The 144,179-nt window shown below is 36.4% G+C and overlaps 2 protein-coding genes across 4 annotated transcripts; one reads left to right on the top strand and one right to left on the bottom strand.

The window, feature by feature from the left end:
- Window positions 1-15,374: 15,374 nt before the first annotated feature.
- LOC121317003 (T-cell activation Rho GTPase-activating protein-like) lies at window positions 15,375-20,667 on the bottom strand. The gene is made up of 10 exons (XM_041252499.1): window positions 20,584-20,667; window positions 20,103-20,187; window positions 19,932-19,985; window positions 19,311-19,377; window positions 18,833-19,002; window positions 18,448-18,609; window positions 18,194-18,303; window positions 17,638-17,827; window positions 17,095-17,203; window positions 15,375-16,976 (listed from the first exon to the last, which is right to left on the bottom strand). Exons 2-10 carry the CDS (start codon window positions 20,127-20,129, stop codon window positions 15,745-15,747), a joined length of 2,121 nt encoding a protein of 706 aa, XP_041108433.1. The 5' UTR covers window positions 20,130-20,187; window positions 20,584-20,667; the 3' UTR covers window positions 15,375-15,744.
- Window positions 20,668-60,016: 39,349 nt separating this feature from the next.
- On the top strand, window positions 60,017-118,369 carry LOC121317002 (fibronectin type III domain-containing protein 1-like). Of its 3 annotated transcripts, XM_041252498.1 has the most exons (23): window positions 60,020-60,212; window positions 76,352-76,546; window positions 77,120-77,206; window positions 80,415-80,483; window positions 83,887-84,093; window positions 84,464-84,562; window positions 85,284-85,407; window positions 85,583-85,770; window positions 91,007-91,114; window positions 93,345-93,533; window positions 94,096-95,124; window positions 95,590-97,020; window positions 97,436-97,551; window positions 98,250-98,361; window positions 98,764-99,126; window positions 101,423-101,554; window positions 107,323-107,547; window positions 108,793-108,901; window positions 113,070-113,149; window positions 113,783-113,812; window positions 115,374-115,535; window positions 116,458-116,580; window positions 116,894-118,368. In XM_041252498.1, exons 1-23 carry the CDS (start codon window positions 60,140-60,142, stop codon window positions 117,007-117,009), a joined length of 5,367 nt encoding a protein of 1,788 aa, XP_041108432.1. In that variant the 5' UTR covers window positions 60,020-60,139; the 3' UTR covers window positions 117,010-118,368. The 3 variants fall into 3 exon arrangements, with proteins under 3 accessions (XP_041108430.1, XP_041108431.1, XP_041108432.1); XM_041252496.1 differs by having other exon boundaries at window positions 60,017-60,212; window positions 94,096-97,020; window positions 116,894-118,369; XM_041252497.1 differs by lacking the exon at window positions 93,345-93,533 and having other exon boundaries at window positions 60,018-60,212; window positions 94,096-97,020; window positions 116,894-118,369.
- The last annotated feature ends 25,810 nt before the right edge of the window (window positions 118,370-144,179 follow it).

Here is a 144,179-nt window from a genome sequence, read left to right as displayed (position 1 = left end):
GAACTGTGTTATTGTACCCTGGTAATTCACCTACATGTTGCAAGGTTGGAAGGGAATCTTTCTTCTGTCAGTATGCCCATCCTCTGATTACTGTTGGTCAAAACTCATTCAACAATTCGTTATTAAGCTTGAAAAAAGTTACCATTAAATAATGCCCTTCAAGCAGCATTTGTAAAACAGACAGGGAACTATACATTATACAGTAGTTGGTCACTTTCTAATGCCATATTTACTCACGTTTACACATTTTTGTATGTTCTGTTTTGCTCAATTAAGTATTCTATCTAAATAAGCTGAAGTGTGACTTGCTTTTTAGTTCCAGAGGCTACCATGATTGGGTTATTGAAGATTGGATGTTTATACATTAAATAATCCATCCATAGTTGTGCCATTTTTACCAATGCAAAATTACTTCCCCATATTGAAACAGGATCAATCTTGTTTTTTTGTTTTTTTAACAGTAGAGTTTCACTTTGACCTTTGTATTCATTTTAATTTAAACCACATTCTGTTGACCAGAGACAACAACAAAAAACAAAGCAGAACATTCCATATCTTTTTTATTTTCAAAGATTGATTCAATTCCATCAGGCCCAGATATGCTGCAATATACAAACCACACGGCAGACATATTCAATACTGTTTAGGATTTTGTGTAATTTGAGGAGAGCTACAGTACAGTAAACACTTTAAGATTAAGATTTCCATTACATGAGAGTAGATGTTAAAGCTTCATGCTGATTTGAACTCAGCTGTCACCATGATAAGCACCAACTAATACATAGCTTTATAGTAAACTAATGTAATCCGTCTGCATCTCCATCCATTTGTGTTTCCTTCCACCTGATGATGCTGATATCCTTCTGCCAGGTGTTGATGGCTGAAGTATAATGCTGGCTCCAGGGATCAACTTATTTTGCCTCCCCAGCGATCAGCTCACACATCGGCTGCGATGCTGGCTCTGGGGATCAACCACGGTCTCCCCAGCGTATAAGCATGACAACCGTCTGGATTGAGCTAAGTAGGTACATCTCTGGGGTTTTCAAGTGGGCACCTTCTGTCCTCTGTTTTGTTGACTAGCCCACGACACCTCAAGAGGGCTCGACAGTGATTCTGGTGTCCCAGCATCACTCCCCTCCGTCCCCCACTCAACTCAGCCCAGCTTACTTACCCGTACATCAGCATTGCCTTCTTTCTATTGCACTTGAGATCCCCATCCAGAATCTTTCCGTCTCAATCACATCCAGTTGCTGCTCCTTTCTGCTGCTTCAGATAAGTTCTTCACTGTGCAACGCAACTCTTGGCCACTGAACCGACATCTCTGAGAAACCGAGTTGTAGAGTTTGCCACAAATCCTCTACAACCCACCTCCACTGGGTAAACCCAGACTCTCCATCCTTGCTGTTCCGTTCCTTGCTAGTTGAGCATACCAGTTTCTTCCTCTCATACATCTCATCCACAGTATCCTCCCATGGCACTGTTAACGCTACCAGATGAACAAGGCGTGTTGATCCAGACAATGTCTGGTTGAAGGTTAGTGGTGTCAGTCTCAGGTGGAAAAATAAGCAGTTGAACATCTGCCAGCATTTTCTAGTCTCTAGCAGCTTCCAGTTGTCCTGGTTTTAACACATTTTCTTGGTGGTTGCTCTCCTGGACAGAGGAATATTGTCTTTTGTGTGTAATGCTTTGATGGAACTGGTGGTACCTTATTGGTCAGGTTACGCTTGTCTTCCAATGCTAAGGCCAAACATCGCAACACCTGGTCATGGCACCAAGTAAACCATCCGTGGCTAAGACCCATCTTACATCCTGTCAAAATGTGCCTTTGGGATCCTCACCCACCCAGAGGTTTAGGTTCTGTGATGGTGGGAGAACATCATATGTTGATCTGATGAGGAAATTGATCCTGCTCTGTTCCATTGTCCATAGGTCTTGCCAGCCGATCTTGCGTTGTTCCACATGCTCCCATTCCATCCATTTTCCCTGCTTGGCCTGGGAAACGGCCTTTACACACCTCATCCTCTCCTCCTGCTTTTACACCTCGTTGACTACATAGAGATAATATATGTATATTTTACGGACAGACACTAACAAACAGGGTTGACGAACGCTAAACATAAAACAAGTATGGTGTGGTGCTTCCAGCACTCATAGCAGTTGTTGTATTTACTTTCTCTTTTATTTTTTTGCTTTTAATTCACTCCTCTCCACACCTGTTCTCCACTCACCGAACACACAACCCCGAGCGAGTAAAACATGCATCTATGTATACTGTTGTGCCAGGATTCAATTACTAATTAATTATTCACTTGAATCCCAGCACATGAACTAATTTGTGCAAACCCATGCTCACATTTTATTAAATACTATAAATGCACAACTACATATTTTAAATCACCCGTGCTATATAGATCCATTTATATCCTGTGCACCAATTTCTATACACCAACATTAACACACCACACACAACATATAACACAAAATACACAGTCCCCCCGTGGATTTTGACACAGTACTACTACTACTTAAAGCTACCAACTTTCCAAAGCCTAAATCTGGGAGCCATAATTTGCAAAGACTGTAACTCAGTAAGACTTTCGCGCTCATCCAGGCTGCAGTAATGAGGTGTGAATTCAAAACATGTCATACAGAATACAAATAAATAATCAAATAACCTCAAGTTTATTTTTATTTAATATATAAGGCATTCCAAAAACAATGACATTTTATCCACAAGTTCTTCATCAGATTAATTTGAAGTCAAAGAGTTTTGAGTTTTCTTTCAATGAAAACTTTTCCTCACCTTGGTTTAACAATAAGGAGTCACTGCGAGCTGACTGCCAGGAAACATATATATTTTTTAATGTGCAATAAGTGTAGTTGAGTTGTGCTGTGCAGAAGTCAACTAGTCTCAAAGCGTCTCAAAGTGTCTCTGGGATTATGGGACCAGTTTGCTTTAGATTTACCTCCGTCCATCAGGGTGCTGCTTGATTACAGTTGAGCACAAACACAGACGTTCATGAAAAATGGGACAACTAGCCAAAAGTGGACAAATATAAGATTATACTAAACTTGTGGGACACCGGGACATGCTGTATTCAAAAGTTATTATTATTATTATTTCTATTCTTATTATTTGTAGCAGAAGTAGATCTGGTAGTAGTAATGCTACCAGCTGTCTTGATTTTCTGGACGATCTGTGGTGCAGAAAAAAAATTAAGGCAAGCAAGCCCTCCAAAATAATTTCAAGCTACCTTATAATCATACATATAAGCGCATAGGTATATGGAGGCTAGTGCTCCGGTACGTAAAAAAACACAGACTTTCAATGTATAGGGGACTATTTTCGAGTATTAGAGCAAAAATAATGAAAGTATTAGACATGCTTTAAATATTATTATTATTATTATTATTATTATTATTATTATTATTATTATTATTATTATTATTATTATTATTAATAATAATAATAATAATAATAATAATAATAATAATAATAACCAGTATTACGTACAGCAATTAGCTTTCTTATCGTAAAATTGAGAGTGTATGCCTATCTTCGTCACCAGTGTGCGTTAACACTCAGATGGCAAATGTGAGATACTAAAGTAGTCATTTTCTTGGAAAAGTACGAGCATCTAAGTATAAGACTATGTGTTTATTTACGCATCTCTGTGGTATGATAATAAGAACTCCAAGGGTGTCCTTCACAGTGCCATTTAATGTCCCAATCATACTGTTTATAAATTAACCATCTGGAAAATAAATTAACCAATACTGTTTATAAATGAACCATACTGTTCGTAAATTAACCATCTTAAAAATAAATTAACCATACTGTTTATAAATTAACCACTGACTCATTGTATGACCCTGAGCAAGTCACTTAACCTCCTTGTGCTCCGTCTTTGGGGTGAGATGTTGTTGTAAGTGACTCTGCAGCTGATGCATAGTTCACTCACTCTAGCCTCGTATCTTGTAAAGTGCTTTGTGAATGTGGTCCACTATGAAAGGCGCTATATAATGATTGTTATAATGTATCAACTTATATACTCAATGAACCCTGGAGTTATCACTTAAGTATACAGTGATTTAAAGGCGTGCTAGTTGTTATTATTTTTTACCTCTTACTAGCACAATAATATTTTCAATTTCAAAGCAACAGATATTTACTGTAGTTAAATGGTAGCTCAATTTCATGGTACACTAAGAAAAGAGGGAGGGATGCAGCATAACAGAAGTAGAATTTTTTTCTTTTTTTCTTCAGCTTATTTTATGCTTGATTTTAGATGTCACTACTGACAAAAAATATGTACTCAATATTTTGCATTTAGTTGTACAGTTAAAGAGGGAATTATGGCAGCAATGTATTATAACTACTTTGTTGGACTTCGTGGAAACTTACCTCTCATTATTTTGAAGCACATTTCTTTTGTTCCATCTTCTCAAAGACATCTAACCTCTACTTAACCACTTCATGGATCAACACTAAATGAAGAAAAACAGGTTTGTTAATTTGAAGCCAGTATGTGGATTATAACAGTGCAACATCGCTTTGCATTAATGACAGAAATAATAATAAACATACAGTAAAACAAATAACTGGATATATTGGATGATTGTGCTAGTTTTTTATCTGGTGATATTTCTACCATTATGCCCGCTCCAGTGTACAGTGCTCTGTTTATTACTATTTTGCTGAAGTTACCACATAAAAGAACTGCAATTTAAGACTACAGATGTAACCGTATTTTTAAATTAATGCAGTTTTTTTAAGGAGTTGTTGTAACTGTAAAATAAATTATATAAAGATAAAAGTAGTCCAGAAAACTTTTGCTCCTTCATAAAATAATTATAACACTTGCTTAAATCATGAGTTACCTAAAGAATGCTAAGACTGTGCATAAATGTATAATTTTTGTTTAGCAACTCAAAGTGAACCACAAATTGAAAAAAAAAAAAAACAAGCCACAATCACGTATGCACTTCCACCTGTATGCAATTGTGATTTTGATTGAGTGGATTTCCACACACACATATATATTAGGGTGGGTGAAGCAGGTGTCTGGTGATTCTACTTATGGAGACCACTCTGTGCTACTCATGACCTTTGCTGTTTTCAACTAATCAGTGAAGCACAATCTTTCTGCATTTTTTTAAAGTATAAATGCTCTTGTAACCACGGCTACATTTTAGTAACAGAAATAGCAGATGGTTGAATTTGATACATTTCTTGCAAAAGAAAAGCGAAAGAAAAAAACACAAGAATCTAAAGAAAGTGCAAAGCAGCAGAAAGTTATACTAAATCCCATTGGATTATTTTTAATTTGGCTTTAATAAAAATAAAAAATAAAAAGTTTATCATTGTTAGTTATTACAGTTTTATCTTGAGGTTAATGTTTTTGATATTGTAAACATTTTAAATGGTACACAATTATGCAGAGATGGGAAGTAAATGGTATTGTATTATTTATAACAACTTTGCCGAATAGAAAGTGAATATTTGTGTTTCCAAAGAGATTCCCAAATACATGTAATTAAAGGTTTTAAGAATGAAGTCTACTGTTTGGTATTCTTCCCTAAACCAGCAGTTTGTTGTGACATAAATTGTAGATTAAATAAATGGGAAAAAAAGAAATGTGTTAAATCAGATTAGTCTGCCTTTTATTATATTGTGGTACCATTCATTAGAGCAAAAATTGAAAAAGTGCTTCAGCTGAAACCTTCAAACCTCTAGATTAACATGAAACAAACAAAAAATATCACAAGGTGGCACTGATGTGCTATTAAAATGTATCAGTCAGCACACTTCAGCTTTGTTACCAACAGTCTTCTAATGTGTTTAATATCTCTTTAAATAAAATTAAAAACCTCACTTCCATTGCCCTATTAAAAAGAAAAAGTAGTTTCTCTAAACTCCAAAACAATTACAATTACTAATTCCTCATCTTGAAGCACATGTGTGTTCTGTGTCTATACAAGATGACCATGCACTATGAGAATATATAACCCAAGACATGAGAAAACGTCACACAATAACTGCATAATTGTTACTTACTGTCCAGCACGGTTCTCTACCTCTGTCATTTGCCAAGGCACGAATTCTGTTTCCACATCTGTGACAAAAAAAAAGTGTTTACAATTAATATTATACGATTGCATTATATTATGATATTATTACACCTGGACTTTGCTAACCTCCAACCAATTTTTGTTTCTGAAAATTGTCCTAATAATGACTTAAGTTAATGATTTACCTTTTTAATGGAAGTGCATATGTATTAAAATTCTGTATGCTACATTTTTCATTTTATGAAATTTACCATTTTAGGATTAATAACTTTTGTACAAACCTCTCTCTATTGAGTTGCAGAAATAACCATTATTCTGCAAAGAACAGTAAACAGAGGGAAGGAGGTCAGCCAGGTAGTGTTGCACGAATGCTCGTACTGCAATCTTCTCTGCAATTTCCTTTTCCAACTGTAAAAACTGTCTATGTTGATTCATGCGGTGTTCCTTTAAAGTAAAGAAAGCCAACACAAGCTCGTTATACTATATAACACAGTTCATGGTGCATCACAGTAAACATATCACTTAATACAATTACTGCCAGCCACACTTGAACAAAACACATTTTTATAGAAAAGCAATGTTGGGCCTAAATGAACTGGATGCTGGTAACCCAACCCAATTTCTGTAATGACAACGAGCACACTTAAAATTCACAGTGAAGAAAAGCCACTTCTTATTTTGGATCAGAGGAATCCTTACCAGGTTGCAGAATAACAAAAGTGAGAGTATTCATTTTCAATTAAATTAAATCTCTCCAACAAAATACTCTGTGTCTTCGCTCTTGCTCCTCAAGTCTCTGTACTTCCACCAGCTCAGCGTTGAGCAGCTCTTCAAAAGCCTGCTGCTGAGCATGTAGGCTAGCTAGTTCCTCTTCCTCCATCACCCCCAGCAGGGCCTGTTCAATTGTTTTTCTAGCAATACAATCTGCATGAGATTCAATGTAGGTTTTCTTGGTATTTTTATAAATAGAATTTATTGATAACAGAAAACAATATTTTCCACTGTTGATCATATTTTCTAAAAAGGTAAACTTCAAAGTGAAATAGAAACATATATACCTAAGAATGCAAATGCTGCTGTTCATTCCAAATGCTAGTGAAACACTGAGCTCTGGGACAAACACACACTGGATCTCCTATAGATTGCTATGGCATTTGCCAAGCATAAACAAAGCAGTCTTTACTGATCACTGTACCTGTCTGAACATCAATATGTTTTCGGCCTTAAAAACTGAAAACTGTAACTTGCCAAGCAAGATCAAATGCATAAATTCTCAAAACATTCATTTGTAATGTAAACCTACTTGACAATATTTAAATTACGTCTGAGATGATAACATATATTTAAGGGGTAACTTTGCAGTATTTTATATATTGTTATTGTATTATTTTGAGTAGGCAAAATATGTTCTTTTCTCACAGAAAACTCACACTTACTCAGCTCTGCTACAGGATCTCTGAATTTATTCCGATTTTCTAGAGCTCTTGGTCGACTATAAAAGTGTAGGTACCGGTCGCCTCATTTTGGGGCTGTAAAATAGACGTCATGTTTACAATAATACAACTTTAAACTAAAACTAAAAGGTTATAGAAAACACAACGATGTCCAAGTTGTTTTGTCTCAGTCCCTAGCAACCTTATCCAACATAAACTGCTGAGGCGTTTCGTTGCTTCTGTTTGGACAGATCCACATGGACTTGAAGGAATTCAGAAATAAAGTAAACAAACACAAAATAACACAGCGATTATATATATATATATATATATATATATATATATATATATATATATATATATATATATATATATAAAACAACGTCTCTGGTGGTGCAGTAGTTAGAATTAAGAGAATTAAGAGATTTTTTTTTTTTTTATTGCAACTGGAACTAGTAACAGTAATATGAGTAGTCTACATTTGAATAACACTGTAAGCTGCTTCTTTATTTTGTTTGTGAGACTGTGGTGATTGATGGTGTTAATGGTGTTAATACGACAAAGCCACACACTGGTTTGTAGGTGGAAGTCTGGAAAAAATAAGGTGGCCTTATGGTTCAGTGTTCAGCAGGGTAGTTTGGGACAGTTCAGGCTTTTCAACTCCCAACCCAATGCATTCTGGTAAGTGTAGTCCAGCTTCTCTTAAAGGAAAGGATGGTACCTGAGACAGGTAAAGCATACCAGAATGCATTGGGTTGACAGGTAAAACATACCAGAATGCATTGGGTTGACACGTAAAACATACCAGAATGCATTAGCTTGTGAGCTGAAAAGCCTGAACTGTCCCAAACTGCCTGCTGAACATGGAGCCATATGGTCACATTAAGGTCTGTATTCTTTGCAGAGTAAAACCATCTTGAGTAAAGCAACCAGACGTCCCATTTTGGACAAGACTGTCCAACTTTTGGAACACTGGTCCCAGTGTCCACATAACCTTTCTTGGGATGCTCATTTCGTCTCCCGTTTTTTCCCAGGGCATTGTCGCACTGGTACCAGAAATTACAGAATATTGTATTTTCATGCAGGCTGCTGTGTTTCTACCATACCTAACTTATTACAGTACAGCTCTTGATGTGACTAAAGAAGGTTGAATGACCAGTAGCATTAAAAAAAAACGGCTGTACAGCGGCATGCAAATCTGGAGAATTACTGAACAGTCAACGTTCATATTTGCAACCAATCACAGAGAATAGTGGGCAGGTTTATCCACTGACTGCTGTTAAAACTAACTGGTGGCTATCCTTGTCTGAGTCATCACTCTTGCTGTGTGAAGAGCTTAGACTAATGACTACTGTTAGCATAACAATAACTGCTTGTACAGGTACTATTGTACGGTGTCGTAATTATTCTGTTCATCCATGATATTTGTATATGCGCGCAAACGACTTTGCTCCCTGTGTAGCTATAGGCGACAATTGCAGAAATAAGGCTGACATGTCACGAGGTATGATATAGGCCTGGTTTGGGATGGACCCGCATAACAGTCTTGCGTTTTGATTGGTCCATGTCTGTCACATGAATATGTCGTCACACGAGTGGGAAATTTTTAAGGCATTTTGCAGGCATTTTTAACATTGTGATGAGAGAGAGAGAGAGAGAGAGAGAGAGAGAGAGAGAGAGAGAGAGAGAGAGAGAGAGAGAGAGAGAGAGAGATCTGCATTCCACAACCTTTCAATTAAAATATAATGTGGTATTTTGCTGTACTAATATAACAAACTATGGCTTATTATTTTATATGAATTATCATGTTATGCACGAGTGTAAGAATTGGCTTTCTGTGGTGGTGTATTTTTTTTCTTTCAAATAACATACATCTATAATCCTTATTTATTCCTGATAGTTTAAACTGTAATCTATAGATAATGTTTAAACAGTTAGACTATGCAAATATAATGGCTAAATTCCAATTCAGGCACTCACAATCTGGCCTACCTAAATGTCCCCCTGTAGTTCAATTGGCTGAGCAATTCCTCACTTCTCCCACTTGAACTGCTGTTTCAGTGTACTGGCACAGAATAGCTGCCGTGTGTAAAGAGCTTTGGTATCCTATGGGATGAAAGGTGCTTGTGAGGCGAGAGTGTATTAAATGGAATGTCCAGACAGTAATTTATGTGTACAGAAATAAAATAATTTATTTTTATTTTCTATACACAACAAAAGGATTAAATAACAAACGAAAAACAAAATGGTGTGAGGGAAGGAGTGCAGGGGTGGAATCCAAAACAAAGTGTGATGACTCGTCTTTAATTTGTCTTCGTGGTGACCATACATAAACAAAAAAAAGACAAAAGAAATGTTAGTATTTCAAAAAATCCCGCTGCACAAAACCAGTCTCTCCCTTCACCCGTTACTCCTCCTACTTTACTTTCGGACCAACCCCGAACACAGTAGTACGTTCCCTTTAGTATGTAATGTCCCGCCTCTGTAGTCAGTGGAACACCAATCCCCAGCTGAGACGTGTCCTTCTCCTTCACTTGACTCCAGTGGCTGGAATTTACATACTCGTACTTCCGCCCCTCACCAAGGTGCCGCCCCTCAAAAGATGACTTTTGCCATGGTCACGAGATCTTGGTAAGGGAAGTCCCGAGTTGGTTTGATGCCATCTACTGTCGGGAGGCTGAATCACAGACCGAAACCCCTTTGACTCATCACAGTGCTCTATAAATTTAAAGTATTGTTTGTCATTTAAATAAAGAGCTTTTTAAAACTGTGGGGTTCTAAACCACCCAGGGTGTTGAAATGTGGTATGCATAATTGCTCCTGGAGTTTCAGAACCATCCATTTGTGTGAAAAAAATTGACATTCCATTGCTTATCAATGCCTACTTTGGATGGTGATAGAGGGCACAGTAAGTCCGCTGTTTTTTTTTATTTATTTTATTTTTATTCAGCACATTCTTGTCTCAAACTCAGCTGTGGGTAAACACAAAATGCAAGACAGGTTGTTTATAATTAGGCTTGCTACTGTCTACCTGCCTTTAGAGCTCTAATTAACATTGTTAAACAATCTCACTTTCTTAGTTACATCACAGATATCTGAAGATGATGAAACAAGCTGAAGCTTGTTTCTAGCTTTACATTCCTGGAACAAAACTGATCACTCTACACCAGGGGTCTCCAACCGTGGTCCTGGAGAGCTACTGTGGCTGCTGGTTTTCATTTCAACCAATCATTCAGTTACTTATTTGAATCAATTATTGGCTTAATTCATCAAGATTAATAGGTGTTCCAGATCTTTAGCCACTGATGATGTAAAAACCTGCTGGATAGGGCCTCTCCAGGACCAAGGTTGGAGACCCCTCCTTTATACACACTCTAAGGAAGATGTAGTCACTACAATATGCACCTCTTGTTTCATAAAAAACCTACATTCTGCCTGGAGAAGCAAATAACAAATGCAGAATTAACAAGAAACAATAGGGGGATTCATTATATGTTTGAATTAAAAAGGGTGCAATATACATCTGGTGATATGGAGCAATGAACCTGCTAGCAGGGGTCTCCAATCCAGGTCGTGGAGGGCTGGTGTCCCTCCTGGTTTTTGTTCCAACTGTACCCTAAATTACTTAATTGGACCGATTAAGTGCTTATTGGAAGCTTAATTGGTCGAATTAAGTAATTTCAGGTACAGTTGGAACAAAAACCTGGAGGGACACCAGCCCTCCAGAACCAGGATTGGAGAATCCTGATCTAGACAGTTATTAGGGGGGCACAGGTTGATACATTTAACCTGTGGTATTCTATCAATATCAGGAATGCCTGTTAGAAGTATCAACTACAACAAAGTATCAATCTAGGCATTAAGTAGGTCACACAGCTTGATACAATTAACTTGTGTCATTCTATTACTCTTGCAGTTAAACCTTTTATTGCTAGTGTAAATGTTTTCATTCTTGTGCAAAGTTTTACACTTTGCACAAGAATGTCTGCAATCACTCACTAGATGTAATCTTTACTATTGTATAATGTATTCAATTTGTTTCCATTATATTTGCATAGTCCAACTGTTTAAACCATCTCTCCATCCATTATCATTAACCGTTTAATGATACAGGGTCGCTGCAGACACAGGGCGCAAGGCATGACTGCACCCTGGACGGGACATCAGTCCATCGCAGGTCACAACACACACACAAACACTGACACAGAGGGCAATTTAGAATGACCAATCAACCGGAACAACATGTCTTTGGACTGTGGGAGGAAATCCGCGTACCCGGAGAAAACACCCGCGAACACAGGGAATCGAAGCCAGGACCCTGGCGCTGTGAGGGAGCAGCGCTAACCACCACGCCACCGTGCCACCCCTCTAAACCAGTGGTGCACAACTCAGGCTATGGAGGGCCGGTGTCCCTCCTGGTTTTTGTTCTAACCATACCCTAAATTAGTTAATTGGACCAATTAAGCTTCTAATAAGGTCCAATAAAGTAATTTAGGGTGCAGTTGGAATAAAAAACCTGCAGAGACACCAGCCCTCCATGACCTGAGTTGTACACCACTGCCATGGGTGGTTTTAATAGAGAGTAAAACATGTTTTCCTCAGACAGTAAAAAAAAAAAAAAAAAAAAAAAAAAAAAACCCTTGATTGATTATCCAAATTTTAAACTGTGTTTTTTTAAGCATTGTGGTTAAAGCATTGTGGTTAAAACTATGATATAGCATCCATCTCCCTGATGAATAAGCTTTACTAAAAGTGTCTGTTAGTATTCACAGCTAGTAGGCATTGCCAACTGGCTGGAGAGTGCTACTGTAAGATTAAAAAAACATAAACTCCAGGTTCACATAAAAACTTCCAGCTACAGTAATTATTTCCATTCACTGTGCACTATGTCGTAAAAGGATGTGATATGTATTTTTCACTTCTTAAAAAAGGCACTTCTGTATTTATCCATTTGATTCAGAAATAGTTAATAATCATGTGCAATAACCTCATTAATATAAATTGAGAAGCATAACTACAGGGTAATTATATTTATTGAACTGTAAACACAATATCTTACTTGTAGTGTAATATGAGGGAGTTGGACATCACAATATCTTATACATTTGTACAGTGAATGTGGAGCAGTGCATGCAGTCACTTTATAAAACATTGATTTCTGTGCAGGACTGTGGAAAGGGGACTTTAACCACAATAGGATTATTCGGTTTTGTATTAAACATTATCAAACATTGGCATTTAGATGTCAAAGTGTATGTTTGCAAAATAAAGACACTGTGCACTGTGGTTATGGTGATGTGTGGTATTGGTGCTGTCTGGTTAGTTTTGCACAGGAAATCATGTTTTTTTGACATTGAAAACTTAGTTTATTATTGTTTTCTTTTTTTTTTCAGTATTTAGAAAACCAAAAGAGCCACACTCTAAAACTGTCTGGTATTTTAAATCCAGACATATTTGATCTGTTTGCACCTACTTTGTTGGCAATTCCATTCCTGGAGGGGACATCCCCTACAATGATACTGATCGAATTAAATAATTAACTACTTAATAACCCGGATGTACGTGTAATTGTTTTAATTAAACAGTTCAGTGCTTGGCTGGGACAAAGATCTGAACTGGAAGTACCAACTTATGATAGCTTGATCATTGTTGGATCACACTTTTTTTCCCTGCAAATATGGTTTCTCTACCTGACAAATTCTGTCCTTTTTTAGTGCCATGTAGTTTATTAGTTGTTCAGTGCTATACACAGTGCTATATAAAGTGGGTGCCAATAGTGACAGCTGTGGTCGCAAAAGGTTAGTGATGGACAGAGGGACAGTAGATCGACTGCTGCTGTCGGAGACCATTGCGAAAGCTGTGGTCTCAGATACCAACAAGAAAGTATGGGTGTAAGATTGTACAATTGAATACTGGAGGAAAGTGATGTCATCAGAATAGTCTCAGTTCAGCCTTTTTTGCACGGATAAGAGAGCTCAAATATTCAGCAGACCACACAAATCTCTCAACTCCTCTTTTATGGTTCCTGTTGTTCAGGCTTCTGCTGGCCTGTGATGGTGTGGATCATATTCTCCTGGAATACCTTGGGTTCATTTATTAATCTAGAAAGCTGAACGAATACCATAGTTTACATCAGCATTGTTATGCATCAGTTCCACCTAACAATGCTAAATGTACCTTGATGTTGATAATCCTGCTTTTTGATAAATAAATATAAGATAAATAAATTATAATATCATAGAAACAATGCTGTTGCATTAATGTTGAGTTCAAATGTCACATCTAAACCGTATGCATAGCACTGGTATATTTAATTGTAAATTCAGAGAATATACTACCAAAAAGGAAGTTGTTAGTTTTGGCCTCCTTTATGTTAAGAAATTAACAGTGCAAGCATATAGAGACAAAGGGGACATGCTTAGACAGAATTATTTTCTTGTTTTTCATGTGCGCAAAAATATCTTAGAAAATAAATCTTACCATATTTTTCATCAAGAATGTAGTTATTATAGGACAACTAAACAGTAGGTGCAGTTAAATTAATCTGCAATCCCACAGTACCCATACATTATTCTAACCTTTGCTGTTTTCCTTTGAACCAGCAGTGTTAATATTCTCCACATTGTACTACTTAATATGCAATTATTTTACATTGCATCTACAAAAAGGGAAACAGATTTTAAGTGTGCCAGAGACTATAGTACAGACTGAAACTACCTGAGTAACTTGTGCCAAAAGAGCCATAGTCTAGAACGGTCTGGTGTTTGAAATGCAGTCATATTTACCGGTTTATATTTCTGCTTTGTTGGCTATTCAGGTCCTTGAGGACAATTCCAACTCTGGTATTCTTGATCTAATTAAATATCTGACTATTTAAAAAATGTGGATGGAGGATGAGTAACCTGGATGAGTAACCTGGATTGTGCTGGATGTAACCATTTTTGGGAGTCAGATACTGTATAATAGTTGTTCAGTCAATCTGTGTTGGATCACATGTTTATTTCCTCAAAGTTGGGGTTTTCTACCTGCCAGATGAATTTATTTTTCCTGGACAACTGGTAGTCCTGCTTTTTATTGTCTTGTGGTTTAGTAATTGTTCTGCTAAACAAATATTTCCTGTCTGTGTGTCACACTTACATGTGTCACAGTTAATCTCTGTAGTCACTGTACTCATTGTGTTGCTTTTTGTTGTTCAGCTATCTTAATATGTGTGTTTACTGATTTATCTCCTAGCATTTAATAATTATCTTGAAACAAAGTGTTGAGATAACACAGGAAGTCTAATTCTGCTGCTGATGAAGAAAGAGATAGTATGGTTACCCAGTAGGAAAGCCACATTTCAAAGAAAAAACAACCTTGTGATCAGTGCTTGTTTCCTCTTTCTTGTAGTTTAGAACTCTCTGTTCTCAATGGAGCTAAAGCCACATGTCAGGCCATACTTTTAAAATGTTCTCATTCAAGTAGAAAATGGAAGAATCTGACACCTAAAATGCATAATTTACATTATGTACATGTTTCAAGCTTCTTATGCTGACTTGACTCATTCACATTCCAATGCAAATGCCAAAGAATATAGTGGTTAGCCACAGCTATTTTCAACACTGTACCTGTAGCCTACACTACAGGTTTCAAAATGACTAAACTGTAATGTTGTTGGTAAACTAACCTTTATTAAGTGCATTATTTAAGAAGGCTAACTTCGCAATTACATAACTGCAAGTTGGAATGGTAGTTAAATTACAATACATATAACTAAGTGCAGTGCATTTGGAATGCCACCCATACAATTTATTGCACTCCAGGCCTATAATGATCTTACGTCAAGCACACACTATAGACCTTTACAAATGGTTTTAAAAAGTGCTTTATTGTAGTGGAAACAACATCAGAAATTGTAGTTGACAGTTTAATATATACAGTAACTATATAAAAATACATTATACTATAAAAAAAGCTAGCCCAACAATAATATGTTTGGTGTATAGTATAAATATAGCTAATTTTATTTGTTTACATAGCTTTACCGTATGTATACAGAACAAGTGCTATATAAAGCTTACTTTTACTAATCGACTATTTACAGGTAGCTTTTAATGTGGGTACAGATGTTCGGTCTGTTCAGATTCTGATAAATATGTAAGTATATTTATTCCATTGCTTCCATTGTGTTGGCTGGGGATGTGTCTATATATGTACAATGCACACATATTTACACCTGTACAGTAAAGAAACAAAATATTTACACATAGGATTCCTTAGCATATGAAATATCCTCAAAAAGCGGTTGGCTACACCTACGCTGCACCCAGTCAAGTCTAGTTCTTGATATGGATTCAGACATGGCTCTGTGACGGAATGTTGTTGATTTTTCAGCTATTGTATCGCTGTCCTTAATATTGCATCTCTCCTTGTAGCCAAATGTACTATTAGTTATGGAATTAAGGTTCTCTGTTACTGAAGATGGCCTGGTCTTTCTATCTGTTGACAATTTGTTTCTAGCATCTTGCACTGTCATGGAACTGTATTCAGTGGGAGGAGGAGATGTTCGGCTCCGAATAGCCTCTTCATAAGATGGGGGCTGGCCCGGTTTTTTACTGTCTACCTGCTGAAAGACCTCCTCGGTTGAAATTGATGTTGTATGAGCTCTGGGCTGTGGTTCTGCTGAATCAGCTTCATTTTGAGAGTCTTCCTGAAGAGTGTCACATGAGAACTGGCTTTCTTTCTGAGAGTCTTTCTTTAGGCTGTTCCTGTTGAAGCTGGTTTGTCCCCAACTTTTTGTTTTAAATAGGGGCTTCTTGTCATTCCTTATAGAAAAGGACAGTGAATGTTTCTTCAGTTCTTTGTCATGTTTCTCCATGTCATCAGTAGCTCTGGCAGAGAAAGACTGATGCCTGCCAAAGAAAGACCTTTTGGGGCTAGATGGGGATGCTAAAGGAGAGCTGGTAAAGACAGAGTTATCAGAAACATTGGAAAAAGTGCTTTCCAGGGAGCAGGTTGAAGACGCTTTAGAGGAAGGTGTTGTTGGCAGTTCCTTTTGCAAACTATTGCTCAGCTTCAGACTTGCAGGCTTTTTGTCCCTGAAACAGCGTGTCACAAAACAATCGTCTGAGTTTTGCTTTTTAAGTTGCTGGTCTTCAAAGCTTAGGTCTTCTGTCTCAACTGAGAAGTCACCTTGGCTCCGAGTCAGCTTTTGACTTTTTATACCAACTGAAGGGTTATGAACCAAAATATTTGGCTCTGAGCACCTTCTGTTTATTCTTTTTGTGAATGTTTCAAAAATGTCAGAAGGAGGGTCTTTTTCACAAGTTGAAGAAATGTGTCCATATTCAGTAAGTTCCAGGTCATTGTTTTCTTTTTGGATACTGCAGCCAGTGTCTTTTTGTTGCTTTGTGCTTAGGTTCCCAGAGTCTCCATCAACATCTGGGTCTGTGCTGTCGTAGGCAGAGTCATGTTGGTGGGATGATGATGTTTCTGAGGTAAAATAAGAATAAGAGTTATTTAAGATTAGTTTCTTGTGACTTTCTAAAAGATAGTGGGCCTATAAAAAAAAAGTTTACATCTATCCACTTTACATTTGATTAACGCTTACCTGAGCTATTAGTCAGTTCCTCTTCAAATGGCTCACCAAACAAAGCTGTGATGTTATCTCCAAATATTTCACAACAGTTCTCAATTAGAAACTGTGTCAAAGTTGTAATCTTATAAAAAAAAAAAAAAAGCAAAAGTGAGAATTGTTTCTATGTACATGTTATTTACTTATTACCTCCTGTCACTATAGTAGAAGTAGACTGATGACAAAAAGAATGTGCACTGGCCTACTTCAATAATTTATAAACTAATGACACTAAAACACAGTGTTGCTTATTATTAGTGTCTTGTAACTGGACACGTTTCTAAAAAATATATTTAATCACACTTTGCTTCCTTTATTGATATATAACATGAAAGTAACACTCTAAACTTTTACATATCATTTTTACTAGGTGCTAATATTTTCTACTTTCTGATGTTACACAAGACTTTATACAGTTTGAATATATATTTTGATTTTCTCCTAACTATATAACACTGCAGTGCATTTACCATCTGCACTCATGCATACAGCCTACTATAAGGAACTGCTAGTACTCACCTTTTCAGTCATCTCTTTTTGCACTTCGAGAGATAATGTGCTGTCAAGCAAAAGCATGTTTGGCCCAATGCAAACAGCAAGGTTTCTGGCATCCATTTTGTTAATCTCAGAGTTCTTGCTGATGTGGTGAAGCACACAAAGGAAGTGTTGCAGTAAGAGAATGTTGGGTCTTGGGAGCTTCTCTACTACCCTGAAAAAAGGAAAAGCACAATATATAATCTGCTCTGCTGTCTCAACTTTCACCAAATCCCCAAGTAATACAGAAGTAGCGCTTCACCTTTCAGTACTTCCTTAAATAACTTGTAAATTCCTTTCAAAAGCCCCTGTTCTAAAATTGCTGAAGGTTTCATTCAAATAATATACCAGCATCTGTCTCCCTGTTACAAACATATACAATTTCATACTACATTTTATACTACGTAGATAATGTACCAAGTACCTACAGGTAAGTATACAGTTCCTAAATAGTGTTATAGAATATAATGGTCTTTTTACAGTATTTTAATAGTTACATGACATGCATATATATATTTATTCTTATATATATTATACTTACAGTTTTAGGTTGTGGTATCTCGCTTTAATATTGTCCATCTCCATTGCTACCATCCAGGGAAGATAAAGTTCAGTCAACAGCAAGCTGTGCGGAATGTGCCTCAGGAAATCCTGGAAACACATTAAAATGTATGTAATTTCTTTGAACAGTTGAAAAAAAAAACTGTGGGGATCATCACAGCCACAATATTTTGTATTTTGCCGTTAATCTGATTTTGTTGCAATAGGGTTGTATAAAACTAAATGAAGTATTACCTTGAAGACAGCTGCTAGAAGAACAATGGGTCTTGTGTCCATGTCAACCTCTGTTCCAGCATTTAGCTGTTCCTTGATCTCCTTGCAGATCTTTGCGTTTCCTGCTTTTCTGAAAATCCCCTCAGTGGAGGTGCCTTTTTTCAACAAGAGTGTAAGAATATCCTACAAAAAAAGTGAAGATTGTTTAGAGAATTTGAAGTTTGTGTTTCCTTTTTTATGCACCTTGTTCTTCATTTTCTAAGGATGTTAATTCTGTAACATTATAACATTTAATTAATAATGTATCTTGATTGTTTTGGTTTTTACCATAGTTACAGTAAGTGGGGAAGCAGAGAGTTGTGATTTATTAGCAATAAGGAAAAGGAATTCCAGATGCAGTATTTACCATAATGGGCTTGGGAAGTTTCTCGTCTTCATCACAGACCATCGACAAAGGCTGTCCGAATAAAGGGGTCTTCATATCTGGGTCTGAATGAGTGGAGGAGTCAGACTGTATCGAACTCTTCCTTAACTGAAAACGCCAAGACAACACTTTCTTCCTCTTCTTGTTGCCTTCTGATGTGCAAAAGAGATATAAATGTTTGAACTCGCTATAGTACATTTTATTATTTTTCAGTTTTTATGAAGTTCCCAATAAATACAACACTCTGTTTTCCAGTTATATTTATATTTTCTTCAGACCACCCTCCATACAGTCTACTGTACAATACAATCCATGTTTTAAAAGAAACTAGAAAACTATCTAATTTTATACTACACAGAATTTGAAAGCTAAAAACATTTATTTATCTTTAAATATTTCCCATGCTAGAGGATTTACCACAAGTGTAGTTACAGTTAGGATTTCATCATTTCAAACTCACCAATCAGATGACATGTTCCATCTTCACTGTCACATGGCGCTGACGAGTGGTAAGTTTTGGCATCACCCTGGAAACAAACATAGCTTTTAGCTGAACTGTCGGAACTGCACTCCACAATCCACGTAAGCTAAGATTTGTGTCACCTAATGGGGTAAACATTTATAGACCTGATTTATGTATTTTACAAACTAATAAGTCTCTCTCCAAAGTCAACCCTGACTGCAAATGTCTAATAGTGTAATCCTTTAAAAAGGTTAATGTGGTATGCTATGTTAAAAGCATAGGAAGCATAATAAAACACAGATAAAAGGCAAAGGAAATGCATGGGAAACTATAAAATTAGAATACACATTGGCCATGGTAACTTTTATAAAGAATACCATGTCAATAGTGATTTTCAATCTATATTTATGCTTAGCACATGGCTTGCTGTATTGTAACACTGGTTTAGATGAGCCTCCACTCATAAGCTATGCTGGCGCTTCAGCTGGCTGCATGATATGTTAGCAAACACAATCATTTTTCAAAAGGTATGTAGATATTGAAATTAATCCCTCAAACACACAAGAGAAGATGCTAAAACTTATTTTCATTATGCCAATAATTTAAAATAAAACTTACATCCAAAGCAGATTCGATGAAGGAATCCATATTACTTCCCGATAGTGTTTTAGACTAAAAAGGAAACAAAACAATGTTTAATTAAGTGAGCCTAATAACTTGATGCAGTAAATAGAAAGCAAATCGTATTTTTGACAGATCGATGAAAATGAATACTCTATGTAAACTTACTGCAGTGCTGCCACTTAACACCTTCATGAGTAAATTTGTTGATGGTACGTTGGGAGCGTCTTTACCTTTTGCTTCTTTAATTTTCCTGTAAAAAGCAGTACAACCTTTCAGAAAAATGCATAACAGTAGAATCTGTTGGTTAATTAAGAACTGCAGTCTCAATTTCAGCATCACATATGTTACATTTTAGGTTCATCAGTAGTATTTTGCTGAATTAATTAAAGTATATTTGTTGTGTGGTTTTGGGAGGCTCCATACATTAAAATTTATAGTTGCTTATATAAAAGTGTGCAAAAGACAACATAAAGTATAACCAAGGTCTGGTTAATAATTTTATCAACTAAAATGTGTTATTGTTTTACATACTTCCACTTTATTATATTCTATGAATTCATATATAAGATTTTTTTCGTTCTTTATTATGCATGTATTGTTTTCCTTCTTATTAATATAATCAACCCATGTACAAGGTGGTACTTACCAGTGGAGCGTATCTAGCCAGCTTTCCTTCACCTCAGGCGAGCTGAATGTAAAAAGAGAGCATGATTCTTAGCGACTAATCCAAAGGGGCACCACAACAAACTGAACAGGAGGACAGCTGTACATGCTGTATTAAGGGAGGGGGGTGTGGGCGGTGGAAATTCACAGAGTAATTGAGACAGGAAGTAGCATCACAGACTCTCACTGAAAACACCTAGACTTCCCCTTTCCTTACAGGTCGACTGCTTTTTTTTGTTTTTTTTTTAACTTTGAGTTCATGACGTGTGGAAACAGTGACGATGTCACAGCAATATTTACTCTGCGTCACCTGGTGGGCTGAATGAAGGTGAATGCAGACTAAAGAGACGTAAAGTGTGGTCATCTTTATTAAAGGTGTTGCAGAGGCACTGTAATGCTAAAATGTTTTTATGTCCTTCGATCCAGTCTGCGATATGAGTCTTGAAACTTTCAGCATATCACAGAAGGAGCCTGCTGTTGTTAAGTGCAAGAGAATTCTTCTAACATCTCAAGACTCACTCCAAAATCGATTTAAGGATCTGTGGGATGTGCTGGACAGATAATCATTACCCTCAGCCACCACTGTGATGTTAAACTAATACAGAGTGTGCTGGAGGAACTGGTTATTGTGACCTGTTCAGAAGAAGTACAATAGAATGCTTCGCAGGTACCAATTCAGCTGAAGGCAGGGAGTGGTCCAACTTCATACTGAGGATTCCATTCTCGCACAAGGAAAGTTTTATGTTTAATGAACCCTATTTGATCATATGTTTAGCAACACACTGACACCATCAAAGTAGTTATTTTATTTCCACAAAGCTTTAAAACAAGAAGTGAGGACCTCTGTAGAAGTGTGAAGACCAATAACAAAACCAAAGGAGAACATTTTTAAGAAATTGTAATGCCTAGCTGTGGAGAAGAGAAAGCAAAACAATTGTCACATGTTTCCTGAAAAAAACATCTATCACCGGAAGTTTTATTTGTCACCTATTTCCTTATCAGATTTTAGATCTTCATAGCCTTACTACTACCTGCCTTGGAAGTCTGGCAGATTCATTTTATATCATAATCACTTCCTGCTTGGTCTTTTCCATTTTCCTACCTCCTGTTGTGTTCAAAGCAATGGAATGTTGTTAAAACATTGCTTGTCTCAACTGACAATGTTTGCCAAAAATCCCAGTGGAGCAAACACACATTCACATAGAAAGTGAAATGGTTAGTAAGTGAAATTGAGAAGTAATGACAAACAATTACTCACACACATGGATATTAGCATAGTAAAAGCAAAAGAAACCAAACCAAAACAACAAACACACACTAAAGCAGCATGTAAATGTGCAGGCATTTATTGAGGAAGGGTTATCATTCAGAATTATATTTTCTACTGAAATGCAGGGCCCTATATTCACTAGGTTTGGGGCGAAATTGGGAAAATTGACTAACGTGATAATTGCTAATATATGACAATCATTTGTATAGTAGTTTCCCCGAGAAGCCTTTTCAAACGCCGATAGGCATTTAGAAAATAATATATTTTAAATTTAAGTTGTGTTAAAAATGCCCCTTCATTTAAATGGAACATCCCATGTATTGACAAATTCTGCAAGACAGGCAGTACACAACTTTTACTTGTACAACAATCAGCAAATTGGGAATCATCAAGAGCTAGTTTAATAATATCATACAAGCCTTCAGTCTTGTGTCTTAGTATCTGCCTAAGACAACAGTTACAGAAAATAAAGCAAAATAAAACAAACTGTCTAGATTTTTAAACAGCTACATGCTGCGCTTAACAATGTACAATGAGTAACAAGTCCTTCTAATACTGTATCACCCAACAACCAGACAAGACTTAAGTGGTGGGCTTTAAATGGCTTTAAAATACCAACCTCTTTAAATTGCACCTACACATTTTGTTTTTGTGCCCTACATTGGTGGTAATAGATGCAGCCCAATGCAAAAGAGTCACCCTTAATTGATGTAACCTATACAACAGGATCAATGCCTGTAGGCATCAAGTGACTTGGACTGTTGATCTAAATGATAACATGAACAACTATTATGTGATATATATATATATATATATATATATATATATATATATATATATATATATATATATATATATATATATATATATATATATATATGTGGACAAAAAAATGGAAACACCTGGGTAAATGAGGGACACCAAGTATATTGAAAGCAAGGGCTTCCACACAGGTGTGGCTCATGGGTTAATTAAGCAAATAACAACAAGCAAGAGGAGTGATTGTTGGGGTGCGCTTGGCAGGCGCTTCAGTGACCAAGACATCTCAACTTGTTAATGTTTCACGAGCAATGACATCTAAAGACGATCCGCCGAGAACACCACAGAGCAGGATACCATAGTCGGATTGCAGTGCACAAACCGCTTATCTCACCTGGCAATGCACGTTTGCGAGTCCAGTGGTGAAAAGAGCACAGCCAATGGACTACCGAGAAGTGGAGAAATGTGATATGGTCAGATGAATCTTCCTTCATCATGTTCTTGACTAATGGACAAGTGCACGTGTGGTGCCAGCCTAAAGAACTCTACAGCTCTGAGTGCTTGGTTCCAACAGTGAAGGGTTCTGGTGGTTGCGTAATGTTGTGGGGCACATTTTCCTGGCATGGTTTGGTTGCACTCATTCCCTTAGATGGCAAGGTCAATGCTAACCGCTACTTAATGGTACTGAGTGATCACCCTCACCCTATGTTGCAGCATTTCTTTACTGCCGGGGGGGTTGACTTTTAGGATGACAATGCCCCCATCGTCAGAGCACGTGTGGTCGCCCAGTGGTTTGATGAGCATGACACTGATGTTATCCATATGTCATGGCCCTCTCAATAGCCAGATCTGAACCCAATCGAGCATTTATGGGATATTCTGGAACGACGCCTGAGACAGCATTTTCCACCTCCATCAACCAGGTGTGAGTTGATTGACTTTCTCGTGGAAGAATGGTGCCGCATCCCTCCTGCAGAATTCCAGAGGCTGGTAGACTCTATGCCACGGTGCATACAGGCTGTACTGGCCGCATGTGGTGGCCTAACGCCCTATTAAGTGACTTTACATTCCATTTTTTTGTCCACTATATATATATATATATATATATATATATATATATATATATATATATATATATATATATATATATATATATGTATATGCCTGTATGGACCATAAACAATTCATTTTGTAGAAACATCTTGTTAACCATCTGGGAAGTACCCTTGAAGTAACTTTCTTTTCTTTTGTCATTTCATAATTTTCCTATTAACGGTTTAATTATCAGAAATATTTTTGCACCAAAAAGGTGACTAATCAGACATTTGGTGGTTTACTGTGCTTCTCATGATCTCTTGTGAAATGCTAAAGGGTATTCCAGTTTTACTTCTCTTTTGGTGCTTCATTATGTTCCCTTTTTCTACTAAACTGTAGACATCCTTGTTTTAATGCACTGATAATAATATAGGGCCTCATAATCCTTTCATGGATACTGAGATATTTGTGGATTTGTGAAGGATTGCATATTAAAAGCCATAGCATGTTTTTTTTTTTTTTTTTTTGCAGTGCATATTCAACCGTTGTATACACGTATATATATTATATATATATATATATATATATATAGATATTATTATATATTTAATATTATATATGTGTGTGTATATGTGTGTGTGTGTGTGTGTGTGTGTGTGTGTGTATGTATATATATATATATATATATATATATATATATATATATATATATATATATATATATATATATATATATATAGGGGTGTGTGTGTGTGGTGTGTGTGGTGTGTGTGTGTGTATGCTATCTATATATATATATATATATATCTATATACAATATAGATACTAATGATAAAACAGGCAGAACATGTCCACCCCAAGATACCTGTACTGTTAATCATATACACTAATACTTGTTGGATGGTAGGGGCTTTTCTCTATTGATGTTTGTTGTTCTTTTTGGATCACACTGACCTGAAGGAAACAATGCAGACTGTTAGGGGCCAGGCAATGACAAATGAATTCCTTGGATCAATGTCGATGGCACAGATCTCTTCTTCACAAGAGGCTATCCATACATCCCTCAGATTAATCTTGTGTTTGAGTCTGTAACTTGTGTTGGACCTGGGAGAAAACAAATAAAGAGCCTGATAGTTTTGAAATATGTCAGGTACCACAACTATCAACTTGAATGTTAATCAAAGAGAGTATATTTATGCAATTGGTAAAAAAAAAAAAAAAAAAAAAAGGAACACCTTTTTTATGTATGGATTATCCATTTTAACATTTACTTGCTCATCTACTTATTCTTATACTATAATAATTTATACTGTACAATGTATACTCCTGTAATACAGGACAGTCAGTCAGGTAGAAAAATAGATGAACTTACTAATGACAGATCGGTTTAGAGGGATGATGTGATGATGATCCATGATTATAAAGCCATTCAGCCAATCTATCAATCCATCCATAAAAGCCAGATTGTTCAAGTTTACAGTTAGAGGTATCTGCAGTACTGCACATGTCCATTAAATACTTGCAACTGCATGCATGTGAAAGATGCTTGTTGCAATGTTTAAATGGTGTATTGTGATAAATAAATAATTAGAGATAACCATAGCAAAATAAAAGTACTTCTTTGTCTGGGAAGCTCAGAGTCATTTCTGAGAAAAGTTGTGTTCTTGAATGGCTGCAACATTCATAGTGACTGTATTGGGTTTACTCTTAAACAGTCACAATGTAAATCAGTGCTTGACGGGAAACATTCCTTTGTATGTCTGCATTTAATCTGAGGTCAGTAAGAAATAACAAGATGTAGGATTTAGACTTTCCTCACCAGAAAGGTCTTTGTATAACTAAATAAAGCCTCACATGACTAATGCTGTGTTTTTCACCAGACAGCCCACATATGACAATCTCTGTAGGAGGAATGTGAAATGTTAGCTGAGAGGCATTAAGAAGGTCTGGTGGCAAGGTGGGATCTTAAGTCTGGCACGCTTGTATGCCAATTTTAATTTTAAATTGAACACTGACTGTCATCAAAACCAAATAGAAAGAAGGACATGATTATTTTTGAGAAACATTTTGTTCTGCATAATATCGTCATGGCATCACTTTCGGATAAGCAAAACCCACAAAGATGGTGTTACACTGTACCACAGGAGACTGGATCAACTTTGTGTATATTGTAAACAAAATCAATGTCTACACTATATTTTAAGACCCATGCACACCAAATTTTAGAAGACAGCAGACCTACCTATGCGGCACAGTGTTACACTGCACTCACATTAAAAATATTGTACAGCTGTCCGTTTCGATCATAAAAAACACTATATAAAAACTAAATGCTAAAATGCGGAGATGTTTTATTTATTGTCTGCATTATGAAGAGAGGTTTAGAGAGAGTAGGGTACATCGACATTATGTACCCACTTATAGAAGTTCTGAAAAGTAGCCAGTAAAAGGTCACTCAGCAACCCAGGAGCATAAGTAGAAAAAGGAAAGCAACAACCAACACATTTTCAAGAAAAGAAAGTTTTCCTGTGGAGCAGTTCAAAAGGCACCAACTGATTGATGCTTTTTATTTGTCAGGAGTGCTCATAATTCTGTATCCTATACTGTATCTATCATCTACATAAAAACACCACACACTACTCTTTTTGCTGTGTTAGGCACATAAAGTACACGCCTATAATAAAGAAAATGTTACTTTCTTTTAGTTAAGTTATATTTTCTTGTGGAAATAAAAAATGTTGTACGTAACAATACAACATGCAGTATTTCTTTTTTTTTTCTTTTGAAAAATGTAGTCTTTGCCAATTATTTTTATTATTTTCTCCCAATTTAGAATGTCCACCACTACCACACCTGTGCTGATTTGGGAGGGGAGAAGACAAACACACGCTGTCCTCTGAAGTGTGTGCTGTCAGTCTCCCAGGTTCACCATGCAGCCACCTCAGAGCTACAGCATCAGTGGAGAATGCAGCTCTGGGCAGCTTACAGGCAAGCCCACAGGTGCCTGGCCAGACTACAGGGGTTGCTGGTGCATGGTGAGCCTAGGACACCCTGGCTGACCTAAGCCCTCCCCCCCCAGGGCACCACCCCCTGGGAATATGTATTCAGATAAATATAAAACAAGTTCCAACTCAACCACAGGATTACTACTTGATAAAAAGTCGTTAGCTAGTCATTGAAATGTATATTTGTGCAAAAACTTTAATAACTCAAACACCAAATAATGTTCTACCAATCTGACAAACCTGTGGTATTCTTGTACCATTTTTTTCAGAACATGGGTCTCTCTAGACATAAGCAGGATTCATTACTGTTGACATGTCATTTGCACCTATTCTTATTTACAGTACAGTGTTCAATCAAAAAGATTATACAAGGAAATAGAAAAAAAATATTTTTGTAAGATGAAGAGAATATGTTAAAAATAATTTGTATTTGAAAAAGTATGCAATGATGATTTAAATTGATTTTGTTTCTCTCTCTCTCTCTCTCTCTCTCTCTCTCTCTCTCTCTCTCTCTCTCTCTCTATATATATATATATATATATATATATATATATATATATATATATATATATATATATATATATATATATATATTCCTGAAACCAAAGTCATTGTGAGACTTGCTTAATGAAGCATAAGTCATCTTATTCATACCAGGACACACAAAGAGAAATACAACAGGTAGGTTTGCATTTACTGTAACACAGCACACACACTAATACAATAGTAGCCACTGTATCTGTTTATCTGTCTATGCCTGTTTGATCATAAATGTTTCTGACAATCTACTGTATATCTGCATCTTATCACATCTTTTGATAGTCTGATTGATCAGTCTGAAAAGGAACAATTCTACCTTTGTCTTCCTCCTTTTGTACTGGAACACCCACCAATAAATCTATGCCAAGAGCCTGTGGGAAAAAGGTGCCTGAGAGTGTGCTGGGCTTGTAGAGCAATATGTGATAGAGAGAGGAAATTCCACTCTGTGAAAGGCTCCATGGTCTGCTGTGTTTATGAGTGTATGGAAACCTATTCACTCACTGGCATGATCTAAAAATGACTACACTACTATATTTTGAGAGATATATTTTCATATTACTCTATGTCTTTACTGTTTTCATCAGCGTCGTTTTATATAAGTATTCTAGAAGATCGCCAGTTAGGATTTCATGTTTGTTAAATCAATGCTCATTGGTTTATAATTATATACCTGGCATTGGCAGTGATATTTACCCAACTCTCCAGATAATTCCACTCTAACTGACTTTAGTTTCAGATTAGATTAGTACAGTGCTGTTAAAAACATTAGAAATCCCCATTGTGTCCAACCATGCAGCAATACTTTTGAGTCACCTGCTGTTCTGGTTACTACACAACAAGAGCAGGATTTCCCCAGTTATATTTACTTCAATCCTTTCACAACAGCTATAACTCAGCTACTATATTTACTGGAAGACAAAAGTATTTGTATGGTACAGTATACAGAGAGATTATTCTGGTAACTTTCTAGACTGATGCTGAGGGTTTTTTTTTCACCAAAATACAATAATAACACTATGTAACACAATTTTTGTTCCTGGGTAGTAAGTGTTATTTCCTAATTGCTTATGCCTCAAAAGTATAGAAAATGGCTATTATTCCCCACAGACTTTGCTTTTGTGACCAGGACAGTGATATTTCATGAATCCAAATTAACATGTATTTACAGTATAATCGTAAATCTTGAAAAACTACTCACTTCTAAATCTTTTGTAGTCATTTTTGTATTACTTTAGTATAAATACATGTTAATTTGGATTCATATGTTATTTTTTTCTGACTTTATGTGAACGAAAAGAAACACATTTGCACGTTTTCCCATTGGAAATAGTGATATTTTGAAATATCACTGTCCTGGTCACAAAAGCAAAGTTTGTGGGGAATAATAGCCATTTTCTGCGCTTTTGAGGCATAAGCAATTAGGAAATAACACTTACTACCCAGGAACAAAAAAAAAATAATAATAATTTGTTACACTGTGTAATATAAAATATATTATGCTATTCCAAGAAACGGCACAAAGTATGCATTTTATTGAGGTGCTTTATACCATATCATTTACTTTCAAACCTGTAAAATATAATAAGGCAGACCAAGGCTAGTTATTTGTAACATGGATGAATGTGTCTGGCTGTTTAGTAATATTGTGTGAATGCATGTTGCGCATACAATGGGAAGTCAGTTTATTTCTGTCCGTGACACTGACTAGACAAGGAAGGTAGGTTCTACCCTAGGCTTACTGATAGCTTTTTAATCAATCTCGTATTTTCCAAGTTTGCTATTTAAGTTATTTTGTACTATTTGAATTGCTTTCTTTATGAACAGGTATATAAACACATTTTATAACACCAGATATTTAAGACGTCATTTCAACACTGTGACAGGATGACCCTTGTGACAGGATGATGTCGTTGGCCCAGCTGTTGTAATCAAGAAGAGACTCAGGAGACAGGGAATGCACGTTTGTAAACGCTGGTGCGCACGTTTAATTATAAACAAACAACAATAACAAGGACATAAACTCTAAACAAAACAAAAGGCACAAGGGCCAAAACAAAAGGTTATTTAAAACACAAATGAATGTAAACGGACACAGACGTAAATACAGTACAGCACAGAACACAAAACGCATAAGCTTCACCAGCAACATTAATTCTCCCCATCACAGACTATTTCACCACCCGTGATCACAAGCACCAATAGCACCTTTATGCCACTTAAAATAAAAGAGTAAGGTTTGATTCATGTGGATATGTATCTTCCAGGCCACTTTTGAAGAAAATCTGAGTACTACCCATACCGTTGTTAGTTTCAACAATCTTGCCCTCCATTTTATTGAAAGATAAATACAAAAGCAGGTTTCCTTACTTTAACTTGGCAATGGCCAGCATATCACTGAACAGAAACAAATGTCTCTCTTTAGTCTGTAAGCCCTCTGTCAGCTGCACACAATCATCGAGGATGAACTCTGCATTTTCACTGGTCAGGCCCAGCACAAACGGGCTTTGCTCAACTGATATAGGGCACAGCAGGTTCTCTCTGGAAACATAAGAAACACATTCAATAGGTATTAAATAGCTGGTGCCTAACTGGGAGAAAGGTTATAATTCACTGTTTACAAAATACAATTCAATAAATAAAAAGAGAAAAGCACTTTAAACAACACATTTTTCATCTAACAAACAAATCACTAAAATAAACAAGACTTTACAAATTATAAAGCCAGTGGATAATTATGACAGTATGCCTTATAACTACAGATGGTCAACTACAAAAATATATTATAGTTCTTCAAATGTTTGGACAGTTTATAATTACGCTTGAATTGTCTGTATAGACTTTTACAGTAAACTTTCATTTAGAAAATCATTCTGTATTTTTTACTCTATTTTACTCCTCGTAATTCCCTGTGCTTTATAAGGTGGTCACTTGTTTTGTCTTATGTACGGAACATAGTAATCCCAATTTCAACATTAGTGCTCCAAAACGCAGCATGCTCTACTGGAAGACTTGCTTTCCTTCCCATGCTTATCAAACCCTAACCACATCATAATCACCAGGGCACCGTTTCAAGCTTAACTTCCATCTATTGTAACCTTTTGATGTTATCACATAGAAAGAAAGAGATCCCTCAGAATGCCTTGAGACACAGCACATTGATTTAGCTTTTTAGTGATACTTAAGAAAGCCTGACTTGCTTGCAGCGATGGTCATTCTGCTACTCCTGTAAAACTTCCCATTAAATTAGGCATGCAAGGACAACCTTGTTTTAAGACTTAAGTCTAAAAAGGGACTGTATTAAAATGTATTTTATATCCAAATGAGTTGTCTTAAAGGTTTCATCTGTAAAGACCTGGTAAATGGTTGACCACAGATGCATTTTGTAGCACTAAAATCACACCTCTCATGTCTGCATGCTTTTAGCAAACAGGGTTTTCCCCATTTGACACTGAACTCCTACTTCAACCACTGTTGACCTTTTAGTCACAAACATTTTGGAGGAGAGAGGCAGCACAAACTTCACACGTGTACGAACAGTAAGGAGTCCTGACACCCTAGAGCTTAAACACTTTTCAACATCTGTTCAAAATAGAACATAGGAATAAACAAAGGATTCTGAAGCATTATCCTCCACCCAGAAGGAGGAGGGTGGAGGAGGGAGGGAAAAGGATTTAAATAAATAGCTCCAGGGTCACACAGTACAACAACATATGAATATGGATTTATGCAAAATATTTTAAATACACAGTGTACCCAATGCCCAGAACTAGTTTCTAACTCTTACTACTGCAGTTGTTCATACACAACTGTTAAATAAGAGTATGACAAATTGAACATAGGAACAAACATTACACTTAATCCCTGCAACACTGTTAACAACTTGTATTATATGATATGTTGCTTCTTCTCAGGGTCCCAAACCTGTTTAAATATGGTGTTACCCAGCAACGTCATTGATCAGTTCCAACAAAATGGATCCAGATCTGTTAAATATATTTATAACAAAAACAAAGATGCCCTGTGCCTTCACAGAAGGCAGTTTAAAATGTTACAGTATATGCTTATAGTAATCTTTTTAATAGCAGCGCTGAAGCTGCAAGGTAACATAATAATATGAAGCCTTCTAAACAGGTTTCATTTTCACTAGAAGTTACACAACAGCAGGGATCCAAAAGATGTACCAAAGTGATTAGAAACTGAATTACACTAACAGCAGAGGAAGCTGAAAGTTGGGTTTCAGGCAATCATCTGTGACAGAAAATGAAAATTGTTGAGTATCTAGATAAACTAGAAATGACACTTCCCAAGCTAACTGTGTTTCTTTGAATTTGGCCTGTACTGTTATATGTATTGTTGGGTTTAGTGTTGTTTTTGTCCTTGATAATAACACCAAATGTATGTAGTCTACATTGCTGATATAATCAACTAAATCCAAGCACTACATCTTTAATAAGAGTAACAAATATTATTTGTTGAATTTCAAATGGTTAATTAATGAAAAAAGGGCTGTAACTGTGAGACCATACCAAACACTGAAATGAAAATGTCAGTTTTGGGGTGACTCCCACTGCACTGCTATTGTTGATGTCTGTGTTGGCAGGTGTCTGCTTGTAGAGGAGGATTATTATAATTTAGCCAATCAGTATAGACACCCAGAAGGTTATTTTGAGGACAGCACTTTAGTTTAAAGATCTGTTTTAAAAAGCCAATAACACATCTATTTTTTTTATTTTTTTTTATAAAATATGTTATAAACAATTGTATAACAATGACTTTTTTCCTTGTTAATAATGTTCAAAACATTTAATAACACATTTACATTTCCTTAAGCTATCCATTCATAGTTCCCTAAAAATGAACCATTTTCTGTAAGAAATTGTTACAATATAACCAACACCACTGTTAAGAGGAAAGGATGGATTACAGAGTTTGACCACGGATGAGCTAGATCTCCACTGACATTCAGTCTGTACAACCTTTAAATATAAATTATACCTCTTGTCTTTTCAGTTGCAATTTATTATTTTTGTTTCCATTGTGTCCCTGCAATACACATCAGGAATGTGTTTTCCACCCCTTGTGATGAAAACCAATTCAAGCCAAGACAAAAGTATGCTAACGAGATGTGCAAAAATTAGCCTTTTAAAATGGCACCCTTCCAGGTTCAGGATTGTTGCTTTAACCTACTCCACTGGCCCTGGCACCTGAGAAAACTGCCAATTTTGGTAAAAACCAAGATACAGCTTTATGTGGACGATTAAACTTTGCAGTGTTCCACTGGTTTAGGGTGAGGCTTGGTGAATATGCAAACTGCTTTTTATTAATTTCTTATTCCGATATGGGAGATACATTATTGGCTTCAGATTGGCTAAGCCACTGAAGAATATATATTTTGGGAAACTTGCCCATTAAGCAATGAAACTTTGCCTAAGAAGACGTTAATCTGCATTTAAAAGAGCTGACACCTGAGCAGGTGAGAGATTTACAGATATATCTTTCGAATCACTCATCTGATTCTGAGGAACCTGTGCATGGGCATTGGGTTTGAGATTCCATAGATGAAGGTCGTGACAATGGTGACCTACTTTCTTCATGGTACTAAAACCTTTAATGTTTTCCTTAGGTATGGCACACTTTGCTATGATTTTACCATGGTACACTGCAATGTGTTTATTTATTTTTTTTAAAAAAGGTTGTACATTTCTGTTATCTTTAGATCCCACCTGATAAAAGTATACTGGTTTCATTTAATTTCCTGTGTGGGTGCTTTTAGCATGTCACCCTTCTTATCCCATTTTCATCTTCAAGCTGTCTTCTGAAGGATTTCTTGCTCAACTACCAGCTAAGAAAAGCTAGAGTATGCAAACCCTTAATATAATAGCTGGTTCTGTATTTATTTACAGTGTAAGTGACAGGATTTATCTAAGATGCCTTCATCACTTTTGCATAAACATGAACAAACTTCAAAACAGCCTCAAAAGGAATACAAGGAGTATTTGCAACTTTTCACAGATCACTCACATAGACTTGTATCTGTAGCACAAATAGATTGTGACATATCCACATAACAATTTTACTTATTTTCCATCTTTTTTATTAACATACTTTATAATAACTGTTGTAGCAGGGCTGTTTGTTAAAGAATAATAATAATTTAAAAACAAACAAACAAAAAAAACAAGCAAAGATGTTTAAAAACAAAACCTCTCTGACATATTGCAATGCAGGTACTGGCATACCCAAATGAGAAAAAAAAGCTACAACAGCAGTTAAAAACTAGACTTGTACAGCTTTTATATGGGTAGTTATATATTTAATGTTCCTCTGCAAGGCACATTGGGTGGCAATTATTAGATATTATTGTTGACTGTTTTTACATTCCCCACTGAGAGGAAGAACATTCTGAAATCTGAAGAACCTGAAAATAGTCAGCTGAATAAGTGATTAGTGTGCCTTTTTTACATGGACAGTAGAGGTTGGCATGCTGCAGAAGATCAAAGAAAGTACAAATACCAAATCTGTCAGCTTTGATGTCAGTATGGATAAATCAGTTTTGAGTGTAAAACTACTAATTTATAGGCAAAGATATCTTAGTCACATTATGAATACCTGCCATGTTTTAATGAGTACAGTTATAAAAGGGTACAGTGGATCCTTATGAGTTATATGACACTACACTCCAGGCCAGCGAAGTGTTTCTGTTCAGTGGTGTGGGAGTGTGAGTATGTGTGTTTGTGGGGGGATTACTGGCAGGTTTAGATTGACGTCGCTTGTGAGAGGTGTCATCTGCAACAATGTACAAAACATTCAACTGTACAGAATGTAAAACATGCAGTATAGAAGCACTTAAATTGAAACATGAAATCTTGCCTTGGACTTTATAATCATCGCTTAATTTATGTGTGGCTTAGAGAATGACATATAGATACAAGTATAGTTTTATCATGGTATCTAAGAAAAGAGAGCCAAAATAGCAAATGCTTCAATGCATTTTGCAGATACCATATCACATTTTGGTTTTAAGATAAATAAGTAACTGGATTTGTACTCAGAAGAAAAATATGCAAAAGTATATGCTAAAAGTAGGTCAGAATGGACCAATGTGAGGTGAATAGTTAAATGATGAGGTAAGCTCCAGAGCAAATAACACTGATTTATATTAAAATTTTGAGAAAGACTGCTAATCTTAACTGTAATTTTGCAGCTTATAGTGTTCTCTTGTGTTTTTACTATGCAATTACTGTTCTTTATCATAGTTGATGTATTAAACCATGCTTTACTAATGATTCACCATGCATGCCTGTGCTTTATTTTGCTTCCGCTATGCTTTTACTACACCTTGCTATGATTTTTCCAGTTTACCACAGCAAACGTTTATAAAGGAATGTATAAAACACATATTAAAAATCATATGTATTACAATATAATTTGTTCTATACTTTTTTTGTATTAAAGTCAAATGGGTTTGTGATACTGCACATTATTATATTGTATTTTTCTTGATAATAAAGAGCTTATATATAAAATATAATAAGTGTTAATATGTCAGTTAGTTAATACACAAAAGGCTCTTCAAATTAAAATGTTGTAATAATGATTTGGCAGGGATGTCACCACCATTTATGTTGTTCCAAATGTATGTAATTCTGTAATACATATCATTGTGATCCTATGTGCTTTAATTCAAGTTATTAGGAATGCATTCAAAATGTATTATGAAGTTTCTATGGAAAAGTAATATCCAAAATAACCAATTTTACTGAGATAGATATCAAAGATAGCTATTAAAAAAACACTGAAAGCTAAGAATTATTTTAGTTCCCTTTATTTATTTATAAAAGTGAAGTACACTTTGGGAAACTCCCTCTAAATTATTCTGAGTTTGTTTGAATTGATATATGGAATCGCACAAGGTGCTCAGCACTGGCTGCAGAAAGGGGGCAGGAGAGAGATTCAAAATTGTACTATTCACAGATGTTGCTTTCACTCAGAAAGAGACCATGGCAGTACATGTGGCATTTTTATTTTAATGAACATCTGCTATACATTACAGTGGTCTGTAAAAATCCCCGCTTTGGTTTTGGTTTGAATCCACTTCTTATGCCCACCGCGAGTGGGAGGGGGTGACATAGACTGAAATATGGGACTCCAGTATGAGCCCCCTGGGTGACTCAGTCCTGTAAAACATTTTCTAACATTGATATTTAAATTTTAAACCACAGAATGTGTTTAACATCAAGGATTACTGTAAATCTTATCATATGGGAGGTACGTTGGCTACACTTACGTTTATCCACGCTGGCTGTACAACTTTTGATTACCTTAGTTATCTTGTCTTTAATTGTTTATTGTTTAACTACTCAGTGGTTAGTGGATGATATTTGTAACATTCACTTCAGTTGTAGCTCACATTATTGAGAAATTAGTTTAGTCTAAGAAATACAAATCCAAAAGTACTGGTGCTGCAAAGATTGGTTTGCTTGTATTAGTTATGGCCTGTTCATTGATGATTCCTCTCTACTATATCCTTGTGCAACTCAGTGCGTTACTATCTTGTCTTTAATGTTCAGTAAGCTGTGCACCTGTAATGAAAATGTATGCAGTAACTTCTATTCTAGGCAAAATTAATTCTTAGTTAAATTGGCAGCACTGCATCCCTAAGCTAAACAGTTTGACTTGTTCACTTGTAAGTAGAAATTTAAGCTTCTAAAACAACCCAAGCACAAACAAATTGATTCATTTCATCAACCTATAAATCACAGAAGTATTTTATTGAAGCATTTTACTGCACTGGTGGCTTTCATAAGGGTAATTCGGGGTAACCACAGATAGGTGGTCAGTACAATCCAGGGGGGTTCCCTTGCTGCAGAATGTACATGTATTATCCTAATGCATTATAGCTTCATCAGTTCAACCCCTATGCATTAGAACCAGAGAAATTTACCAAAATATCAGTAAAATATCAACAATCCATGTTTATAGTAATTTATATATATATATATATATATATATATATATATATATATATATATATATATATATATATATATATATATACACACTCTACATATTTCTATAAAATGCCCCACATAGACATCCCTTTTGAAATCGTGCCAGCATTAGTAATTTGTATGCAGTCTTGGAAAAGGAAGCACCTGTAAACCAGTCGCCTACTCTCAGCTATATTTAAAACAGCCACGTCAACTTCCAAATGTGATCGGATTTACAGCAGGGAGAAGCAGCTTTGGAATATCTCAGAAAATATCATGTTTTCTGGATGTCTCAAGTCAAACAAATCAGTAATTTACAAAAAAAAAAAAAAAAAAAAATAGAAGGTGTGTTACTCCCATTACTCCCGTGTGTACTTCATGTTTCTTCTGAACTGTTGCCCTCTCAGTTGTGTTTTTGCTTCTTCAATCAGAGTGTTTGGGAATTCCCACAAGTTGTGTGACTAAAATCTGATGTAACATATACAAAAAACATATTCGGCATGTTTCTAGAATATTGTATACTATGAAACACAACACAACTTCTTGGATTGCTATGTGAAGATTTAAAAAAAATGAAAGACACTTGTGAAAATTATTTTGTGAACATCTGACGCAGCATAAGGCCTGAACCACAAGAAGTATTTTCAGCAATATCGTTGCCACCATAATCTGTTTTACCATTTCTTTGACTCTTTTATATATTTCCTGGCAGTGAGGAGGTAAGAAAATGGTTATACCTAATTCAATCTAATTTGTGTTTGCGGGTCATGATGTTGCTGGTTTATTGAGCTTTTTCAGGTTTTACAACAACATTAATATACATTATATTTCAATGAATTCAGATTTTATTTACAGCGTGTTTGCAGGGTTGGCAACACTGGGGCGTTTATTTGGCAGAATAATGGAGCAGTAAACATACCTGGCTGTGGTCCATGGTTTGCCAAGTGCTTTACTGAAGGCCAGGGAAGGGGCTGAGCGCCGACACTGTGCCAGACTCCTCAGCTGCTGGAGACCAGAAACAGAAAAAAAATGCATAATAAAACAATTATTTGTTATTCCCAATTCAGACTTAAAGGAATGTGAAATAGTGTACATAGTTTTCATATATGGTATGATTTTTAATAGCTGTTGAATTAATCTGAACATCTCCAGTACAGATTTTCCAAATGCATTCTTACAAAACTATAAACTTCATCCAAAAATAATTAAAACTATAACAATGTAATAGAAGCTTTTTGACCAAAAAAAAGCAATTATATCAATTTTTTTTTTTATCACATTCTTTGCTACACTTAAAGAATTAAAAAAGGAACAATGTTGAAGAATGCTCCATCTTACAGTTAGGAGACACCAAAGATTACTAAACACTTTTATAGCACGATTCTATAAATCTGTTAACCACATTTAAAGATCAAATATTATAATTTGAATTTTGATTGATTAATCACAGTCTGTTAATGTATTTTTACTACACTGAATCAGTGAAGAGATCTAGCTTTACAGCAGAGTATGTCTATTATTTTTGGATGCTTCTGTATTTGATCAAAGTCCAGAAGGAAAATGAACTGTAACGATTCCAGCTGTGTCTTGTCTGATTTAATCAGATTTTGGTTCTACTTCAAGTAATGAGAATAAAGTACAACAAAGCCTTAATCCACACAACATCACAGATCTTCCTATCTCACCATCAAAGGAAAAACCTCTGAATTGGAGATGATCTGTTTATCAATCTCTGGCCTTAGAAAACTTCATGATTTTTCATCAGATGTTCATCAGCAGCATTATGGAAATATGAGGTATATGAATTCCAGTTACTAGTGATGTATTCTGTGCAAATTATCAAGACGGATTAAGGGCAGCCTTTTTTTTTATCATATTGGGGGTTCTAAGGCCATGTCATAAAGTATATTAAAGATCCAGTGCTTTTATTTTAATATCAGAGAAATAACACTCACAGGAAAGAATCTAATTACAACAGGCCAGATAATACAATGAAAACAAATAGATGCTGCCAATGGAAAACTTTTTTTTTTCCATTCACTTTCTTCTCCTTGTTGGGAATAGCATGTTATAATTATCCCCTTTTGATTTGACTACTTGTTCTCCACATGGGTTCAGTATCTCTCCCCCCCCCCCCAAGTTTAGGAAACATGTGATGTGTGTGTTGGAATTCCAGCAAACTTCAGGGAATTCTTTCTTTAAGAACTAATTTTTGATCTCTAGATTCTTCCCCTAATTCCTTTAATATGTTTAAGATTATTATTTTGGTACAAACTGGTTACAGTTATAGGTTTTTTCCACCAATGGTCCAATCTACCGCTGAGCTAATCCTGTTATATGTGTCAGACTTAATCAGGCTTTCTTTGTTAATAGCAAGTTCTTCAATCAAACTGCAGACAATTACTAAAACGCCCTCAATGCAGCTGGCAGTGCATCTTCACCGCACTTCTCCATCACGTAAACCCACTTAAATTTGACGCACCAGGACAAGAAGTCCATTCATCCACTCATTCACTAGTCAAAAACAATAAAGACATTGTCATTCTTAATAGTACTGTTGCCCCTCTAATGCCAGAACCCAGCTGGCTCAACCCCAGCATGATGTTTACCAACAATGTACAGGAGTGTTTCTGTGGTATAGGATCTGAAGTGCCACCCTGTGGACCTATTGTAAAACTACGAGACTGACATTAAACATTCCACTAAACATTCATCCTTCTCATGCAGGGCGTTTTGTATGCTTTTCATTTTGTGGTTGTTCATAATCGTTTAGGTTTAAGGTCAATTTAGACAGTTTAATGCCAGTGGATTTATGCTTACTAAAAATAACTTCCAATTTCTATCTTAGCGACACATAAATTAAGCACTTGTATTGTTACCATTGTGGAAGAGACTGGTAAAGATGCTATGAATTCAAAATTAATAAGCAACTTAAAGAGAACCAATAACTAAAATGTACATAAAGAGCCCCTGCAGTCGACTGTCTCTGTATTTTTAGTTGGTGCCATCATCCTGTTTCTCATAATTAGATATACCGTAAAAACTAGTGTATAAGTTATCCTCCCCCGCCCCCCAATTCTCTTAGAGAATTAGTAGCAGTATGCTAGTTTAGAAACCTTCTAATTATTGAGAAAACAAATAGTACCCATTAAACAGTGCTTTGAAAAATTAAAATGAGGTGTCTCTTGATAAAAGGTTTCTGAACAGTAAACTTGACTTAATAAAGAGTTCTTAACAAAACATCCTGGACAATATGAAGTCTGATGTTTTTGTTTAAGAATCTGGGGGTACATGGAGGATATAGGCCTGATGGTGGTCTACTTTAACCTGTTGCTGTTAGCGTCACTTACATTTTTCCAGCTGTGGCACAGGGTGTATATTGCTGAAATTATTATACCATCAGACTTTGCTTGGGAATTTACAGTAAGTTAACTTCTAACTGAATTATAGGAGCATAAAAATAGTAGAACAATTATACGCTATTTGTCAGTGAAGAATGGTTTGGGATTGACATAGTTAGACTTATTGTAAATTATCTAGAGATCACAAAAAGCAACAGAAGCATGTGACAGCCTTTGACTGCAACCTCAGAGAACAGGTGCTAAAGAACAAAAAAAAAGTAATTTGGAGCCAAGGCATATAGCACAGTGAGGTATTCATAGAAAATGCAAACACTATTGACGACAACCTCTAGACTAGGCAAGCGCCTCCATAGCATTTAACTACTGTATTTAGATTTGTATCTGGAAACCCTGATAAATATATTGGTATATGATGTGCCGTGTCAAATCAAATCAATTGAAAGCACTGCCCTCAGGGTTAATATTTAACACTGACTGAGTCTCACAAACAACGCTGGAATGTGGCCATGTGCATTCCATAAGAGGCCCAGATCAACCACTGATTCACTAAGTCAGAACTTGCTTGATTCTGTCACTACATTCTAAAGCCTGGTTGCTAAGATATTTTAGAAACCTTAGGTTCAACATTGTGTTAAATTAAACAGTAACATGATTAATTGAGCTCCATGACAGACATAGGCAGCACTTTATTCTTTACAAATTTGTCAGAAAAAGGGACCTTCAAAACCAACGAAGCAGCCATCATTGGGAGAGGGGGATATGTTGTATTGTACTTACATCAAAACAACATTTTGCGACGAAAAAACAATATAATAGATATCATAAGTTAAATCTATTATTGTATCTGTTGTCTCTTTTCCTTCTACACCATGAAACCAGTCTCACCTCGTGCAATCAAACTGGGGCGGGTTCCATCTCCATTCTATAATGCTATCTGCAACATTACACAAAAGTCTAAGCTCACCTGTAAGTGTGTATCATTTTTGTATGATTGCTATTTATTAATTAATTGACCAACCTCTAATATGAACTTGATGATATAATATATTCACAGTCATTTTTCTGCCATTGGAAATTTAAAAGCTGCCCCTAGTGTCCAGTGCATTTGACACCCATTAGGAAACTTCCACCATTAGCACTGGTTGGAGAGATTGAGTTCTCAAGCCCACAATACTAACTGAGGTACGGTTTCCAGACTTTTACCATGCTCAGTTGTATTACACATTACAGTTGTATTAAGTTAACATTATTATGCAAAATAGATTTACTGTATTCTGTACCACAGTAAACCTTTTGAAGCCTTATGAAATTCTATTCATCATATATGTTTTCAATCAGTTAGCACATGGCAGACAATGGTCCTTTATTTGTAATTAGGAGATTTTATAGCAATGAACAGAATGTTTTTCTGACAATGATCAAATTAGCCTGAAGACAAGGCATTCTTTAGCAAGAATATACGTCACAATGAGTGGCACCAACTGTCCATTAGTCCCTGAGGAAAGGAGGGACCTTTAAAATTGAAGATTATTATAGCCAAAGATCTTATCCAATCAGACTTTAAAATGCCGTATAAAGATAACACCTGTTTTCACATGGATTCTATCTGATTTGTTGCAGACCAAAATGTCTTTTTTTAGTTTGTTTACATTCTCTTCTGTTTAGATAGTTAGTCATTAGCAGCATTCACTGACTGAGGAACATTGAACCAATTAGAGCTCTTTGAACTGTGATATGACTGAGATTTTACTGATATAGAAACCAAGTATAGATCCTCACTAGACTAATACCTGTAGTTGTTCGTCACAACGACATTACAAGGTGAGGAAACTTCTTATCAGGTGGTTAGGTCGAATATAAGTCTCAAAACAAAGCTGACTTATATTTACATTATGAGGTTGAGAATTTGGGACATTGCCAGGGGTTAGGGAAAGAAATTTTAAAAAGAACTCCTTAAGACGTCAGTTTAGACAGTAAACTAACCAAGTGACTAATTAATCAGTACTTTCGAACTGGGAATTCATGAAGCTTTATATGTTTGTAAATACAATATCGCCCTGTGTATTCAATGCCAACCAAAAGCTTTCTTAATTACGATTGCATATTTCAAAGTCATATTGGCCTCTAACTTTGTCCTGACAATAACCAGTGACTCACCTAAACAGCCCTTACCAAACAGCACTGATGGGTGACTGATAGGTGCTTTGAATCCCGTTTGTGGTAAATTAGCTGGAAACACACAGTAAGCGCTGCAATGACTTTAGGAAAATCTCTTTGTTGTGATTCTGGTACAGTACTGGCATAGTTCTTTTCAGACTGAGGAATTCCTCCTCAAATATATCAACAAGTGTAAATAGGTTGATGTATAAATATGCACACCACAGCTCAGGCTCAGCCCTTTCCTGAATCCAATATTCAAGTATGTAATACTTTTATCAAATTAAGGCAGCACAGTGCTGTGCCTCTATTGTCATTCAATGTGTTTCCATTCAGAGAAACTAATTAGTAATTAGGAACATGTGGTGCTGCCTCTGCTTAGAAAATTACTAAAAGCTGTGTCACTGCTAAACAGAGGAAACAAATGTCATGATTAAACATTATTTCCAATTAGTTAAGATTAAAAGCATAATTACTCAAATCACTTTGACATATCCATACAAACACTGTAGAGTTACACATCTATTATAACTATTAGTATCGTATATATATATATCATCGTATATATATATATATATATATACTCAATAATATATATATATATATATATATATATATTTATATATATATATATATATATATATATATATATATCTGGACAAACGTGCATATTGATGAATCAGAGCATACAAAGAGTTAAATAAAAGATAGACGTAAAAATTGATTTTTTATTTTCTATCTGCATTTTTACTTTCCTTTTTCCAATCAAGTTCTCCTCCAGTATATCTGGATTTTTACCAGTGGATTTGTTTTCTCCAGTCTTGATGCTATTTTCCTGATAAAAATAATGTGTTTCTCCCGTAGTTATGTATTTTTCCCAGATAACATTCCAGATGCGTAAATCTCTGTGACATTTGATTAGCGCAACTATTTCCCTTCTCGTGTTTTCCTCGGCAGATTCTACAAATGAAGTCTCCCTTTCTTTTAGACACCTCTGCTCTTCCTCTTTCCGTTCACACTATTTATTCCTCCATAAATTCTAACCCTTCCGAATGCAGATCATCATTTGGTAACCCATGCAGTATCTAGCCAGTTTCAATCCTATGGTTATAATATGAACTGTTCAGAAATTAAGAGATTTTGATACCTATTCTGTTTAACAGCTACCACAACAGGTTACGAAAATAAAGCTTCTAACAGTACATGTTAGTTTTTTTCAGTATTTAGATCTGCCTCTATTAAGATTAATTGAATAAACCCTTTTATCCTGTATCCTGGGGCCAATGTTTATTGCTTCCTGGCATACACATCCAGCCCTGTTCATGGTTCATTATTTTCATTTATAAATTGTGTTCACTGTATTGCCGGAAAAGGACCGACCCCCCGCCCCCCCCCCCGGCCGCTCCCATGCAAAGCTATTAAGCTAGAAATTTCGTCTGTCTTTACCAAAACTGGCAGTTCTGACACTCTGACTGATCTATAATCCATCGCTTAATTCTGTCACTACATTGTAAAGCCTGGAGGAATTCTATGCCATTCGTATCTCTGACACATGTTACTCAACACAAAAAGAGGACCGTGTGCACCATCTGGTTTAACTAGGTTTTAAAACCAGTTAAAAAATACATCTTAATTTCTAAAAACATCTGCACATGGCACAAGGTTGACAGTTGGCCTTTTGCAATACTAATATCAAAGTAAATGCCCCATGACAGATTTGTATAAATTGTACTTTGCCACTGTATGAATCTTTCTGACAAAGTGGTAGATGTTGGCATTATGATGACTCTATCTGTTGCCATCTTTCTTGTAAAGTGACTGGCTTGTCTCCCTAAAAAAATACCACTGGAAAATGTGTCTAAACCAATTTAAAAATAGTGGTTATACTGAATCTTATATATATATATATATATATATATATATATATATATATATATATATATATATATATATATATATGATGAAGTGTGGTACTTCACACCAGTATAATGTTACTATCAAGCTGATGTCATCACCTACAATATATATTACCATACAAACATAATAAGTCCCCTAAATATCAATGGCATTTGATAGACCCACCAGTTAAAAAATAGTAAAATGAATATAGTAAATAAATAACATTTTCAATTATAAAAGATTATGCAAATTGCAAACTGAGATTTGATCATTCGTTTCTATGTTAAAATGCAGTCTATGTTCTATGTCAAAGTTTAAGATGGGCTATATACACTTAAATAAAAGACTTGCGAAAGACTATTTAAATTAAATATTTAAAAATTCAGTGCAGTGAAAAAAAACATTTTTTTGTGAGGAAGGATAGAATTTCAAGCAACATGCCTCTAAAACCTCTTCAGAAAAATAATAACTAAAGTTCATACAGTAATTATCTATCACTGATGTAAACACCAAGTGATTATAATCAGCTGTGACTGATATTATATATATGGTGTGTGAAAAAAGGCAACTTACAGACAGGAACTGTGAAAATGAAACACTAACTATGGAAATACATATTATACAAGAAAATAAGACCCGTTACCTTTGGCATGCTATTAAATGTGCAGCCCTATTGGTCACAAGGTAATTGTTTCTGTGCTATATTGTGTTATATTGTAGCTACAGGTATTTTGTTACTGTACTTGTCAACTGATTTACACTAAATGAACAAATGGGTTCATACTGTAAGTTTACATTGTATACTTTTGTCAAAACATTTAAGATTATCTAGAGAAGAAATAAAACAACAGATAAAGCTTCATAATTTTTGATTTGCACCTTTTCTGCAGTTACTTACAGGGCTTATTGAAGCAGCAATATCATCATAGCTTCCCCTTCTCATGGCTGTCTCTGTCTGTGGAGTGTAGTAGCAGCTGGTTCAGGGGGGGTTCCAGTCCTGACTGACCACTTCAGCTAGTGCTAATGAGCAGATACCAGTCAAAACACAAAGGAGAGGGGAGGTCCTGTTAGACTCAAGTGCTCAAGCATTATAATTAAGTTTTACCTAGATTCGTACTAATAAAATATGAGCACTACCTCCATATATGAGTCAATTGGAAAAAAAAAAAGCTTTTGTTTTTTAACTCTACACAGTTCATAGAGCAGAAGCAACTATCATTGGTTTATTGTTTTGTTAGTCAGGTAGTAGTGGTGATGGTGGTTGGGAGAAAAAGATAATGTTCGCACCATATGCTCCAAATACTGTATCAAAGAATTCATGATATTGCACATTTGAGGAGAACATTTCTTACTGTAAGGCACTTTACATGGTTAAGGCTGAGCAGAGACCTACTTTCCTTGATATATAGTGAGGGAGCAGGTGGGATCTATAAACTTGTAGTGGTTGAGGCCAAGATTTGTATCTGGGATTAAAAAGCATACAAGGTTCTGGATATGAACATAACTGATGTCAAAACATGTTTTCGGATGTCTAAGTCTAATTCATCAACCTTGGTTTAGGTTTGATCAATATGTATATGTCTGTCTGTTAGTATATCATAACCTGTCTATCTTTTGGTCTGCCTGCCTGTCTTTGGTCGACTGCATTTTGTGTAATGAAAACTTGCGTATATTTCCTATTCCAAAAGTCTAAAGTCTTTCCCCATTTTTTTTCTTGGCTAGTAGCAGATTGGATGGGGAATGTGGCAAGGTCAGGTTCAGCAAAGTCATACATTCGCTGCTGTTAAAAAAATGCCATTCCTTAACTTACTATTTGGAATCCAGTCATCCACACATTGGGCACTTAGCATTGTTCATTGTTCACTGTTCACTGTTCATTGTTCATTGTTCATTGTTCATAGTGAAGGGTCTTCTGGGATGATTTATTTGCCACTTGTTGTAGGCTTTGTGAAGCAAGGGTAAAACAAATGTTTAGCATCTGCACCTTCTGCCTTGTGTGTGAAATAATAGGAATGTTTTTCACTTCTCTCTCTCATCCATTTTACCTCCCTTAATTTATACAGGAATTGTTCACGTACATTGACATGCTGAGCCAAAGCCTTTAATGGAATGACATGCTCACTCCTCACACACATAGGGTAGCCATCACTATTTTTGACCACATAATTGATGGCATCGCCATACAAGTCATGCAAATGATTTCATCAAATTCTTGGCCACACCTTGTATATGTGATGAGGTGGTAAATCTCATTAGTCCTGCTTTTTTGAAGAGGGCTTGTGGTGCCTTCCCATCCTTCAGCCATAAATCTTAAATCTGTTGCAGATTTCTGTTTGTTATGTCTTATGTGCAGTTTTGAAGGAAACACATGTTACAGCGAACATATATATATTTTTTATTTTAAAGCATGGCATCTGGCAATACAATAGGTTAAATAAATCTCAAGCCATGCTTTAAGATGGAGTAGCACTTACTTTACTTGGTCATTTTACCTGCCTGATGAAAGTGTCCCCACCCTTCAACCAGCTGATTCGCTATCGAGTGACATTCTTTAATTATTCTCATCCATTACCCTTTACATACTTTTTTTTACTTTATTTATTTTTTTTGCACAAATTGAAGATCAACCATAAAAGTGCTTAAATAAGTAATGCTTTCATAAATGGATATCTGTTTTAGCATTTATTAATATGCATATATTGGTAATGCTTTATTTTGAGCTTGTAATACCCATTGGTCACATATGACACAATACCTAACCACCCTGCTTAGCATATTGTGTTTACAGTCCAGCCTATTCAATACATTATGCCAGATCTTTCATTTTATGTTTGATAGAAGGAAGGATTCTAGGTAAACAAATATTGCAGTTTTTATCCCTATACAAATAGTATAGCATTCAATGGGTACTGATTTCTGTTCTTGGGATGACATTTTAAAAAGTAGTTCTTGTATTCTGCTTGTATTTTTTAGACAGTGAAACGTATGTAGAACTGCATTGAAATGCTTTTCATGAGAGGTACTTTCCATCAATTGCATCTGTGCGTGTCTGTGTACAAAAAAAGTGGGTGGAAAACACATATGAAAACTTTTTTTTGAATAAAAAAAGACTTCTGTGAAACATTCATTCTGAGAAGAGAATGATAAAGGTTAGAATTGTAATTCAATTTTTCTCTAGAAATCGCTGTTATTTGGAAAGGAACAGTAAGACTTGCTTGTAATGGAAAAATATAAAGTTACATTTCTTGCTCTGTCAAAACTATCAATGTTTAACTTTTTCCATTCGTACAGTTCATTTTTAAAAGCTCTATCGTGTATTTAGATTTTATTACAAAATACACAATATAACATGTTTTGTTATTTTGTCAAAACTAAGTTATTATAAAATAGAATTTTGAAAGAAATATTGCACTCTTTCTCTATTCAATTGCAGACCACAATCTAGAATCTTCTCTCTCATTCCCTTTCTATACGCTTTATAGGTTCACTTAACACTATACACAAGGAGCTAGCTGTATTAATATCCAATATAACCAATGATCACAATCTGCAATGATATCAAATCTTTGTTTAACTAAATGAATTGTAAAAAATATATCTAGAACATGACACACATTGAACGACCATAACTTAACATGATATCCTCATGAGCAGGGACAATGTTATAGAGGTAAACCTGGTGTTAGTCCCAAAAAGCAAGAGATCTGCGTGTTATATATTGTGTCCAATGTGACACTATTATCTCCACCCACTGAAGGTCGATCTGAAAGCTGATACAGATAAGATCAATCACTGTTGCTCCAAGCATACCAAGGTAATGGTGGTGTGACTGCTGAAAAACATGAATGAAGTGAGGACATTCTGAAAAGCCTGGGCAAAGTAGTACCAGTAGTAAAACGTTTCGCTCAGTTTGACCATTCATTGTTTCATCTGCATTTTCGAGACACAGCCAAATGGTGTTGGCTAAAGGATGTATCATGGATGTATCATCTGTTATTGAAGTTCAAATTAGGGCACAGAACTTGTTTGATGGTTCCCACAATAGATAAAATCGCAGTCTAGCAGCTTAAAAGTTTACCACAAACTTTGAACCTGAGCAAGTTTCTCTTTATTTCTCAGGGTACTCATGGTAGAGCAGAGTTGCATAGAATTTGCAAAGCAGATTTATTTTTTGAGACACTTATCTCCTTTTCAAAATCAGAAGGGTTAATTATCTATCAAGTGGCTATTCTTAATACTAAACCATTTTTTTTTTTACTATACTTGCTTTAATTATATCAATGATATAATTTAGAGGTCAATAATGTAACCCCTAGGTTGATACATCTACAGGCTTTAGCATAGACACCCAGCTCAGATCCATTAAAACTCAAATACATCTGGAGCTTTGTGTATTACACAGCTTGTAGTTTTTAACTTGAAGGGTGGGACATCCAACCTTTTCTGTACATTGAACATACATGGGATCATGACAAGCTGACTGGCCTATGGTAAAAGCATTCAAGCATTTCTGTTTGTCCATCACACACCTTGAAGCAACCTTCAGCCTCTTTAATCAGGAAGCTAAGCCCATAGCAAAGCATAAAAATAGACCAGGTTCTTCCTCTCCTGTCAGCCCTACTTAGACATGACTGTGTGACATAGCCTAATGACTTTACAAATGTATCCAATAAGTAAAGCCAAGTAATCTTATGATTCCTGATAAGACAGTGAGTGAAGGAGGTTTGGCAGCCATCCCAATGCATGTGTTAACTTGTAACGGTGTCTGGCATTCTTTGCTGCTCTCTCTGCCAGCTATCACTGAGTCCTGTGATCACAATGCATTCTTTTATGGGTACAGGTGTGCAGTTATGTGGGTGTTCATGGAAAGAAGGGCTGAGATGAGAACATATTCTGTGTCTGTTATTTTTATTAGGTAACTGAATAGTTGGCACTCTTTTGTTGTCTGTAACTTGTACACTTGTAACCTAATAATAAAAGAGCCACTACAAGCTGTTATGGCTGTAGGGTTTTCTCAACCCTCAGATTTGCTCATCTGTAAATAAAAAGGTGTATTACCAGAAGGGTCAGACTACCTTTCCTGAAGAAACACTAATTATGTTGAATGAAAATGATCACATTCTGAAATGAGACAGAAATGGTTACAGAAATAAATATTCAAAATGTAGATTCCAATACTGTATTGGTCACATCTGCAAAGTGTAATAGCTCATGTGCTCCTCCTGTAGAGAACAACTTGAAATGGGTATCAAATATCAGTTCTAAGTACTGGGTATCAGGTACACCAGATTCTAAACACTAACCATTCTTCTTGCAACATTCTGCCCCTAGTGGATGCAAGAAATACCACTGGCTGCCTTGTGTAGCAAATGCAGTACTGCACAGTATGTTTTACTGCTGCTAGGCAGAGGGGTTAGGGACAGGATGTTGTACTTAGATTCTGAGAACTCTATTGAGGCCACCAGGGTTTCTGCTTATGACTGAAAAATAAAATTATGAATCTAAACAACTAGAAGAATTAAGATAACTCTAATATGACTCTAATAAGTACTAAGTTTCTCTTAAATTAACATGTTTGCCACATAATAGTTTAGTGGTAAAATACCAGTATTGCTGAAATTTAAAATATGTAAAAGTGTAAGAAGCAAAAGTAAAGCATAGTAAAATATGTTTAACATGGTATAGTAGATAACAGGGAAACACAGTTAAATTGCAACATTGCCATACAATATGAACATGCATGTAGTGTCTCTTATTTTAAACACAGTATTGTTAATAATAAATTTAAAAAACTATTTTTTATTCACTGCGCATGAAGTGTAGGCTACTTTGCAACGTACACTTGCTGTAGTTACTGTCAAACCATTTACCTGTAGAGGCATTTACTGATACATAGAAGTCATATTTCCATTGGCACATGAATGAGGTCATTCCTAAAATTACATTTGAATTGAACTTCTTCAAAAGCAGAAAAAATGGTTTCCTTCACTTTACTTGGCTTCAGTGCTAGGCTAGTTAATTTCCAAAAGGAGTGCTTTCACAAGCCTTACAGATAAAATCCCAAATGTATGTATTTTTATTCAAACTGCATATTTGTGTATGATAGTGTAATCTCATTGAGGTAATACTAGTCATTTTATTGTTTAATATTAACTTTGTGCTTGTCCAGATCAATTACATTTCCAATGGATTTCTTGCTCCATCCGCCGCAGTTATTATTGGCTACAGACCTGACCATAGGATGTCTCTCCTACACATGGAGAGATACTTGCTTGTGGAAAGAAATTGTTGCTTTCTTTCTGTGCTCTGAGTGTCCCTATTACCGCATGCACCAAACACTGCATGCACCAAGTGTACTGAGCTCTGTATGCACTGATCCGTTATGAGGTTTCCTCAGAGGCTAGTTTGTCACCATTGTCCAGCTCCATGACTACATTGATGGGACGCACTGCAACCTTTTTGCAGGTCCCCCGGGCAACGACGACACAGCCCTGCCGGTCCGTGTTTTGGACGCAGGCAGTGGCTCTCCGACAGTAGTCCTTTCCACCATTACCTGACTTTATGGAAGGGGTGCACTCCTCTTGGGATCGACCGGCGTCAGCACTGATCTGTTGAAGCAAGCTGTTCAGCATCAGTCTTGATTTTCTTGATAATAGAAATAATAGTTGAAATTGGGATACTCAAATGCTTGGAAACCTTCTTGTATCCTTCTACAGCTTTATGATAATAAATTATTTTCTGCCTTTAGATAGCTCTTTACTTTTTCCCATATTGACTTATTAATAATGACAGCAACCATCATATGCCTAACCCTTTTATACTCTCTAAGAATGTTCACCTACAATCCAGCATTTTCTAGACTTTTCTAGAATTAGGTTCGGCATTATCATACTAACGTTTCTAGCACACTGTAGACAATACTATCATAGCATCAAAGGGTATGAATACTTTTGAATTAGCATTTTTGGAGTTTTGCAAAAATAATTGCTGAAATAAATAATTGTAGACATCTATTTCTTGTAACTTTTTTTCCTCTGCCATAAAAACAAAACTTTTGCTGCAAAAGAGTTTTCCTAAAATTATTTGTTTTTGAGAAATTTCTAGAAGTTATATATATAAAGGCCCCCCAGATATTTGCTTTTTTTAAAGACCTTATTTTATCTTATGAATAGTGCTTTAAAAAATTGTTACTAAATGTAAAAGGTCAAATGTGGCAATTTGTTTTGCCAATCTTTTCAATATTTAAATCTCATTCAAAATTATTTATGTGGAACATCCTGCACTCTTAATTATTTTCATAGCTTATTAATCAAAGATGAAGTGAACATTGTCACCACGAGCCTTTCAGAAACCAGTTATGTAATTGTATCTAAGATTCTTTTGGCACCTCACTAATCCATTACCAACAGCTGCTTTGCATGTTCCTATTTTAGACCAAAAAATATTACACACAGATTTTCTAATAGAGTTTATTATTATTGTTATTATTTTGTTTTAAATAGTTAGGGTAATGAGTAGTTTTTAGGAAAGCTCCAGTAAATCAGAAGACTACAGTCACTATTCACAAGGCTATGACCCAGGCAGCAAAATGTGCTCTGTGTCTTAGGTATTTGCATTCATTTGAACAAAGCGTATATCATAAATCAGACACAAGTTGTACTGTAAATTATATTCATAACATATCAATGTTCAAACCTGTCCAAAACTGATATTACAAAACATACTTGAGATAACTCATGGGTTAAAGTTTTGCAAAATATTGCTTAGTATAACTAACAGTAAAAATCTCAGAAAATCATCACTTACCTGCAGGACCTGTGACATTTCATCACTTACCTGCAGGACCTGTGACATTTCATCACTTACCTGCAGGACCTGTGACATTTCATCACTTACCTGCAGGACCTGTGACATTTCTGTATCCCACTCTAGCAGTTCATGTTAAAGCTCAGTTGCACTTCATTGCCTGGATTCTGAACATGGCCAATGTTAGGCTAACAAGCAGATAAAGCAACATTTAAGGTGACATTTTTTCAGTTGTGGTGTAATAATAATATTCTATGCAATTAACTGTACAGTACAATCAATCTTTATTTTATATAGTGCCTTTCATAGTGGACCACCATCACAAAGCCCTTAAGTAGATGCAGTAATACTTTAAATACAGAGAAATGCATAATACATGACACACAGTAAAAAAAAAAGCATAATACATTAAATACAGTGGAAAGTGCATAATACATGAAATAGTAGCAGCAACACAGCAGCTAATAGCAGATATCAAGCTTAAAGAGCATGGAAAGCAAGAGAGAACAGGTGGGTCTTGAGAAATATATATATATATATATATATATATACACACACAAATGTATAGAAGTATAATTATACAAATATATAATGCATCTACATTGAAAGTGTTACATGGATAGAATCAGTGTTTTATAAAGTATAGGATCTAGTATGACTCATCTAGTTTTGCTAAAATTTTAACTAACCAGCATGTCTGTCTGTCATGCTTTACATGGTATTCACTTATCTTCCTCAAAGTTTTACAACTCACTGTGCGCTTATTACACAGTTATGAGGACCCTCTGTATGTGCCTGCACTGGTTAACTTCATTCAGCAGACAAATACTAGGCTGGATTTCATAATATGTATTTTTATTTTGTTTCATTTGTTATATACTAGAGATTAAAATAATCAAAATTTAATTATTTTAAGATTAGCTCTGATAAATTAAACGTATATTAAACATGTTACATCAATATTAACAATATTAAATCTTGAAGAGGGACTGACTTTGTTAACAGCTACACATTCATACACAATGCATGACGTGCAGTAATGTCCGGGATTATATAATAAATTATACTCTCTTCCAATTATGAGGATGATTTTTCTTTTCAATACAGGTCTTGTATTTGAATAATGGAAACACTGATGGGAACCCTTCTGTGTACTGTGGAAAATCCTACAAAGGGGATGTAGGGCAACGTCAACAGCTTTTTGGAAATGTGTAAAAAGGTTAATTGATTGATTTGACTGGGTCCTTTATTTGATTGGATGAAAAGGATTCCAGCTTATGTCATCTCCAGATCTCCAATGACGAGTTCAGCACAAGCATGGAATAGCCCCATTATACTTATATATTGTTTTCCATCATTTTTAAAAACATTATAAAGACCACGTCTAGGCTCCCAAGTGGTGCATCCAGTAAAAGCTCTTTGCATGAAGTGCAGCATGCGTCCTATAGCCTGAACGTCGCCAGTTCGAGTAGAGGCTATTCCACAGCCAACCGTGGACGGGAGCTCCCAGGGGGCGGCGCACAATTGGCCGAGCATTGCCCAGGAGGGTAAGGTTTAGGTCGGCCAGGGTGTCCTTGGCTCACGACGCACCAGCGATCCCTGCAGGCTTGCCTGTAAGCTGCCCGAGAGCTGCTTTGTCCTTCGACGCTGTAGCTCTTGGGTGGCTGCATGGTGAGTCTGCAGTGTGAAAAAAGCGGCTGGCTGACGGTGAACAGCGTGTGCTCGTCTTCGCCTTCCCGAGTCAGTGCAGGGGTGGTAGCGGTGAGCTGAGCCTAAAAATAATTGGACATATCAAACTGAGAGAAAATACTACAAAAATAATTGGTAACGACTAAATTTAAAAATAATAACAATAATGATAAAGATAAATAAATAAATAAATACCATTTCGATAGTACAATAAAAGACTAGAAGGCATGTTCTTGGACGGCCCACACTCCAGTGGCATTATGAGGCACAAATTCAGGGGGGGAGATTAATGAAGAAGTCATTATTTGCTAGATAATTAGATAATTGACCGTGGCAACAGTTATTAAAGCTATTGAAAGCAGAACAAATGTTTTTGTGTACAATAATAAAAAATTATAATAATAATGTTTGTATGTATCACTTAGGCTTCTTGAAATATATGTCTACAGGTAGTTTTGATTCTTAGATTCTAAAGTTCTGTTCATTTTTAAAGAGCATCTACCTACTCTTTACCTAGACAATCCATGAATTCATGATTTTCTCCTTTAACCACCATTTCTTACTGAATAGCTTTGTATCCGTGAATAGTTAATTGTCCCAATTTAAAATTACAAAATATTTTTTATGAGCATATCAGGCATTATCTACTTACTACCAATACTGAAACACTTTTTTCTTTTTTTATTTTACACCCCAGAAAATGTGTTTCGGCTATGATGACTTCTAAGACTGCTGCAGCACTCAATGAGGGGTACAAGGGATCCAAAGAGATGGAGTGAAATTTTATTCCTTTTTGTTAAAAGTAATACAAAAATAGTCAAACTCACATTGCATACAGGTGATTACAATTAAATGTTCTTCCCTGTGTTTGAACAATTTATAAGGGAAGATCTGTCTTTAGTTATGCTAGCAGTACGTCTTGTTCTTGTTTTTCCCTCTAGTGCAGGATTGTTGTTTTATAAATCACTGCAAAAATGTGTCTTGCATGTGTTACTAAAACAGGGCATTTATAGATGGAGTTAGCTATCTTTTCAAAACCCTCTCACGAAGTAGGGCTGTTTTGATGTTCCCCTTTTCATTCCTAATTATGTCAATTCTTTGTAACTAGACTAACTGCTTTTTTTTTTTTATCTAAGATTAAATTGTGGCCATCAATGAAATTTCGCTGCAGACGTTCATTGGCTGTTATATAACCGTTCCAGTCAGAACCTGAAATGTCACAGATGTTGCCATTTGTGTTCTTTCTTTCTGTGCAGTTGGATAATGTAACCCTACCGCACACTTAAAATTAATTGTAAACAGTGCAAAATCGAAATAGAAGATGTTACTTATTTTTTGCACCATGTACACCACACAGTAAAGCATTTCACGGACGTGAGGTTTAATGGAACTCATACAATAAATGTTGGTACCCTCCAGCAGAATTGTGTATAAACCATTTAAAACTTTACAGTCATTTGTCAAGTCTAACACATGTACAAAAGTCAGGTCTATTGTTTCAGGAAATGTATATATATATTTTTTTTATCAGTGTAACAATATTGCATCAGCAAATTCAAAACTGTCCATTCCTCATTCTTTTATTGCTTTTTAAATATACTTTAATGTAAGATATGCAGATATTTCAAAATACAACACTTTGGATTAAAGGTGGCTTGGTACCTACTCATTTTCTATATTGTTTGTCACTTTCAAGCTAATGGTCTAAATGTAGCACCTGATGTTATTAGCTACTAGGAAGCAGCAGTGGGATTTTTGTTATGGCCACTCATACAAGTGTCCTTAGACTCAACACTTTTACCACCATCAAATTTACTACAAAGTATTTTCATGACACAATCTGAAAAGTGGTAGAAAATCAGATTGAATCCAAATGTCAGCTGGTTCATTTCTAAATATTTATTTTGCAACCAAAACTGAATGGATTGCTAATGCACCTACTGTATATAGTACAATACATTAAGCTTAGAACTCAGAAACCGGCTAGTTTGGGAGACTGTAAATTATTTAACTGGAATAAACAACAATGCAATGTGGACATATATGTTTACATGGGATCCACAGACATTAATATTTTGTTGCGACGGGGTACACATAGCCCTTGTGTGTATTTTGGTTTATTTTATATTGTCTATTATTGTGTTATGATTTAGAAGGTCTTGTTTGGGTTATGTAGCACGGGTGATTTAATGTATTACTGTTTGGTTTAAATGTGGTCTGGCAGAGGCAGGGTTAGCATCTTGTCTCTGCCAGACAGCTCGTGAGAATGTGTGGTCGGCAGTTCATGATTATTGACAAATTGACTGTCGGCCATGCAAATTAAAAACTCTTGTGTAGAATGTGACCGTCTCCAGATGGATTAATTTATTGCTAATCTGGAGACGGTCACATGTATAAAAACCTGCAGCTCTGGCTGAAAGGGGTTGGGTTGTTCAGAGGAGGAACGATACAAGTAAGAACTGAGATACTTCAGTGAACAATTACAACTCGTAAAGGCTTTAAACAAGCACGTTACTTGTTCACTGTGTGTTGCCTGTTTGTATTGGCCATCGTGCCTTTTTGTTTGAAGACTGTTTTGTTTTGTTTAAATATTTCATTTACAATAAATACCAGCACCAGCGCTTCATCCCTGTAATCCTGTGAGTGTCCATTTCCTGGTCTGATGTCACCACAAGCCATCCTTGCCACAGTTGCTCACAGGCCACTTATAATTCGATATGTATAATTTGACTGCTGAGACAGCACTCTTTCTTATTACAAAGTGCTAATAATACCATTAATATTGACATTGCAGTGCACTATATTGCAAACCACATTTACTTCTTAAAAAGAAATGTTTTGCAATTGATTTCCAATATAAAGACCTGTGACATCACAGTACTGGAGTTGTTTTGATTGGACTTTTAGAGAATTGCATACGTTTGTTTGGGCAAAGATGTTTAATATGATTAATCGATAAATGATCTGGCATTGTTCTGGAAAAGTCAATGGATTAAAATGATGTGCCTTTTTAGAAACACCATCCCAAACTGACTTCTGCAGATAAATTATACTAAACAATGCTCTGCAATACTCTTTTAGACTTGCAATTTTTAATAAAGGATATCATTTTTTCAATCTTACTATTTAGCTGGGGCCACACACTGTTTTAGTATCTATAAAATTACAAGCGCTTGCAGTTGGACTATGTGCTGGGAATTGCAGTTTATAACTCACAGTAGCATACTGCTATTGTAAAACATTTTACAGCAAAGTGAATTAATCTCTTGAAAATTCAAAAACCTAGCTACTATTATAAGGGAAAAATGGGACTATACAACAACATTTCACACACTTATCAAGTCCTTTGTAAAAATGTATTCTACATTTGTTTTACACGCTTTGCCATATCGGGGTCCTATTTTCCCTCCATGTTCTCATAATTGAATTACATCCGGAACAAACCTATAACAAAGTATTTCAGCATGCTGTTTCCTTTAACAACAATATTGTGCTTTGTATCCTCTTGATTTCTTGTAACCATTAAGTGTGGTTCTTGGGGGGAGGAGAAAGGGTCTCCCCCCTAGTTCATCCAGCCAATCTATCCATTAACCCCTCTGTAAACCCTGGCTCGCACCCTTATTCTTTGTATTGCTTTTTTGTTTGCGTATTGTCACGCAGTACTGAGAATCCCTACTGTTTCGTTTCCATTTTCTTTGCTTCCCTATGCATTGCCAGGCTTTCATTTTGAATTGTTAACTTTTTATGTGCTTTTATTGTGAAAAACTTGTATAGCAGTTAGTTTGCCCTGGTTTGTTTTTATATGCCGTTTGGTTTTTGGTGCGCTTTCCCATACCTTTCTCGGCTTCACGGTGCTCGTCTCTGCTTTGCTGCGCCTCACTTTTGGCTTTGCAGTTCTTGCCTGCTCTGCGTTACACTTTGTTGTGCGTTTACTATGGGAAACTGTTATCCCCTACTTTCATTTCCCCTGGAAATTGCAAGCAAGAATAATAAATCAGCTCCTTCAATGTACTGTCAATCCATCTCAGCTCAACCTATCTCTCCTCCTCACACGCCAATTCAGCGAACACTCCTCCTCTGCTGTGAACACTCCCGATGCTGCTCTTTCTACTTCATATCTCCCATCTGCTGTTTCACCCGATCCTTCAGTTCTCCTAATATGCACTCACAATATGCACTATTTTTACTGTAACAATGCTGAATTTACAACAATAATTTAGATTCACTTTATTTATTAGGTGCATGTTGAAGTACTATACTTTGTCTCCCTCTAGAGGACAACAGAATATATTTTCACCAGAACAGAAGTCAAGCTCAGTTTATACATTTGTAAAAACATCTGTATTTTTTATTCTTGCACAATGTAACAATAAGGTTACATACCAGAAGTAAATACTGTGGTTATTTATTAATTTTTCACTCACTCAACTTAGCAGTTAATTTGGGTAGTTTAAAAATCTGTTCAACATGCACACAATATAGTTTTGTTAACAACTACAGGTTATGCACCAACAGTCCCTATATGGTCGGGACAGTCCCGATTTCCATTTAAATGTCCCGCGTCTCGATGCATAGGAAGAAAGTCCTGATATTTACCCATAGGAAAAAAAAAATATTCTGCACAGTAGAGTAAGTGAAAACCACACGCTGTGCTCTTGTGCAGCTGACACATCTGCTGATCACTAACTTATACAAATATAAGAACGCTTCATTATGCCTATTTATACTGACATGACGGTCGTGTTGTGTTCAGTTGACGCTGGATACGTCTATTATTTGATAAGTAGTTTTTTGCGTATGACCCCCTGGGCAAAATGACCAATTCACAAATTGACAAACAAATTGACAAATTCATAAATTAACAAACGAATTGACAAATAAATTGACAAACTAACAGCCGGATAGTTTTGGCGCAAATGGCGCTCCATATGCTACAGCCACATAAAATAAATGCCCTTTCAACAAAGTTACATCCTAGACAAATTATTTCAATGAGCTTTTACTTGCTGTATGAATAATCCGTACCCATTACATTCCTGTCTTAAAGGTCACCCAGTGGGTTCAATGAGCAACACCGCATTGAACGCACTATATTACTGTATAATTACACACTATATTAATGGACCACCAGTGGGAGCTTCATTAAACTTTCACACGACTTGTTAATTAAACAGGCGCATTACTGCACAAGATGGTGGATCAAGTAATTAATGTTGTTTATAGATTCACAAATTACAAGTATGCAACAATAACAACTAGTGCAGGATATATAATTCATAACTACAATTTAGAAATTATTATTAATACATATAATGGCATACATTTTCAATTATTTTTCTGATGTGTAAAAGACATTTGTCATTGAATCTGTTAAAATTCTTAATAAACACAACAGGGTAATAGTGTTCACATGATACAATGCAACAATCAAGAAAGATGGGTGTATTAATGTCCATTAGGATTTTCTCTTTTTGTTAAATAAGCTGCATACCCTGTAGCTAAAAGAATTATGTGAGTAGTTTTTCTTTTCCATTTTTTTCAGGACCAGTTCATTTGTGTTCACAACGCAGTTATAAGTGCACTGCATTAGTTTCTATGGTCTGTGAACCAAATGTTTACAATATCCTACCATGTGTCAATTTTTTCGGCTTTTATTTTCCTCAATTCATTGATTCTGTACCAACCAATAAAAAACAAAACATAACCAAAAAAAAAAACAGTATAATAACACAATAATAGTTTACAAATTAAACATTGAGCGTATTTATTGCAGAGGATAACAACTATTTTTTATTTATTTATTTTTTGTATTGTCATCTCAAAACATGTTAAATGTACAAAAAGCCAGATTTAAAAAAACAGATCAGCTATTAGTATTACCATTTAAATTTGATAAACACAGACTCAGAATGATTAAACAAACAATCCATAAGGTTGTTTATTTTACTTTTGAATGATACCAACACAATCTAATAAATTACTCTGCTATTATCTTGCTGAACATACAGATGTTGCGCACGTCTGTTTAGGTGGACTCGGTATGGTTCATTTCCCATGTGGGCTTTGTTGTTCACACTTAACACCAAATTACCAAACTGAGTGCAAACCCTCTAAACTAGGAGTGGGCGACTCCAGTCCTGGAGGGCCGGTGTCTCTCCTGGTTTTTGTTCCAACTGTACCCTAAATTACTTAATTGGACAAATTAACTGCTTATTAGAAACTTAATTTGTCAATTAGAACAAACACCAGGAGGGAAACCGGCCCTCCAGGACCGGAATTGCCCACTGCTGCTCTAAATGGACCCAGATTGAACATGGTATTATAGGCTTAGTTTTTGTACATCAGGTTTTTTGTAATTCACACAAAGATTAAAAAAAAAAAAAAAATAAAAATAAAAATTCAAAGTGAACTTTTGTACGTTTAACTTAATGCTAAAAAAATTAAAACTAAACTGTCCATTTTGACTTGATCCGATGAGACAAAAATGTTATGACAGCTAGGGTATATTCAGCAATGGCTTTCCATTTTCTATTGCTCAAAGAACCAGCATCCCAGTGTTATACTTATATAAACACTGTACAGTGCTATTACACTATTTCACAATCTGATAGAATTCACTGTTAGTTTAGTTCCATTTTAGAGTTCATTTCGGAGGCGTAAGGAAGTGAAAAACCCTCCTCTTATGCTGAAGCAGTTAAGTGGCTGCAGACTTCAGAAGAGGTTGTGAATCAAATTATTGCCGGTATCTTGTGCTCTGCTAGAAATAGAGGCTGTAACTGATGCTCTTTGAAAAATAATGACATATGACTTCAACACCCACGTGAGCTTCCACCTTGATACCTTCCAGACCAAATAAATAAGCAGGATGGAGTTGTAATCCTGCACTTTTCCAGATGGGGGAGACAGAACAAGCTTCATTCAAGAGAATTAAGATGTGGCTATCCTCTGAGTGGCTCCAGCCACTGCTAAGACAGACGGGCTCTCCTTTACTCCAGCACTAAACTAAAGGATTCTCATGTGAGTCACCATGTCTTCAACTACAGCACGGATTCTCTTAGCTCTTTTCATTTCACTTATAGAACTCACCTCAGCAGAAAAAGGTAGGCACAGAATATCCATACTTCAGGAAAATACTGACAAACAATCATGCAATTAAATCATTTTGAAAATATATTTTCTGTATGTGACTCTTACTGGTTAACACTAAGAAGTGGAAGAGTTAAATATGCATTGCTGTTTAAGCTATAGTAGATATGTTACAGAAAAATGTACTTTTCAAAATGTAAAATAAGAGCTTCACTGCAATATGCATGTCTATGGTCTAGAATAAAAAAAAAAATAGAATAATTGCATCTGAAAGTATATTTCAATAACTTGGCAATGTTTGTCCTAAAGTGATCCAAACTTATGAAATCCAAAGCCTTAGACTGATAAAATGCTTCCTTTATGTTTACTGTAGGTCTTAGAGGTCATTGGATTTATTTCTGTGTATTTGCTTGATCCATATTATCTACTGCATTGCTTACTGTATAAACCTGGTACAGGTTATGTGGTTAAATTGATCTGCAGCTCTTGATTTTGAGTTTATTTTATTAAAGTGTCTCTAGCCATGACTAATCCCCAGCACCTAATACAGATTATGCAATTAAACTGATCTGCAGATGTGGGGGAATGATACTCTCTTTTAATTATTTTAAGAGCAAAATATGACAAATGTTGAATTCTTTTCAGAGGAATATAAACTGTGTTCCAAAGTTTGGCAAATTAGTTCAATACACTTGCCAGTTAAGTAACTGAATAGTTGTGGAATATGCTGTGCAATTATGTTTAAATTCAACTCCCATCTTTTAAAGGGTACATAAGGACCTTTTTATTTTAGTGTGTTACATGTTCCCATGTGTTGCTACAACTGTTTACGTAAGGTCTGTGTATTGTTTTATTTTATTTTTTTACATTTTGACCACTTTTTGTAACTTTTAAATTGCATTCCCTGCCTCAAGATGGCTTGCCATGTAGCCGCATGGACCTCTCAGAACTACAGTTCCCATCATCCCTTCAATCTCTAACTTCAATAGGTACAAATATATTGTTGAGGTGCGACAAATATTGAATCTTCTAAACCCTAAGATTCAGCAAAGGAAAGTTTTCTGCACCGGTTTTTCAGTGCTTTAGATTTAGATATCCTATAGTTACATTCATGCTTGCAGTTATATTTTTTATCAGCCTGGATAAACCCTACCAATTGCCATTTTTGTATTCTCTATAGTCAGTAGCATTTTGTTTTTCTTTTGTTCTATGTACAATTATTTTACTTGGTCTCTTTCTTGGCAACAACAACATAGAATCATTTTCTGAGGCCAAACATTAGGTGGCATTAATTACATTGCTGTTACGCAGTTTTAGTGTAGATATTATCTATCTGTGTTGTGTAATAACAAACTTCATAGTATTTTTTTCTTTATAATTTCACTGTACACACATGTTGTTGTATAGTTACAATGAATACAGCTGCTTTTTGACCTGTATATGACACTTTAAAATCAAACTTCTAGAAAGATATGACACATCCAAAGACACAATTGCATTCGCACAAATGGCTGACTATTGTGATTGTAAATCGTACTACTGCCAGGTGTGATATAATATGGAAAAAAACTGGTGATGTGTTTGAGTCAAAAATGTATGTTTTAAAGACAATCCAAACAATGCATATTTAAGGCAATTAATTTTTTTAGAAAAAACGATCCCCTTAATGAAAAACCAATGCCAAGCCACACCTTCTGGGAAGTTGTACTGCTTTGTGCCTCTTTGCCTTCATGCTTGAGCCTTCTGTAAATGCTAACCATAATAGTATGTGCAATGCCAAAATGATGAAATGACACACACACACCACCATTTTGAGACAGGATGCCTGACGTCTTCCTTCAGTTTTTCACAATGGAGTGTGGAAAACACAGAAGTTACTTGAATTATGGAAAGAAAACCATAATTACTTCCAATTTCCTGTTCTATGACAATTATTTTTTTCCTTACAGAAAAGAGGGCAGCATTTTGCACTGCAGCTACACCTTTAGATATCAGGCCAGTGTAGAGCTGTATTTTATATTCCATAATATTACTTATTTAGAATTGAAACAAGAACCAGAACAGCAGTTGCCACAGTAGATGCCAGCTGCTGAAAGTTTTTATACCTTGCAAACCTATTTTTTAAAGGAATACTTAAAGAATTAGCAAATTGGAATTTAACAGAAAATTAAGTCTACAGTGAACTGAAAAAAAGCCCTGGGCCTGGTGCTAAAAACTAAGACATTCTCTCATTCTTAGAGAAGCCCTCAAAATGATTACCTCTGATCTTGGGTACTAGTGTTACATCTGTGATGAGCTTAGGACAGTGATCTGTGAGATAACAAAGAAGGCAGCAAGACAGTATAGACCTATAATGGAGTGTTTACGGCTGCCACGTTGCCACTGTCTTTATGTCTGACTTTAAAACTCTTTGAATATTTGTTGAATGAGATCACATATAACAAGAGGACTGGAGACTGAATAGCAGCTGCTTGGTTTGTTACTCTGTTAAAACACTTGTTGGCAGCAAAGCTTTAATCTCATTGTAAGTAGAATACCAGGATAGGAGTAAAGGTACGTAGCACACACATAGGCGCTGGGTTTGTAACATTTTTGGTGGTGGCCAGGGACCGGGGGATGGGGATGAGTGATGACCCCAGTATATACACTACTGGGGTATATATATATATATTATATATATTATATATATATATATATATATATATATATATATATATATATATATATTTATTATAGTAATATATTGCGAATAGACAAAAAACACTTGTTGATTTCATTTTTGGCAAAAAATGTTAATTGTAAAACACAAAAAAACAACATTGTCTATATAAAAGAATATAACATACAATTAAAATAAAATAAAAAAGAATACATAAATAATATATGAGTTTAATGCTATTGTTTCTGATGATGGGGCCCAATTATATATGTAATCGGCCAATAATTTTTAATCGTTATTGTGGCGGCGCTGGCTAAATATAATTTAGCTGTGGATCTCTCTAGCATCGCTATACCATGCAGATTTGTATCATATATCAGGCTCCACCCAGCAATCTATGTTATGAGAAACAAAATGATTATACACTAAGGATACTATCGCCTTGGTTAATCTGGGAAAATATCTTAGTGACAGGTTGAGAGGGCAAAGCAGTGTCCCACAGAACACCATACGTCTTAAGGGCTGAGCAAAGTCTGAGGTACAGAAAAAAAGAAAAGCCGGGGAGCTGGTAGGTTTCCTGAAAAGGTCTTGGAATGTATGCAGACCATGACAGCCAAACATATCATGCAGAATATGACTATTTTTGTTAGACTAGCGAGGATATACAAAGGGTTGACAGCCAATGAACAGGAAAAAGTTATTCCAGATAGAGGAATACTTATGTCATTTTATATTTATACCAAGAAAGTTATTATCCTTTCTCCAGACATCCAATATACTGGCAATGATATGACCCATGTGCAGAGAAACAAAGGGTTGCTTAAGGCCAGAGAAGGGGAGATTTTGTAATCTGTGAGGCTTTGCTATGTTGATCTCAAGAGTACAGCAAATTTGGATCGAACCATGACTTTAAATATTCTCAACTAGAATGCCCATTAATATAACATAAAATTTGGTAGTGCTAGACCGCCGTCGTCTTTAAATGCTGTAAAGTGGTAAGTTTTATTCTTGAGTGTTTGTTATTCCAAATGAATTTAGAGCACTCTGAATTAATCTCTTCTATATATTTTGGGGGAAGAGCCAATGGAATCATAGAGAACAGAAAATGTATATGACGGAGAACATCTTTATGGCCAATATTCAAATATTCAATATAAGCTGTAGAGGGATTGGAAGCCCTTCCAGAGGTTTCATAGCAACAGCATTTAACGGCATAAGTACGGATTTAGAACAGTTGATTTTGTAATCATAGATAGCACCAAATTGTTTAAACAGTTCTAGAGCATGGGTGATTGTATTTGATATATCAGATTGAAATAGCAATATGTCATCAGCATATAAAGAGATGTGATGTTTTGATTTACATACTTCTATGGGGGTAATATTATTGCTCTGTCTAACTGCCTGTGCAAGAGCTTCCACAGAAAGGGTAAATAGCGATGGGAGAGAGGGCATCCTTGCCTTGTACCCCTGCCAAGGGTGAACTGAGAAGACATAATCAAGCCGGTTTGAACACAAGAAGTAGGGCTGCTGTGCAGTGTGCGGATCATTTTGATAAACAGCTGACCAAATTCAAAGTGCTCAAGAACAGCCCACAAATAATTCCACCTCCGATCTATACACACCGACTCGATCAAAGGCTTTCTCTGCATCCAGGAAGAAAACCGCACATGACACAAGCTGATGAGAGGCCGAGTCAATGATATGCAGGAGATGATGTAGGTTATTAGAAGCCAGTCGGCCCTTCATGAAGTTGGTTGGGTCTGGTGTGCCAAATACTGATACACGATTCTAAGCGTTTAGATAACACTTTAGCATATAATTTTATGTCAGAATTCAGAAGTGATAGAGGTCGCATTCCAGAGGGTCTTTCCCTTTTTTGAGGAGACGCGAAATAAGAGCAGATTTCTGATTGTTATGAAATGTGCCAATCTTTACCGAATAGTTCATAGAGTTCAGAAGCAGAGGGTCAACCATATACCAGACAGCTAGTAACAATTCAGGGGGGATTAGCGCTTCTGAATGGAACAAGCAGCCATTTTCAGCTCCTCTAGTGAAATAATGGCATTCAAAAGTTCAACCTGCTCCACAGAGGTCTGAGGCAGCTCCAATTTATCTAAAAATTCTGAAATATTATTTGCTCTGCCAGTAACATCCGGTCTATACAAACTAGAATAGAATGGTTTTCAGGACTTCATTAGCCTGCTTTGGCTGTGAAATAATAGTACTATCAGAATCAATGGGGGCCAGATGTTCAGATTGTTTTAATCTCAACACCAGCAATCTACTAGGCCTGTCTGCATGCTCATAATGTAACTGTCTGGACTTCTGAATCAAAAATTCTGCTTCTGTTCTAGTCAAACTTTTAAATTCCACCTTTAATGCAGCAAGGTGTTTAACTTTGTTTTCAGAAAAATATAGTTTTAGTTCTATTTTTAATTTCAATACTTCTGTCTCTAATTGAGAAATGTGTTTATTTCTTCATCTATTTGTTTAGTTAGCAGACAACTTTATCCAAGGCGACTTACAGAGACTAGGGTGTGTGAACTATGCAGCAGCTGCAGAGTCAATTACAAGAAAATCACACCTGAAAGACGGAGCACAAGGAGGTTAAATGACATGCTCAGGGTCATACAGTCAGTCAGTGAGTGAGCTAGGATTTGAATTGGGGACTTTCTGGTTACAAGCCCTTTTCTTTTACCACTGGACCACACAGCCTCCAACCTACTAAGATTGGACTCAAAAGAAGTGCAGCTACTTCTAATAAAACACGTAGTCACCTCCCACATTGAATGAGGGTTAATATCAGACAAATGTTTGACAACATTTTGCAGAAGGAAGGAGTTAAATCTCCATCTCTTGGCATGGGGTAAACAGGGACAGTATTCCATTGAATAGAAAGCTGGGACATGATCTGATAATAGAATTGGGAGAATATCACTGGGGACAATATGTGAAGTCTTTAACATTTGAACTATTCATGTGCCAAACATCTATTATATTTAACTCATGTGCAAATGTTTGAAAGGCTTTAGAGGCCTGAGGTAAAGAATTAGCAGTATTGTGAGACAAGTCTATCTCAGGGATAAAAGGCATATTAACCCTTTGAGGTCCTGCGTCAGACCAGGTCCGACATTACAATTTTCCCTTTCCAGTACGATGTTGCACCTTGTCTGACATCATCAAAAAGACGTCAAGCACAGGTCTCTAGTCGTTCTTTCTCTGGATAAAGCAGAGCGGGGCGGGGAAAACCTTTCAATAGCCGAGTGAGACCAATAGGAGCTGAGAGAAGCCAAAAAAAAAGGGGGCGGATCTGAGCAATACACACTGCACCACAGAGATAACACGGACATAAACAAAGAAGATAGCTGCTTCCACATCCAGTGCTCAAAGAATATCACTGACATTTGCAGAGCTTTTTGACATGTTACAGTAATAAAATAATGACTCAGATCGCATTATTGGTGATAAAACGAGTGATTGGGAGAGGATTTATCAGTATGCCTGACTATGAAGAGGTATGTGAAAAATACAGCGAACAAGGGGTTGGGCTTGGCAGGAGGTGCAATACTTAGTGTCCTTTTGCTATGCAGTGCCTTTTAAACCTGTTTTACTCTGAAAAAAAATATTTTAAACAGCGTGTGCAAAATAAACAGCGCATTTGAAAATAAATTGGACCTGACGCGCCTGACAAGCGCTGAATAAATGGATTGCTAAGGGTTAAAATCCCCACCCATGATAACTGGAATGTTCACTAAAGTGCTAACAGTAAATTTAACTTTATTGAAAAAAACTGACGTAAAAAAACATTAGGCGCATTTTCTTGACACTTATCTATGGCCTTTTATAAATATTACAAAATAGCAAAACCTTCCTTCCTGATTATTGCCTTTAGACTGTACAGTTATATTTCACTTTCTTTTTGCTATAGTTATAACCCCTTTGATTTTGTTATGAAACTGGAATGACCAATATCAGTATAGTATAGTGCTTATCTTTACATCACACAATTTAAGATGTAGCTCTCGCCATAGTGCAATATCCACCACTTTTCTATTTAAAAAAATCAGACACTTAACAGCACTTAATTGTACATTCCAAGACATTAGATTATAATTACTCATAATAAGGGAACTGACATAGACACTGCAGTAACAACGAGGAAAAAAATAAATAAATAAATACATAATATTGAAAAAAATACAAAAAACTGGAAACATACTGATCAGACGGGATTGAGGCAAAACAACACTACAATCCTGTTAGGACCAAAGAATAGAGGAAAACAACATCCTTTAGTTGCAGGCAAGCGGGCACCCAGCCACGCAAAAGACACACAAAAAAATATATATCTGTGCACAATACCTATATAAAAGGATAACGCATGTGAGTCACAGAGACTCAACTGAGAAATGCAAAATTGTGATCAAACCTCCAGCCACTGAGCCTGGTGTCTGCACATCACAAGCCCTTATCCTAGCTGCCATTTTAGCCAGAAGCAACCGGAAATGCAACAAAATGGTATATATAGGGGATAAATGACAAAGACACAAAATACACAATGAAGTGTGGAATGATCCATAACTCACAAAAGCGAAGCTTGAGGGAAATATATGGCAAAGATATCATTATTTAATCTTCTCTGTCCATCCAATGAGACTGTTGCATGAAAATGATAAATATCTGTAATTATTGTGTATAGTATATTTGGACAGGCATTTAGGTTAAATCTGTGCATTTTGTTTAGTTAAGAACATAAGAACATAAGAAAGTTTACAAACGAGAGGAGGCCATTCGGCCCGTCTTGCTCGTTTGGTTGTTAGTAGCTTATTGATCCCAGAATCTCATCAAGCAGCTTCTTGAAGGATCCCAAGGTGTCAGCTTCAACAACATTACTGGGGAGTTGATTCCAGACCCTCACAATTCTCTGTGTAAAAAAGTGCCTCCTACTTTCTGTTCTGAATGCTGCTTTGTCTAATCTCCATTTGTGACCCCTGGTCCTTGTTTCTTTTTTCAGGCTGAAAAAGTCCCTTGGGTCGACACTGTCAATACCTTTTAGAATTTTAAATGCTTGAATTAGGTCGTCACGTAGTCGTCTTTGTTCAAGACTGAACAGATTCCATTTTTTTAGCCTGTCTGCATATGACATGCCTTTTAAGCCCGGAATAATTCTGGTCACTCTTCTTTGCACTCTTTCTAGAGCAGCAATATCTTTTTTATAGCGAGGTGACCAGAACTGTACACAGTGTTCAAGATGAGGTCTTACTAGTGCATTGTACAGTTTTAACATTACTTCCCTTGATTTAAATTCAACACTTTTCACAATGTATCCAAGCATCTTGTTAGCCTTTTTTATAGCTTCCCCACATTGTCTAGATGAAGACATTTCTGAGTCAACAAAAACTCCTAGGTCTTTTTCATAGATTCCTTCTCCAATTTCAGTATCTCCCACAGGCATGTGGGAAGCCATGTGAGAATGTAGCTGGACTGTGTTAAGTCTGAACTAATTGCAGGGAAACTTAAAGGTCATGTGAGACTGTAGCCTGGTTAAATTAGATAATTGAAAAAGTATCACGTTAAACAAGACAGAATAAGAAAACTTAACACATAATTGTTATAGCTGTAGGAACTAGAAGCAGCGTGAATAAAATAAGTATCTAGTTTGGCCCAATTGTGCCCTGTTTAACAGCTACGTTAACATTAGACTTTTGTAGGGCAGATATGTATGTAACCTGGCCACTGTAACACTTTACATTGTGTCTCTAATTACTGTGTATTTACATATTAGTTACTTAGTAAAATGGGTACTTACACACTTACAGGGTTAACACATGGGTTGTTGACAAAGACTGTCGATGTGGATTGATATCCTGAAAACATCCGTCTATTTCACATACATTGGACCCGTGACTGTGTATGTACTGTGAAAACTTGAATTCATTTACAGTTCCCATGTCTGTACTACACTATTGGTCTGTATTGATGCACAGAACTATGTTATTACACATAGTTACAATGTACTTAATATGTAAATATTTATATATATACACACACACACACACACACACACACACATACACACACACACACACACACACACACACACACACACACACACACACACACACACACACACACACACACACACACAATGTATCAGGTTAGGGTGTTAACATAGTTACTTGTGCACAACAATTTCCACATTAACATTGTAGCTATGGATAATAACATTGTAATTATATGTCAGTACATATGTATTTACTAAGTAACTACTATGTAAATATACAATAATTAGAGACACTTAATGTAATGTGTTACCGTGGTGACTTTGGCAGCCATCACTTCTTTATATGGCTGTTCCTTTTATTCTAACCATTTTACTATGTAAAATTTTTTTGGACACATATTGCTTTTTTTCTTCCAATGGGATTTGAACTCATGAATCCAGATGTATCAGACACCCATAAATCTCTGTCCTGTATAGTTAGTCACAGAAGTTTTTCCTCCTTTAATCTGACTTGGCGGGAGTAACAACATAACTTCCAGTATGGGAAATGTCTACTATCCTAGTTAGTTCAACCTGGGACTCATGGAGAGGTCTCTGTCCGGTGTAATGAATCTCCTACTAGTGGCTGATGTGTTACTGACATCAACATAAGAAACATACTTGCCTCTTTTCTACAGAGCTTGGTCACAAGCTACACTACAGTAGCTTTAGCCTGTTGCTAGTCTGGACCAAAGTACATGTCCGAATGTAGGAACAAACTTAACTGTTACACACTGCTAGCATATATTTAAAAATGCACTATATACAATATAAATATAGCATTTAGATTTCAAGACCACATCACTTTAAAATACTTGAAATATTATATAAACAAAGTTGTTAGTTAGGAGGAAGGCAGACAAAAAAATCAAGCACATCCTATCAATTTAATTTGCTAAACTAAAATAAATGACCAACAGAATAATTAGAAAACGATTGAGTGCGAACAACTAATCAGCTTCCAGATCTAGCTGGCTTCTATTTTGCACAGATGCCCGCTGGAACATTGAACTGTGAATTACATTTTAAAATCAATCCACGCATAAACCGTCTATTTTCCTTAACATTCTAACCTACAGCTATTCTGATAACATAAAGAGCTACTTAAACTTACTTTCTGACACTGGTATACTCATCATCATCTTAAGTTTTATATAGCACCTTTCATAGTGGACCACCAGCACAAAGTGCTTTACAAGATACAAGACTATAGAGACACGCGAAATCATATTTGTGACAGGACACCGTAATGAAGGCTCAGTTAGCAGCTACTGGACAACAAATCAACAGGGAAGACATGATTGGTCAACAATTCTGTCATCAGCTGGATCCAAACAAAACCCTCCCTCAAAACCAGCCAGTCAAACTGCCAGCCCTGTTTCAGGTCTTTCCGCAACAGCCAATCCACTCCCTGCCGGCTTGAATGACGCTCCGCCCCCAACAACAAGTTTCGAGTCCGACTCAATACTGCACAGACTATTCAACAATTGTACATGTCCAGATAAATTATAATAAGAAACATTAAGACCACAATAAATAAACATGTTAGCAATAATAATAATAATAATATTTTTTTCTCTACGTATGTGTCGTTTTTATATTCTAGTTATGTTAATGACTATTTTCCTCAGCGGAATGTTACCTGGCAAAATATCAGAAGTACAAGGTAAATATAGGTTTTCATTTTTTTTAAAGAGAAAATAAAGAAATAAATCATTTTCTAATTGCACTAGAGCCCTCTCGATGCGGGCTCTACAGTGTGGTAGATGACTTTGATTTTCGTTAGCGCCCTCGTCTGCGGCTCGGGACGCATAACTCCTGTTGCATCGGTCATCTACCACACAGTAGAGCCCGCATTGACTGGCTCTATCGCTTAATTATGTACCATTCTCTACATAAAAAAGAAAAAAAAAACATTTCTAAAAAGGAAGCAATTTAGCCTAACATTAATTTAGGAGCAAGATACTTTACAAAATGAAGAAACAAACAAAAACAGTACTCTTAATTATATATTTTAAAACGAATAATTACAATTTAAACGAATTAATCTGTTGTCATTCGTTACATCCTTCGAAACAACGCTTCATTCCTTTCAGTCTCATTAGTATTATTAGCATACGAGGTTATCAGTGTGGGAGGGCACACATCCAGCGATTGGCTTAAACAGGCAAAAGGGGAGGGGAGGCATGCCCCCTTGGGTATTTTTCAGATGGCTTTACTCTTCATTCAATGAAAACCTACTGAAGAAATGGAAGAATATGATTGGCTAATAGATGTGCTACAGAGGAGACATGAGTGCGTCTGTCTCCTCCGGACAAACAGTAGTGACTGAGTGGAGAATTTGGATCAAATGGCTGCTTCCGCGTGAACGCTATATATTTATGGTTGCCAATTACATATACATATTTAAATAAAAAATGTATTTAAAAATGTATTTTATGTAGACAGTGCCTCCTCTGCCTCCTCTGATGAGCCGTCACTGTTAAAATTATTAAGACACAACCTGAGACAACACCCAACCTGTGTGAGTAGTTTGTTTCTGGTTTGTTAACTTTGTTGGGTATGTTTTTTACTTGAAAAAAATGAGCCACTGATGATTTAGATAAAGAACTTTGAGAATCTAGCCCATGGTTCTTTAGCCTGAATGCATCCATTTTAAGTTGGGCTTTATTCAACTGTTATGAATGCGATTTGGCAGATGTCACTACCAGCATTATATCTGAAATTTTACAGATAATAAGGAGCACATATGAATTCAAGACTCTCTGGAAACTAAACACACAAAGCACTTACAAAACACACTGCTGTTTTACAAGCAGAACTCTGCAAATAAATTGAACTGTAATTTGTAACAGCTGAAGGTAATAAACACAGCCCCACAAGATGCCTTGGTTGTGTGATTGTTCTTTTAGCACCTATGAGATAACCAAAGAATTGGAGCTGATCATTTATAATCTCCCCATGAACATTGATCACAGTTACTTTGCTTTAAGAAATGATGTCATGCATGGAAACTTCATGGACTTGGTAAATATTGTTTTGGAAGCTGTTCTGTTTTATAACTGCCTCCAGCACCTAATAACTGTTTTAGTGGTATTAAAGGCACCATTTTTAGGTATAATCCTAGTAACTGGCCATCATTTTCAGTGTGAAATTCAATTTTATTAGTGTTATTAAAGGCTCTGTTGCTATTTATTAAACAATGTCATCGTATTAATGTTGTCAATTTTGTGGCAGTGTGGCAAGGCAAAAGCTCTGCAGAAGCATGTGTGTGTGTGTGTGTGTGTGTTTTATTAGGTGGCAGGGAAAGAGTAAAAATCCTCCCTGCAAAAACATGGGGGAATGTGGTCACATAAATAAGGTGATCCCAGGTGTTGGGAATTAAGATCGGCATTGCTGGTGAAGGTTAATTTTTCGTGTTCTATGTTCAGAGTTCCGTCTGTTTTATTTACATTTTTATGAGTTTTAGTCAAACCTTTTGTTTTGGCCCTTGTGCCTTTTATTTTGACCAGTGTGGTTTTGTTAGTGTTTGTACCATTTTGTTTTTGTTCATTTGTTGATTCAAAAGTGCATCAAGCGCAATGTAACCGTGCAGCTTTCTGTGTCTGGATCTCTGTCCCTCCACTACCATCTGGGCGGGCAGGCCACCACGTCACACCAACCGAAACGGCTGAGATATTAATGCTATTAGTATAACAGTTAGAGCAATCATGAGCTCATGCTAAACCACTGACATATTGCTGAATACTTTTCTTTGAAATGAAAAGCCTACTGTTTATGAAAATCCTAAAACAGTGGCAAAGCTACTAGCATAATCTTTAACAGACAATTAAGTGACACTACAATGGTCCTATACAATGTACAGCAGGACAATGGTAGAACAAATACAGCTAATATGGATTGAGCAATTGGTAAAATTATACCATTATGGTAATATTTTAATATTTTGACTTACCAATGATCCATTGGTTTGCCAAGCTTACCATTACTGGCACTAGGAAGTCTCCTAAATGGTTAACCAGAAGTTTTCTTCAGTTTAATTCAGTATTTTTTGATGACACTGACATACAGCTATTTAAAAAATAATAATTCTGTGTCAGGCTACTTCGGCGGAAGTCGGCTACCTAGAAAGGGGGCGGAGCTATGGTACACTAAACCATTGACCCGGAAGGTTAACGGCATGGCATCCACGGATTGGCGGAGCGGATATGCTAGTTAACCAAAGGGGTCATGGTTGACAGTATAAAAAGGGGACGCAGTGATGTGATCTGTTCCTTATTATTGTTACGCTGAAACTGGAAGAATTTGTGTATTGTTATAGAGAACCGTGAGTGTTTTGCTTGTTTTGTCTGTCTGTCTAAAACTTGTTAATTGTTCACTAGACTAGACTGCTAACACAACCCAGAGCTGTTGCCCATGGTCAGCACTAAAACTGAACAACACTACACTACTTGTTCACCATTGTTGCACATAATAAATTTGTATTTCACCACAAGCACTACAGCACTCACTTTGGACTGGTGACCATGTTTGTGTCTAATTGTATGTTTAGTACTGTGTTTATTATTTAAGGGACTGCAACCCTTTATCATTACTGCTCAATAGACATTGTTGTGTACTGCAAACTCTTTATTATTTACTGCTTGTTCATCAGACCATTGCATTACAAATAAAAACAAACCATTTCACCTGTACTTTGTTGTCTATTTGTTTCATTGGATTACTGCACCTGCACTTCACCTGCTCTACTAATTACCACTTTGCCACAATGGGACATTTATTTAAATAGTAAAGCCTCAGCAGGCTTTTCTTCTTACTGTTTTTATAGGGATACTACAGATCAGACGCAGTATTGTAGTTATATTGTAATAGTATAGATTTCAGAGATGGACAGAAGTTAGATTAGAATCACTCTAATGTGTTTTTAAGGAATCATTCCTGTATCGTTATTTTTTCCAATGATTTTCTTTTGTTATTTGAAGATTATTTGCCAAGAAAACTCGGTGCCAAGGTGGAACATCACAGTGCAAGCACAGGACAGAACCAAGTGGTGATCACCTCCGAAAAACGGGAGATCAAACCACTGGTGGCAATATCTGAGAGGCTACTGGAACGCTGTCTACAATTCTTAAATAATAATACGCACAGGCTCTACACAACAATGTGTATTGCACCATGCTTTAAAGAAGGGTTACAGACCCGAACATAAAAATACACACACTTAATACAAACACTAACACGTAGAAGAAACAGGTCTTGTCTCAGTGCAAGTGAGGTGCAAGTTGCCAATGGTGTTTTGTGCAGTCCGGGTTTGCGTGCTGGCCTCAAACGACAGCTCCCGGATGTTTTAGCTGTCTAACAGGAACAAACAGTAACAATTAGACAAGTAACAAACGTTTCCTCTCATTAACCATAACAAAGGAACAGATTAAGGCGTCACGCCCCCCTAAACTACCCTGAGTCCCGCCCCCTACGATTGCTAGTTCAATCACGTCTACTCCAATTCATGACTGACACTTCGCTCACCGTACTAGGGCGATGACTCCATGTCTCCGCCCCCTTCCTGACTGACCATGGAATGAACTACCCAACCATTCAGTACGAGGCACACAGTTCCTGTTGTACCGCACCCTCACAGGTTGAGAGGGAGATTGTTGATTCGGATTTGTTCGCTCACAGTCACAGTATGTCAGGAAGAGATACATCAAATGAGCCACTTTCCTATCAACCACTGCACCACAATTACAGTTGCCATTGACTAAGTTTTGTCTTTTGCATTGTATTGTATTCTGTTGTATAACAGTATCTGCAATGTATTAGCTTCGTGAGAATGTAAAAGCTTTATCTAAAAACACAAATTTAAAATACACTCTGAAACAATGGCTGTATTAATGGCAAACATAGGAACGAGCCTAGGTGTTGCAGATGACTTTTAAAGTAATTTTTAATGAAACAGGTTCGCATCATATCTATTTTGAGTGCCAAAAGAAAACACAATGGGTTTCTAATACAGAAAGAGATGTTAGTGTAACAGGCAAGGTTTGAATTTGCTCAGTTTGTTTTTAGTTATGGACTGGATGACGTGAAGTTAATCATTTTTAACAAGTGGATTTTATGTTTAATTATCATTTAATCATTCTAATTGAATAGTTTTGAATTCTCTGACAAACATCACAAAATAACATGCCAATTTCAGTTTTCTTGTGAACAGCATCCCCAAATATAATAATAATAATAATTTTAAAGGTTTAAAACATTACTGTACATGTGTGGTAAAATGTTGTTTACATTTTAAAAGTGGAGCTCGAGTGCTATTGTAAAATTATGTTGACGGGGGGTTCCATGAATTAAATTTCAGAGGCTGTTGATGATAAGCTATCCAAAGACTTGACTACTATCCAGAGACTGAGGTCTATTATATAGGGGAAACTAATATTAAATCAGTAAAACATGGCTGTTTTTGGTTTATCTCCAGATCAAGTCAGGTTTCCAGAGTAGCCAGATTAGAATGTGTCACTAAATCTGAGTTTTAGGCTTTTACTGCAAATACTGTAATCCAATGAAACAAAACACACCAACAGTAGCTTAAGTTATCAATAATAAATAAAAAAATACAACTTTTATTTGCAATAACAGGCTTCATCGGTGTGATGTCTGACATGTACAGATGCTAGTAGCACAGCTTGAAATGTACTAATTAATACCATATATATATATATATATATATATATATATATATATATATATATATATATATATATATATAATATTATATATATAAATCAATACAGCATAAAATACACTGTATGATCGTAGACAAACCCTAAACCGGATCTATAGCTTTGATTCTTATTAGTTTCCACTGAAATGAGAATCAATATGTTTTAATGTAGAGCAGCAATGCTTTATTTAAGTTTCATTATTAACAATGTCATTATGATGGTATCAGGGGGTACACAGAGTTTACAAACCCATAAATAAACAAATAGCAATAACAATTGTAATCCATGGTGCACCAAACTGTGCTCTTCAAAACCTGAGGATGGTGGTTGCGTGGCAACCGAAAATGCATCATATGTTCAGTAGTCCCAAAACAGCAGTAAAACATACTACAGAGGCACTAATCTGGATGCAAGTTAATATATTTCCCAATATCCTTTGCACCCAGCTGTTAGAACTAGGGTGATTTATTCACACTTTTCTTTACTATTGAATGCACCAGCTCATACTGTATGATAACAAAAGAACACCAGTGAAGGGAAATAATAAGACTGTTGTTAACCTCAAACAATGCTGTTAAAAAGTGTAATACAATACCTCTGAAAATAAAATAAGCCTTTTGTTTTAATGGTGTTGTGATTGATTTCTAACTATGTTTTTGAAAAAGAGGCTAAATTACATGTCATGCTAATATACATCTTTAAAAAAATCATCCATGTGTTTTACAGCCAACCACCCACTAAAGCCAAGGAATGTGAAGCTTCTGCCTGTTGCAAATGGGTTGAAAGTCATCTGGGAGACTCCAAAAGACTCGGAGAACAGGCCGCCGGAACACTATAGCATTGGCTATGGGAAATCCATAAAGCACCTCCGGTTTATTAAAGTGGAAAAAGACATTCGCTCATACATAATTGAGGATGTTGGTAAGAGAGATATTGTTATCAGGCATTGCATGTAATGTATGCACCACATCCATGTGGTGGTGGCTCAGTTAAAATAACAGTGTATTTTTGTTAGAAAATAATGTAACATTTGGCATTGTTTTCCAATGGTAATGGTAAGGTACTTTGTTTTATATTTTGAGAAATAATCCACATCCTTTCACTTTCTCCAACTAAATCTGACTGAAAATAATTTCAGACATCTATTAAAAATGATAATAACCTTCATTTTTGTCATTGTTTCCTCCCCAATTTTAACAAAAATCCAGTATATACAGCCCAGAGCAGTGGACAGGACCAGATACTATAATTTATAATACATTTTCTCTTTTGGTGTAATAGTTTCAGGATTTGGAGCCACACTTGAGTTGCCGAAATGCAATTGACATGATTTTGTTTTTATTAGAAACAATACTCTTTTGGGTTTATTAAAAATGATGGAAGGACAATTGGCTGCTGTAAAATCATGGCTATTAACAGTGTGTTAAGTTAAATGAGGCAAAATGTATTTCCAAGATGTTCCTGATTAATTCTCATGCAAAACATATCTTCTAGAACCTGGGGTGTTATACTTTGTGCAGATGACTGCTGAGAACCACAATGGAGTGAGCCACCCAGTGTACAGAGCAGAGACTTCAGGAGGTATGGTATCACTGCTGCTCAATCATATTACTACTACTAATACAACAGGAGTGCATGCACATGACTTTATAGAGTGGGGCTGATCTCCTGGTTAACATAACTTAGAAAGATTTTATATTTTTTTACCCTAATTTACACTCATTTATAGCTATTGAAATGACAAGGGAGCAACCTATACCATCCATTCTATTAATTAAAGGTCAATATTTTCATTTATTGTATTATTTGTACACCGTAAGTTGGATGTTATTTTGTTGCTGCTTGCTTCACTTACTGTGAACCAGCGACGGTTCTTCACCAGTGTTCAAAGTTAGACGAGCACTGGTGTGTAATACACATAATATAAATGACAACATCTTGAAGCAAAACTTGTTTTTAAAACAGCTTTACAGTTCTCAAAGATCGACACAATTAATAAAGAGAGGCTATCAGTAAAACAGAGTATGAGTAATTATTTTTACTAAAGCTTATTTAAACAAACAAACAAAAAAAATCAAAAAGTGGGATTTGATCATAGTACCTTAGGAACCAGGAGCAAGGAACCTATACATTGGGCTACAGCAAACTACTGAGAAAACTAGTGAGTAGTGAATTGCATTATGGCATTATGTGTCTGGTCCACTGGCACCGGTGTACACAAGTGTAGAATGCTCCGCTGTCGCTGATGTATATATTGGCTGCGTTTAAGTGGAAAGCAAGCATACAGATGTGCAATTCAGCTTTAGCAATCAGCGCTGAAGGTTTTTGATTGCTCCCTTTCCTGTTGGGCAACTGTAGCACTATTATTTCCAATGGTTTAATAATATATTGCTGTAATTTTCTGAGAACAAGTTCAGAAAGATTTATGTTTAACTATTTATTTATTCAAATAAAATTAAATAAAAAAAGCTTGAGATGTAGCATCAGGTTTACAAAATGTACCCATTTACAAGAGTATAAGTATTTATATTTTAGGTAGAAAAAGGTCCTTTAAAGGGCACGGTATAAATGCTATAAAAAAAATTGTCCAATCTCCAAACTCAAACTTTTATAGCTGAGGTCATTAGATTTTTACTGTTCCATTACTCATTTAGGCAGTACACTGTCAATGAGTTGAAACACAGCCCCTCACGAGATTAAAGTTTTAATAATTTGTAATTTTTAAATTTTATTTCATGCATGTTTATCCGAAGTTTTTCTATTGCACATTTGATCCTGTTTTTAATTACAAGTGCTGTATTACATAATTTTGGAACTCATGCCAAGAACACAAGTTTGTACATATTCTGAACAAATGTGTTTTTTATCCCAAAAGGCTTGTCAACGTTACAAGATTTAGCAGGCTGAAATACGTTTTCCCTTTTTTGGTTGTTATTAAACTTCTCACCAAAATTAAACTGATACTGCATCAGGGGCGCTGGGGAAAGTTAAGTGCTTATTAAAAGCTTAATTGGTCCAATTAATCAATTTTGTGCACAGTTAGAACAAAAAACCAAGAGGGACAGCAGCCCCCCAGGATTAGGTTTGAGTGGCCCTGCCCTAAGTAAACAGTTCTTACTCTGCATCATTGTTGTGCGGTTCACTTGCAGAGCAGAGAGCCCATTAACAAACAACCCAAATTTTATAATTAGAGCTGTATTTTTTATGGTAGAAATTGCTTATTTCATAGCATTTGATGGTCTAAAAATAGGTATTTGAAGAAAAGAAAATATTTAAATGCTTACCTGAAAAAAGTGTGTGTATATATATATATATATATATATATATATATATATATATATATATATATATATATATATATATATATATGTCCATCTTGTAAATAAAGAATAAAAACAAATGTTGTTTTTTGTTATAAAAGTTCTCATTTCAAAGGAAGTGTCTCCAGGTACAGCACAGTAGTCTATTTTTCCCTTGGTCATGTGGGACGCATAGCAACTGCCTATTTTAAAGTGTGTTGCCCAAGCACTAATGTAATTACCGTTAATGTTTTCTTTGATTTGTAATTGTTAGAAAATCTACAGCATTTCTTTATTGATATTTAAGTTTCGGTTTAGTTTTCTTGATTATCGACGTTATTCAGAGCAGTCTCGAACAGCAATTTAACGGCAACTCTGATCAGCTATTTCATTCTTGGGAGAGGGTTACAGCACCCAAATCAGATGCAGACGAGACAGCCTTCAGTGTACAGAACCTTTACTGTTCCTGTGAGAACGTTTTTTCAGCACGAGAAATGGGTTACTTTTAAAGCGGGAAATATACAGAAGACTTGGATAATTGAAGAAGCCGTTTTAGAAGGTGATAATATTGTGGATGAGGCAACGAAAATCGTAATTTCACCAAAAAATAAAATACAACAAGGCAACATATTCAATTATTTGGGCAGGAGCCACTCTCCACTGCAAAGCAAAAACACTGGCAACGTTAAACACAGTGGCTTTGAGATGCATACACAAAGACAGAACTAACACTGTGGATGCTGGAACAAATAGGACATGTTTATATTAAAGAATGAGCGCAGAGAAATTGACTTTCTATGTGATCGCGAATGTTGGGTAAATCAGTGGCTTTCAAACTTGTTTTTAAATTGTACCCCTTCTGTCTGGAGGTTTCAGCTCAAGTAACACTTTACAATTTTCGCTGTACTGAATGGTGCCACGGTTGCAATAAAAGGCAAAATAATGTGATTTAATATAAAACAGTTTGGGACTGTCAAACTGCTGATTTAGGACACAATACCAAAGTAATGCTTAAAAGTTTTAATTACAAGTATTTGGATGTACAGAATCAAAAGACAGTATTTGAGAATCTCTTAGGAAACACATTCACTTTCTATTCTTCAAATTTATTATAAATAATCTAAAATAGTCTGCACAGTAAAAATAGCTATTTCAGGATATTTCACGATTAAACATAATATTTATTAAAGCAGAAAAATGAGCGTTGTCACATTCACAATTGAACGTTTTCTCCAGTTATTATACAACAAATGTTCTTAAATATGTAAATGCTTCCCTGAAAACAGTAAATGCAAAATTGGACAATGTTTAGTTTTATATGTCCATCTTTTAAAGACATTGTATTTTCACCATCAGTGAATAGTCAAAAAAAATAACAACATAAATATATGTAAAAATAACATGAAATGTCCCCTTCTTGTACTGGACAGAGAGATCTTTAATAGAAATTTGCATGACTAAAACTTAGACTGTTTCTTTTATAATTGTAGGTGGAGAATGGGTCAACTTAGATGGATTTGCTATCATGGGTCCAGCAGCTTTTAAAGGGCCTATGACAGGTACTTTTACTTTTTATTATCTAGTTAAATGTATTGTACTGCATAAATGCTGACTATTGTTTGTGAATCTGCTGTAGTCTTTGCTACATCCCCACTTAATAACACGTCTTACAATTCTAATGCCATACATATGCAGATAATTACTTTTACAAGTCAGTTGTCCTTTTAATATTTTGGACATCCCACTTGAATGGATTCAGATTTGGCTAATTTGCAATAAAAATGACAAATAAATGGGATTTGTGGGTGGAAACATGCAACAGAAAAAAAGCTTTTTTACCAACTGCTGAGGGATCAATTTAAATGTGGATATTACTGATTTTCTTGTTGACATTCTTTAATTGATAAGCAGTACTTGTTTACTTCATGAATCAGTATTTGAAAAAAAAAGTGTTTTGCCATCCTCCTCAAAGGAAAAAGAAAGTATGTTGATTCCAAACACATGATGGCTCATTTTGTAAAAAAAAACATTCCCTTGTTTATGTAATACTAAGACCCAATGGCATAATTCAGACTTTTTTGAAAGTGAGGTAAGTTTCTGCTTATGTACAATACTGCATACTTGCCAACATTTGGAAACTGTTCAGCGGGACACCAGTAGAAGTTGGAGAGCTGGGTCATATGCATAAAAAAACACACAAAAACCCCAATTAGAATAAATGTTTTTTTTTTTTTCAGTCACTGTTAAACAAGCACTTTCTTTTTTTTTTGTTGCTTTCATGGATACTATTTATATTTGCTGGACCCATCAGACTGACTTACGCTTTTCCAATATTACTGGATATGACATGACAATAAACTGAGATCTGGTCATGTGAACACTATCCCTGCCAGGCAGTACGGCTCAAGAGTGAACACCCTAAAGATGTGAAGAATTTCTAAGAATAAATATAAGGATTTTCTTCCTATCAATCAGGATGCGGGACATTTGCTGTGAAATCATGATTGTCCCGACCATATAGGGACTGTTGGCATGTATGACACTGTATGTTGATTCCAGCAGGGTAAAAAGTAAACACTTGGACATGTTTACATCACCAAAGGTTATTATAACATACAAATGTGTCAGTTTAATACAATCAGCCACACAATAAAGGTCCTTTCACACTAAGCGTGTTGCGTCAAGGTGTCAAAGCCTGGCGTAAATATATTTGTTTTAGAATGCAATATATCCTATGGAGGCATTTTCACTGGGCACGTCACATAAAACCGACGGCGTCAAAAATAGACCTTGTCGTTTTTTTCTGTGCGCATCGGACGTAAATTTGTCTCTCTAACCAATCACACTCCACCCCCTCTTCCCCTTCATCGGTATGACAACAAACATCAACAGGTAGCCCCTACTGTATTTCATTAACACAGAGATTGGCCTAATGTAAATGAGTGATTTAAAATAGTATATATTGCCAAAATTAAGTGCCCTTAAAGATAATGGAAACAAATAGAGTTACAGTAAAGAAAACAAGAACACTTTCAAGGATTTTTAACACAAATGAAACCCGACATGGTCAAACAACCTCCATCTGAAATAAATGAATACATATATACATATAATGTAGATAATCATCATGTTTATGTATATTTTACATTATTTAATTTTAGGACAGACAGTAAATACATAAATGTCCAATCATCAAAATATTTACTACTGTACTTATTTGTAGAGAATTGCATGAGTACAGAGCCCTATGTTTCAAACACAAACTGTATCTTTAAACTGAATGGTTGTATAAAGTTTAGTTTTTTAAGGTTAAGAACCATAAGTAAAGTACTATACTGTTGCTTGTTTTACTTATTTTGCACGTCTTGTGACTCAGATGTAGTTAAAAACCAATTTTTCTAAAAAAAAGGGGGGCAAAAAACAGAGTGTGCCAGCAGTAAGAAATATAAACCCATGGAAATACAGGCTGCAAATGCAGTTTGTGGAGCAGCATTTGGAAATAAAAAGGTAGAGAAACGTAAACAGTCAGCAGTAGGGTTATTATTATTATTATTATTATTATTATTATTATTATTATTATTATTATTATTATTATATATAAATAATAATAATAATAATAATAATAATAATAATAATACATTTTTTTTTTGTTCTGTGCTCTTTTATTTATTTGTTTTAACTATGGGTGTTTACGTTTTTATTTTACGGGACAGTGCTCCATCATACACATGATGAACAAGTAGTAATTAATAAGTATATTATTTAATAATAATACATCTTGACTTTGGTTTGCATCTTGGTTTGCTGTTTCTTGTGTTCTAACTATGTGAACGCCTCTGGTGTGAAAGCAACTTGACGGCGTCAAAGTACGCTAGACGCTGACGCTATGATGCGACATGCTCAGTGTGAAAAGACTTTAACAGTGAAAGTAGTAAGAGCACACAGGAAACCGTCCGATGCTGAAAGGATCATCCAGCTATTTCTCAGCAAGTGTTTAAACAGCTGTGATGAAAAGAGAAAGTGCAAGCTGCTTTTAAGTAGTATAACATTATTTTCATCAGCGGAAGCTTCCTGTGGTGTGGCTCACCTCTGCTCTGTAATAAAACATCACAGGAAGAACTGTTTCAGTTCCTTAAGCATCCCTGCATGGACACAGTGTTGGCAAGGTTGTTCTCAGCACTTAAAACATAATTGTTTGTATCTAGCTGTAACACCAGCGTAAAATCAACTCACTCAAAAACATGGTTTAATGTAGTCCATTAAAAAACAGCTTACTATTATTATTTTTCTTTTTTAAATGACTTGGCATAACTGGCCTCTAATGACTGACATCATAGGAAAATAGCAGAGAGAGAGAGAGAGAGACACATAGAACTAGGTTTTATTACTATTATTTATTAGAAAGTGTTTATTTATGGTTCCACAGTTGGAATCTGTGCATTAAGTAATAACAATCTTATGAGTGGTTTCAACTTGAATGGCTTTCCATAGCAAAACAAAACACGTATATACACAGTGTTGTGTACTGTCCAAAATAAATAGGACACTGGAGCTGTACAATTTCTTTAATGCTGATTTGCTGAATTTACAGAATTTAGTTTCGTATTATGATAGCCCATCTCATTTTTTTCATTATTTAATCCAGCATACAGTTTATGAAGAAAAGCTTCTGTTATCTTAGACATTAAAGGATGTTCAAAGATACAGTCAAATGTAATGGCGGCACACTACTTCAGGCACATGACTCCATTACCCTAACAATTCCAGTAACAGTAACAATCCCTCATTCATATACATTATAAGTGACTAACCATATGTGTGTTAAAAAAGTCTATTATATGCAAAAATAAAGAATTGATTGAAAGGTATATAGTATAGTAACTGTAAATGTAAAACAGTGATATAAGGTAAATACATCATAGTACTGGAATTGAAATGTATCTAATCATATGCTGTTTTTAGAAAAGGATGTTCCAAGAAAACCTTTAAGAGTAAGGGCACGGCCTTCAGAGGATAGTTTGTCTCTAAAGTGGAGAGCCCCCCATTTGTCTGGCCAAAACAGCACAGTCGCAGTGAGGGGCTACCTCCTTGGTGTTGGAGAAAGTGGCAGGAAAATGCATTATATACCTCTACAGCAGGACCAGAGAAATCATGAAATAAAGAAGCTTGGTAAGTCACCAGTGCCCAAAATGCACAATAAAAATGCTCATAGGGTGTTGTTGAAGAATGCTGAATGAATGAGTAAAACGAAGCTGAATGAATGAGTAAAACAAAGCTGAATGAATGAGTAAAACGAAACGAATGAGACCAAGCTCCGTACAAACATCTTTATTTAGTTAACTACTGTATATGGGCAATTAACTTATTGCAATAAATACCAAAATTCAGCACTGCTCGTTAGCTAGATAAAAATGTGTGCCAATTGACATTATGACAGCCCTGTACATTCCTTGGATTAAATATTGGGCCATAGGTCTTACAGTTCTGTCTGTACGTTGCTACAGTATACGCTACAGATATATTTCCTTTTTGTTTGTAGCTTCTGAGTCCATGTATGTGGTATCACTGCAGGCACAGAATGCACTTGGACAGAGTCCTCCTGTTTATAGAGCAGTTATGACAAAAAAGAAAGCTTCAGGTATGTGCAATAACTGTGATGAGCTATTAGAGTGTAAGATATATGTTATTTAAACTATTAACAGCTGGTACATTTTAAAGGAAGTACTTTTTTAAAATTAATAAAGTCACAAAGCTTTATAGTTATTGGTTTTACAGCTGTGGATGAGAACATTTTATCTAGCTTTACTAATTAAATGACAAAAGTTGCTAAAAGTATTGTCTTTCAAGTTTGCCATCTGCTGGAATCTAGAGAAAGTAACCATTAGAATTACTTTAAATCGATGCATATTTTAAAATGCTGATGACAGTATACAATTGTAGTTGAAGTGTCAAATAATTTCTAGATCCAATTAGAGAGAGCTGAATAGATTGCTCTAAATTGTTGGTATGCTGTAACCTGACTGAGGTGTTTAAAGTTACTGTAGGTAAGAGTACAAGTACAAGTTTGCTGGTATGAAGATACCTGGTTTAGGTATTGAGAACTGTACTGGGTGAAAATGTCTGTGCAGGTAGTCTCTTTCATTTAAATAAACATTTTAGAAAATACAGGAAAATATATTTTAGTAGAGTGAACTTTTTTATATTATGGCCCCACTATCAACAGATAGAGAAGTTTGGGTAAAAGGTGGTTCTAGAGTATAGGCAAAACTTTCAGATTTTTTTTAAAAGCTCACTACATACTTTCTATGGTTGTACTGATGAAGCAAGCTTAAAAGCCAAATTATTGTTGTTGTCTTCAGAGCCTGATGAGCTGTATGAGCCTAAGGATATTACTGTTCGAGTAATGTCCCCTCAATCAGTATTTGTCTCCTGGGTGGATCCTGTATATGAGAAACGAAAAAAGAGCGACATCAGCTCAACCAGGTATGTCCTATACTTTTAAGAAGTTTTATCAGTAAATACAAAGGTTAAATATATGTCAAGGGTTTTTTTTTTGCTTTTATTTATAGTGCAGATAAGTGGTGAAGTTTATTGCATATCTTCTATGCCTGGCACATGTTTTGAAATCCGTTCCAACATTGTGCTTATGTTTTTGTAGACACTACACCATTCGGTACAGAGAAAAGGGGGAGTCGGCCAGATGGGATTACAAACATACCACCCAGAGACGAGTGTTAGTGGACAAACTTTCATCAGACAATATGTATGAATTTTCTGTACAGATTTCGCAGGGGGATAGGAATGGAAAATGGAGTGTTTCAGTCTTTCAGAGAACCCCAGAATCTGGTAAGTATAGAGGAACTATAAACACAACTTAGAGAAGTTACATTGACGTATACAGTTTGGTTTTATAGGTTTTGAGTTACAATTATGGGAAAGCCACTTACTCATCTGAATATCATGGGCAGTATGGTCAACCTAAGCAACACATATTACCAAGCTACTGAACTCTGGAGGTGAGGCCCAGTCTTGCAAGTCCCATCCTTGCCTACTGTGGCACTTGACGAGTAGGGGTCACTGAAATGCAATTAGATGAATGATGGCCAACTGATTTCCCTACCCAACTCACAGTGGCCCAGAGGTCAATAAGCACACCCTGTGGGCACCCAGCCAACCGACAAATAGCGATCGTTATGATTACGTGTTCCAATTTACGGATTTGTTTCAGGTATTGAAGGGCTTTTGATTTATTTAATATTGTTATTTTTAATATTGTTGAAGGTTATGAATCACATAAATGTCTGAATTGAATCAACAACATGAAGAATAAATCAAACACACTGAATTTTAAATTATTCCATGTCTTAAGTACAAAAAATTTTATGAAGTAATGGTTGGATAGAATTCAGCTCTGTAAATGTGTAAAAATGTTATTACCATAACCCTGGTTCCCTGAAAAGAATGACCACCATTACCGAACGGGAAGAGCCTCTCTGACCATCAATCACTGAGCATATATAAAAAAGCTGCCCTATCAGGGCCCTGTTGTGAGGAGGAAGTCCCTCCCACCTCCTGCTTAAGAGGGATGTCCTCATAGTAGCATCTCCCCATTTTCTTTTGAAATCAAAGTTTCAGCTAGGGACATGACCTCGAAGGGTAATGGTTGTCATTCTTTTCAGGGAACCAGGGTTATGGTAATAACCTAACATTCCCTTTCAAGTGGAATGACAACCATTACTGAATGGGAAGCTGTTCCAAAGCTGTCGTGGCTCCTGATTACCAACAATACAGCCTCATGGCGATAGCCTCAGAGCCCTCATGATGGCTAAGGGCATGCCGTCTGCAACACCCTAGAGCCCAGAGAAGGACTTGCATGGTTTGCAACATCAAGGCGGTAAAAATGCGCAAGTGTTGGACTACCTGTCCATGTAGCAGCATTGCAAAGCTCATCCAAGGAGGTGCCATGAAAGAGAGCCCACGAAGTCGCTTGGCCCCTGGTAGAATGGGCCGTAATGTCCCCCGGCATGGGGGAGTCCGTCTGTTCATACGCCAAGCATATGGCATCTGCCACCCAGTGCGCTAGACGTTGCTTCAGTAAGGCTTGACCTCTAGAGCAGGACCCATAGCAGACAAACAGCTGGTTGGACTGTCTCCGGAAACAGTCCTATCCAGGTAACAGCACGGAACCAGGACCGGGCAAAGTATGTGCTGTCTATGTTCCTCCTCAGACTCGTGCGGGTGAGGTCTGAAAGTTTCCAAAACCACTGGTTGGTTAATATGGAATGATGAGACCACCTTTGCCAAAAAGCTGGGTTTGTTCTTAATGTTACAGTGCCGTGAAAAATTATTTGCCCCATGTCTGATTCTCTGCATTTTTGCACATTTTTCACATTGAATTTGGTCAGATCTTTTTGTGGGTTGTAGTAGTAGATAGAGGGAGTCTGAGAGAAAAAAACGACACCAAAGTTGGTGCTTCTTTCATTTGTTTGGTGTGCAAGGTAATCAAACAGGCAATCTTCAAGTGTGAAAAAGTTATTGACCCCCTAGTTAACTCAACCCAATTAAAGGGATAATTAGGGTCAGCTGTTTGAATACTTTGGTTAACAATCAGGCCTGATTTGGGCCAGCCCTGTCCAATATAAATCTGACTAACTTTGGCCCTTACCATCAGAGTGAAGTTGTCAGCACACAGGTTCTAGAGGCACATCATGCCACAATTAAAACAAATTCCTGAAGACTGCCGGAAAAAAGTTGTTGATGCCTATCAGTCTAGAAAGGGTTACAAAGCCATTTCTAAGGCTCTGGGGCTCTACCAAACCACAGTCAGAGCCATATTGTCCAAATGGAGAAAGTTTGGGACGGTAGTGAATCTTCCCAGAGGTGGCCATCCTGCCAAAATCTCTCTAAGAGCAAGGCATAAAATCGTCCAGAAAGTCACAAAGAACCCTAGAACAACATCCAGGGATCTGCAGGCCTCTCTCACCTCAGCTAAGGTCAGCGTTCATGACTCCACCATCAGAAAGACTCTGGGCAAAAATGGGATTCATGGCAGAATGGCAAGGCAGAAACCACGGCTCACTAAGAATACGTGAATACTCATCTCAAGTTTGCTAAAAAGCACCTGAGTGAAGAAGAGTTCTGGAACAATGTTCTAAGGACAGATGAGTCAAAGTGGAACTTTTTGGCCAACATGGGCCCCGTTATGTCTGGCAAAAACCAAACACTGCATTCCACAGTAAGAACCTCATACCAATGGTCAAGCATGGTGGTGGTAGTGTCATGATTTGGGGAAGGTTTGCTGCATCAGGACCTGGACGACTTGCCATCATTGAAGGAACCATGAATTCTGCTCTGTATCAGAGAATTCTACAGGAGAATGTCACGCCATCCGTTCGTGAGCTGAAGCTGAAGTGCAGCTGGGTCATGCAGCAAGACAATGATCCAAAACAAACAAGCAAGTCTACATCAGAATGGTTGAAGAACAAGAAATTTTAAGTTTTGGAATGGTCTAGTCAAAATCCAGACCTAAACCCCATTGAGATGTTGTGGCAGGATCTGAAACGAGCAGTTTATGTCACTGAGTTGAAGCAGTTCTGCATGAAGGAGTGGGCAAAAATTCCTCCACAGCACTGAAAGAGACTGATCAATAACTACAGGAAGCATTTTTTTGCAGTTATTGCTGCTAAAGGTCTAAGGGGGTGTGCTGCATCCATGCACTTGGAAAATGTGCAGGGCGCCAGCTGGATGGACTAGAGGATACACTGTGCTGTCAACATGTTGAACTTCCTTTGTTTGAGGAACATGTTCAGGACCCTGAGGTCCAGAATAGGTCAGAAACCACCGACCCTCTTGGGCACCAGGAAGTACCTGGAGTAGAAGCCGCCAAGCACCCAACATTCTTTTGTTGAAGATTGGCGATCTCCTGTTAAAAAAGAATCGCTCACGCTGGTTCGACGGTAGTAAAAAGCATATTCTTGAAGGGTGGTGGGCCTATGCGGAATTTTAGAGCGTAACGGTGTCTCATAGTTGATAGCATCCAGGAAAATTGGGAGGGGGCACATCTTTTTTAGGCCCTGGCCTCGGTCTCCAGCCGGAGAACCGGTTAACCCTGGCCGGCAGTGGTCCCTTAGGTTCCTCTGCCTACTTGCTTGGTCTGGGGTGGAGGGCGGCGTTCAGGCCCAGTTGCCCCAGCAGGCTGGGAAGGCCACTTAGGGTGCTGGCAGTAAGCAGGAAGGCGTGAGAATTCGGAAGCGACCTCCGTGGCCTTGTGGGAGCTCTCAAGGCTCACGTCATTGGTCGCTCCGAATGTCTGCCCCGGTGTTATAGGGCATCCAACAATGCCACCTCCGTCTCTACGACCTTGGCTTGGGTTAGCCAAAGATGCCGGCGAGAGACATCCCTGATACCTGACCTAACTACCCCATTAGATCAGTCATCTCCCCCGTCACCACCTGAAGCTCCCCAGCGTCTGTCTCCATTGCCTATTCCTGCAGCCTCGCCGTTAGCTGCAGTATGGACAGCGCGTTTGCCACTTGTACTGACAATGCCACTGATGCATATGCATTTTTAAGCATGGAGTCAGTACTCCTGCATGGCTTCGATGGGCAGGTAGGGTCTTTGTCCCCTCTGGTGAAGGTGGATCCTTGCACCAACACCGTGACCTCGTCCCCGATGGGAGGGAACGTGCCTAGGCCAGCTTCTTGGGCTCCGGCGGCATGTAGCAGGGACTCCGCTCTTCTGGAGCCTGAGGGAGCAGACACCGGGTTGCTACAAGATGAGCGAACCAGCTCTAAGAAGTCCTGACACAGGCTTGTTGTGGTTGCCCTTTCTGTTTTAGAAAGCGGTTCCCCTTCCTCTCCTGTTCTGCCAGTCAGGGATCATCTGTGGTAGCAGCTGCATGCAGCATCAGAGCCCGGAATTCCTCCCTTTGTGAAGTGTGCGGTATGGGCGGTATGGAGCCCCCCGCTGTGGCCTGCCCAACTAAAGTGGTGGGGTCGGACGCGTCCGACCTTGATGCCGTAAACGACAGCTCGCCTGGGCTTGGGGGTCTAGGTGGGGCTGGGGATGGAGAGTGGGAGTGGGGAAGCTGGGGCTGCCCGGTAGTAGGGGGCAGTCTACCCTGTGACTTCAGTAGGGTCTCCAGCATGGTTTGCTGGGCCCATACCGTTTGCGCAAGCTCCTCAAAGCGCCACTCAGCCGAGCTTTGGTGTCTCTCTGGTGAGTCAAAGGGGGAGTGCCTATGCGGGGAAGGAAAGCGGTACCTCCTGGCAAATGCCCTCTCGAGTGGAGAGCAGTCAAAATCCCCCACCTGCGCACTGGCCATGTGGATGGTAGCTGAGGCCGAGTAATTCGGCGTACAGGACGGCTCCGCGAGCCAGCTGGATCACCCTACAGCTCCACAATAGCGCTAGCAACGGTAAATTAACTATACAAGGCAGTAAAAGAGAAAATAAGCTGATTGCCAATCTCAATAGAGGGGTCAAAACCAAATCTAATCAGTAGAACCTACAGACACAAGACTAAGACAATGAGCAATCTCAAAAACACCAAAATTAAATGTAGCTTACCGTTCGTATTTCAATTTGTAGGTCGAAACCGTACAAATTAGCCAATTTTCGGTACAAAGAAAGCACTAGGAAATCTGTGTCCTGTCTCAGTGAGGTGAGAGAGAAAATGGCTATATGCTATTGTGAGGACTTCCCTCTTCAGCAGGAGGCAGCTTGTTTTTATATATGCTCAGTGATTGACGGTCAAAGAGGCTCTTCCCATTTGGTAATGGTTGTCATTCCACTTGAAAGGGAACTGTATGCAGCTGCTGATAAATTCAAGAAAGTTTTATTTAACAATAGCCTATTCAAATGTGCAGTTCTGTAAATGGTTAAATTAAGTTTCACAGTAATGTTGTGATCACTTAAAAAGTTTATAAAAAGAAAATATCAAAAGTCAACCTTGTTCTGAATCTTATTTATTTTTAAATATGTAATTTAAATTTAAAATTTACAAAATGTTACAAAACTGCTGTACATTGTATGCTGTTTGCACCTGGTTTATTGATTACTTTGTGTTGCATTGTATTGTACAGCTCCCACAAGTTCACCGGAAAACTTTCAAGTACAGCCACTGAAAGGGAAAGGAACAGCTGTCACTGCAACATGGGAGCCACCTGCAGACACAAATGGAAAACTTAGAGGTAGGGTGAATAAATCATGTACTGGCACTTAAAACTAAATTAAATAATCAGGAAAATATTGGCTATGCTGTTATTTTATGAAGTGCCATCCTGAAAATCACATAAGTGTGTGCCACGGAAATCTGTGTAATTATCTGACGATGGTGACAGTAGTGTAATTACAAGCAGTTAAATTATGTACATTGTTGGATTAATATTCATATTTAATATAATAGAAGTATTTCAATAAATTAAAACATGTTTTAAAATATAACTGCTATAAGAAAGATTGGGTTCAAAATGTATATGGTCTCTGTTCTAAATAATAGATCATTGTTTTTACTGTAATTCTAAAATGCTGTGTTAATACCTGCCAAAAAAAGAATATAAAGAAATGGCGCTCACTCACAGATGGTAAAGGTGTTAAAAACTATTTTGACAGTTACCGTGATTCACCTAAGTATGGCTTCGCTTCATCATGCATACAGTATTTCTCTTAAGGACTCGTAAGTGAAACAACAAAAGAAAATCAAGCCTAAAACACTGATTATTTCAATTCTCTTTAATACCTTGCTCCTAATATCTGTGCCATAATGAAAATAATATGAAAATAAGTTCATGTTGTTTTGTGTTCATGAAGAACGTGACTTAAAGAGCAACGTTGAATGGAGATGAAAACAAATGTGGTATTTAATCCATCCACTAAGACTAGAGAATTGCAGGTGTATCATTTATACATGATTAGACATGATTCTGAAATAATAAGTGTGTCTGTATATTAAAACAGTGCTTACTGTAAATACTGCATGAGCAAATAGAGATTATTTATTTATTTATTTTTTTTAAAGAGGCTCCTTGTATAATTAAATTAAACAATAACCTATGATTATTTAAATTTTTTATAATTTTTCGTTTTATTTTTAATTTTCATGGCTTGTCGTATGTCACTTACAATCAGTGAATACTTAAAAAAAACAAAAAAAACATCCGCAGTCAAAGGAAACCACAGGGTAAGTGCAACAGGAAATCACGTTATTGGATAAGCTGGTATTCTGGCACCTGAGCCCAAACTTTGTTGACTCGTTGCAGTGGTTCACCAATTGTAGCTTGGATGGTTCTTTTGCTTGTACCAGCGGCTGCTTCAATTTTCTTTTCAATGTGACCAACTGAGTGACAATGCTTAACGACGGTATCTTTCCACTCACATTCCAGCCAACACTTGCAAAATCTGCACATCATTATTTTGTCACTGTCAGCTGCATACATCCCCTCATGCTCCAATTCTTTGCAGTGTTATTTAACTGTTATGCACGGTTTAGGCATTTTAGAAACAAAAATCTCTTCTCTTCCATCACAATTTGAATTCCCAAATGACTCGCTCCAACTTACACATCTGCTCAAGTGCTACTCAGAGCTTCCATTTCCCTTCAGACCATGTCTGTGGTAACGGCTGAGCCTTATGTTTGAGGGAGTGACTGCAACCCATAAATCTAATACTTATAGTACCAACCACAGTATTATAATAGTCAAAGCACTGTAGAATCAGATTTTTTCAGTTTTAATATATTTAATCTTAATTATTGCACTCTACCCCAGACTGAGCTGATTTCATTTCAGCACATTTTTTCAAATGCTGTCATTATATGCACATTATTTGTAGTGTATTGTTTCAGTGTTCTAGAATAATATCAAGTGGCTTTATGTTATGCAGTATATGCAAAATAATTTAAGATAAAATTTCCTACATTACCACCATACTGCCATCGATACAGACAATTGGATTCAGCAGATCTCAAACGATTTACATGCATCAGACAAATACATTGAACAGGGGTCCTGTTTTCACAGCTGCTGAGCAGCTCTGTAAATAGTTCTGTTTATCTCTTTTAGCATGCTGGAGTTCATCCATATTTTTTGCACAAGCATACAAAATTCTACTGATGTGAATTATTCCGAGTGTTTGATATGGTTTTGTTTTCAGCTTTCAAACATATTGTATTGGAAGAAGCTTTTCACAAATGGTTTGTATGGGTTAACAGAATATAAAACATTCATTTGTATTGATTAGGGCTTTTTTATAATTTGAACAGTTTTGTCTCATAGTTCGGTTGAGGTTTGGCCAGCTTACAACATGTCTTATACTAGATTCCATCTGTTGACGTGCATTGCTAATTTATAACTGTTAGTAATGCACGCTCTAATTCATCCTACCCATACAGTCTCCTTCCAACCGTCTGCCAAATCATTTCAGAATACATTCTTTCATACGCCCCGGCTCTCAAACCATTTGGAGCAAAGTCCATTACCTATCGTGGAGATACTACTTCTGCCATAATTGAAGGTCTGCAGCCTGGGGACCGGTATATTTTCAAAATTCGTGCAGCAAACAGGAGAGGACAAGGTCCTCAGTCTAAAGCCTTCAGTGTCAATATGCCAACAAGTAAGCATTAGACCTGCTTTCTATAACTTCAAAATTTCTCATTGCTTCATGTAACTTCTTTATTGCATTACTTGGCTGCATAATAAAGCCTTACTGACCACAGAACAACACAACTAATGCTGATACAATGAACTCTAGGAACTCTAGGTTTCCAGCTTTAGCAAATGATTTGACTGGTAATTTTCATTTTAAAAATACACTATTGAACCTTCCCCATTTTTATTTAAGTCTATTTATTTATTTTTAGTTTATGTGATACATGCAAAGATAACAATTTAATGCATGTTTGTAAGTTAAGTCAATCTTTGGCTATCCATTTAGTATTATTTATATTTAAAAAAAAGTTGTCTTGTGTGGTTCAGTGCTTGCTCTGTTGCTATCACCCTTCTCAATTTCTCTTTAATGACTGCCTTGTATTCCATTTATAACAGTCACTCATCTGTCTTTTCTTATAGTGGTGCTGCATGATGAGACAAAATGTTTAATACAATGTTTTATTCCTATGATGGTAATGTTTAATTAAATGCATTGCAAACATAACAAAGTGTCCCTTTTTTGCCAGCTAGTACTGTTGCATCAAGTTCACATCAGCAATCCAGGAATCCTGATTTTGGCAACAATGACCAGAGTGCTGTACCACCATCTAGGACATCTTTAACATCTTCAGCAAAGTTGCCTTCATCTAGTTCTACCTCCAAAGATCTAAAGCAGAATCCTGCTTCCAAAACACCAAACATATTTTCACATGAAGTTGTTAGTGTTAGATCACAATTGAAGACAGATGTTCAGTCTACAGAGGAACCTGATGAGTCTGAACTATATCCTTCTGAACCTGTGCTTCCCTCACCATCGAAAGCCACCACTTTGAACTCCAGGAGAAAAACTCATCCTATTTCCCAGACAAGATCTTACCACAGTATATTATCTTCTGTTAGATCTCCTGTTAGGTTTGGCCAATCAGCCATCAAACAAAGACCAGACACAACTACATCATCTCCCTATTTTAAAAACAAAAATGTAAATGGCAGACAACATCCTTCCTCTTCAAGACAGACAGATTTGAATGAGGAGTTAGATGAGGAGCTTGATGAAGATACTGAGGAGAAACACAAGGAACTTCTAAGTCAAAAAAATACAGTGCATTCAAAATCGAAGGATGATGGACACAGTGAAGTTGCAAATAAAAATCATTCTAAAGGTCCAAATCATAAAACTGATTCCCTATCAGTAGTTCCAGAAACATCTTCTGGGTCATCCCAGCCCAAATTCTCCAGAACATCAGGAAACAGATCAGTGTCTTCTATTCAAAAGCCTCACACATTTCCTAATTCAGAGAGCAGTAAGCTAAGAAGACCAAAATCCTTTTCCAACAGAAAATCTGTATCTTCGTCATCTGTTACTCAGTCTTCCTCATCAGATGTGTCCTCCTCCACCTTATCTGGCAATAAGGAGTCGACTGCTTTAAAGAATGAACATTCATCACGTAGCTTTCCTAATAGAAAGGAAACAAACCTTGATTTGAAAAATGGCTCATCTTCCTCTTCTTCCAAATCAATGGTATCTAAATCTTCGTCAGTGATGACTTCAGGAGGTGCACGATTACCTGTTTCATCCAACCGTCATTCAAGTACTGGCTTTACAAATGGCCGCAGAACAGCAGGAACTGGTTCCACCGATTCCAAAAGTTCTGTCCATCAAAAAGGTGTACCAGATCAAGCAGGATCTACCAGGGTAGTAGGTGGTCAGCCAAAACCTGGTATTTCTTTAGTCAGGTCTCAGTCTGTTCTGCCCACAACAGCTCAGCCATCAACTAGACAGCAGTCGTCTAAAACACAAGATGAGGATTATAATTATGAGGATTATGATTATGAAAGTAGTGAGACAGAAGTTGAGGATGAGAAACCAATTCTCTCTTCAAAACCAAACCATGCTTCGTCAAACTTACCTTTTGCCTCTGTTCCTAAAGGGAGTCCCCGAAGCTCACACCTTGGTGTTAACAGCAAATCCACAGTATCTAAATCAGGGACTCACTCTTCTTCAGTGTTGACTTCAGGAGGTGCACGATTACCTGTTTCATCCAACCGTCATTCAAGTACTGGCTTTACAAATGGCCGCAGAACAGCAGGAACTGGTTCCACCGATTCCACAAGTTCTGTCCATCAAAAAGGTGTACCAGATCAAGCAGGATCTACCAGGGTGGTAGGTGGTCAGCCAAAACCTGGTATTTCTTTAGTCAGATCTCAGTCTGTTCTGCCCACAACAGCTCAGCCATCAACTAGACAGCAGTCGTCTAAAACACAAGATGAGGATTATAATTATGAGGGTTATGATTATGAAAGTAGCGAGACAGAAGTTGAGGATGAGAAACCAATTCTCTCTTCAAAACCAAACCATGCTTCGTCAAACTTACCTTCTGCCGCTGTTCCTAAAGGAAATCCCCGAAAATCATACATTGGTGTTAGCAGCAGCAAAGAAATTGATGATTCTGTTAATAAACATAGTTTATCCCCAACATCTCAGGTTAACCCAACAAAACTACTTCCTTCTGGGCATAATCGTTCATCTTTGATATCAAACCGTAACCACAGGTTCAGTATGCCCAGACAGGACACAAAACTAAGTTCTTCTTTTACCCAACAAAACATAGCAACTCCTTCAGCACGGTCAAGTGACTCACAGTCACTAACACCAAAACATACACAATCAGGTTTTGATGTTTCTGTAAATCAAGAGACTGATGAAAAAGAAAAAACACCAATTTCCTCTTCACCATCAAAGTATGGCCATGGATCATCAGGTTCTCAAACCTCTTTGCCAAACCGTCATTCAGCTTCAAGTGGCTCCAGAAAGCCTGTTACCTCTTCACACTTCAATACTTCACCCTCATCTTCCCAAGGAGGTTCACATATGCATACTCCTAGTCTATCAGAAACTGTTTCAGAGGAGGATGACTATGACTATGAGTATTATGGAAGCAAAGAACTGTATAATAAAGCTGATAAACTGAGTTCAGCTTCTGACTTATTGAAATCTGTGGCACCTACCTCACCTACCTCACCTTCAGTTAAACAGATAAGCTCTAGTAAATCAAGTTCCCCTTCTGTGCAATCATCCTCCCAGCTGTTTACTTCAAGCTCCAATGGACGGTCCCATTCCTCTCAACTAACAAACCGTCAATTTGGTCCTAGGATTTCCGGCAGGGTCCTACCATCTCAAAACACAAAGCTGGGTGGGTCTTCTGTCTCTTCAAGCTCCCCATCTTCCAGTGCTTCTCAGTCTGCTTCAACTACAAATAGAGGCTTTTCCCGCTTCCCATCTTCTCAGTTGCCTCGTTCCTCTTCCAGCCAAACCACTTCTTCCTCTCTACCATCTTTGCATTCATCTCGGCAACCAATACAAGGGACAAGGACCCGATACCCTGGCCTAACGGATATCGCTACACGAGAGAAAAGACCTGGCACATTTGTGAAACCCAATTATAAACAAGGTAATATGTTTACTGTTTTTGTAAGCAGATCAGTAAAGGTTCCCGAGGTCCAATATAAATCATTGAGCAATTTAAAATAGCTTATTATTACATTAGAATTTTTTGTTAAAATGTCCACTTTTTGATTAATGTTGGTTTATCAACTTATTGTGGAATAATTTTAAAAAGGGCTTATATCTAATTCTTTTTAAGTGTTATCTATAGTGAATTATCAGTTGGCAAGTTTACACAAAAATAACTCTGATTTGCCTGGTGCAGTGCCATGAATTCCATGATATATGAATCATCACATTGCCATAGTTATATACCTTTTCAGGCAAAATATGTTTCCATATATTGTTTTTATGACACATAAAATGATGGTTATGATGCTGTTGTTTATATATATATATATATATAAACATATGTATTTCAGGTAAAAATGGTAGACCAAATCTTACAGATGCAAATGGAAAAGCTTCTTCTACACCCGAAGACAAAGTCAAACAAACAGGTCGCAGGTTGATAACTGGCCCTCAAGGTGCCAAATGGGTGGGTTGCTATTCCTTATTTAGGCAGAGTTCCCTTCTCGTGAAATCAGCTGGTTTGAAGCCCTGAACAAGATTATCCCTGTAGAGCGAGGCTTTCCAATAGGCCATTTGGAAGACCTAAGTATGATCATAGTAACATCTGGGCTTTATTTATTTTTTGTTCTATATATGGAGTTAAAACCATTTATTGCATGTAAATGCTAAGCACTATAACAAAAATATATTTCACAAACTTGTGTAGTGCATAGTAGGGGCTGTAGTTTCTTAACACAGAGTTGGAAAGCAAAGTATATTTAAACAACTACAAATATAGACATGCGTTGAAGATAAAATAGGTATTTTCTATTTCTTAAAGAAACATACTGTATACCTTCATGATGTGAACACTTTAAAGGGTGTGTTTTTTTTTTCCTATGCCTTTATGTGTGGATGTAAAGTGAATGTGGAAATGTTTAGAAAATTACACTGGGAAGTTTGGAGCGACTACTACAGTTTTACTAATAGGGGCTTCCTGGAACGGATTTCCCAACTTTATTATATATTGGTTAATTCAATTATGAAATACCACTTTAAGACATACTGTATGACAGTGTTTCCTAGTATTTAATGAAGGAAGATTGTTTTAAATGCAATAAAGATTAGATCGTTTCAGTTCAGCTAAATCGTATATACTAATGCTCTCGGTTATGTTTGTGACAGATAGTAGACTTGGACCTTGGGGTGCTAATGAATGAGGAAGAAAGAATTCTCCAAGACTCAGACGGCAAACCCCTCAGAGTACAGCTTGGAGCAGATGGGCGTAGTGTTATGGGTTTGTATTGGTATTTTAAGAGATGCTCCAGAGTAAAGTGGATTGACTTTCTGCCACTAACACATCTAAAGATTTCAGCTGTTAATTTGGTAGAAATTATTCTTCTAAAGTAACCCTACACATATATAGATACATGTACAGTACACCTCAGAATTCCTCCATTTATCATCAAATGAATTATGTTTGTTATCCATTTTATGGAAAAAGCTTAATGCTAAATCCAGATTTTTTCCCCAGATTCACCATGTATTTATTTTTCAGCGAGGCATTACCATACATACCATAAAAAATATTTAAGATATATTACAAGGGCTAATCACATCAGCCCCATGTCTTCTCAGCAGCATATTGGAAGTGGATCATTGCCAAGGTTATGCTCATGTATTTCTTTCTGCTATTAAGATCATGAAGGAACTCCATTGTTGAACCCTGATGGGCTCCCGTTGTTTGGACATCGGCGTGATAGCAAACCTGTGATTAGCCCTAAGGGGAAGTCTGTGCTTTCAGTAGGAGGCAAGCCACTGGTTGGTTTGGAACGTCACATAACAACAACAATTCAACCAACAACCACCACAACTACTACGACTACGGCTACTACCACAACTACTCCTGAGCCAACTATTATTCCAACTACAATTGAGATAACCACAGAGGTCCCTACAACTTCTGCATTGCCCGAATGCCCTCCAGGCACCTATTATAAAGTAGATGAAGACGGAAAACCTGTATTCGGAGGACAGGGCATACTGAATTGCTACCCAAAAGGTAAGAATGAAAAGTTTTGGGTTTTTTTTTGTATCTAATCTGAACCCCTAATCCTGTAGTATAACTAAAAAATATTGAAACACATTGAAAATGTACATTTGATTCCCCTACATGTCTATATTATTGTTTGAATATGTTTTTTTTTAATACTCATTTAAAAAGTAAGCTGTTTAGTACTCGTGTGAGAAGTGGTTAGGAAGAAAACCAAGGTTGACACAGACCTGAGGTTGATGGTTAAGCAGAATGTAGAATTGTATTAGCTAGAGGGAGTAAAGATTTTGGTCAACAAGCTGTATTTGCACATGAATTCTATAACATCACAAGTATAACTCTCTACTTTCCTTGGTAACAATACATTTATCCCCCTCCATCATCTCCATTTTTTATAAGTGTTACCATTGACTTGTTGTACAACAAACTATTGTTGTAATTCGTTATTTTGATACAGTACGATATAAAATAAAACTGGTCTGTGTCAAAGTTTACATCTATGAGTGACGATGTGTGCATCCTGCTGCCTTGAACAAATGGGCCACACATACAGTACTTCTGGCACAAAACCATTCTTAACTTGGCTTAAGCAATATGTTCCTTAAACACCCTGATGTCAGTGGGTGGCATGCCAATCTATCACACAACATTTTACTGAACCAGTAAAATAAATATGCATGATCCTACAACAAACAACCCCTTCTACATAATAACTTCCTGGCATGTGTTAGATCTTTGTACAGGTCACAGTTAATTGTTTCTTCAGTTGAAATCACTCGTCATTGGAGTTTATATACTTTCAAATGAAGACACAGATGTATACTTGACACATGACTTACAGTAGAGCTATGCTATTATGAGCTTCCTGTTTTCTTTGAACCACTGATACCCCAGTGGTGAAAGCAAGCGGATCAAGACTAGATCAGACTGTATCTGTAATAGTAATAATAAATTGTGGAACTGTAAATTTGACCAGGTATTGTCACCTCCTAAATGAGCATCAACGCATCTACTCAGATGCAAAAGCAATTGCATTTCATTAACTCATTCGTGACTTTTTGTCTTCTGGAAGGAGAAGCTTTGATGAGGTCTTACTCACTGCCTGCCAGTATTTATGCTGACAAACTAGAATTATCTTGATAAAGATCTCCTCTAAGATACAAAACTTAAACCAACAACCTGTGCAGCATATTTTTTTTAGTTTTAGCAGGCTTTGGAATCTTTATTTCTGTATAATTTTTATTTTAGAATGCTACCATTTTTTTTTTTTTTTAACCAGTTAGCATTATGGCTGTTTGATGCTTCTCTGCCTGTTATTGCCCTCTGGTATCACACAGACACACAATTTTGTCTGGTTTCATGGTTTAGATTGGCCACTGATTTGCCTTTTTTCACACTGCTTTGAGATTTCTGCTGCTTGCTTCAGTTAATGCAGACTGTTGTACATATAGCTGCATGTTTTGAAAGCAGAAATTTTAAATACAGTAGTATTGAAGTGCTCTAATGTGTAAACTACTGTTTAAAGAATTTTCATTTAACTTTATTTTAGAACCCTTCAGTTTAGACGCTCTGCCATTTAGAGCAGTCATTAGTGGATGGAAATTTGACATAAAGTTGCTCTTATGTGCATAATATTTTTAAAAGTGCAGATGGTTATATAATATATAGATGTGCGTGAGTAATGATTTCTGGCAGCAGCTAAGTGCTTTGGCTAGAAATTGTAGTGTGTCAGAACTCTTTGATTTAACTGATACTTAGTGCATTGTTTCATGAACTGAGAAGAATCGTGTCCAACACTATTTTGTAGTCTTAAAAAAGCTGGGGGTAAATGATGGTTGGTTAGTAAAAGTATTTAGAAAATATTAATATATCTAAAATGTAAAAAAAATAAATAAAAATGTCCTGAAAAAATGGTGGCTCTATTTAGTCAAACACATACAGTAGACACCAGCTAAATACTAACATCAGGTTCCCTCTCATTTTATCAGTGCCTGTGGTGAATAGGGGAATTCCACAGTATTACAGCAGAAGTTGTGCTCCATATGCTTTTTTGTATTGATCTTGGTGCTAAGACTATAGCTATGAAATGATAAAATGTACACATATTAGATAGGGTCCATAATCTTTGGGAGAAGTGGAATGGGTAAAACCATTTTCATAGATCCACAAGGTGTAGATGCTATCTTTTATTAGTACTTTTAATGGGGCAGAATGATCTTTTTTTTATAGTAATTGAAAATGCATCCCCTATTTAAAAAATGCTAATATCTGTAAAAGACCAGACAGATTACTTTTCCCCTTGCAGAGGTCCAGACCACTGTCCTTCCAACAACAGAAGCCCCCACAACTGAACCTGAGCAAGGATATCCAGAAACCAGGCCATTTAACACAAGTCCTTCGTCAGACTTTGATGTAGCTGGGAAAAGACGATTTACAGGTATGTCCAGAATGACTTGGTACATTGGCTTGGCATGTCTGTTTTTTAGGAGATATGAGGAAAGGTATTATGCAATCTCATTTAGCGGAAAGCCGCAACGGTAATGATTGTTAAGCTTTGCACCAAGGTAATTGTTATACATGTATTGAATACATAACATGATGGATGATCCCCTGAATTTGTAGGGTCCAGTCTTGATTTAGGATGGTGTCAGCCATTTCTATTTTGGATTACAACAACTGCTTTATAATGAAATGTATTGTATTGATTACAATGTTCTTAAAACTGCATTATTGCATATCAACTTAAATTGCAGAATATGTAATATAGAGACCTAGCTAAATATAGTACCCTACCAGTGAAATATACTAAGGCACACAATTAGAGAAATATACTACAAATATTAACTTTAAAGCCTATTTCTGGCTTGATAGATCCTGGACTTATGGATTTAGAAGGGCATAAACAGGCTTCAGAGTAAATACTTAAAAATGCAAATACTACTTCAATTCTGTTTCAATCATTGTTTTGTGTTTAACAAATGCAGGTAAGAAATCAACTAATTTGTCTAAATTTCAGTACTTTGCATCCTATATGTAGATGTCAACCCGTGCATAGAACTTATGAAATAGTTATTCAAATCAACACTTATTTACTATGTTTAGTTGTTTCTCAGTACAATCTTTCAAACTTTAAAAACCTTTTGCCTCATGGCTCTACTTTCCCCAATGGCAATGCTACAATTTACTCCTGACATCTTATAACCCCTATCTGAACTGGTCTCCCTTACTAGGTTCTTTGGCAGTTTTTTTATTTTCTGCTTTAGGGGATAGCAACAATTTTTTTTTTTTTTTTTTTTTATTGTTTACACTGCCTGTCCGCCTGTCTTTCACTGTTTTTCATTTATGTATATTTAACTACTGAATAGCTTGTGATGCATGTAACTTATATCAAATGAAAGGCCACAACATTTCCTTTCATATTATGTAAGTTGCCGCAGGATCAGGCATATTATATGTGGTAGAGATAAGAATATATGAATTAATAAATAAATAAATAAATGCTTTTCCAGAAAAATCATGTTTGGTCACTGCTATATACAGTGCCTATAGTAAGTATTCACGCCCCTTAGACATTTCCACCGTTTGTGGTGTTACAACCTGAAATCTTGATGCATTTAAATGGGATTTTTTTTTTCCCTTTGATTTACACAACCTAATAAACACTTTGAATGTGTGAAAAAATTGTGGGGGGGACGACGACAAATCAATTAAAAATAAAAACCTGTAAAGTCTTCATTAGATAAGTGTTTACCCCCTTTGCTATGACACTTCTAAACAAGCTCAGGTGCAACCAATTGCCTTCAGAATTCACACAATAAGTTAAATGGAGTCCATCTGTGTGAAATAAAAGTGGTTCACATGATTTCAGATTAAATACACCTGTCTCTGTGTGGTATATATATATATATATATATATATATATATATATATATATATATATATATATATATATAATATTATATATATGGGTAGTGCATTCAAAGCAAAGATACTACCATGAAGAACAAGGAGCTTTCAAAACAACTCTGGGATAAAGTTGTAGAAAGGCACAGATCTAGGGAGGGGTATAAAAAGATTTCAAAGGCATTAAATAACAGTCAAGTCAATCATTAAGAAGTGGAAGGTATGCAGCACTACCCAGAATCTGCTTAGAGCAGGCCGTCATCCCAAACTGAGCAGCCAGGTAAGAAGGGCATTGGACAAAGAAGCCACCAAGAGGCCAATGACAACTGTGAAAGACCTACAGCGTTCCTTGGCTGAGCACCATCATGCTATGGGGATGCTTTTCATCGGCAGGGACTGAGAAGCTTGTCAGGGTAGAGGGCAAAATGGATGGAGCTAAATACAGGCAAATTCTTGAGTAAAACCTGCTTCACTCTGCCAAAGACCTAAGACTGGAATGGAGATTCACGCTTCAGCAGGACAATGGCACCAAGCACACAGCCAAAGCGACACTGGAGTGGCTTAAAAACAAGAAAGTGAATGTCCTAGAGTGGCCCAGTCAAAGCCCGGACTTGAATCCGATTGAGAATCTGTGGAGACTTGAAGATTGCTGTCCACCAACGATCCCCATCCAACTTGACAGAGCTTGAACAATTTTGGGCGAATATTGCACGATACAGATGTACAAACCTGGTAGAGACTTAGCCCAAAAGACTCCCAGCTGTAATTGATGCCAAAGATGGTTCTACCAAGTATTGACTCAGCGGGGTGAATACTTATCTAACCAAGACATTTTAGTTTTTTTATTTATCATTAACTTCACAATAAAAATTCTCTTGCCTCTTCAAAGGAAAAAAAATCCCATTTAAATGCATCAAGATTTCAGGTTGTAACACAACAAACTGTGAAAACATCCAAGGGGGGTAAATATTTACTACAGGCACTGTATATATTATAATCATAGATGGCTCAAAAAAACATGTATGACAGAAGATACTGCCCCTTTTTATTTCCGTCACCCCTTTTTATTTCCGTCATACGTTTTCTGTATTCACCACTCTTCTCTGTGAATTTGAGATGCATCTTTGTAGATTCGCCTGTACTTTTTAAGATGACACTGACCTGGACTTTTGGTCCATCGTAGGAAAGCCCCCAGTGTGTACTTTTAAACAAGCACTGGTGGCTTTCACGGTGCCTGAGTAATATACATGTAAAGTTACCTGGTTAAATGGGTACTACAAGCATAAATGATCTGGTCCAAAACCGTTTCATGAGTTATCAAAACAGATTAAAATCATTAAGATAAATAGCTAGTGACTTAAAACTTTGTGAAAATAGTCTGGCTCACTAAGAGAGACAAGTGAGCCTAAAACTACAATTTGAAGTAATTTCATGAACATTTTATTTATTTATTTATTTATTTTGCTTTGATTTGCTGTTCAGTATGCCAAAGAAAGTGAGCATTTAGACTAAACAAGTTGGCAAGGAATCATAGAGGTGATAGATTGCTCCTATGTTTCACATAAATGTAGCTACTACACTCCACACATCTGAAATTAATTAAAATATTTGAATAAAAGCAGCAATGTTCCATTGACTGTTATAATTGAAAATATAAAACAAATATCAGAAAATCTGTGCATCCAGGTTTCTGTAATTTGTAGACAGTTGCAGTGGTGCTACGTCCTTCATGTAGATGTTTTCTTGTGCTCATTCTGTCAGTCTGGAATCTGAACCCTGTTTAGAGGTGAGACTTAAAACTAATCACAGACAGAAAAGGGTGGTTACATGTCTCAGTGGCTTTTGATTTGTCTGTGTAACAGGGAGATGTTACATACATGGACCATCACTGAATAATACTGAGGCAGACACAGAGCACTGGGTGTTGACACGCCACACAGGTGCGCAGATTTAATTTCGACACAAGTGCTGACACTAGGGTACCAGCAATGGTAGCCCTAGTGTCACATTTAATAAAGAAAACAAAACAAATCTAAAAATGAAAGTTTGCCACACAAATGGCGACCGCTAGAAGGAACGTCCCACTCTCGCTCTATACACTGTTTGGGATCAACCTCCTCTAAACTGACCTACTTCAGGGCTCCAGCGGTCCCGGCCTTTTCACGGCGACTCCTGCCTCTTCACATGGCCTCGGCTGGGCAATGCCTTTACAACCACCGCCTTGCAGTTGAAGCACTCCATAGTAGTTAATCCTGTGGAGCAGACGCTCTCCTGAGTTGTGGTCACGTGTGTAGATGCTCCCGGGTTAGTGCTGGCTCCATAGCTTCAGCTCCTGGGTTGATACGAGTCTGCAACACAACACGAAACAAAACACAACAATCATTCACTGAGCGCCTGTCTGTATGGCTATGGTCGTGAAAGTAGCCTCAAACTGTTGTGCAGCTTTTGGAGCTCAGCGCAGCCTCCTCAGACACGCCTCCCAGATAATCCAGACCTCCCGATCAGCGCAGCACCAGACGAGCATACCTGATCAATTACTTCCTTATCAACGCATCTCCTGTTGCATGTCCCAGCTGCTTCATTACTTCCTTAGCAACACATCTCCTGTTGCGCATCCCAGCTGCTTCCCTAAAGGCACACATGCACACAAGAACCAGCAACAGGGTCTCCTTATCACAGTCTACTTTAAACAGTCTGATTGGTGATTGGAACAACATTACTTTATTTGTGTACATGTTTTATTTCAGTCTCTATTCACTAGTTATAGGTGAGGAGACGATTTACGTAATGTTTAATCAAATAAATCAATGCACACCTGTGTTTTTCGTGGAAATTATAACTGGATGTTGATCATACAGTGAAGATCATACCATTTCGTAACCAGTTCTGCAGTATAAATAGTGTTCTGCATTTTCTTCATGCAACATTCTCACATGTTTTTGGCAGGGATAGGAATTAACTCCATCCCTACCAACCACCACCACCAACACATAAACCGAACATTATTTACACGCAGGGTTCTTCTACACAACAACAGAAGCAAAAAATAAATTATTCTTAAAATAGACAAAAGGAATTTCAGCTTGTGAAAATCAATGCATGCTGCTGAAAAGTGCCAGGTCAGACTACTAGATTATTTCTAGTAGCTGTCAGCTATTAGCTCCTGTCAGCAGTAAATCCTGTCAGCATGTGCAGATCTAAAACATGTTGAAGGCAGAGTTCACAGAAAGACAGAAAGATCGATTGAGTGTCTCAGTAATCAAAAACAGGTAATTCTGTTTCTTTGTCCCGGCTGATTGAAAACAAAGGTCTATTTGGTTGATTTTGTATTTGAAAACACTGAAAAAAAAACTACAGTACTATATCATAATAATGTATTTTTTTTTATCACTATTAGCACTTCACATATAGTGTGTTTATTAAACTAACTTTTTTATACTGCATTTACCAGTTTGCTTCATCCTTCATTAAGTACAACCCATGGATTTTCAGAAGACTTTAGAAGACACGAGTCAGGCTATTGTACATAGTGTTAGTCTGAAGTTTCTGAATGAAGCATCCAGGTGCTTAATAATGAAACAAATTTGCAGCATGAGGTAACTCTTGAAAAGTCATCTTTTAAGTTATTGAAAACGATGGTCCTATTTACTTACTTGTGTAGCTTGCAAGCCAATGTAATCCAGTGTTTTCTTTCTTTTTTTTTTTCTTTTTTTTTTTTTTTTAGTAAGGTGTATCAGTATTGCTTATAATGTGTTTGGAACAAGCTGTTATTTTCCAGGGAAAAAAGGAACTTGTGTGAGTTATAAGCTGTTTGTTATGCTAAATGGAACTTGTGAGAGTTATAAGCTGTTTGTTATGGTAAATGGACTTGTGCGAGTTATAAGCTGTTTGTTATGGTAAATGGAACTTGTGCGAGTTATAAGCTGTCTGTTATGGTAAACTTCAGATCTGCCAACATGTGTCTGACATTCATAATAATACATTTTCGAGTTCTGAACCAAGGCCAGGACTTTCTGGTGTCAATGCTAGGTCTCAAATAATAAACATTTTTTAAAATGCCACTTTTTCGCCTTGTTAGTTCTTTTTTATGTTTTAAGTGATAACAGTTTTCTGGCACAAGACAAATGTGATAAAAGTTGAATGACTTCCTAAAATGGAGGTCCATATTTATATTGTATGAAAATACTGCTCATGTTTAAACACTATAAAACAACTGAATTAAGTTTTCACACTAGTTATAGGGGGCATATCATTGGTTGTGCTAGTACACTGGAAAGAACTAATTTTTTTCCATTCTTTCAGCTCCATATGTGAACTTCATCCGTAAGGACCCTGGGGCCCCCTGCTCATTAACTGAGGCATTGGAATACCTTCAAGTGGATATTCTGGAAGACCTCTTTTCAAAAGATAGGAAAAACCAGCCGCCCAAAAATAAGCCCCATAATATCACTGTGGTAGCCATGGAAGGCTGCCACTCCTTTGTCATCCTGGATTGGGCACGTCCTGTGAAAGGCGACATGGTATCAGGTACAATGACCAAGGCAATCCTTTTGTTGGTTTCAGTCTTCATTCATAACTAACAAACACTCAAAAGTGCTGAATTTAGAAATACTAAAAGAAACGTAATCCATTCAACGACAAACGTTTTGACTAGAAATCTTTCTCAGTGTCTTCAGACTTCTTTATGACGGGTACAAATGTAACCAGGCTTTGCTTTGGTTAAATACATAACATTTTCACAGTTTTGCAGTTTGGAGGACCAAAAGACTTGCTTCTATAGCTACACTAGGCTCTTTTGGCTCAATTCCTTGCTTTAGGCATGACACTCAACCTGCCCCATTGTGTAATACTTATGACTGAGATGAGAACGGTAGAAATAAATGTAGTTCTTAATACCTAATATAAACAACAATGGTAATAAATACCCTTCTACAAAACTTCACAAAACCAGGTGAGATCACACAGTACATATGTCTTTCCACACTACAAAAGTAGCAACACTGGCTATGGAATGCACAGTTCATACAGCAGTAATGGCGCAACATATTTTCTTTGGCAGATGAAAAGAAGGGCACACAAAGGCAAACAAGCTTTTGATCCAGAGCCATATATTTATTTGTATTTATTGCTCATCTAAGTAATGTTAGTGGAAGGTGCAAAGCTTTTTCCAGATGCTGTTACCATTGATGTTGATGCGTTGTCTATATTTTAAAGCCAATACGTCCCAATCAGTAAAGATGTCTTTTACTGGATTTAGAATGTTATTTAAACTCAAACTAACATAGCCAGGTGTGTTGGATTTGAGCCAGCCTAAAACACTGCTTGATCTAGATAAGTGGAAAAATGTCATGCAAAACTTTCCAGATAATGTATTATGTGATGAGATTTATTAAGTCATGCTAATTCCTGTATTTTCCATTATTTAATAAGGTTACCATCTAAATAAGATATTAAAATGTCCATTAAAGCTTACTTTACCCTTAAAAGTATTGCAACCTTTCAACCTTAATACTGTTGTGCATTTAAGTTGAATGCATTTCATTGGTCGACACAACTTTTCTAAGGTGACTTTCCAAGTAACTCATGTCTATTTTTAAAGAATTTTCTCAAATTAGAGATATTGCTGTTGCTTATACTAATCATATGATGAAAATTGATTTTCTTACCAGATAGAAAATGTTTCCTGGTGTTTTATATAGTTAAAAGCAGTTACTGCTTCTACACTTCATTGGAAACAAATGCAGTCTGACCTCCATTTCTTTCACTCAACAGGGTATATGGTACACAGCGCCTCATATGATGACATTCTGAATAACAGGTGGTCAACCAAAAACTCCAGCGGGACACATTTACCAGTGGAGAACTTGAAGCCAAACTCAAGGTCTGTTGTAATGCCTTATGTATTTAATGAACACATTTGAAACAGTTTACAATAAAATAAACGTGCTAAATAACAGCGTGTCATAATATTAAAATGCTTTGGGTTGCAAAGAGACAATGGGTGCCGTTTTACACAGTGGAAAATTGCCCACGTCATGAAGCACATTTACTATGGAGCGAGCAATTTGCCCACAGTGAAAAATGTTGGCCGATGAAACTAACGTTGGCTGATAAATGTGTGATACCAATAAAGTAGATTATATAGCGATATTTATACACATGGCGGTGTGATCCAGTGATGAATTTAGCAGCTGTATGTAATCATGGAGAGCACGAGCACATGTGATGGTGCCAAGCCAAATCTAAGGCAGGGTCATATTTAGGAGAAGCAAAAAAGCTAGTTGCAATGCATGGACCATGAAAAATAGTTAACCAAATACAGGAGAACCAATCCAAGGTGAAAAATGGAAGATAAATGGATGTTCTTTGATGTTGCCCAATATGGACTAAATACAAACAGGTCTGGCATTCATCACCCATAATAATATAGTGGATGTTATTTTCTTACCTGAAACTGTCAACTTACTTCCCATAGGATGTCCATCTAAACCAAAATCAAAGCCAGAAGAGGGATTTATTCATTGTAAAAACTAGTAAGAAACAACTTCTTACAAGAAGGGGCAGTTACATTTTTATTTTTATTTAATATTTAGTCATTTCTAAAAATGTGCAACTTGTCCTTGTTTCCAAAGCAAATCAAACGTGAATTGAAACTATGAACAGCTTGATCCTGTTTGCAACATAGGAATGAGCTGCCCATTTACACCACAGCACCTCTTCATATTTAAGAAATCAGGTCATATTTTCCAGTCATACAGTTCTCCAGTAGTAAAGCTACTGTACTCTCCTCAGAGGGTATTGTTTTTCAAGATAAAGATGACTGGGGTACTTCAAATTAAGATGTAGTTGTGCAGTTATTCTGCAAATAATCAGTTAAAAATGTGTTTGAGAATTGTAGTTGTTACTTGAAAAAACTACAAATGCAAATCCATGTTTTAAGCAGTTTTCCTTGTGTAGATTGTGGCTAAACCAATCATACTGCAGTGTGTGGTGAATTACTGTATTTTGTGAGAGAGAAAAAATGAAGCTGTGGTCTCCACAATAATAGATTTCCACAATATGCTTTTTTGATACCCTGCAAGAGCAAGGAAAGATGAACTTTAGAACATACAGCATGAATCAGCAAGTGAAAACAATAAGATTTACAAGATTGTATTTCTTCAAATAGCGCGCACACTGTAATAAAACCAATTTCCAGTCTGATCCCTATTATTGTGATTTATTTTATGGAATTCATTATTGCTGAACATGCACATTATTTTCAATCTAGAAAGCATGATCCGAGAAGAGATCTAAGCTTGAAACCTGATGTACTGAAGTTTGCAGACTTCCGATATAATGAGTGAATTATAGTATGTCTGGACTTTCTTATCATGAAACTGCAGAACAACTTAATGATGAAAATGCATTTGTAACTTTGATGATTTTATTTAACTTTTCAAACCAACAACGCAGTTAATTGTATACTAACTTGAACAGATAAGAACTCAAATTAATGGCAGATGTAAGAAACAGGTCAGTTTTGTTAATTAAGATAAAAATGGCAGAGAAAAATATATTTTTTTGTAGCTGTCCAAGAATAAAAAATGTGCCCATTTCATCACTCCTTATGATAATTTAGTTCAGGTAATTTAGGTAATCTACATTAAAATGAAAATGGACAAAAATAAAAACTATGTCTAGTCCAAAAGTCATATAATTATACATATGCTACTCAATTATATTCTGTACCAATCATCCATCCAACATTGCCACCTGTATGATACATTTTTTTCCCTTAAATTCTTAATTACAATATTAAGCATTAGATCACTGAGACACTATTATGTCCTTATTACTTTATGAGAGGAGTCAGGAATCAATGAAATGTTTCTAACTGAGCAAGTTGGATTGAAGCAGCTAGCTGATGTTGTGAACTCAGAGGACATTTTGACAGGAAGAACCTATGCATAACCAATGTGAAATGAAAGTTACTGGTCAAAATTGATTTATGACCATGGATATGTGAATACAAATATCAAAACAATCACGATTATGTTGAAAAAGATATTGCATGAATATGTGGAACAAAGCAGAAAGCTAGCGAAAGTAATGCATTGTGTTTTAAACCCTACGACACTTTAATTTGTAATTCTAACTTTTGATTTTGTAAACCAAGCTTCTTATTTTTGGCAAGCAGTCCTCTGGGCAAGATCATTTGTAGGTTGGAGCTTCTGGTGTGATGGAGCTTTTTTGCATAAAAATCTAAAGTACAGTAAGAAAATTGCACACTAGCCCGTTTCCATTTTTTCCCCCTTGTCTTCGATAAATGCCTGTGTATTCATTATGCATCGTGTGGGAATCTCAACCATAAAATGCACAATGTGTTTCCCATCAAAGCTATGCCCTTATTTACCAAGTGTCCTGTACTATACTGAACACCCTTATGAAATATATGAGTATATTTGTTCTCTTTTTTAGGTTTTCTGTTGTTTTATTCTATGGATCAACTACAAACAATTTAAAAGCAAACTTAAAGTATTAAATTAATATAAATATTATATGTCAACAAACATCTTCTTTTATTAATATTATAAAAACTATCTAAGATACGATTTAAAGCAGATGTTACGGTACACAGACACAGTTCCCCATTAGTTGCTAGCCAGCCCTTGTGGTTATAAGGAACACAAAGTAGAAATGACGGGCAGGTTTATGAGCAGTGTGATTTACCCCCATTGAGTATAGAATTAAAGTTTCTTAAACATGCTACGGTCACGTGTACCATATTTTGGAACTTCAAAAAACAGCTACATTTATACAAAATCAGCTGTTTCTATTGGGCTTGTGGCATATTGTTAAACAAGCCTATGAAACCAGTTGCATGTATGTTGCGGAGTTCTCAGTAGGAACTAAATCCAAGTAACGTATCTACACGGAGCTGCACAATAAAGACAAACCATGAATTCAAGGTGTGGTTTGAAAAAGCTAGATTGGCACACTAGATGGAGGCAATTATTTTCCAACTGAACTAAATACCTTAGAAATGGTTACTTCGCCCCAAACAAATATAATTATAAAAGATTTTATAAAAAAGAATGTTTATTTTATTGTTAGTTTGGAATGTTTTTACTGGGTTCCTGGAGTTTCAGTAATGTGCTTTCAATTTGAATCCAGAATTGTTGATTTTATATAATTTGTGCTGGTAATAAAATTTTGTGAACTAAAATGTATATTGTATTATTTTCCCACCACAGCATGAGCCCTGCTGACACGGCACAGCAGAAAAGATTGTTAACACTGCAGACTGGAGACATGTTTACATAGCTCTAGTTATATAAATAAATACATGAATAAATAATGTTGATCCACTTTGGGAATAGGCACAGTAGTTTCTGGCAGTTGTCGTTGCCCTAAAAAAAAGAATCCTTAATTTTATAACTTGTCCGTCCATTGTAAATGAAAGACTTTCCTTGATATTGGACAGTACCCAGTTTCATGCATTCAAATGGTCCTTTTTGTTTGTCCCAGCAGTTATTATAAGGTTCTGTCTTTTTAAAACTAGGTTCCAACTGCATTTGATGTTGCTACATGGGTGCATGGGTAAATGGGTGCATGGGTACATGGGTGGCAACAGGGTTGTTAGCCTGGGTTTTGACACCTCAAATGAGCCATGAGTAACAACACTCACAGTTCGCAAAGGTCCAAGTAATAGGTCATGAAACATATGTGTCCTTTAATGTGTATTCTGAATATTATTTCATGACAACTGAGTTGCACTGTTGATTTGGCTTCATACTGTCATATAGTATGAAATATCATTGAGAGGATTACATTTTGTACCTAACCATTCTTGCCAACATTTTCAAATTAATTTAGTTCCCCGTGTTCAATTAAAGCCCCATTGCAGGTCTGCTTGAAAAACAAGCAGTCTGTTCTATGGTACAAATCAAATGTTAGATTTTTATCTCATCCTGACCCCAGTTTTGGAAAGAAAGTCATTAAAACTTAAATTAGGACGTATTTTTAATTTAAATGAAACCGAGACTAAATGTCTAATCTTTTTTTAGGTATTACTTCAGGGTTCAGGCAAAGAACAATTTTGGTCTTGGACCTATCAGTGACACATTTACATACGTAACTGAATCAGGTAAGTACAATGTCTGTTTATAGACATTTTCATTGTAAGGTCTAGATAAACCTTTAAGAGAAAATGGCAAATTAAATATGTCCAATCTGGTATAATTTCAACCTAATATTATTGGTATTTTCATAATCAATCAGATTCTACTGTGTAGATGGTCCTGATCGATCAACCCCTGAAAATCAAGTTTTCACATTTTCCATAATAATTTTGCTTGATACATTTTGCCTTGCAAATACACAGATACAACTGCCGTTTACTCCCTGGACTTGTCTGTCTGTTCACATAGCTCATTTGAATACCTTGCATGCTGAAGAAAATAATAAACAAATAATGCAAAATACTACCTTTTAGTAAACAAGTAGAGCTTAATGATCTCATGGTCTCTTGAACAGACAGGACTTTAGGAAGATAGACAGATATTCAAGCTATATTCAAATTGCATGACCCAGGGGCTTTTACAAAATAAAAACACTTGTAGAGACTAAGTATGAGCATTAGTTATGAGATGGTAAATGGTGTTGGTGTGACCAGCTTTGACTTTGTTATATTACCTGAAATTGAATTGGAACTGAGCATAGGTGACAGAAACGTTTCATGTGAACCTAATAAAAGATTTGGGATTTGTTTCTTTTACAGATGACCCACTGCTGATAGTCAGGCCTCCTGGTAAGTACCTACAGTACAGGCAGTATTTTTTTTTTCTTTTTTGAGCAACGAAGAATAACGAAATGGCATTTCAACAGCATATATTCATTCTCCTCTGAGAGCAATTTGACAGAATGTAAACAAAGCTGTGTCAGAGCAAAAACTACAATATGGTAGATTTTTTTGTTAAAAAATACTGTGTAACAATTCCAGATTCTGAGCATTCAATCAATATTTATTTTATATAGCGCCTTTCATAGTGGCCCACCATCACAAAACACTTTACAAGATAGTGAGGAACAATGCATAATATGTTAAATACAGTGAAATACAGGGACTAGTACATTAAATACAAACAGTAAATACATTAAATGCAGACATATCACATTAGATATGTCATGCAGAATCATACGAATAAGATGGCGTGAAAAAACAGAAATAGCAATTTAGACAACAGCTAATAACAGATATCAGGCTTGAACAGCATTGAAAGCAAAAGAGAACAAGTGGGTGTTGAGAGTTGATTTGAAGTGAATGACTGGGAGTTGCAATCACTAAAGCTGGGAGAGAGTTCCATGGTAAACCAAATTCTCTGGATTTGGTTTACCATGTCCCATGTATCTGTTTTGCTTTGTCAGTTTGGAAAATAAGTTAAAAGCCACATCAACAAAACAATATAATACTTATTCTAAATCCTAATAGACAGTTGTTTAATTATGAAAACTTAAAATAAGAGCAGTGTTATATGTAGAATGTTCAGTTTTAAAAGCTACCTATAAAAAATTAACTAGTAAACCTGCTTCACTAGGCATTTACCCAATATGCAATTTGCAATTTTTTTGCTAAAAGGACGAGATGTTATTGAACTAATAATAACTAAATAAGGTGTCTACTGGAATTATAAATTATGTCTTCTGAAAACTTAAGCAAGTGCTTTGTTATTTTTAATGTCAATGATGTATCCACACAGTAGTTGGACAGGATTTATTTAGCGATTCAACAAAGTGGTGGTTCAGGCAACAAAGTCACTTTAAGCTACATTAGAATTGTAAACATCAAGCACATTAGGTGCTTCCATTACCAGAACCTTCATCAGTCAAATGGCTAGTATCTCATTCCTCATTCCATAAACAAGACGTCCAGTGATCAGGTAGGAAGGGCTTTATATTTGACCTCAACCCATTCGTCCCTGTTGTGTGTCGGAGTTCACCTCCTCCCCAGTCACCACCTGTTTTTCAGCTTTGTTGAAGGGGGAGGGCAGCTAGTCCCACCCTGCCTATGGCTTCCCTACAGTCAACCTATCCCCTATCAGCAAACCTAATTATGGGCAGGGGTACCTCGAAGGGTGAGGCCAAATGCCAAAGATGGAAAGAAAATATGTATAACGTAGTATTTGTTGTCTAAGCCTTAATAAATATTGTTCTTCTATCATATTAGTTTTTCTGACTGAATTTGTAAAGACTGTAATACCAATGCACTGTATCTATATACAGTATAGACTGAATGGCATATATATAGTATATATTATATATATATAGGTATTATATAGTCTATATATATATATAATATATATAATTTGTAGGAGGAGAGCCTATCTGGATTCCTTTCTCCTTCAAGTATACCTCGACCAACAGTGAATGTAAAGGGAGCCAATATGTGAAGCGTACCTGGTACAAAAAATTTGTTGGTGTTGTCCTTTGCAACTCATTGCGGTACAAAATCTTCATGGGAGACAGTTTGAAAGGTAGGGTGATGTTAAATTTTGAATTATATTTTACCATAAGATTTGTAAAGTTTAGTGAAAGTTTATATGCAAACTAAATAAAGTATGAGTGAAAGTTTAAGGAAACCTGGGCTTTTGAGCAGTAAGGAATGCATTTGCTCCTTAACTTTTACTACAAATAATAATATGCAATGGAAATATGGACATTCTGCACAAAAATATGTGTCACATGTTTTTCCTTTGAACTTTCTGAAGTCATGGAAGAATATGCATAAATAGCATTTCATCCTTAAGTGTTAAACACTCTATAATGCTGAAGTTAGACATACTAAATGAAATAAAAGCAGCAAGGGCATATATAGAGGGTCCATATAATTCCAACACAAGTCATTGTGAAATGTATTCTGAAACTTTCATAGGAGGGCAGGAGAGTAAAATATTATCAAAGTTTGTTGTAGATTGGTGCAAAATCAATAGTTATCTTTTTAACAATTTATGAAGTGTGACAGACTGTTTAAGGTAAGAACGTGAATGAGTGAATGTACAGGTTAAAAATATTCATACAAACTCGAACGTTTACAGATTATAGACAAATGCAATCTGAAAGGTCTATTGGAAGCAAGGTGTGTATGACAGAAGTTTGTGAAGATTGGTGCAAAATGAAGACAGTTACTGTGTTCACCCGGTACAGTGTAAGCGACAGACAGCAAGACAGACTGAGGGACATGATCACTGTATAAGGGTTCCCAACTTTTTAATAAGGACCCTAATAAGTGTTGTTGAATTTTAGTTTATTTTAGTATTTTTAAATAGTATTTCATTTTAGTGTTTGTATATTTTCTGTTATTATTATGGACTGTGCTTTATTTTCCCTTAAATACCTATTTAATTTATACATATTTCTACTATTTACGTAATTTGTATATAACCTGACTTTCTGCAGATACATTCTACAGCATTGGAGATACCTATGGGCGAGGTGAAGATCACTGTCAGTTTGTAGATTCACACATGGAGGGAAGGACAGGGCCTCGTTATACTTCAAACTTACTGCCTACTATCCCAGGTAAAATGTTGTGGTTGCTGGTACAGTACCTGTATATACCTTTGCGTTTATATATTTTAAATAAAAAGTCTGAAAGCACAACAGTATATAACCATGCTAGTTCCAAACAGATAATGTTTTTGTATACCCTTCCTTTATTGATTTTATGTCTACTGTATATATGGTATTCAGAATATTCAAACACATTCTGGCACATGACAAATAAATATAATGAAAAGGTAATAAACCAGAGTGTCATGCTGATAAAGCCTCCCTATTCATCACTGCATATTGCTGAGTCCTCCTGTATCTAACAGCCAAATTCATGTTGTAGGTTTTTACCGTGCTTATCGACAGGAGCCAGTGCACTTTGGGCTTATTGGCAGTAGAACCCCTCATTACTATGTGAGCTGGTATGAGTGTGGAGTACCTATTCCAGGGAAGTGGTAATGATGATTCAAGCCCAAAGATGATCTTCTGAGAAGAAATGACCCAAGTAATTCCTTTTCTGACCTAAGGAAGCATAAGACATGAGCACTAATGCCTAAAATGTAAAATTCACATATTTCTATAAGAGAAAATATTTTCAACCCATTCATTGAAATGAAACTAATTTTATGATGTGTTTTGTGGAAGCAGGTTAAATATGGTGGCATCAATTGATATCCTTTTCTCCAACTGCAAAAAAAACCATATTGCAATACACTGTGTACTCTGGCCTGTATTACATGAGTCTGCAATAAGAATTCATATTTAACTACCCAATGGATGTATTATTAAAGATGTGCCCAACACAAATCTATGAGCATACATCAGCAAAATCACACTAAATTATTTGAAGAAAAAAGGTTATTACCTTACTGAAGGATTATGTACTACTGTATTATTCAAAAACAACACTATATCTTCAAACATACAGACACACTGAGTTTACTTATTACAATGTATAGTAAAAGATTTATGACGTGCAATTGTTTGCTATTTTTACTTCAAAATATATATATATATATATATATATATATATATATATATATATATATATATATATATATATATATATATATATATAAAAAGATGTTTAAAATGAACACAGTTTCCTATGGATCATTGTTACGGAAATGTTAAACCGGGCTGGGAGTTATTTAACTGCCACTACAAGGTCAGGGATGTGGGTGAAGCCCAGTTAGCTCAGGAAAGAAAGAATTGCAATAAAGTGCTATGGAAACCACTACAGATGAGATCTACTGTATACACTCAAACATCCTGAGACGGGTTTTATTTTATCAACATGAAACACAAATCTAACTGCATTCTGGCAATGATCCGAATCACATTTAACTACACTTTGGATCTTTAGATTCAAACACTACACTAATTTTCAGAAATTAAAACACGATTTCTGTTAGGTATATTACAGAAATGTATGTAATTTATTCTTACCACATTAAACATATAGCAACATATTTGTCATAGTAGTTCTACTTTTTAGATAGCACACAAAATAAAACAGCGGATGTTTTTCAATGGTTACAATTCTTGAGTGCTTAAGTGGATTTTTAAAAAACATTTCTCTTGATGTTGGAATTTGCACTAAAAGGCATTATCAGAAAGATGCTGTGATGGTTTCCCTGGGGGACTACCAACGTACCTGTAAAAACAAAAAGTACAGACACATTTGTATAAAATGTTTGCAGTCAGCAAAACTGTATGCAAGGTGTGTAACTCTATTACTGTATAATTTGTGTATTATTATTTCACCCCTCCAGTTCTAACATTAAACTTTTATTTCATTTTAAAATTCATAATGTGCTTTGTAGTCAGTTTCTGTGTCTTTTCTATCCGACAAACAAATGGTTAACAAGGGTAGCATTATCATATTATCCTCTGCCAGAAAGTAAAACTGGATGTGACACCACAGGGCAGCATATTATTATTATTATTATTATTATTATTATTATTAATTCCTTAGCAGACGCCATTATCCAGCTGATATGTTGGTGTTCACCCAGATGAAGCTGTTGGTGTCCTTCCAGGGTACCGAAAAACAGCGTCCAGCACATTGCTGGCATTCGAGATGACGGAAATTCTATGTATTATGCAATCTGGTTACACAAAACACAAGACACTTTCCAAATGCATTGTGACACAGTGGCTTTTACTTATGCCATGACAATCGCCCAGCACTTCCTGAAAACTGTCACCAGCATAAAACCTTAATGTAGTTAGCACTTGTAATGAAGTAGTGAGTGACATACTTCGTCTTGTTTTGTGCCTTCATTTTTGCTCAAGCAAATTACATACTTGTAATTTCCAACCTAGGCAGCCTATACCTTGCTATTAATTTGGAATCAGTATAAAGATCCATAATGTTGATCACACCCTCCCTTCTAATCTCTTTAACGTACCGATGACAAACAAGTAAAACCAGTGCCATTGCAAATGTCTCTGGGTTTTTCTATGCTAACTCTGGATTTGCAATGAAAAAGGGCACTTGTGGTTGCTTCCAGGCAGTCAGATTTCAGTAGAAAAAATCTGCAATCCCTTCATGAAACATCAAATTTTGTGGTGACCTCACTGCAACAACGATTCCTCACAGATCGCTTTCATGAAACAGGCCCCTGGATTTCTCAGCTCTATCTTCATTCCCCTCAACGTAACCTATTGTTTTACCTATCTGTCCAATTTTTTGGAAGGTAATTCTGAATAATAAATACAATATTATGTTTTTGTCTGGAAGCTTTATATTGCTATAGCAAGGTGATCAATAAGGCAAGGTTGAAGAAACAGCACCTACTCGGTCCCGATTGACTCGGCACCGGTGTAAACATCTTCAGCGTCGCCTACAGCTCGGCCCCGACCTTGGAACAGGTCCACTCGCCACAGACTATCTCGGCATTGACAGCGCTTTTCTCTGCACCGTTCCCGGCACCGAATGCTTCAGCATCAGCGAACCCCTTTGAGACTGTCTACAGCCCAGCACCGACCGTGCTACACGTCGAAATCGACTTCGGCACCGATTGACTCGGCACCGACCTCTCGGCTTTCCTTCATGGCACCTCCTTAGATGAGTTATGCAATGCTGCTGCATGGACAGGTAGTCAGACTATTCTGGGGTTTTTACCGCTTTGATGTGACAAACTGAACATGACCCTCTATGGGCTCTAGAGTTTTGCAGGCGCCATGCCCTAAGGCGTCATGTGGGCTCTGTTGCTATCGCTATGGGGCTGTACTGTCAGTAATCTGGAGCCACGACAGCTTTTACAGCTTTCCCATTCGGTAATGGTTGTCATTCGAATTGAAAGGGAACGTTTGGTTATTACCATAACCCTGGTTCCCTGAAAAGAGAATGACAACCATTACCCTTTGAGGTCGTGTCCCCAGCTGACCTCTGTTTTCGAAAGAAAACGGCGATGTGCTACTGTGAGGATGTCCCTCTTCAAAAGGAGGTGGGTGGTACGTCCCCCCTCCCCACCCCACAGAAGCAGCTTTTGTAGATTTGCTCAGAGATTGACGGTCAGAGAGGCTCTTCCCATTCGGTAATGGTTGTCATTCTCTTTTCAGGGAACCGGGGTTATAGTAATAACCTAACGTTTTATATAATGTTGTGTGTGCGCTAGAAAGGTAACAAGACAATCAAGTATCTAATGCGCGACTTAATTTAGAAAGTGCGCGAGAACGCGTGAATACATTTCTCTTGTTAAATGTTTTTATCTTCATGGCAACGCATGCAGCTCTCCTCAAGATATTCAGAGTCATTATTTTCTTACTTAGTAAGCAGACACGTACATTTAAATATCCCCTCCCCTAAATGAATTATACTATTCATGAATTGAGTAATCTGCATCGGCGTGGCCGTTTTTTTTTTTTTTGTTTTTTTTTTTAGTTTTTTTTTGTTTGTTTTGTTTTTGTTTTGTTAAATCAAAACTGCATAGCAACGCATGTCCAAACACTTAATGAGGAAAACTAGTCCATGTACACGCCGCCATTGTTCCATTGTTAAATAAAACGTCAAATTTAAAGGGAAAATTGAACAATCTTCATCTTAGTGAGACAGAAATACACTCCCTGACCTGTTACGGTGTTGCAAATCTCGTGTTAAAAAATGCTTACCGCACATCACCGAAACTAAACGGAAAAAATGGATCACACCAGGGAAAGTTCACAGGGTCTACGAGTGCATTTCCACCATTGTCAAAACATTCCGAGTCACTTCACAACATTCCTCCTTGAGTAATCTCACCATATTTTTTTTATCTGTTTATACATTTATTTCTAAATACAAATGATAAATACAAACCCGGGGGGCTACGTAAAGACTAAGTAAAATCTGAACATTTCTGTAATACTTAAAAAAAGTACAACATTGTCAAACACTGGGGTTGTCAATTAATCGCAGTTAACGCGTTAATTTCCTTGGAGATTAATTTTTTAACGCGCATTTGTCTGTTTTACTTGTTGACGTTCACATTTTTTTAAACTTATTTTTGTATTGCTACAACAGGCTTTGATCAGCATCCAGTTTGCGTGCTGCGCCGACTGCTTTCTGCTCTCTCTCCCCGGTACGATTGGCTGGAAGTGTGCAGGAGAAAAAAAAAAAAAAAAAAACTCCCGCTTTGCAATAAGTGTCTGTTTATCTGAGGCAGTAATACTGATATGTGATGTAAAAGAATCTTACCGAATGTAGCATCGCTTGTTTTATACAGAATATTCATCTCATGAGTGAAATTCACTCCTATTGCAGGTACATTTTTAAATTAAATACATACGTATATATTTACATATCAGTGAATAAAAATGTTTTTGATATATTTGCTGACAGTCTCTCTATACATTACCAGGACCTGAAAACGTATCAGTTCATCTCAACCTGACAAATACTGTGTAAAATAAATAATATAGTAATGTATAATAATGTCCGTGTGTGTGTTTATATATGAGTTTATATATGTATAAATTACATTAAAACAATGGCTGCTCATACCTAGAAATTGATTACAGATTGATATAAAACATTTATGTATTTGCCAAAGAAAGTGTTCTATAATACGCCAGCAAGCCAGCACAACAAAATGAAACAGAGAGCAGTGCCTATGATCTGTCTAATAACTACTATAATTTTTTAAAAATAATAATAATAATAATAATAATAATAATAATAATAATAATAATAATAATAATAATAATGTGAATGTGAATACTTATGCATGCTCAAGTTTTCTGTTTTTTTGTCTTATTTCTTGTTTGTTTCACAATAAAAAATATTTTGCATCTTCAATGTGGTAGGCGTGTTGTGTAAATCAAATGATACAAACCCCCAAAAAATCAGTTTGAATTCCAGGTTGTAAGGCAACAAAATAGGAAAAATGCCAAGGGGGCTCAATACTTTCACAAGCCGCTGTATACACAAATTTATTTTGAAATATTTGTTTATTTCATTTTTTACAGTTTTATGAGGTTACGTGTTGCGTAATATGTCTGTATATAAACACATTTCTGTTTAAATGTCTGTTTATTTACAATGTTTCAGTTGTGTAGATGCTTTATGTTTGTTCTAGGTATGCCTATAAACATGATCATTCTAGACCCCCTGCCGTTGTGTCGCTGGACCTAGTTTCCAAGTCGATGCCCAGGCACAGTCGTTTGCCTGGTCTCCTACTGCTCTTCCCCTGAAACACCAGACATCACTGCACTGTTGGTAGACATCACTGGCATTTCCCCTGGTTTCTGCTTCATTCCCCCTGGAGGATCAGATGTCGCCACGCCAGCTCGAGGACTCTCACCTCAGCCGGCTTCTGGAACTGTGGGGTTTATGTGTGTTTTGGCGGTGTGGTTGGTAGGGATGAGGTTAATCCCCAGTCTGCCAAAATATAGAATGTGGCTGGTCTCAAACGAGGTAATTGGTGTTGATTGGGAAGAGCCACACAGAATTTATGGGATGTTGACGCTCTATTGGAAAAGACCGCCAGGGAGGTGCTAACAGAGGAAGTGCTGTCAGAAAAACCATAGAAGAAAATCAGTGAAGGCTTTGCTGAGCCTGGTTAAAGAGTGGTTTTGTTGGGGGAAAAAAAGGCTTAGCTGTCCCAACCCTTTAGTTAGGAAAACCAAATGTTAGTAGTCCAATGGGGTTTGTCTGTTTATTAGTTTTTTTGTTTAATAAAAGTTTGCAACTGCGCTAAAACTACAGTTCTGTGTCTAGGTCAGTACTTTAAAAGAGCACAAACAAACCTGAGCCAGGAGGCTTGGTTACACAGGTCATTGTATAGAAAGAGGGTCACGTGTATCCAGTGGTGTAGTCGAGAGTAAACGGCTTATACCCGCTGTTAAAAAAGGGCAATATAATGTTTACCCACTCATATACGGAAAATAGAAAGCATAGGTGTTAAGAGTGGATTCATCCTACATTCATAACTGTCTCTCCACCATAGCCAAACAAAACTAATGCAATCATGCTTAGTAAGACCTTTAGTAACTAAGACAACCAAACAGTAAGTCTTTTTTTTTTATGTATTTGTCAAAGAAATGTATTACAAGTTACAAACTGTTCTGCACACTGTTATGAATAACTTGAGCATACAAAATGTTCTCCAGAGGTCACTGTTTTAACAGGGCAGAGGAAATGTATAAAAGGTCCTTGGAGATTAAAATTAACTTCATAACTGACCATGCCAGAAAAGCTGTAACCAACAGTACTGACAAATGGATGATAAAACAGTAGCGGAAACTAATTAACAATAGCTATGTAAGAAAAATATTGTATTTGAATGTTCTTTAACGCCAACAAGCAGAAATTTAAGTTGGAAAATAATGTGTGCGTCAATATTATCATAATATAAACCAGTTTTGGCTAAAGACCTAGCTTCCCCTGTCAGCTATCTTCCTCAGTTCCACTGAGACAATCACAAGGTCAACCATTAAGGAAATCTGCACTGATAACATGTTACATTATGAATTTCCAGTTAACAGGGGTGTATTGTTACTGTGTGTGGGTATCCGCTTAGAAACGAGAGACACAGAGGATTTATAGTTGAAAACGCAGCTCAAGCATCCAGATTTTATTACAAATCACAGGCAGTTGCAGTAGTTGGTGGCCGCCACTACAGTACTAGCAATAGCCACCCTAAGAAGCAGCAAAGGTGGCCACGCTTGGGCCGTGCGCTACTCCTGTTACACAGGCAGGTCCTTCACCAGGAATAAACTTTAGGTTTTAAAATCACCTAAATTAATCACTAAATTAATTCCCTACCTAAACATGGCAGTTATCCAGGTTAAACACACATTAATAACCTGAAAACAAAGAACCCTGGTGCACACACAATCGTTCTTCAGTGGTCCTTGGTTTTGGTCACAAGCCCCGTTTAAACACCCAGTGGTCGTATCTTCAGGTCACTCACCCTGGTTCTGACACACTACTTTGAGGCTTTCAGTTTGTAGACACTGCACAACACCAAACAGCACAGAACAAAAGAAGAAACAAAGAACAAAGGACTGCTTTTTAGGATTTGTTTGCGCATGCCATCTAAAATGGCGATGATGAGCTTCCTCTACCTTTATCTATATATATACGTTATGCACATATCTTTCTCAAGGGAGCCTGTGTTTGAATCAAAACATTGGATATATTTATAGGTGTTTGACGGCATGACAACTACTTGTTATTGTTTATATTCAAATCCATGATTTATTCTTACATGATGTAATGTATATATACACAGTGGCTCTCAAAAATATTCACCCCCTTGGACTTTTCCACAAAATGTATTTAATTAAGAGTTTTTGCCACTGATCAACACAAAAAAAGGCCATGATGTCAAACTGAAAAATAAAATCTACGAATTGTTCTAAATTAATTACAAATATAAAAAAGAAAATAATTGATTGCATAAGTATTCACCCCCTCAAGTCAATATTTGGTAGAGCCACCTTTGGCAGCAGTTACAACCATGAGTCTATTTGGATAAGTCTCTACCAGCGTTGCACATCTGGACACTGCAATTTCCACATATTCTCAATTGGATTGAGGTCCGGGCTTTGACTGGGCCACTCTAGGACATTGACTTTTTTGTTTTTAAGCCACTCCAATGTGGCTTTGGCTGTATATTTGGGGTCATTGTCCTGCTGGAAGATGAATCTTCTCCCAAGTCCCAGGTCTCTTGCAGATTTCAGCAGGTTTTCCTCCAGGATTTCTCTGTACTTTGTTGCAAAATTTCCTCTCTGTCTTCACAAGCTTTCCAGACCCTTACGCAGAGAAGCATCCCCATAGCATGATGTTGCCAACACCATGCTTCATGGTAGGGATGGTTTTCCCAGGATGATGTGCAGTGTTAGGCTTGTGCCAAACATAGTGCATAGTGTTGAGGCCAAAAAGCTCTATTTTGGTCTCATCAGACCATAGAATCTTCTTCCACTTGGTCTCAGAATCTCCCACATGCCTTCTGGCAAACTCTAGCTGAGATTTCATGTGTTTTTTTCAGCAATGGCTTTCTTTTTGCCACTCTCCCATAAAGGCCAGTTTTGTGAAGCACCCAGGCTATTGTTGCCATATGCACAGTGTCTCCCAGCTCAGCTGTGGAAGACTGTAACTCCTTTAGAGTTGCCATAGTCCTCTTGGTGGCCTCCCTGACTAGGGCCCTTCTCACCCAGATGCTCAGTTTTTGAGGATGGCCTGTTCTAGACAGATTCACAGTTGTGTCATATTCTCTCCATTTCTTAATAATATACTTTACTGTGCTCCAGGAGATATTCAATGCCTTGGAAATGTTCTTATATCCTACCCCTGATTGGTGCTTTCGAAGAACTTTATTCCGGATTTGCTTTGAATGTTCCTTCATCTTCATGAAGTAGTTTTTGTTAGGAAATGGTTGGTTGCACCACAGCTTATTTAGGTGTGTCATAGCAAAGGGGGTGAATCAATTATTTTTCTGTTTTATATTTGTAATTAATTTAGAACAATTTGTAGATTTTATCTTTCACTTTGACATTATGGACTTTTTTTTTGTGTGGCAAAAACTCCTAATTAAATCAATTTTGTTTCCATGTTATAACACAATCAAATGTGGAAAAGTCCAAGGGGGTGAATACTTTTGAGAGCCACTGTATGTATATATATATATATATATATATATATATATATATATATATATATATATATATATATATATACACACACACACACACACAGTTTATATGTATCTATTGTAGTTCTTCACTTATAGTTTCTCCCATTTCAGTATGTTTTTTATACATTTCTCTTTCTCCATTTGTTTTTCTCCCTTTGTTTTTGCTGCTTCAATTTCTATTTCCCTTAACTTTCTGTTTAATATTTTCCTACAGTTTGCTTCACTGTACGAATTTCATTTTCTGGCTTGCTTCTGTGTATTTAATTACTTCTAGGTTTATTCTTGTCATAAAGGTGATTTATAATGGTCAGTTTTTTTAGATGACAACATACATATGTCATTCATGTAACAAGAAATGTAACAAAAATTAACTACTAAATTCACTTTTGTTGCAGGTACTAAGTAACTGCCTACGAGTTGTATTTTATTGTACAATGCAATTTCACACTACATTGCCTTTTAACTGTTGGCTCCAGGGAGGGAATCAAGAGCATCCTCATTTAGTACTTGATATTTAGTGTATATGTTATGGTAGACGTCAGAATCTGGTCAATCTTAAGTTTTAAGGTGGTTAATGTCCGAAATACACAGATCCCAGAATGGGGTTATGCTCCGCCCCCATCTTGTTTCCTCTAGCAACCGCAGGACCCCGGTCAAGCTACTAACATGCCAGTATAACAAATGTCAGGATATTATTTAGGCAGCTACGAATATATATAAGACATGTGAATGTCAGAGAGAGAGAGTCGAGTAGTAACAACGAAGAGCAGTCTGTTGCTCTGTTATTTTCTAATAAAAGTTGTTTATATATCAACACAGTCTCATCTTTGACAACAACAAAAGGTAACATGGTTTCAGAAGTTAAGAACCAAAAAGGAAAGTCTCGAAAAAAATAAATTAAAATATGGAAAAACTGACCCCACCCTTGAAACTAGGCCTAGAAGGCAACCTTGCTGAACAATGGCAAAAGTTCAAACAGAGATTCCAGATATATCTAGTGGCTACAGAGTCAGAAAAGAATACAGAGAAACAGAACATTTCTTTATTCCTTCATGTGGTGGGTGAAGACGCTGTGGAAAATTACAACACATTCATGTTTACCAGTGAAGAGGAAAAAGAATGACTGGAAGTCATTATGCAGAAGTTCGAGGAATACTGCACACCAAGAAAGAATATCACGTACGAGAGGAATGTCTTCTTCACATGTGTGCAATGCCAAGGTGAGACAATAGACCAGAACTGAAGAATAAAAGTAAGACATGTGAGGTTGGTAACCTTTAATAAGAGACAGAATCGTGTTTGGGATAAGTGATCCAATTTTAAAAGAACGATTGTTGAGAGACCGTGACCTTACGTTACAAAAGGCAGTCGACACTTGCAAAGCAGCAGAGCTTACAAAAATAAGAATAAAGACGCTCACAAATACTGAAGTAAAGAACCACAGTGATCCGGATGAAATAAATCAAGACAAAAAAAACAAAAGAACTGTAGTGGGGAAAAAAGGAAAGACCGCAAAGGGGCAGTCACAGGAACTGGAAAAGGAACTGAAAAAAATGACTGTGAAGGAAAACTAACTGACTGAGTGGGTCAGCCCCATGGTAATAGTTAAAAAGCCAGACAAGTCATTAAAAATATGCTTGGACCAGTAAGAACTGAACAAAGCAATTAAAAGAGAACACTACCAGCTTCCAACGATGGAAGAAATAAGTAGCAAATTGACAGGAGCTAAATTCTTTAGCATTTTAGATGCTTCCAGTGGATTCTGGCAATTACAGCTGGATTATCAGAGTTCAAAGTATACTACTTTCAACACACCATTTGGGAGATTCCGCTTTCTGAGATTGACATTTGGAATTTCTAGTGCACCCGAAGTGTTTCACAAGAAAATAGCAGAAATAATGGAAGGGATTGATGGTGTTACAACATACACTGAAATACTGCAGGAGAGTATGATGAGAGACTGCGAAGAGTCTTAAAATGAGCCAGAGACGTTGGCTTAAAATTCAAGAAGACAAAGTGCCACATTGCGCTGCAGCAGCTGAAGTATTCAGGAAATATTCTCACAGCAGATGGAAAGAAACCTGAAATAGAATCAGATCGCAAACCACTGGAGGTTACAGTGAAGAAACCACCGAGTAAAGCTCCACCTAGAATTCAGAGATTCCTTCTGAGATTACAGAAATACCAATATGACTTGAAGCATATTCCAGGTAAACAAATACTGATTGCTGATGCTTTGTCAAGAGCATACCTGCCGGAGACAGATTGCAGAATGGAAGTGGAAGCTGAGGCACAGGTACATATTCTTATGGAACATTTCCCTATCTTGTATGATAAACGCCAGGAACTGAAAACTGAGATTTAAAATGACAGCACTATGCAAGCACTGAGGCTATAGAAAACAGTTGGCCAGAAACAAGTAAAGAAATACCTGATGAACTGAAACTTTACTGGAATTTCTGAGAATATACATCATTGGCTACCTGATCCTTAAAGGAGAATGCATAGTCATTCCTAAAGCAATGTGGGGAGAAGTGCTTATAGGAATACATGAAGTTCACCTCGGCATAGAATCATGCAAAATAAGAGCTAGAGAGATCTTGTTTTGGCCAGGTATGAATGCAGCAATAACAAATGCTGTGTCACAATGTGCAGTGTGTCAGAAACACAAAAAACAGCAGCAAAAAGAGTCAGATACCTCATGATGTGCCAGGCAGACCATGGAAGACAGTATCCACTGACATTTTCTACTTTGAAGGCAAAGAATAAGTGCTTCTAGTGTATTCATATTCTGGATTCTTTGAAATGGGCCTATTAAGGGAATCAACAAGTGAAAATGTGATTGCCCTGATGAAGTCAGCATTTGCAAGACATGGAATACCGGATAAAGTACTGACAATGGGCCACAATATGTAAGTAAAAAATGTAAACAATTCACTGGTCTGTGGGGAATGAAACATGTCACCTCAAGCCTCTTGTACCCCCAGTCTAACAGCTAATCAAGATTTTTATTTAGCACTTGGCATACAGAAATACACCTAGAGGAACTGACTTACAATCACCAGCTCAGAAGCTCTTGTGCAGACAACTAAAAACAAGATTGCCAACAGGTGAGAGATTACTGCAACAGTGATAAGCCACACTGCCTGTACGTTGCAATTGAAAAGTCTAAGAGAGGCTTTACGCTGACATCATGTACTTGCAAAGTTGGGTAAGTAAAGTATTATTATTATTATTATTATTATTATTATTATTATTATTATTATTATTATTATTATTATTATATCTGTTTCTTAAATCGCCCCTTGTATTGTCATCTGGAACAGAGTGCTCTATTCACAGGCAACCTGTATTTTCTCACTGGTGACCAACCTATGATTTTTCATCATATTTATAACTTTTGTAGGTCTTCCTTGTAATGTTGTTTTTATAGTACATGTTATTATATTTAAGCGATAGAGCCCGTCGATGAAGACTCTACCGTGTGATAGATGACCACGATTGGAGTTATGCGTCCTGAGCCCTAGGCAAACAACAGTTCCATCAGCTGGCACAAGGTCTGGATGACCTTCCAAAAAAAATGTTGTAAAATGAGTTTTTGCTTGTAACATACCAGATTTATAAATAAATATAATTGCTTGTAACATACCAGATTTATAAATAAATATAATTTGTATGATAATTTATTTCTTTGCGGTCATTTGTAACTTACTCGATTAGAAAATAATGCATATTTTGCAACTCTTGATATTTACATGATTTACTCATATGAAAAATGTTTGATAAAGATATCAAATGTATTTTTAAATAGTCATAAACTTTTTGCCCATTAAAACATACACTGTTTATTATTACTTTACTTTGCACGTTTATTTTACAAATTACATTCACTATATCGGCATCTTGGGGCCGGAGGACTGAAATACTGGTTAAAAAAACATCTCATGAAAAACACAGGGCCCTATTTATAATTCATAAACAAAGTTGTTTATCACATCAGGTTGCATTTATCTCACCCTTGAACAGATCTAAGCATCTTTTGTAGTGCTGTCAAAATTGAGTTACGAATGGGGCCTATCACAGGCTAACCCACCGCAAACACTGTGACAGCTTCAGTGCAGGCTTGGGAAACAGGAAGAATTGAACACCCTGGATACAATCTCGGTACCTGCTGTTCGAGTTGCAGGTTCCATAACACCATTGTTGTTTTTTTTAGCCTTTAAAAAGGATCAATTTCCATATGAAAGTATGTGTGTGTTGCTTGGAGTGACCGAGAAAATGGCCACCGAGGTAACCTACAGTTGTTGACATGCGTCACGTGATACAAGGCAGGATCAGTCTACTGTGAAGAAATAGATTGGTTTTCAGACATTTACCGGTTAATCTTATGATTTTCCGAAACTTATTGCTAAATGCAGGCATATCAATCAACATTAAATAATGTATTTATACCTGCATATAAATTGTCAATTTACAAAATAATCATTCATGTCGAAGACTAAATTTATTTCTGCATACATATTTTCCATCAACAAAATAATCATTATCCACTTATGTAGAACAATCAACATTCTGGTAAATTTGCATATAAAACAATTCATAGTGGTGTTGAAGGATATTGTACTCCAAATACATAGTAGTTTCATGAATAATAACATTCTGTTAAATGCAAATTAAATCAATTAGGACCTTCGTTTTTTCAGTGGAAAATCACGCTTTGTTTAAGACACTAAACGCTACAAAGACAGGCAGTGAACAGATATATTTACTTACTTGTTTGCAGTATTTGTGGCACTTGGAGTTAAACAGAACTCCTGAAGCCTTACAAATCACAAAAGCAAAACATTCAGTCATTAGGTAAAGACACTGGGTTATTCTTGACATTTACTGCTAAATGACCAAAGTAAAGCATTATTTTTATTTCAGACATTTACTATATTGCTTGGTAAATGTCGACATTTACCAGTAAATCTTAAGATTTGCCAATAATCACACTTTTACCATAACATATATAAAAAACAAAAACACCAGTTAAAACCCATCCTTTGAGATCTGTGATTTGTATTATTCTAAACAGCTACCGGGTACTATAATATTCTATGGGTTCCTTGGTGTACACACTACTGAATACAACACAAAGATGATGGCAAAAACATACAGTAGGTGCGAATCCTGCAATATAATGAGTAACCCTTCTGACCAATGGACTTTGCTTCAGTCATCTCATCTGGCAAGAATGAAAGAGAGAGGGAAGCAAAACAACTCTAGAGACACAACGGAACAGTTGTGACTGGAAAAATAATTAAGAAGGAAAAGAAAAGTTATACAATATCATAATTCATTTTGTCTGAAAGCAAGACAAAAACAAAATTAAACGATGAGATATCACAAAAAAAGGTCAAAATTAGAATTTCAGTTCCGACGGACAGAAAAGTAACAGATTGGACACTTGTTGTAGAGGTGTGAGAAAGTAAGAAGAAAAAAGTTGTGAAAAATAACAATTATACCTGCCAATAAAAACAAACTCACTACCAAGAAGCTGAATAAGCATTTGGAACATAGAAATATATTTACCAGCACTGGACAGCCTTAACTAGGCAGGGAATCTGAATTTAGGAAGCTGATCTGAAGCCAAGTCTAGAGTAGAGAACTAGAATCAACATGTGGAAGGGTTGTGGGTAATTCACTGACCAGGAGACAGACAGGTGTACTTGAAAACACCACACAGGTGCCCAGTTTTATTTTGAAGGGTGCCTTATTTCTTTTTAGCCCGCAGAGGGCGCTGTTGGTCCGTGGTCTGCTTACCAACTATGGTAAACAGAACCACGGGAATACCATATGATGGTACGACAGTTCAGGGTGCACGCGCACTCGCAGGTGCTTCAAACAATAATTCAAAAATAGAAGGCAGAAAGAAAAAGGGAAATTAAAACAATAACAAAACTATAAAGAAAAGGTGCTGCACTTTGCAGCAATATCCCGGTCGCCGCTGCCCGTGCGACCCGGATCACCGTCCTACGCTGCCGGCTAACTAGCCTGCTCAGCTATACTTATTCAGGGGTCTGCCCAAGGGTTCCCCTCCCTCACTGTCTCGCTCTGAACCTCTGTTCCGTTCTCTCCAACTGGTTCTCGGTCGTGGACCAGCGTTTCCGCACTCTTGGCGCGTTTAAAATGCAGACCTGAGGAAACAACAGAGTGTTAACTTATAGAGCTAACAATCTCCCCAAGACCCGCCTCTCAGCCATTCAGAGAGGACGAAAGTCCGCACACCCACTTTCCCACCTCCCCGTGTCACTGCCATGACTCACAGGCGGTTGTTGGACGACCTCTGCCCTCTTCCTGCAGCACAGTGAACACGCCAGCAAAGTCAGCACAGATCTCCCCCTGCTATACAGCATATAATTTATTCCATGTTAATAACAGTCAGTAGATACAAGACTATAGATGTTTCACATATCTGACTTTTTGGGCCTCATTTACTAATGGGCGCTAAATTTAGATTAAGCGTGTGCGTTAACTAGTGAGCCTAATGCGTGGACTAAATCTAAATTTACTGCCCAATTTACTAACAAAAAAAGCACTCATCTATGCGTGTACTATTTGGTAAATTTACTAATTAACAAGTAAACAAGATTATCAACATTAACACCTGGAATGTAATAACACCTACCTAACAGACATCCTTCCCCATATTTTCCAGTTGTGTGATCTATAATTGCCGTGGGTACACCCAGTATAGCCAGCAACCTCCTTCAGGATGCTCATTTGAGTCACACACCATTTGCACATTTAGGGAATAAAAATGCTTCCTATCCCGGAAAATATGCTCCCTTGCACTTGGTGGTGACAGTGCAACGTAAGTACAATCAATACCATCCCTCACATTGAGGAAGCCAGCCACCTGGTAGAAGCCGATTTTCAAGTCCTGTAAGCCTGTCAACTCTGTGAAATTTAATGTAACTCCCTGTGAGCTTCAGCCGAGCATGTAGTACCTGCTGGAAGCACCTTGAAAAGATGGGCTGGGAAAGCCCAACATCTGCACCCACAGTAGTTTGAAAAGAACCAGAGGCTAAATAATGTAATGAACACAGCAGCTTCACTAGATCAGGCACAACACTACTCCTGGCACTTGTTGGCTCAAGATCAGCTTGTAGCGGATCATACAAAGCAATAAAATCTCTGTGCTCAAGTGATACCTTCCCACCACCTCTTCCTCAGTGAGGCCAAGGAGAGTTTCCCCAGTCTGAAAATGCGCTCCCTTCTTCTCCTAGGCCTCATTGTAATGCACTTTTCTTATTGTTATGCACTTTTCTCTGGTATCCCAAAACGTGTGGTGTCTCGCTTACAGCTCATTCAGAACACTGCAGCTAGAGTTTTGACTAAAACCAGAAACAATATACATATTACTCCTATTTTGATCTTTGCACTGGCTCCCTGTGCAGTTTAGAATTTATTTAAATAATTTAAGACCCTGAATGGTATAGCACCAAGTTACAGGAATTATTGACCCCGCACTCTTAATTCACAGGCTGCGTGGCTGCTGGTTATTCTTATGGTGAATAAAAATAACATTCTGATTACCACAGCATTAAGCACTAAATTTAACACGTGCTAGTTAGCGTGCACATTAATCGTAGATTAAATAAGACTGACCTGAGTGGATGTTTGTTAGGGATTCTGCTGAGTCATCTATTCACTGAAGGATCACATGAGATTGCGTTGAGAATGCACAGCTTCAGTCTTTAACACCACTGTGTGCAGCAAATTTAAACAAACCTTTATGAAAACCATCAGTAACTAGAGTGCATACACATAACCCAAACATTTAGAAGGGTGTTATGAGGGTGGGCATGTGATCCCTCAGTGAATAGATGACTCTGCAGAATCCCGATCAAACATCGATAGGTAGGTCTAGTTTAATCTACGATTCTGCTTTATCATCGCACTGAGAGATCCCATGAGATATTAAAAAAAAGTTGGTGGACATAATGGAAATTAAACAAAAAAAAAACCCCAAACTTTATTTAAAGTCCAATAAGATTCAGTATCTCATATTTAAACCCACAACTTATTATTTTCTTGCCTTTACAACATCAGCATATGAACAGCTCTCCTTTGACAATACATTTAGGTTCTACTGCTTTGCAAAAGTTCTAGCAGAAGATCCCCTGCTGTTTTAAGTATTTGTTGAATTGGCATAAATGCCTTACTAGCCACTGATACAGATGCAGCTCTTGTGCTGTGTGCTTTAAACACAGAAATGTCTATCCCAGGCTTTTCCATAACCTGTCTAATCCATCGGCTTACTGTAAAGCTACTTAAAGAATGAAACGGTTCTAAATAGCTAATCAGTAACTTAGACTTGTCATCTCTAAGATCTGCTGTTCTAGAGATGTAATCATCTGAAGTCTTTATATTACAAATGTCACTATCTTCTTTGAATATCTCAAGTTCAATAAAGAAACTCTAACTACTGCCAATAACATAATCAACTTAAAAGTTAACTCTTTTAGTGACAGTTTACTATAATCTAGATTTCTTAAGTACAGTGGCCCTTAAAAGTATTCACCCCTCCTTGGACTTTTCCACATTTTATTGTGTTACAACATGAAATAAAAATGGATTTAATTAGGAGTTTTTGCCACTGATCAACACAAAAAAGTCCATAATGTCAAAGTGAAAAAGAAAATCTACATATTTTTCTAAATTAATTACAAATACAAAACAGAAAATAATAGATTTTATTCTCATGTACTAAAATAATAGAAGAAAGAGCGGATCTTGCTGTATTAATTGAACTGTAACCTAGTCCAGATTCAAACAAGTTAGTCAAAAATTGTAAAACATTCCCTACAGATGCATGAATGGGATCAATACTCCATTGATGGCAGAACGCTGTCCACCTCTTAAAATAAACTTCATACTGCTTTTTTTGTGGGCTCTCTCCACGCATCCAAGATGACTGAATGAGCTGCTTCTGGAACTCTGCAGTTGGAGGGCTCTCCTGACAAGCGACAGACCACTAAAGTTAGTTTGTGTCGCAAAGGATGTAAATCCTGTGAATGTGGCAATGTTAATAGGCTCCTTGATCTGGGAAGGAATCGTCTGTTATCATGGCCAGAAGTTTGGAGTACCATGGCTGCGTTGGCCACACTGGAACTATCATTATTCCCTCTGCTTTGTCCAGTTGAATTTTTTGAATGCAACTGCATATTATGCTGAAAGGAGGGAATGCATAAAAATACATACCTGTACATGACATTGAAAATGCATCTTATGTAATGCTTCTGGATCTGGTTTCCATGAGACAAACCTCTTAATTGTGCAAACTGGATACAAAAATATCAATATGTGAAGTATCCCAAACCTTAGAAATCTTTTGAAATATATGCCTAGCATCCATTCTGTCCTGTCATTAAATTATCTAGGTGTTCTATCTGCTACAATGTTTAATACACCAGGTAAGTATGTTATTAATAGAAGTAACTGCTGTTACATTATCTAACCATAGTTGAGTGTGAGTGTTTGATAAATGATTACATAAAGCTTTTAAAACAAATAAAGCAGCAGTCATCTCCAATACGCTAATGTCTTTTAGATTCTTCCTCAGTCGATCTGCCCCCTGCTGTAAGTTTTGCTCCCCAGCCTGCTTTGGAAGCATTTGATTTCAAAACATATGATAATTTTTGGTGCTGTAAGAATATTGTCAATCCACCAGGTAAAATCAAGTTTCATGTCCCCTGTAATGTCCACGTAAGCTTCCTGCTTACAACTTACAACTCTATTCAAATTTTCTGAAGCTGTAATGCTTTTTCTGTAGTTAATTTTACTGGCATGAATTGAATATAAATCCCAAAAAGTAAATATGTTTTCCTGGCTGAAATACTGATTTTATAGGATGAATAATAAATCCAAAATTTTGGCATGTCTGCACTGTAGTCTTAACATTTTCTCTACATGTTGCTTTAGTTTCACCTAGAATTAATGTGTCTTCAATGTAGGGCAGTATTAAGCTTATATTAGGCCCATATTTGTCTTTTTGAACACGTTTGTGGAACCAACTTGTTCTTGTGAAACAAGACAAATTAGGGTTAAGAGATTTTATTTCATCTCTATATATGGCCACTAAAGCCTGGTGCTGAGGTCGGTAGTCAGCAGTAATATAGGAGACCACTGGCATTGATTCCCAGGTATGCTAATTCAATACTGCTAAGTGACTGAAAAGTCTACGCTTAAAGCAATCAGCTATCCGATCACAAAACATGAAAATCGCAAAAGTGTAATGGATAAAAATATCTTTCTATGCTTTGCAAAGGGTTTTGTTTTTATTATTATTATTATTATTATTATTATTATTATTATTATTATTATTATTATTATTATTATTATTAATTTGAAACGTTTAATAAATAACTTAAACTTTGCAAGTTATTTAGTGTATTTTTTGTATGACTTCTCCAGTCTAAATTCATTATTATTATTATTATTATTATTATTATTATTATTATTATTATTATTATTATTATTATTTTCAATTTTGGTCAAAGAATTTTGCCAGAGCTACTTTCAGCAGATCTCAGTTGTTAATAAAAAATGGCTTAATACAGCCTTTAGTTATTTCGGAAAATTGAGCAAGGTTACAAACGGGATCTTCACTACTGAAGTTTTGTGTACCTATGGGATGGCTTTTGGAATTGACATGCAAAATAATCTTAGTTTTTAGTCAACTTGTGCCGCTTTTTAGCGCGAGTTGGCGATTTACCCACCGTTTCTCCCATACCATGTTTTGGCCGCGCACTTCCTATAGTCTGAGGAATGTGATTGATATGTGCGCGCTACATCATATCCTCACGACAACAGAGAGTTTCTAAACTAAATGTAAACCATGCCATCGTTAAAACAGTGGTACTGTTTCTAAGAGTCCTTTTGATCTACAACAGCGGTCCTCAAAGTAATTTTGGCACGGGCATAAATTGATTTTACTTAGCTGTTTTTGGGCACGCTGACTAGTATTGAATAGGTTCTTATCTTAAACTCTGCCTTCTCGAGACATACAGTGTGTGTGTTTGTGTGCGTGTATATATATATATATATATACACACACACATACATACATACAATTTTTGTAAGAGTTTTAGCGGGAGTTATTCTTGGTTCACTCTGATAATGCCAAGTCTCAGGCAGTAATTGCATGTGCTGCAAATATTCTTTAAATAATGTACATAAAATACGCAATGCAAATATTTTTAAATAGCATGTTTACACAGATAAACATTAATAAACTAAAATAAAAGAGGATAGATAGCGTCTCGCTTTGTTTCAATTTTACAAATTTGTCAACACTACTCTGTTTAAAGATCGCTCATCTCCAGTACTATTAGTCAGAGAAAGTGGATTAGTAACTAAATATACTACGGTGTTTCCCTTGTCTGATGAAATAAAAAACATAGAGAGATGGAAAATTAAATTCCACATACAGAAATGTTTTATTTTTTCCCAATAACAGTCTGCGAAATTCAGTGCTTACCCGGTATGTTAACACCCCCGCCTCTGCTCACGAGTGATTGGACAGCTGTCAGATCATTCATTTTCCCTTTGGCTACTCACTCGCCTTCAATTTTCATGCAGAACACCATGAACGGCCTCTGTTTGCTCATGATTGGACAGCTGCATAAAAACTGGCAGATATTTGACTCTCCTATTGGTTAAATTTATTGTCAGTACCTGCAACTGAAACAGACATAGTTTATGTCCCACCCAGCTAACTTATGATTGGGCTACCGCAGAGACAGTGCAGATATTCAATTGGTTGATCGTATCGTAGAATCCCTTCAGGAAATAAAAAAAAATAAAAAAATATGGAGTACGTGTAAGTACCGCATAAGCAAGCAACACTGTCAACAGACTTCTGTGGCGCTTTTGTTGGAAAACGTGCTTAAGCTTTCGTTATTTATCCACGCTACGACCCGCCAGAAATGTGTTCACGACCAATAATTTAAGAACAGCTGCCGCGGGCAATATATTCTGGCTTCGCGGGCACCACTTTGAGGAACACTGATCAACAAGCTTGTTTTGAGGGGTGGTGTTTGTGCTCAAAGTAAAAGGTTTTCAAACTCTTAATTTAAAAATATTATAGCTATGCTCTGAAAACATTATTTCTGCTTGTCTTTAAAACAAAGGGCCCTGTAATGATGTGATTCTAAGCTGTATTTCTTATTATTTGTCTTTGTCGTTGACATTGTTATTTCACCCTTATTTGGGTGTATAGGAATACATGTGGTTGTAGCTAGTTGGACATTGTTTCAGATCAATGAAACGTTGAACCTGCCATTTAAATCCCATATATTTTTCTATAGCTTTGTATTTCACTGGAAAAAGCAGTTTGAATACAGCCAAAGGGAAAGAGAATAGGGGGAGAATATTTAATTATTTTGTTCTTTGCACTCTAGTTTCATAGATTATTGTGTCTTTATCCCTAAAGACATATTTGCAAGCTGACGCAGTGACTCAAGTTGAGTTTTCTGTAGGGTGATTGATAGTAGCAAACAGGTGCCAGGGATTTCCACAGCCACCTCTGCGTGTTCCAGGAATAATTGGTAATATTTACAGCCAAGAGTAATTTCCTGGTCTTTTTCATGCGGTCCCTGCAGATCTAATGACTTTAGTATATGTTCCTCTGACCTAAGCTCTCATAATGAGTGTAATTTTGTTTGAAATTAAGATTGTCAATGCTATAAGGAACATAAGCAATCAGGATATTGAGAAAAAAACACAAAAAACCCTCCAAATTGTTCATAAAGGAGCAAAATCGTCAATAAAATTAATTATACCATAAAACATAACTTTTTCAGAGAAAAGGCAGTGCTAATAACAATTTGGAGCAAATATTTCCAGCTGCTTTGTTGTGCAAGCTCTGAGACATGTATAGTGTTGAACTAGAGAAGGCTGAAGCTAAGATGGTGTGAAGCTTCTTTCACAGAAAGCAGCAGAAGCGTAATGTTTCAGTAGTTTAATGTTTTGTACAAGTCGCATTTGTAAAGATTGATCTCCTTGTCGTTTGCAGTTATGTGCACATGAAAACTTTAGTTTTCTGGAAAGTACAATTACAATTTCAGAAGTCATGTAAACACATAAAAGTGTTTTCAGCCACAAAACTTAATTATCTAAATAGAAGCACAAATCAGGATTGCCTGGTGTCTCTATTTTAGGTTACACCATTTCTTGTGTGCTTTGTAAGAAAAAGTCTGTCTTAGGGAAAGGAGTGGCCTGCAAGTTGTTTATTTAAATTCCAAGGTCCTAAAGTAAGATGGTTGATTCATCCCAAAATGTATTAAAAAATAAAAATAAAATAAAAAAAATCGTATTATAAGATGCCAGTAAGAAATACTGTGCTGTAGGAAGCTTCAGATCTTTAAATCATCATCATTGACTATGTTTACAATGACTTTTTGGACTGATGGGGTGCCAGCCCGCCTCCTATAATTTGTGTAAATGTTATCATTTGTACTGTTTTCATTATGGTTTTCATCGTTTCTTGTTTATTTTGGATCGGCAGGGAGGTCGTTAAATTCCTCCCTGCCAAATACATGTGAGAATGTGGCTGGAGCCTTAATGGGCTAATTGTTAATTATTGATTAATTGGGCTCCAGCCACAGACTATAAAAGCCAGGTGGGAGATTGGTCTATGGAGTGGTTTGGAGAGGCAGGGAGTGCAAAGAAAGAAAGAAAGAAAGAAAGAAAGAAAGAAAGAAAGAAAGAAAGAAAGAAAGAAAGAAAGAAAGAAAGAAAGAAAGAAAGTGTGAGTGTATGTAGATAGATAGATATAAGTACTTGTTTAATTTGATTTATTTTTGTGTCTGTACCTTCTGTTTGGCCCTCGTGCCTTTTTATTTCTGTGTTTTTGGTTAATTAAAGAATTTTTGTTTTGCTGCATCTTACTGACTCCTGAGTCATCCCTCAATAGAAAATATCTTCATTTTAATGTATTTCTGTAGAATGTGTCAATCTGCATTTAAAGTGTGGTATGCTTGGTGTGCATTGCCACAGATGTCAAAATGTATGTATATATTGTGTTAGCCTTTATTTGAAGAAAAAGGCAGTGGTTTGGATTTAACAATCTTAAATATTTAACTCAGCATCAAAGTTTCTGTTCATATAATTCCTACAAATACAGTGATGAAATAACACTGATGGTTTGCATTGGCTGTTGAGTACATTTTTCTTCATGAAGTTAATTATTATACTAGGAATAGCATTAGTAGTATTGGGACACATTATTGGGGTTTTTTTTTTTTTTTTTTTTTTTTTTTGCTATGAATAAATCTAAAGGGAAACATTTTACAAAAAATGACATGTATCATTCTAATTACTGCTTCAATTTGAGATGGCCAAAATTAAGTAAATAAAACCATTTATACAGTAACACATTTGAAAAGGGTTGTAAATATATGATATCTATAATAATGTGTGATTTAATTTGACACTTAGTGGTATATCAAACAATTGACGATTGACTCAAGAAAGGTTTTGTATGCATTCTTTGACTTTTTTCACAAACTATTTTAAACAGTTTTGTTTTTTTTTTTTTTTTTTTTTTAGTATGTAGTTTCTTTTTAAAAAAATAAATAAATCTATTGCCATTGTATTCATGGCTTATTAGCAATTAATCTTTTTCACTTGCATTTCCTACGTCATTTCACCTTAGCAGTTTTTTCAGGGTCAAAACATATCTGTCATTAAAAGCTAGTTGATTAAGTACAGAAAAGGATTGGAAAGACATGCACTGTCCAGGCAAAATGAATCAGAGTGCAAGAAGGACCTCCTGAAAGTAAGGCATGCAAATTGAGAGAATTAGCAAATTGAGGGAAAGGGCCCTCCATGAAGCCTTTAGCAATCTCTGAAAAGAGGAGGGAGTCGATGATTTCTGGTCCTTTGGTGCGGATTATATTATTATATTATTTTTCTTTTTTGTGCAACAAAGAGAGGATGATGGACTGGATTGTAGTTTTGTAGAAAAACAATTGGAAAGACCAGAGATGAGGTAGGAATCAGGATGATCTGTAGCGCTTCAGACAACACAACAACGTTGCTGGGAGTGGAAGTTAAGGGATGATTGTCATGTTGAAAGGTGTAGATCTGATTTTGCTTGCAGGTTATAAAGGTGGGGAGGGGAAACAGAGTTGAGAGGCTGAATGAGTTGCTTGGTATCATTAGAGATTTGGAGACAGAGAAAGAATTAGGAGAAGCTGAAGGATTGGGTGAAACAGCAGGCTGGAGATGTGAAGTAGAAAGAGCACGAGTGTGCACAGTAAGGGAGGAGCGTCCGCGGACAACCCTGGAGTGTGAGGAGAAACGACAGGTTTGCAGTACATAGTAAACAAAGAAATGCAATCGCTCTTCGTTGGGAATGCAATTAGGGATTAAATTATTTTTCGATGTGAGGATATATCGTGATTACCAATATTCGTGATAATCGTATCGTTAACATTTTTTAATTATTCGATAATCGTAGAAAACGATAGTCACATACTGTCTAAACGTGGCTGGAAGCAGAACAGATGCTTTTCTGTCCAAATAAGGGTAAAATCAATCGCGTGTACTAGGGCTGCTACGATTAAATCAAAATCGATTTTAAATGTTGTTAACAACATTTATATAAGTTTATCAACAAAACTTCACCTTGTATTGACAGTATTTCTGCCACAGACTAGTAGTGGGCGTGCTCTTCTACGCTTGCTCGTGTTAAGTAGCATCTGATTTGCTGCCAGTGAAAATTCTTTGTAAGTACGCCCCTCTGTGTATTCACTGTGCAAAAAAAAAAAACAAACAAAAAAAAAAACAATAAAAAATAAAAATAAAACAAACGCGCCACCTTCTATCCAGAGCAGGACGACAGGCAAACAGCTTGTAAATAAATTGTGCATATTGAAAAAAATGTACTGTATATAGTTTGCGCTGCTTTGGAGTTTCAAAATTAACTGTAATAAAATGAATATTTAACAATATTCAATAACGTTAAAAATAAATAAATAAATGATCAGTGATGATACGCAATTTTGGAGTAAGGATCAGCTAGCGGGTACGCAATTTGTGGTAAGTAAATCAATTTATTATTATTATTATTATTATTATTATTATTATTATTATTATTATTATTATTATCGTTGTTGTTGTTGTTGTTTGTTGTTGTTATTATTATTATGTTTTAGGCCGGGATTTCCGCATTGTCTTTCACAGATAGTGAAGGTTAGGTGGTACAGTATTAACAAAATGCAATGTATGATGGTGCAGCTGTTGCTGAATTATTTAAAAAAAAAAAAAAAAAAAAAAGTGTTTTTCGTAAACCTGTGTCTAGTTTATATAGCTTACATTCCAAACTACTGTAATCTGTTTTTGAAATACATATTTTAGTAACACTCTTGTAGTATGGTAAACTTGCTAGGCTTGTTGCGAATGTTTTTCTTGCTAGAATCTTGCTCTTTTTTAAAGTCCGTAGCTTCCTTGTATTGCAGACCATATCCCACAGAGAAAAAAAAAGATATAACTTGTTATTTTTCATTTTTATTCAGTTTAAAAAAAAAAAAGAAAAGTAACCGCTACTATCGTGATAATCGGTGTATTGTGAAAGAGTGGGCTCACAACTATTTGTATGTATCGTGAAAATTTACTATTGTTTCATCCCTAATTGCAATTACTTTTTTTTTTAAAGAGCTTTCAGAATTTTGTCAGTGAGCCATTCTTTAAAGAAAAGCTGAGCTGGAAAATCATACAGGGGCAAAGGCATTTAGAGTGGCAGAAAGGATAATAGTAGCTTCTGAAGCCTTGGTCACCAAGACAGAAACGCAAGACAGCCCATTCGGGAATTCAGACTCAGCCTTTCGAGAATTCGGAGAAAGAAAAGCTTGAGGGTACCCAGGGAGAGGATTGACAGCTTTACAGCAGGGGCGAGCGCGGTGGGATCAGGGAAGATTGAGACGGCTGTTCCAGTGGTGTCGAGGGTAGATGGGTCAGCCATGTTTGTCAGCTGTGTAGTGATACATAAACATAGTGACACGCAAATGACAAATCTAAGACAGAGAATAATGGCATGATTTGGGGTTTAAACAGAGAGATAGACAGATATTATTGGCAGGACACAACAGGGGAGGAGCCCCAGCTCCAGCCCCCCAAATCACACAGAGGTTACAATAAAAAAAGTTAAAAAAATATTGTAACAAAGCAGGGACAGGGTTAATATCCTCTCTGCCTAAAAACGTATGTTAATTGTTTTTGTTTATTATTTTATTTTAAATTATCACCTGCTCCTGGCTATTATTGTAAATTAGAACCAGATGCAGGGTGTCTAAAGAAAACAGCCAGTCCCTTCTACTTTTTAGACACTTGAGCAAATGACTGTGGAAAGATCTGAGCTTTCAAGGACAAAGCTGTCTTTTAGTGTCTGTTAATCAGTTTAGGAAATTATAAGAATATTTTATTACTATTGCTGCAGTGTAATCTGACTTGTAATAACGATCAATTTGTCGTAAATACTCTCCATGTAGTGTAACAGTTTCCATTCCTGAATTTGGCAAGCCATAACATAAACAGTATGTATACATCATTCTTTCTAAGTGTTTTTTTTTTTTTTTTTTTTTTTAATGCACACAGCTGTGCAAATGTAGTTTTGGAAGTTTAGCTATTTAAAACAGACTGTTAATAAACCATTTAAAAAACAGTTTATTGTTTAAAATTGGAATAATAATTGCCCATACCATAATAGCAACATGTTATGGTATAAATATTCCTCTTTGTGGCTTTTATCATAAATCATACCCACAAATTACTTTCAAAATAAAATATTATGTTATTTTTTAATCATTTTAACTTCAAGAAATCTGACTGACCTATAGCACTTCTTGGTAAGCTGTGGTGAAAATCTATGAAAACTGTATGTTTTCTTCGATTCATCTTCATGGTAATACCTCCTGAATAACTGATTATCCTCCACGGGAGATGCATATCCCCATGTATGTTACACTTCAGAGTTTTGCATATATCCATGTATAATGCATTGTGAGTAGGGTGTCTAATTTATAGAAGAAACTTACAATTCGATATAGCTCCATACAAGCGCCTGGTCAATTGTGAAGATACTTGGTTTGGACATGTTATTGTGAGTATTAGAATTGTGAGAATACAAAGAAAACCTGTTTGTTTACTGATAGCTCTAATTTGGTATTTGCAGCTGTTGCAGGTGATGTATGTCAACGACATGCTTGTCTTTTTATTAAATTAGTTTATGTGTGATTTTGTTTTTTAAAGGTTGATAGGTCTTGCCAGATGTTTTAACTGCATCACTGGATGTGTGTTACTCCTAAAATAAATAATCTGGCAACATAATTGCCACCTTGTTGTAAATTCCAGTCATTTATCAAATGTCATTGGATTTCATTGCAAACCCGGATGTATGTTGATAAAATAATGCGTAAACACAGGGCCAAAATAAACAAAACCAAGACTGTTCTG

The sequence above is a fragment of the Polyodon spathula genome, chromosome 6 (assembly GCF_017654505.1).
Source record: "Polyodon spathula isolate WHYD16114869_AA chromosome 6, ASM1765450v1, whole genome shotgun sequence".
Taxonomy (NCBI): Eukaryota; Metazoa; Chordata; class Actinopteri; order Acipenseriformes; family Polyodontidae; genus Polyodon; species Polyodon spathula.
Note: the sequence above shows the minus strand (reverse complement) of the source record. Positions and strands in the feature narration are given on the sequence as shown.

Coding starts and splice junctions, on each gene's coding strand:
- LOC121317002 (XM_041252496.1), top strand. CDS start 60,140: ATGTCTTCAACTACAGCACGGATTCTCTTAGCTCTTTTCATTTCACTT. Junction 84,094..84,463: donor TCATGAAATAAAGAAGCTTG/GTAAGTCACCAG, acceptor TTTTGTTTGTAG/CTTCTGAGTCCATGTATGTG. Junction 91,115..93,344: donor CACAAATGGAAAACTTAGAG/GTAGGGTGAATA, acceptor AAATCATTTCAG/AATACATTCTTTCATACGCC.
- LOC121317003 (XM_041252499.1), bottom strand. CDS start 20,129: ATGAAGGTGTTAAGTGGCAGCACTGCA. Junction 18,610..18,832: donor AACTTCCCAAGCCCATTATG/GTAAATACTGCA, acceptor CTTTTTTTGTAG/GATATTCTTACACTCTTGTT. Junction 17,828..18,193: donor AGATACCACAACCTAAAACT/GTAAGTATAATA, acceptor TCCTTTTTTCAG/GGTAGTAGAGAAGCTCCCAA.